This window comes from Adiantum capillus-veneris, chromosome 8, assembly GCF_014529385.1.
Source record: "Adiantum capillus-veneris isolate H3 chromosome 8, ASM1452938v2, whole genome shotgun sequence".
Lineage (NCBI taxonomy): Eukaryota > Viridiplantae > Streptophyta > Polypodiopsida > Polypodiales > Pteridaceae > Adiantum > Adiantum capillus-veneris.
Window position 1 is genome coordinate 124669966 of NC_140938.1, and position 125892 is coordinate 124795857.

At 44.3% G+C, this 125892-nt stretch overlaps 1 protein-coding gene across 1 annotated transcript; it reads left to right on the plus strand.

Moving 5' to 3' along the window:
* The first annotated feature begins 38603 nt into the window (after positions 1 to 38603).
* LOC147452900 (jasmonate-induced oxygenase 2-like) lies at positions 38604 to 121681 on the plus strand. Its single transcript, XM_086518466.1, has 3 exons — positions 38604 to 39105; positions 66965 to 67292; positions 121187 to 121681. The coding sequence occupies exons 1-3, from the start codon at positions 38612 to 38614 to the stop codon at positions 121394 to 121396; spliced, it is 1032 nt and encodes a 343-aa protein (XP_086374592.1). The 5' UTR covers positions 38604 to 38611; the 3' UTR covers positions 121397 to 121681.
* Positions 121682 to 125892: the final 4211 nt, after the last annotated feature.

A 125892-nucleotide genomic window follows, 5' to 3' on the forward strand; every position in this document is an offset into this window, starting at 1 on the left:
ATTGTTATTTTTCTTGCAAAGGCCATTGTATATTCAATCTTTTGGAGAAAGATGTTATTTTTATGAATTCACTGCCAAGTATTCATGGGAGAAGAAAACTTTAAGCCTGAAGCCTATGATTTATGTTTGAAGGCCCCTTGTTTCCTATTAGTAGCTCTTTGATTGATGTCTCATTTTCTATTTGCAGTGCTGCCAAACTTATCGTCGGTCACCTGAGTACCACAAACAAGGATTTCAATATAGAAGCTTTCAAGTACTACAATCAAAAAGTGCCTTTACAAACAGGCTCAACATCTTGTGGATGGAGGGTGCTTGCCAATGCATGGAGATATCTTGAATCAAGGTGCCGGATGACTACACTCACTGTAAGTGTGCATCACATGTGCCATTCATTTGTTTTGAATTTTTAACTTATGTTCTCATGTTCTTCATTTTTTTCTATTTGCTATAGTTGCATGAATATCCAGAGTCTTGGGTCATGTGGGTGAAAGAGAAGGATGATTCTATGGTCTTGGAAAGATCAATAAACCCAAACGATCTAGACTCTCCTATGGAACCAAACCTAGATGATCTAGACTCTCCTATGCCACCAAAGAAAGGTAGAGACACCAAGGGTGTAGCTGCAAAGAAAAAGGAGGACAAGAAGAAAATCACTACAAATAGGAAGAGCCATGCAAAGAGCCCTGCAAAGAGAAGCCATGCAAAGAGCACTGCAAAGAAAGGTAGAGACACCAAGGGTGTAGCTGCAAAGAAAAAGGAGGACAAGAAGAAAATCACTACAAATAGGAAGAGCCATGCAAAGAGCCCTGCAAAGAGAAGCCATGCAAAGAGCACTGCAAAGAAGAGCCATGCCAAGAGGAAGATCTCTACCAAGAAGAAGAATTCTACGAAAAGAAAAGCAAAATCAAAGTGCCCTCCATTCCAGTCAACACTAAAATTCAAGGTCCAAAAGTGTCGTTCAACTAAGAACATAAGGAAAACAAGTCTGGCTCACCTTTCAAACTTCCATTCATGTTTCCAAATAAGGTTTCCAACTCTCAAGCCAACCCCTCAGGATCCCAAAGCACCATCCCCCATAGAACCCACTACCAAGTCCCCCTAGCCAGCCTTGAGGAGCCCAAGTCATTACAACCCAAGGAATTCAACTCACCACCACCCCTCCTGGACCAATTTCACCCCCTCCAGATACAAAAGGAAAAGTGTCTCTGAGTATGTATGATCCTACCAGGAAAAAAGAAAAGTGGAGTTTCATGATTGATTACATTACTCCACAAAAGTTTACACTTTTGTTCATTTTGCCATAAGAACATACACCCTTTGGTGGTTCATAATTTTGTACTTCAAATTTTAATACCAACTATTCGATTCTTGACTGTGTATCATGGTGTCATTAGATTTAAAACCACATAGATAACGATCACAACAAGGTAGTATATTTCCAAAATGTAATGATTACAGCATTGAACTCCGCTTTTGTCAAGTCCTTGCAAGTGGCTCAAATACAACTCTTTTTGGGGGGAGACATGTGATACATGAGGCTGAATTCTCCATCCCTGTGCTCACAACAATGCCATCCACTTTGAATATATACTCAAGAGATATTTCATTACAGAACTCAAGAGATTCTCTGACATCTTGTAGTCTCTAATTTTTTGTTACTATAAGGCTTCTAAGCTCAATGTATGGATGGACTATGACCTTCGGTTCAAACTTTGGAAAATTTTACTCATAGTCAATAGGAACCCAACTACCTAGCTTGCTTCTCCATCTCCTATAGTCATAACCCAAAACTAAAGACTGACGACATAGTTGGCATGAGATAGACGTAGAGTTTGGGCTTAGTCTACAACTGATAGTATCACCAATATGGAAAGTTTGTTTGGTACCCCAACTTTCTCCAAGTACAGTATCTAGTTCATTCATAGAAAGTCTTCTGTGGAGACACGTCGTCCTTTTCCTTTGCAAATTCATCGTCTTGAAACATTCCACAAAGACATGTATAGGCAAGAAGCATTGACTCACTTTAATCCTTCTTGAAATCCTACCTGGAGACATAGCTTTAATGATGTCTTCTTTGATCTTGGATTTGAAGCTTGATGTGGTACATGCATCAGGGGCTTCCCAATCAAGCGATCTTATGGTGGGAACGGGCAACTCATGTAGTTCTCCATATGCACCTTATCTTGATGAAACCCTGTATTCTGCAAAAAAATAGACAAACAAATCCATTTTTTTGTAAAAGGAAGGTGGCTTGTCAGCATACATAACATCTGCAATCCCCTTATGAATTTCTTTGAATGTCTCACTTAGGCTCTCCACCACGGACTGCCACTCCACATTTGTTGAAGGGAAGATAACTGAAATAGAATCAAAAAATGAGAGAGAACAATGGGATAATATTAAATTCATTGTATCAAATATATAAGATTTTGTTTTTCTTACAATAAGAATGAAGCATGGATGTTCATCCAAGTTTAACACTATATCCTTGGTCATGTACACATGTTGAACTTTAGCTAGCCAGCCATTATCGGTCACTTTGAAGGCACGAGCATGACCTTTCCAATGCTTTTTTATTTTATCTCTCTTGGTTCTCTTCACCTTATGTACACCTTTGCATGAAGGAAGCATTGTTACCCGATCATTCACACAAAAAGACATGGGTTTCTAAAGGCCATGCTCTCTAGTGTTATGAAAGTCACAAGAAGTTTTGTTATGAGAAGGGTGACACCATTAGGAAAAATATGAACCCTCTAGGGGCCCTTTGGGATTAAGGTTAATTAGAGGTCAACCAATATGAAGAGGGTGGTGGACACACTCTATACCCTCAAAAAAGTAGGGGGACAAGGTAGCCTTACACCTCTTAATTGCCTCTTACCTAGTGAGAAGGTAAGGGAGGTGGCTAGGGGAAAGAGGGGGGGGGGGGGACCACTTTGACCTCTTTTCCCCCACTTTTTGGCCCGGATTTAAAAATACACTAAAAATTTTAAATTTCAAGTTTTCCCTCCTTAAAAGGTCCCCAAACCTATTTCATGGTCAAAAAAGTATTTTTGACCTTCAAAAGTTAAAAACGTGCACTAAAAAATCCAAAAATTTTGATTTTTTAAAAAAACAAATCAAAACATCATTTTCACCCTCCAAAGTCTTTCCAAACCTATTCTATAGCTAAAAAGTGTTTTTTTCTCTCTACAAACCCTTTTCCAAGCTCTCCATTGCTGCAACAACCACATGCACTCCCTATAGTCCATCATTATCTCTCTGCTAACTTTCTCCCACCTTTATTGTAGCACCAAGCAAGCTCCTCCTCCATCTCTTCCCCTTGCCCACCACATAGTTTCACACCAAGCTAGCTCCTCTCCCTTCTCTCACCTCCATTACAACATGAAACAAGATTCTACTCCTTCTACTTTCATTCACTCACACTACATGGAAACCTCTACTCCGAAGGTGGCAAAAGTATGAGCTCACATGAGTTGCATACCACAACAATAGGAGGTGTGAATATCGCGTGGGCATTGCAAGGGTTCATCTCCAACATAAAGATAGAATGGTAAGAAAACTACCCTTGTAGCTTACATTCAAAGCTTAACATCATCTCCATCTTTAAGTTTATCATGCTGGAGAGAATTAACCTCTTTATGGCTTTCAGTGTTTAGGCTTCACACCTCATAACACTGGGTGGTGCTATTTTGTTGATGGCTTTGATGCACCATCTATAGTTGTGTAGCATGTGATTTGAGTCTCACAATGTAAGTAAGTTGTGTTATCTATGGAAATTCGTCAAAGATTTTTCTTGTAATTTATTCTTCGTATAATTGTCATTAGATAATTGGAATGATATCATTTTGTACTTTATAACTTTGTGCTCACATAATCTTTTGTTTACTTACAGATTCAACTTGTTTTAAGAGGACATGAGCAAGCAACCATGTGCAGAGATGGAAATCACTCTATTTTTGTTCCTTGAGGAACCTTTCACTACCATGTTAAAAGATTTTGATAAGAATAGTAGGTGTTTTTTAGAATCTTGAACCAATAGGGACTCTCTAGGAGCTCTCATAGAAGCCATCCATATAGTACTACTATCTTCCCTAGTGTCATAGACACACAAATACTCAAGTGTATATGGATCTCTAGATGAGGAAGACAAATACTTGTAAGAGAAGCCTAACAGCAACAACATTGTCTCCATTTGTAATTATTTTTCATGAGGCTGGATTCCTCTATAAATGTAATATAAATATGTTTTTTTGTTAAATGGTGTCGCATTGAGTGAGAGTATTTAATTTAGATTACTGAAGTTTCATATAGATCTGAGAAATATTGTGTACTTTTATGGATATTTTGATTTGCATGTACGATGATTCAAGTCGCAAGTCTTAATCACTCCACCTTGAAGAAATTCAAGCAATATTTTGATTTCAGTTTAATCATTAAATATGGTTATTCTTATTAAAGTGGATCATAAACTTTTTCAAGATGTCCTCATTTGGGGATGTTAAATATATATCATTAGCAATGTTTCACAAGTTAAGAAAGCTAAACTCCTGCTTTCCAACATGTTATTGCTTCCATACTATGCATATGCCAAGCTTGATTAGAGAAATGATCACTTGAGATGGAGGTGTCTATGTATAGGGGTGACTTATTATTGACTCTTGTTTCATCATACATATATTGTAAAGCCTTTGAGTTTCCAACTTTTTGAGTAGTGTTGACAAGTTTTTGGTATGAAATCTTCTTAAATATCCCTATTCATTAGCTATTGGTAGCTATTTCTTTGGTATTGCTAAAGATGATACCAATAGCTATCACCTTGTGAACATAACTGTTAAATTCCAGATTTTATTTTTACCATGTATCTCATTTGGATAGAGAAATTCTAAACATAAATTATAGATACATGCATTGTTAACATAGAAGATATGTACCACTCGAGCCTATGTAAACTTCCAATCAAGAAACCTTTGGTTGGATACTATAACAATAGGGGTCACATGTGGTTTCAAATACCAAAGAAATGGCTTAACGAAAACATTCCCAAGAACACTAGGTGGACACAAGGAAGTAAAAATTGGCTCCTTGTTTGGTCGATTTCTAGTGTTTAATGTTTAGTGCACAGGATTTGTGAGGCTGTTGACATGGGGAGTTCACTAAAGTATATGTAACATAACACATGTGTTCAACAGAAGGGATTTTATATTCTTGTAAAGTTGCAGAAACATGTGTAGATAAGGCCTATAAGGGGTACTTTTAATCCATTCTAGTGAACGCACGTGATATAGGAAAATTTTACATAGTGAATGCTCCGGACCTTTGAACACAAAGAAAGGGGGGGGGGGGGAGCTCTAATTACATCTGAGTAAAAAGAAGTGGAATTTGTACTGTCATGTTGCATAAAGATTTTCTTTCACTTAATCTTAAAAAAAATTGGTATCCTGGGGTGCAGACAAGGCCATATAATGCAAAAGAAGGGGTGGCCACAAGGGTGCGTAGTGAGCCATCCAAAATTGCTGGATGGGCCATATGTGGGCCCTTGTGGCCACCCTTTTTTTTCATAATTAGGCTATTGTTGCACTCCAGGACCCTGGAAAAGATGAGATGAATCTAAAATTGAACTTTTCAAGCACATTATGCTTTCCTTCAACTCAACTTACTAGTTCCCTGCACCAAAAGGGCAAATCACATTGGACAGTATAAAAATCTAGTCTCATGCTGCATAAACATCTGGTTTCATCAAATATTAACATTCTTGCTATTATAAGGGGCAGACAAGGCCATATAATGCAAAAAAAAGGCTGGCCACAAGGGCGCGCAGGTGAGCCATCCAAAACTATTGGATAGGCAATCTGCGCACCCTTGTGGCCACCCTTTGTTTTTGCATAATTAGGCTATTGTTGCACTCCAGGACCTTGGAAAAGGTGAGATGAATGTAAAATTTAATTTTTCAAGCACATTATGCCTTCCTTCAACTCAACTTACTAGTTCCCTGCACCAAAAGGCCAAATCACATTGGACAATATAAAAATCTAGTCTCATGCTACATAAACATCTGGAATCATCAGCTATTAACATTTTTGCTATCCTAAGGGGCAAACAAAGCTAGAAAATGCAAAAAAAAGGGTGGCCACAAGGGCGCGCAGATGAGCCATCCAAAACTGCTGGATGGGCCATCTGCGCGCCCTTGTGGCCACCCTTTTTTTTGCATTTTCTAGCTTTTTTTGCCCCTTAGGATGGCAAAAATGTTAATATTTGATTTAAATTTAACTCTTCATGGCCAGAACCACTTAACTTAAAACACATGAATAAACCGAAAACCCAAATCACTATGGAGACACTAGACACAACTCTTAATCATTTTGTCATTGCAAAGTCATCTGAAATGATGTGAGCCTCTACAACTTCTTGAATAGCCTCCAACGCTATTGCTTGCATTTTATATTGATTTCCATAGCTTTGAAGCACCTCCTTCACCTGTGAGCATATTTTTGATACATGGCCATGATTCAAGTGTGAAGTTTTTTTTTCTTTTTTTTTTTTTAAGTGTTGAATTTTTCAGTTGTTTTCAATAGCTTCTAGATTTCAATCGGCTCCGAATCTGTCGGGGCTTGTCTCACATAAATTTGTTCATCTCATCGCGTTCTTCGACCATAATGTGATGAGAAAAAATCATATCTTGCTCGCATTCTCCAAAAATCAACGTGCAAGTTGACAATTTATTTAAAAATGACGTAAAACATACATTTTTTACTTTTTTCTTAATCTACGGGCTCCAACGAGCATTAAAACCATGGAATCTGAAAATACTCAAAGAACCATTGTTTTTTATTGTGTTAAGGACTGTATTTCCTACATACAAAACTTTCCCAAAATCTTGCCCTAACGCCTTCAAAAGTGGCTTCCAAGGAGTGCACTCGGTCAAAATTTGAAACTGAAGAAAAACAATCAGAATGAACTCCTAGACTGTGTATAAACTTTAGAATAACCAAAATTTCCTTCAAAAAAAAGTTATGCTAAAAATTTGAAAATAGCCCCCCCCTTGGACTCCCCACAACGATAGAAGTCAAAGGGTTCAAGGAGAGGTATGGTGTCACAAGTGCATGGTGGGAATCTCATCGGGGTTTATTCCGTCAAGATCTCTTGTACTTTATCATGTCTTCTCATGTACAATCTTACCAAAAAAAAATGACACTTTAAATGACTACAAATCTTATTTAACTTATCAAAAAATCTAAAATATGGTAGACCAAGAGTGCTCTTACACATCAACAAACAAAAAAGTCCAAACTTATTCTCATTAACTTTGATAAACATACATTCGTGAACAACTTCCAAGGGGTAGTGCAGTCATAGTTCTTACATCCATTCCATGACATGGTATGCTCATGGGGTGACCTATCATATAAAAATATCTCTGGTGGGGGTGCCCTCATGTTAGGAAAGGGTGTGTTGCTGATGAAAAGCTGTTGTATTGTCCTACTAGGGATCTCTCCATGTTAGCATAGTGATTTTTGGTGTAGTGGGAGCCACATTTCTTGAGGAGAGCTTTGTGCCACCGTAAAATCTTCATGTTATGTCAGTTCCTTGAGCCATTCTTGCAAACAACGCCACTTAACTAGCATAGTAAGAGGTCACCTTGTATCATGACGCATTAGAGACATGTTCTTCAAACAAAAATATGTATGAATTCAACATTTTTAAGTTGTATGATAAAGACACTTGTTAAGTATATGTTGTACAAATTTGCAAGTATTTCCATCCAACTAGGAATAAAAAATCTTAAAATATACATTAGAATGAGATTACCCACCTCTAATAAGGATGGATTTGAAGCACCTACCTGCAAGATGTAACAAAGAAGGCTGTTTTAGAGGAAAAGTGGTGACACTTGACCTCTCTAACCTGCACCTACTGTTTCTTGTAATGCCACTGTTTTGAGCTGAAGAGCTTGACATTCGTGCATCCACGAATGCAAAGAAGCACTTGCACCCATACACAACCAATTGCAATAGCCTAACAAGCCTACTTATCCTCTCCCAAAATATTGAAGAACCATACACATTCGTCTCACCAACAGTATGACGATCTTGGGATGACCTCTGCTCACCCTCACGTGCGGCCTTCGGTGCAAACACCGCGGACAAGCAATATGTACACTTTTGTTGTGCGGAGTACATGGTGGTGGAGGTATAGGATTTGTGATGTCCGTGAGCACCATGGCAGCTGTTGCGTGAGGAAGCAAAGAATGAAAAGAAAGAGGGGGGAGGGAGAGGGAGGAACATGGGAGGAGAGAAGGGGGCAAGGGGGGAGAGGGAGAGAGAGGGGAGGAGGAGGAGAGAAGGGGGTAGGGAGGGAGAGGAGAGGGAGAGAGGAGGAAGGAGGAGGAGAGAACAAAGGTTTTTTTTTTAGGGGGATTTTTTTTTGAAAAAGTGGACTTTTAGTGTTTGTAGGTTTTAAAAAATGTCAAAAAATGATTTTTTGATGTGTATATATGTTGGGAGGAAGTTTTAAGTCAAAAATAAGTAAAAATAACTTTTTTGAAAAAAAAGTCAAATTTTGGCTCTTAGTGACCCACGTTTTTGCTGATGTGGCCACACCCCTTTACTCCCTTCACTTTCCAAAAGCTAGAGAGAGAAAGTGACCTCTTAGGTCCACATCCTACATGTGTCTAAAAAAAAGGCTAGAAAAGTCTACTCAAAACTAGCTTCTTGAATGCCCTTGTCCCTTTAACCCTACACAACATTAGCTTTAATCCCTAAAAATTAGGATTCCTTACAAGGCCCATGTACAGTCCATATTTCTCCTAATGCCATGGAAACTCAAAACTTGGAGAAAAAAATGAAACTTCAATGGTGGAAAGAAGCAAAGCTCTCACAAAATGGAGGGAAGGTGAAAAAACTAGGTGATTTGTCGTTAATAACCTTGTTTTTAGAGCCTTCAAACAGAGATTTTGTATCTTTTGACAATGATTTTGTGAAATATAAAATAGAACAAAAGTTCGAATGTCAATACTTTGAGCTGTAACTTGAATGGAATTAATCGCCAAAAGCACCTAAATATAGTAGTTTTGGCCAAGTGATCAAGACATTTAGCTGTTCTCCACCAAAATAGGACCATCAAGACCCAAGATAGAGGAGACAAGAGTGCCATACTTTTGTATACGTTTCAAATGACTATTCTTTAATCCTTGGATTAACAACAACCCTTTTCTAGCCGTTTTGGGCCCTAAGGTGCTTGTCAACCTCCTCCTCTTCTTCACGTCCCTGCTATAATTTCTTGTCAGTGCTTCTCTCCTCATCTCTACAACTTCACGCACTCATCTAGTGCTCTCCTCTTCTGGTCGTCCTTTCCTGAGATTTCTTCAACAGTGGTCCAACTTCACTCGAATTTTATTTACAGCTTCCCTCGTTAAAATAGCTTAAGGTTCTTTTATTTTTAGCTTCATAGGTCAAGCATCCATTCACATGGGCATCCCTTAAATGTCCTTTAGATTGCAAGCTTAGTTGATTACATTGGACAAAGACCTTCCCTTTGCATATGGTAGATCAAATGCTAGGCATATACCACAATCATTGTTCCAAGCGACAACATTCTGAATATGAAGCTCCTCAAGAACTTTTTGTGCTTTCATGAGCGCACCACATTTAGCATAAATATTTTCCAAAGCATTGTTGAGCACATCATTGCCATCACCATGTTGGCCATATCCTACAATCATCGAGTTCTTGGCTACATCTGGCAAACAAATTTAATGGAAATTTACACCAAACTTGTCAACATGCACAACAACTCTCTCATTCTTGATTTGAAGCTCCATTGCTGCTTGTGAGGAGGTATGAGCCGGAACCAAAGCGAGAGGAAGGGAGTCTCCATCATCCATATTCTGAACAGGAGAGTAGGAGAGAGAGAGAGAGATGGAGATGGGCATTGGAGGCCATCTGAGAGAGAGAGAGAGAGAAAGGGAGAGAGAGCGAGAGGTCCACGCGTGCTAACCGCTCCATGTCTTTCAATCCGAGTAGTGAAGTCGTGAAGTCAGTTATCTTACCTATATTCTTTTAAAAATTATTGACTTAAAAGCCCAGCTATGGTGCCATCCATAGCATCATACTTGGTGTCCATGGACACCAAGTATTTAGACACCATTCTATGCTTTCACCCTCCACCCTCACCGCCTATTTGCCTTCTGAATCCGGCCGTGAGTCCCGGCTCCTGGTTGCTCAACTAAAGCGGTTTCCGCTCCCCCGCATGTTCACCTTCCTCGAAGCCAGTCCTAGCACCCTACCGACATTTTGGCTGCTCCCTAGCTCGCTTCCCAACTGTGGCGTCTCCATAATATGGTAATATAAACGATGCGGTTTAAAAATTTCAAACCAAAAGAAGCTATACTATATATAATGTAGCTTGAAAATTTCAAGGCAAAAGAAGCTATCCACGAGTCACTCATGGCTCACTTCAAGAAGAAGATTTCAAAACATCTCAAATGTTAAAGTAAAGGATAAAATTATAAAAACATTTATACTATATATAATGCAGTTTAAAATTTTCAAACCGAACAAGCTATCCATATGTCACTCATTGGCTCACTTCAAGAAAAATATTTCAAAACATCTCAAATGTTATAGTAAAGGATAAAATTATTTAAAAAAAGTATACTATATATAATGCAGTTTAAAAATTTCAAACCAAAGAAGCTATCCATATGTCACTCATTGGCTCACTTGAAGAAAAATATTTCAAAACATCTCAAATGTTATAGTAAAGGGTAAAGTTATAGGAAATTTTATACAGCTATAAAATTTCAAGGCCAAAGAAGCTATCCACCTCTCTCAGTCATTGGCTCACTTCAAGAAAAAGATTTCAAAACATCTCCAATGTTAAAGTAAAGGGTAAAGTTATCTATCTATACTATATATAATTGAGCTTAAAATCTATACTATATATAATTGAACTTAAAATTTTCAAGGAAGGAGAGGGCATCCATGTGTCACTCTCTCCTTCATTTACATGTCACTCTCTCCTTCATTTCAAGAGCCTTAAAGAAACATTTGGTTTGAAATGTAAAAGTAAAGGGTAAGTAGCAAGTACCAGTAGAGAATGAAAAGACTTAATTTTGACTTCTCAGTTTTGTCAAAGTACTATATCTATATTTATATTATTTAAACTCTTTAGCAAGGCCATGGAGTTTCACTCCAGTCTTCAATTTTGAAGGGTGATTACTTTTGTTTTTGTAAAGGGTGTCTCTACTTCTCATTTTGAAGACCGTAAAGAATACCCGAGCACTATATGGCATGGGCGTGGTTAAATGGGATCAAGGGTGGAGGTGACAGATCATGAGATGCATGCATTGTAGACCATGTGATCGGCACCCAATTACAAATTAGTCTACACTTAGAATGTAATGTATAGGAGTAACATGATCTTTAATGAAAGCATATGAGCGTGGTGGTTAGAGCCCATGCCTTGAATAGGGCAAGTTGTGGCTTTGACGTGCAAGGTGCGAGACAATCTTGACTAGCTCAAATTTACTTGCTGGCCCGAATTTACTTTCTTGCCCTAAATTTACTCGACAATTCAAATTCGACAGTCCGAATGATCCTCAATGTTGATCCCATTGGAATGTGCCTGGGCTAGATTGTACAGAGCATAAAGAACTCGGCAAGTTCACTATGTGTAAACTTACCATATCACGTGCGTTCAAGACATGTTTGTTGTAAAACCCCTTATCTTTGATTTTTTTAAGAATATAGTGTACCCTTTTCTTTTTAAATCTATAAGTTTTTTTTTCAAATTTGAAAAAATAGTATCTGTCTGTATATATTTTTGTAAGTTTTAAGAACTTTAAATACCCTTCTATTGAACTCACATAATAGGTTACATTTTTTAAGGTGACCTCCCCGTGATAAAAAAACTCTCTTTTCCTTTGTAGCCTTTAAATTTATACTTGAGCTTCAAAAAAATGTAGAACTTTCAAAGATTTCACTCATTGTATACTGTTGAGAAAAAATCTCGCACTTAGCACCTTCATGTATAATTTTCCTTCTAGCCTCGAGAAAAGCAAGCATTGGAAGCACATACATCATCAACCAAAATGTGCTTCTATGATGGATATGCACTAAACCCAGTCCAAAAACCAAGTGCATCCACAGGTGCACCATCATTAGAATCCTCTAGATTTCAAAAAAGCAAGCAAATTAAAGCATACAGATGAGGGCCAACAATGAAGTTTCCAATTGTAAGTGATGATCTGCATTGGTGAAGTGTTTAGAGACTACCCCAAACCACATAATTTGGTAGTAATACCTACACTATTTTCATGCATTAGATTTATACTGATGAGCTCTATGTATTTACCCAATGTAATGCTAGAATCCATGATTTCTACTATAAGTTGTAGCTTACGGGTGTCTATTGGAGTAAGCCTTTAGCTTACATACGGACAATATGTTAAGCCAAGCATGCACTATTATGTGCAAAATTATACTTTTCCATGGAACCCTATAGCCTCCCATATGCTACTCGTTCCCTAAAGCACATGATACACACTTAAAGGGCACATTCTCAAAGTGTTCGTAGTGCGGATGCATATGTTCATGGTGCGATGCACGAGAGGGAAGAGACGAGTGAACTGCTATATCGGTGGAGCAAGCCTCCAAGTAATGCGAGGAGCCCCTTATCCTTTAGTATATGAAGAATAAGGTATATACACACTGCTTCATTCTTACTGTAAGGAATACAAATTCTTATTATTTGTTATGTGATTACTAAATGGTTGTGCTCCACTGAAAGAGTATGCTCACTTGAAGTTGTAGATTAGAATCTATTGTTTACAGCATGGTCCAATGACGGACTAGTTATGTGTTTACAGGTTTATGTTTACATAAATTCAAATTTTGGGAGGTTATTGCGATAGCATGATTACAGAGAGATGACGGCTGGATGAGATCAAATGTTATGCTTGCACTCTTTGCAGACAATTGGCACATGCCGGATGATGTGCAGGTTCATAGAGGGCGAATGTAATGCCACATTGTAGGCACGGGTGGAACTCAACAATGCAGCACAAATGGATTTCAGTTCACTATTACAATCAAGAAGTTTTGTACGACTTCATTCATTTCAAACTACTACAGACTGTTCCAGGATGGTGGACGACGGATTTTATGATGAGGCACATGGAATAGACACCATTCATACGCAGGTGCACTCCAAGAGAAAGGCTTGTCTAAATGAGGATGAAATTATTGCAGTGAGGAAGTATGAAGCACAGGCTAAACGTGAGTACAGAAAGCGATGTCGTGCAAGAAAGCAAGTACAGCCAAGCGTCAACATTGGAGCGGAAGATTGTCATAGGGAGGACGTCAATGTACACACAAAGGAAGATAAGAAGCAAACATACTATTCAGAATATTGTTCAGCACATTGTGAGACAATTGCATAGTTACAGGAAAGAAGATAAGAATGCAATTCTTCAAGGTGTTTTCAATGATGATAGAATCTTGCCATTCTGTGAAGATTTGTATCTTCCTGCAAATGGCCTTATTTCTACACTCAAGGTCTCCTTACAGGAATTAAAGATTCCAAAATCAGCTGACAAGATGTTTTTAAAACGAAGCACATTCAGCATGCTGGTGAATGGATTACTGCATGATAATGGGAGCCAAGGTAGAGGTGTTACTCTACGTAAAGGGGCAAACCTATTAAATGTCCATCCAAGGAATTTATATTCAGCTTTGGGTAGACTTGACAGCGATCCTATGTCAAGTACGCTGAGGTTCGACTTATGCAAAAGGAAGTCTAGAAATGCTGGGTCCTTATTGGAGGAATTGAAGCAGACAATTATTACATTTTGGATAGAGCACAGTAAGGTGTCTCCAAACAAGAAAGATATTTGTCGGAAACGATTGGGCAGAAAACATTATCAAGAGCATCCCATACACTTACTTGATGAATCTCAAGTAAACATGTCTCATTCTTATAATGAATAACTCTCAAGTGAAACATCTCACTCTTATGAATAGTTACCCATTGGGTGTTATGGAGTTGTGTACATCCTACTATATGTGATATGTAGCCAAGTAATGTGTCAAGATAGTCCATTGTCTCTACCTATGCTATTATGTGTGCTATATTGCACAAGTGTAGCCCAATGTCCCTGTCTATGCTATAAGTGTGCCATGTAAAAGGACTCTATTGTAATAAGATAGCAACATGTGTGCTATACAGTAAAAGTGTGTGTAAGAATAGCACAATGTTCTTGTCTATGATATGATGTGTGGTATGTGAAAGAGCTATATTACATATTGAGAGCACTATGTGTGCCATATAGCGTTAGTGTGTGTAATAAGAGGCCAATGTCCCTATCTATGCTATTATGTCATAGTATTTCTTGCAATATGAGTGCTATATAGCATAACTATGTGTAATAATAGCCCGATGGTCCTGTCTATGCTATTATGTGTGCCATGTAGCAGGACTCTATCAGAGTATGACAACATCATGTCTGCTATATAGCAGACATGTGTGTATAATAGCACAATATACCTATCTATGGCATTATGTGTGCTATCAGATTTTATAATATTATGAGAGCACTATGTGTGCTACGTAGCAGATGTTAGTGTAATAGTAGCACGGTATCCATGTCTATGCTATTATGTGTGCTATGCAGAGTGTGATATGTGTAATAATAGCACAATATCCCTGTCCATGCTCTTTTGTGTGTTATGTAGAAGAACTGTGTTATAATATGAGAGCACTATGTGTGCTATATAGCAGACGTGTGTGATGTGTGTGTAATAACAGCTAAAAATCCCTATCTATGCTATTATGTGTTATATAACAAAATTGAGCATGTAATGAAAGCTGAGTTATCTAAATATGCTATTATCTGTGCTATATAGCATAGCTATATGTATTTATACCAATGCATCTGTAGCTATGCTATTATGTGTGATATATAGCAAAATGTAATTCTAATGCATTTTTTTTTCAAGCAGACAGAGTATTTCTTGAAGTTTAAAGATAGCCACCCACATGTGACAATTGGGCAAAGGTCCTTTGAGAAGCTGAAGCCTTGGTTTGTGCAAAAGTTGAAAGATCTAAATACTTGTTGTTGTGTTTATCATATCAAATTGATGTATCTCAAAGATGCATTTAATGTTATGCGCTCATCTGCTTTTGGTTTTCATGGGAGGTCATGTACATGTAAATGCAATGTTTGCAAATCAGATGGGGTGAATGCAGAATGTCTTGCTGTTGAGCACTCGTTTTCAGGGATCACGAAGTTGTGGGAATCATGCGTATGTACAAAGGCTGAGGGGGATATGTTCCATAAACACACCTGCTTGATGGGACAATGCAAAAACTGTGGTGTGGAAAAGATCATCCTTTGTCTACGAGAACTTTTAGAGATGACAAAGACAGTTCCACTGCAAGTCTTCGAGGACATTAAAGTTCAAACTAAGCATGGTCTAAGTAAGAGAAAGATGTTGTCACTCAAACAGGTGGCTTTAAGTGAGCTGACAGGGAGGATAAAAGACGACATCAGAATCTTCATTGAGCACAATTTCACTTACAGATGGCATGCACATCAATACAGAGAATGTTTGAAGGTGTTTCCTTCAGATACCATTATATCTGTAGTAGACTTTGCTGAAAATTACTCGTTCAAAGAGCAAAATGAAGTACAATCCATGCATTGGCATACAGATCAATGCACCATCCTTGTTTACATAACGTACATGCGTGACAACGAAGATGATAGTATTATCAAGCATATGCATTTCTACATCTCCGATGATAGGCATCATGATACGCTATTTGTCCAGCATTGTTTTCTTCTTTGTGATCAGTGGCTTAAAGACCAGGGGCTGAATTTCAAGAATCACTGAGTGTGGTCAGATGGTGCAGCCTCGCAATTCAAGGCTGCAAGGCCATTTTACTTTGTTGCTAGATATTACCAACTAACATGTACAGAGGTGACATGGAATTTTTTTGGCTCTGGCCATGGCAAGGGGGAGCATGATGGCGCTGGCGGTGTGATAAAGAGAGCCCTTACACATGAACAACTCAAGAGTAATGGAGTTGTTCTTAGGCAAGCTGCAGACCTGGTTGCATTTTTTACGAGAACAATGTCCAATGCTGCATGTAGCTCTTATGCACAATCCACTAAAGCAGGTCCTACTATAAACAGGAAATTTTGGCTAGTAAAAGAGACAGAAGTGGACAGGTCTAATCTATGGGGTTGTGAGAGAGTACCAGGATCTCGATCACTCCATTGCATTTCAGTCTTTTGTCGTCATGATCCTACTCAATTAAGGACCAAGCGGCTTTCTTGTTTTTGTGATGCTTGCATGAAGGGCCGTTGGAGGACTTGTTCCAACAAATCATATGTAGGCAAGTGGACACATAAGGCATTGAAACCACTCTCTGAGGTAGCACAAGAGACTGAGGTACCAGAAGATGAGGCTGCAATGTTTGAGGGATCCCAGGATATGCTGAGTGAGTATCTCATTGAAGGTGATAACTTTGCAATCAATGCAGACGCTGGCAATGCAGAAGGTGTAGAGTTCTTTCTTTTGAGATGTACAAAGAGAAAATGGATGACAGATTGCATCTTAAGAGATAAGTGGAAAAACAAATGTGATAAAAACACTTATGTTGTCACAGGGTGTTATTATCAACAGCAAGATGGGGACCCAAATCACTACACTCTACTTGATGATAGGGGAGTTACTAACTTGTACTCTCACCTTGTTCGGGCAATCAAGTTTGGCATGCCTTTGGTAGATGCTACCTCAAAGACATATTATTTATCTCCGGAACTACATGAAACCATTTACAATTACATGCCCTATGAAGCAGCATGATACCTATTTAATAGGCTTATATTATGTTCTATATAGCCTTCACCATTTAGTACCTCCTTACACATGTCCATTGTGCTATGTATCACATAGCACACAACCACACAGAGCACATAGCATAGAATGACACACATTTCAGATAATGAGGTTACTATTGTGAACATGTTGCACCTTGAAAAAAGTCCATTGTCTCTACCTAGGCTATTATGTGTGCTATATTGTACAAGTGTGTGTAATAATAGCCCAATGTCCCTGTCTATGCTATAAAAGGACTCTATTGTAGTAAGATAGCAACATGTGTGCTATACATTAAAAGTGTGTGTATCACATAGCACAATGATATGATGTGTGGTATGTAAAAGAGCTATATTACGTATTGAGAGCACTATGTGTGCCATATAGCGTAAGTGTGTGTAATAAGAGGCCAATCTCCCTATCTATGCTATTATGTCATAGTATTTCTTGCAGTATGAGTGCTATATAGCATAACTATGTGTAATAATAGCCCGATGGTCCTGTCTATGCTATTATGTGTGCCATGTAGCAGGACTCTATCAGAGTATGACAACATCATATCAGCAAAATAAAATTACATCATATCACCAAAATAAAATTACATCATTCAATCATTAAGTTTAGAGAACTTTGAACATGTCAGTTTTTTGTATAGTAATCGCAAGTACATTCAGTGTGCAAAATGCTGTATACATGATTCCATAACCACAATCAACCTTCCCTACATACTTCTCGTTGACTTCTATAGTGGCTGATGACACGAGCAGACACTATGTCCGAAGGATTTTCAAACTCGTTCATCTTTGCATAAGCATTAGGGGTGGGTGAGACTGTCCACTTGACTAACCAAGGGAACAATGTGCTAACCAGGTAAATTGGGGACTGACAAATATCTGCTGGTTCAAATGAAGTAGGAAAGACCCAAGTCCTGGGAGGGTTGAGCAGACACTTGTAGGTAGCATCATCAATGGCATCTGTGCCAGATTCAACAGTGGCATCTGTACCCATAGCCACAACTGCATCAAGAAGGGCATCTATGACAGCATGAACAATACTTTCTGTTCCACCATCATTAACATTGCCATCAGCAGCAGCATCTGTGCTAGCATCAACTTCCATAGCATCCACAATGTCATTTGTGCATGCATCAACTACCATAGCATCAACAATGGCCAATGTACACGCATCAACTATGGTAGCATCATCAATGGCATCTGTGCCAGATTCAACAGTGGCATCTATACCCATAGCCACAACTGCATCAAGAAGGGCATCTATGACAGCATGAACAATACTTTCTGTTCCACAATCATTAACATTGCCATCAGCAGCAGAATCTGTGCGAGCATCAACTTCCATAGCATCCACAATGTCATTTGTGCAGGCATCAACTAGCGTAGCATCAGCAATGGCATCTGTGCAGGCATCAACTACCATAGCATCATCAATGGCATCTGTGACAGATTCAACTGTGGTGGGGGTGGGTAATGTACCCTTTTCAAGTTTAGCATGGTCAACATCTGTATGCACATCGGGGGTGGGTAATGTACCCTTTTCAAGTTTAGCATGGTCAACATCTGTATGCACATCGGGGGTGGGTAATGTACCCTTTTCAAGTTTAGCATGGTCAACATCTGTATGCACAACCTGCACATCAACTGCATTAGGCACATTTGGAACAAATTCAGCAGTACTAGTAGGTGTGCAGGGATCAACTGTATCAAAAGACTCTTTTTTTTGCCTGTAACCCCCCTCGAAGCTGTAGCACCCCCTCTTGGATTCTTCACAGGATAAGACTGAGCTAGTGAACCTACAGACCCCTCAACTGTATCAAAAGACACTTTTTTTTTGCCTGTAACCCCCCTGGAAGCTGTAGCACCCCTTCTTGGATTCTTCACAGGATAAGACTGAGCTAGTGAACGTACAGACCCCTCATCTAGAAACCCTGAAGAGCGAGTGCGTCTCATGCAAGTTCCTCTTTTTTCAGCTTCTTGATTATCTACGACAAGAGAAAGTAGAAACATATTACTAAACATGTATAGAAAATAAATCAAATAGTTTGCAACAACTAGATGCAAAGAATTAAGAGACATGTCACTAACAAATTCCAACACTTGATTCATCAATGAGCATGGATACAATAGGGGTGCAATGGATTGCACATGCCTTCTAAAGACATCTTCTAATTGCATGAAGTTACAACAAAAACACACTCAACTCTTTGCATTTGGTTTATTTCTCTTCCTAAATGAATCAAGAGGTATATCCATTGTGGGACTTCCACCTAAGTTCTTGAGAGTCGATTTCTTGCGCTTTGGTGTTGGCTTCTTCCCCGCTGGAGGGGGTGTTGCTTTCACCGCATCTGCAACTGCCTCATCTGATGCTTCATCTCCAGTGTCCACACTTGGTGATGCTTTGGCACTCAACAGAGAACGCAACAGCCTTCTTGGAGTTAGTTGTTTCCTAGGTGATTTGACTGCAGAAGAATTTTCCATCAAGATGTCTTCAACTACTCCACGTACTGCATCCCCTACGGCACACTCCGCTTCAAGGGCTGGTTGCATCCCTCGGGTAGACTCCGCTTCAAGGCCTGGCTGCATCCCTGGGGTAATCAGACCATTCTTCCTTGTGGAATGCATCGTCTTGTTGGAGCAAGCATGCGATGGTTGTTCTACAAAGCAAGCTATTTACAAAGTCTCACTTGGAGTATCCCAAAATACACACATAAATACTGATTTTGGTACCTACCAGTGGCCTGCGTAGAGACTCTCTCTTTTTTTCCTCAATGATTCTTGTATACAAGTCTCTGTTGTGATGTCTGTACCTGCAAATGATTTCATTAAATGCAAGAGTTTAAAGTACCAATGGAAAGTGGGCCTGCAATAGTAGTAGTAAATAATTGACGCAGTGACTACCTGCACTTGATTCTTTCATCTCACTCTTCACCTTCAGACCAATCATATGCTTAGCTCTAGGGGGAACAGACATGTTGCAATCTAGTGCAACACAATAGCCATAGTCCCTACATACATGCGCAAAGCATAGCATATGGTACACATGGGTGCAAGGCAGGGAGAATACATCCAAGCTTCTGGCATCGAACGGGAATCCACATCCTACACAATGGTAGAACCCATTAAGTGCCACCTCGCTAATGCTCTGCTTAAAATCCACAGGAGGAAAAGGCTTCATCAAACTGGCTCCCACATTATGTGAAGTCCTCTCCATGGTAACACAAAATTTAAAGTGCTCTGATTCCTGTGCTATGTTGGTCTCTACTTCTGCAAGTAGTGCCTGTGAAACAAAGAAGACAACACATCTAATTTAAGTCTCAATAACCCAACAAAAGCAAATTGCTGAAAAGAATATGCAGCATGAATCTTATCCCTTTATTTGCAATACCACATATAAGACAAGCACTTACTCTATATGCTATAAACACAAGCTTGATGTGGTATATGATATGCACTGTGCTATATAGCACATAGCACAGTCCAAGTATAATGTGCTATAAGTGCTACATAGAGTATGCACTGTAGATCATAGCAGAGACACTTTTTAAAATACCAGATATAGACCAAACATTTTCTCTATATGCTATATAGCACAAGCTTGTTGGGTATATGATATGTAGTGGGCTATATGAGACATAGCACATAGAATATAGCACAAATATTGTGCTATGTAGCACATATCACAATTAGAGATGTGCTATGTAGCACATAGCAAAAATAGAGATTATGCTATATAGCACAATTCACTATTCCACACACTCTAGGGCTATATTGTGAACATATAACACACAAAATATGATATTTAGCACATAGCACATAAAAAGATTGTGCTATGTAGCACATATCAGTATTTAACACACACTTCAGGGCTATACTGGGAGCATATAGCATACAGGTATGCTATATAGCACATATTACACATGTCCATTGTGCTATGTATCACATAGCACATAACCACACAGAGCACATAGCATAGAATCACACACATTCCAAATAAATGAGGGTACTATTGTGAACATGTTGCACCTAGATTGAACTATAAAGCACATAGCACATAACCACACATAGCATATAACCACCCACTCCATGAAGATGATGGCTATGTTGTGACCATATAGCACATATTTTGTGCTATATAGCACATAGCAGAAATAGAATATGCTCATACAGTACATAACCATACAATCCATAACACTCTAACCACATAACCACATGGAAGTGAACCACATACTCCAAAACAAAGTGAAGCACATGTAGGACGGTATGCACCTTTGCTTTAGCCACATTGGCTTCTAATTTAGTAACATTCTCTCTAGTAGTGCTCGAGAACTATCCAATCAAATCAATCAGGCGTTGTCGAGCTACAGGGTCTTGCATGCAATCAATCTCCGTTTGCAACTTTATGGCCAAAGTGTTTGAGCTTTGAGCACCCTCAACCCTATGCAATTCTCTGACTTGATCCTCTACCTCCTTCTTTGCACCCTCAAGTCTTGACTTATAGTCTTGCAATCTGCCCTCTGCAATATTCTTCATTTCTGCAAGTGCCCTGCTATCCTCCTCTGCCAATTGTACCAGGCATCCTCCTGTAAGCACGCTTGACAATGGTACAGACGTACCTTCTGTTTTCAATGACAATCTGGTAGAGGCAGCAGTGGTTTTGGAACCTCTCCCTCTACCACTCATCTGCTCTTCCCACCTCTTGATCTTGTTTTGCAAGTTGTGTCTTTCTTCTGAGGCTCTCATTGCCCTCTCTGCAAAGATAGCCCAAGAAATTTGATGTTTGCTAGATTCACTGTAGTTTTTCAATGCAAAGGCCTTTGCAAATTGAGTCCCTACTTCATACATGAAGGGACCCTCCTGTTAGACATCCCAGTGTCTCCACACAAGCTTTTGTAAGAACTCCGACCGAGCATGGTATGCCTTCACTTTCTTCTGGCTACCCGGAACAGGCTTTGGGCATATAAAGACAGCTTCCTAGTCCTCCTCAGAGATGTCATTGTTTCTTGTCAAGCTACGTGGATCAACTCCCTCCAATGGCAATCCACGCTCCATATGAAATTCATCGGCAAGACGACAAAACTTTGTATGTAGAGGTGGTTCGATGTTCCTAACTAGACTGCTGCTTGCTTGAATCGGATGCTTTGAGGAAGGTGCCATGATGCAGTCTCAAGTGATATACATGCACATCATCCAATGAACTCATGAGACGTGGTGTGCCCTCGCTTATCATCCATGCTAAAAAGAAACAAGAACTTCATGGGCCTGCTCTTGTAAGCAGGGCATTCAAGGTGATGTGCTATGGGATTTGCCCCAAGATTGCATGCAGCTTGTGGACTAGCAAATTAACTCGGGAGTCTATGTCCTCTCATGCAGCCAGCAGCAGCATTAGGTTTTGCTCGCCTCTTGTTGCAAATGAGCAAGGTGTGGCACTCATGTAGCTCCAAATGCAGCTTAATGTGCTAAATGATCCCAGGCGGGGCGCGCGTGCTCAAGCAGTAGAGAGTGTACATGTTTAATGGGAGAGACATACCTCGAAGAGAAGAGGGCGGTTACTGCAATCGTCCTTGAAGCAGCTAAGCTTGCACAGTAGAAGCTCTAAGCACAGTAGACCTTGAGCACGCGCGAGAGAGAGAGAGAGAGAGAGAGAGAGAGAGAGAGAGAGAGAGAGAGAGAGAGAGAGAGAGAGAGAGAGAGAGAGAGAGAGAGAGAGGGGGGGGGGGGGGGGGGGGGGGGGGGGGGGGGTGTTTGAAACTGCCAACTACTCATGAAACAAAGTGGGTGTGTGAAGGCTGAATTTTTCAGTATAACATTTTTTAGAATATAAATTTGGACGTCTGAAATATGGCACCAGTGACCACACCCCCAATGTCATGCTATGCTATTTAATTATATCACATATATAGCTTTCCACCTATTCATGCTTTCACCCTGGAGACAGCTTTAAACGGACAGTTGCTATCAATTTTATTCTCCCTCAACAATCTAGAGATCCATTTAAATTTTTCCTCCTCCTCACTCGCACCTCACACAACATGTCCACTGATATCTCAACCGTGGTAGCCATTCTCTGTGTCAATTGATGATAACCCTTAGGATTTGCTATGTGCGATTTGCTATAAAAAAAGGAAGGGGATGATGTTTGATTCATCCACTAAGAGGAGCTTCACTCCCTACCACACAACTTGGTGTTTCCTAGAGAAGACGAGGGCAAGGGAGAGACAATTTTACAAACCTCTTGGAAGAGCAAGATTTTAACTCTTTGTGACTCATGGTGGAAACAATGACAGCGCATGAGATCCACTCAGGTGCTCAAGGATGTGGCTCTTATGGAAACCTTGGATTTGGGTGGCATGCAATGCATAACCCACTTTTGTAAGTTTTCCCTTAGTCGCTTATGTGTGCAGAGAGAGAGAGAGAGAGAGAGAGAGAGAGAGAGAGAGAGAGAGTTGAAGCATGAAGAGAAATAATGCAAAAATTTCTTGCTTGGAATAGCAAGAGGTGTGCCATCGTGGCCTACTCTATATACTATTTAAAAAAAGCAAGCCTTGCATCCACTTGGCTGCAACAAATGCTTACAGCCACAGTGGATGCAAGCAACTGCCTTGCAAAATTACAAAAGGACTCTCCCTTGCAAAGCGCCCAATCCACGTGGAGCCACTCGCCTTCTCTCTCACGGCCAGTGCGTCCCACAAGATCCTTGAGCTGCAGCCTAACAGCCCCTTGAGTTGCAGAAAGCACACACACCCACAATCCGAGAGAGAGAGAGAGAGAGAGAGAGAGAGAGAGAGATTTCATTATCATCCACGGAGGTCAAATATGACCCATGGGACCAAAACAAGCATTGCATATGGTGTTTCCGGGTGAAGGCATTAGATACATTTCAATTTAGGGACTGAGGGTCCATCTGGGGGTGAAGGGAAAAGGAAAAGAACATGAAAAAAACCTAAGGGGGATTAGGTGGAGATAGAGATGGCTTGGGAGTTCAAAACTCCTGGAAGATGGCTTTACCACCACGATAGACTGTCCATTTACTTGGTTTACGAGCTTCATGCATCTTCTTGAGTCGCTTGCTTTAAGCTTGAGCTGATTTGTGGTCAATTCCTCGACGATCCAAATCTTTGTCCCTTTGAGGTGATAGGATTGACGTAGAAGCCTTGTTCGTTCTTCTTTGTTTTTGAAAGTGAGGATACATTGACCAATTGCACACGCCTATACGTATTATTGATCCAACAGACAGTGTTGGGCTCTATGTTAACCGGTTGAAGAATGTCATTGCTCTTGGCAAGAGATTCTTCGAGGATGTCCTCCTTGGTGCACCATGGTGAGCAAATCCCTCCAATCCAAATCTACATATCGGAGGCTTCTTGTAGCCGTCATTCTTGTAAGGCCGCTTGTATTTTTCTATCAATCTTCTTATGTACTGCCTCGTGGGCTTCTTTCTGAGCTGTCTTCACAGTCTCAGTAAGAGAAGCTTCAACTTCGTGTGTTTTTTTGTAAGCAAACTTTCGCTCTCCTTTGCCTTTGTATCCTCGAGCTTACTCAAGCGTTCTTTGAGTTGAGAATTCTCCAAAATAAGTTCTTGGATCTGAGCTTCTAGGGCCGTGAGCCTTGCATCTTGGCGAGCGATGGGATCTTTCTTGGGTGCAACTGCCACCGCAAGAAAACTCTTGCGTGCACTAGTAATCGGTGTGTTGAAGGAGGACATTGGAGTTTTGGATCCTACAAGGAATCCAAAATCTGTGTTATGTGGGCGAGCCTCCACAGAGCAAGAGAAGCGCTGCTTTTTTTGGGGCAAAGCTATGGGAACAAGGTCCTATGGGTTTGGGATTGGCTTGAACTCGGTGGTGTGCAGCCTGCCAACAAGGCCCGTTGGTTTGAGGTTGGCATGAACCGGTGGTGTGCACAGAGAGAGAGAGAGAGAGAGAGAGAGAGAGAGAGAGAGAGAGACATGCTGCCTCATGCCCTATCGAACTTGCCTTGCTCCAGGTCCAGAGTCTCGACCCCCTTTCTCTACTCTTGAACCTGCAGCTTTGATTTGGTTGGCTGGGCGTTTGCGTAAAGCTACAGACGATGAAGGGAATGTAAGCATCAACATCATGTCATGAAGTCGACTAGACATGGTGAGCCGGGAGGTGAACTGACAAGCGAAGAGGTGGGGAGAGAGAGAGAGAGAGAGAGGCAGAAGCACGTAGTTGTACTCAACCACCACCAAACCAAAGAAAATCTACACCAGGGTGCAAGGGGAGTCAAGTCCTTTCCATTGCCAACATTGGCTAACATACTATAGTCGCATGCCTGCTAGTGACAGCTTGCGAATGAGGGCACCACAAGAACCGGGCCTCCAAGTCCCCACTACGACAAGTGGTGGAGGGAAGGTTGCAACGAAAGCCAAAAATGAGGGAGGTGGCACCAAGGGAGGGGTGGAGCTGGTGAAGCCAAGCTGCCTTGGGACCCCCACCAGGTCACCTGCATCCCACCAAGGGAAGCATCTCACTGTACTGACCGCCCAACCATGTGAGGTTACCACATGCGAGCCCTACCGCACAACACCTTTGAGCCTCCAGCTCTACATCTTCACAAGCCGCTGGCACAGGCAACGAGTTGCACTGCCCGTGCTCACTGCTCATTACTTGGTCTCACTTTCAAGTATTCAACAAAATACAAAAAATTACGTTGAAAAATGAAAACTTAGCAAAATTAAACAAGTCGTGCTTTAAAGTATAACACCTTCAAGTTCTATCATGTAAAGCACTCTCAAAGTCCCAAATCTATCCATCTATCTATACTATACACAGAATCTCGCCCCCCCCTCCCTAGCACGCATCAGCAACTCCTTCATCCAATGCCTTTGGGCAGTGTTCACTGTGTGGAGAGAGAGAGAGAGAGAGAGAGAGAGAGAGAGAGAGAGAGAGGCACATTTTGACATTCGTGGTCTACATTTTAGCTCATTTGCTCCAACAGAACTTGCAACAAATAGCCATCGAGTTTTCAATGGCAACTCTAACACTGTTGTTGATCCCTCTCCTGCTTGAGCTTATCTGTGTGAACGCAATGCAATGGAAGCTAGCACAATTGTTACGTGAAGGAGTCCCAATTCTTATGTCTTCATTGGTGACATGCATGGCCTCAAATCCTCAGACTTTAAGGTGACTATGGAGAGTGGAAATGTGTTGTTGCTCTCAGGGTTGTAGAAGAAGGAGGAGGAACCAACAAATATGAAGGTGAATTACTTATCGATACAGTGGAGAATCTATATTATACATAGCGGGCGGGGGGAAGGGGGGGGATTTTGGCCTCCCCCCCCTGCCACACGTCATCAACTCCTTCATCTAGTGCCTTCAGGAAGTGTTCACTGCGTGAACACAGAGAGAGAGAGAGAGAGAGAGAGAGAGAGAGAGAGAGAGAGAGAGAGAGAGAGAGAGAGAGAGAGAGAGAGAGAGAGAGAGAGAGAACTTGCAAATAGCCATGGAGGTTGATCAGTCGTGACCCCCTTCTCCATCTCATCCAGTAGCATCTTAGTCGAGAGGATGAAGAAGTCCTCAATGGAAACTCCACCAGTGTTTCCGATCGCTCTCCTGACTGAGCTTAGTTACGTGCAATGCAATGGCTAGCAAAGCTATTGATGTGAAGGAGTACCCCAATTCCTATGTCTTCATCGCTAACATGCCTACCCTCAAATCCTCAAACATTAAGGACGTGATTGTGGAGGGTGGAAAGGTGTTGCTGCTCTTAGGGGAGCGGAAGAAGAAGCAAGAACCAACAAATATAAAGGTAAAGTACTTATCAATGGAGTGGAGAACTCTCAAATTCATAAGGAGCTCGCTTCACAAAGCACAAAAAGTGCTTGAGGAGTTGCCTATCTTGGATGTCGCACTTGGAACGCACTGATTGTGGGGTATGCCCAACTTGGGCAGGGCCAAGAAGCTCTAGACTATTTTTGGCAGATGTGAAGCGAGGGTATCTCTCTAGATGCAGCAATCGTAAGTCCTACGCCGACTAACAAGCCTCCCCTTCTTGATAGCCTACAAGATGGTGGGCAACGCCTCCTCTCCCAATTCCTAAGTCCTTCTTTTAAACCTATTTGTGTGTGCATGGAAACGGCAGTTATACTAGGTGTCACAGACCAACCAGAATAGGTTGGTCACCCGGGCCATCAACAGGGATGGATGTGAGTCGAGAGGGTGAAAAGGCAGAAGAGATAAACCCGCCCCTATGGGAGGGGGGGGGGGGGGGGGGGGGGGGGGGAGAGAGAGAGAGAGAGAGAGAGAGAGAGAGAGAGAGAGAGAGAGAGCACTTTCCCTTTGCTACATACTTGAGCAATGGGAGTCGGGTCCAATGGTGGGATGTAGCCTATTGCCCCTGTCTGAAATAGTACCACCGAATATGCTTCCAGCTTGAGCATCATCAACAGGTTAAAAAACACATTTTTATGTCAGGGTGGCTACGAGCAGCCAGCAACCCATCCTCGCCCTTACCCTTGAGCTACGGGTAATGCAACTGGGCATCGTCACCCTCGACAGGCAAGCGTTACCCTTAAACGTAGTGGCCTATCTTTGATTTCTTTTTGCCGTCGTAGGCGGCCACTCCGCTGGAGTAGAGGGAGTCTCACTCGTACATAGTATAGATATATACTATACGGTTGGCCGCTCTCTCCCCCTCTTTATCACGTGCATAGAAGCTTCTCTCATTTTTGAAATTTAGCCATCATCTCGCAGACTTTGACGCGGGTAAAGGGCACTCCCTCTCCCGTTATAGAATACATATAGTTTTTGGAATTAATGCCTTCATCTCGGGGTGTGTGGTCTATCCTATGGAAGGGGGGAGGGCAAAAGCTCCCCTTGGAGAGAGAGAGAGAGAGAGAGAGAGAGAGAGAGAGAGAGAGAGAGAGAGAGAGAGAGAGAGAGAGAGATGCATGCTCCACTCCCCACGTCAAGCCTCCCTCCTTTTCTTGCTTTGCCTTGGCCTCCACTCCTCCCTCCAATCCCTCTCCTTATGCCACGTGGCAAGGGGCCTTCAAGGTGCATTAGATAGTAACTAGTATGTGCCCGCGCGTTGCTGTGGTGAAAAGGAGGCAAGGCCCAATTTTGGTAACCCTCTCCTCACTACAAAGTGAAAACACTCTTTATGCATCCATAATGTAGTGTCAACTATATTAGCTTTAATGCTTCATTATCAAATTACATCATCCTCCAAAGCACCAATAAGGTGCTCCATCTAACTATTAAGAGTGGTATCTTATGTAGGAGAGAGTAGAATCCATCTAGTAACTCTCAAAAGGCAACCCTATGAAGGACACCGTGTGTTCAACTCATTGTTATATCATTTTTTGAAGATGAAGCTACAACCCGACACTCTTTGCATGACCCAATGCTTTTAAGATTTGTAGATAGGGTCTATAACTACAATAAACTTGATGTATAAGCTATAATGAATTGAAAATTTCTTAGCATGTAGGATTCTGATTGCATTTCCAAGAATCTACCCTTGAAGTAGCTGGAAAACGGCCTTTTGCGTCATCAAAAAGCTTTTTTAAAAAAAGAGAGAGGAACATATGAATAGAGTAAAGAGAGAAAGGGTAGAGAAAGAGTCTCTGCCCGCGTAGAGAGAGAGAGAGAGAGAGAGAGAGAGAGAGAGAGAGAGAGAGAGAGAGAAAACCCCCTCGTCTTCATTCATGTACCCCCTCTCCCTCTCCTATTGCGCCCTTTCAATCATGAGAAAGCAGAATGGCAAGGATGACCTGGTGGAGGATGCCATCCAAAAATGCAAAGAAGAATTGAGTGAGTCCATCAGCAAGATCAACTGCCACCTCCTATGTACTATTAGTGGACTAGACACACGCATGGCAGCACAGGAAAGCACGATACATACACTCGAGGATCGCGTGAAGGTCCAAGATGAGGAAATCTCACTACTCAAAAAAGAGCTTGCAGAGGTGCAATCCCAGAATGTCCTCGAAGAGGGAGAGCTTCAACCCTCTTTCATTGAAGAGCTTAACAGGAAGGAACAAGTACAGGTCATCAAAGAAGGTGGGGAGCAACAAAAAGAAATGACGACCTCGTTGGTAGATGTCATCACAAAGACCCAACAAAAAGCTGAAAAGGCCGAAAAATGGATCGAGATTGTCAAGAAAGGAAAAGGCAAGGAAATAACCTCACCCCCACACCAACCATCGTCAACTTGACACTAGAAGAGGAGCAGACGCGTGTGGGCCTTACACATAAAGATATGTGGCCTCAGAGACCAAGATAATGTGGATAAAGAGGTGAAAGAACTCATGACTTTGGTGGGGGTCAACGAGCAGATGCATACGAGGGCTTGGAGAGTGGGCACTAAGAAAAGTGGGAACAATGGAGAAACCTAGAAGGAAAGGTCACTCATCCTCCGCTTCCCCTCCATGGAAGTGAAGAAGGACTTCTTGAAGAAGAGACCAACTCTAAAGAAGACTGGCATCTTTCTTGGAGATGACCTCACGCTCTCGCAAATTGCTCATATGCAAGAAGTAATGCCAGAAATTAGAGCAGCAAGGGAAAAGGGGAAGATTATTTTTTACAAGGATGGAAAGGTGGTGATATTAGAGAGACGCCCGCATGATGGTGCGAGACCTTTGGGACCACACTAAAGATGGCAACCTGGAATTGTCATGGGTCACTCCGTCTTGATGTAGGAGCCTTTGAGGATAGCTTCACAAGGAGAGACATCATTTTCTACTCTGAGACACATCAAGCACCTGGGCAATCCATGCCACAAGTGAGCGGATATAGATGGGAGACAGCCTGCAGACAGGAGACCAGATCGGAGCATCGAGGACAGAGCTCAAGGGGAGTGGCAATTCTATTCAGGGGGGAGCTGCAGCCACTGATACATATAGCATGCAAGAATGAACATGCTAGGTACATGTGGATGAGGCTCAGAGCAGAGACAGGCAGATACCTCTACATTGTTATTTGTTACTTTCCTCCTAGTACGTCAGTATATGCATCACCTAGAGGACAATCCCCCTTTGCTATTTTGGATAATGACATATGGGAGTTTTCCAAGGATGGCGACATTATCATACTAGGGGATTTCAATACTAGGACTGCCCACCACCATACAATATTTTATGATACTTTTGAGGAGATGATTATACAATATTTTATGATACTTTTGAGGAGATGATTAGGGAGCTGGATGTCACATATATGGGTCTATCCAGACTATCACAAGATGAGGAATACACTAAATCTGGCAGATACCTGATAGATATTGGAACTGCACATAAATTGGCCATTGTGAATGGCCTACAAAGATTTTTGACAGCTGGAGGTTTTACTTTCTTTCCACACCGACATGGTGCCAGCACAGTGGATTATGTTATGGCCCAGCCACGTCTTATTCCATTCTTTCAAGATTTCATGGTGGGTACTAGGCCGGTTGGAGTAGCAGTTGATCATGCTATCTTGTCTTGCACCCTGAACTTTTAGTTCAACACAGGTCCATTAGGAGAGGTCCCCACAGACACTTGGTATACCTTCATGAGGGAGACGGATTCTGTGTATATGGATGAGTTATACAGGCAGCTATGCACCTAGGAATCGAGACGGCCACTAGATGAACTCACTCAGATACTAACAGAGACGCTCCATGATGCAGCATCAGAGGCATATCCCCATAGCCAGCCCACATGGAGAGATCAGGGAGCATGCCCCAGAACATTTGATATGATGAGGAGTGTAGAGAGACGAGGATCAAATTACAGAGGGAAGTGATCATGGGTATTACCACACATAGACAGTCACGGATTATCTTTTGCCGCCTAGTGCGATGAAAGAAAAGGGCTTATCTATCTCAGCTAGAGCAGGAACTGTATCAGTTATTTATAAGTCAGGACTCGGGTGAAGCATGGAGGCTATTCCACGAGCATTCACCACCACCAACGGTCACCCCCACTGAGACATGAGGGGAATATGCCACATCTCTCTACACAGTATCAGAGCAACCACCTCGGCTGGACCCACTAGAGACATGCCCAGAGACATGTTCTTTCTTTACTCCCGAGAGGGTAAGGAAAGCCATTGACCAAATGAAGACAAGGAGAGCACATGATCATGATGGTCTGGTAGCATAGCACTTCATCCATGCCACAGATATGCTTGCAGAGCTCCTGGCTATGATGTTGAATCGAGCCATGTATGAAGGCTTCCCAGAGACTTGGAGTATGTCTACGATTGTGCTTATTTTCAAGTCAGGAGATCCCATGATTCCCGCGAATTATGGCACCATCATGGATGGTCACGCATTAGCTAGGTTGTATGCATCCGTTCTTGAGCACGAGTTGAGTAGATGGGCAGAGCGAGAGGGCATAAGAGCACCAGGGCAAGCAGGTTTCAAGAGAGGTTTCTCCACTCTTGACCAGACTCTGACACTCAGAGCTATTATTGAGGAGGGTAGACACCATGGCAAGAGGATCTGTTGTAGCTTTGTGGATTTCTGCAAAGCTTTTGACACAGTGCCGAGAGCCACTTATACGCAGACTACAGGACATGGGTGTGCCTATAGAGCTGATATGGGGTATTCTAGCTCTATATAGGACGTTGATGGGGCGGGTACGCACCACTGAGGAAATGTCTGACATGGTCCACTCCACTATTGGAGTAAAGCAGGGATGCCCCCTATCCCTGACTCTTTTTGGGATGTATGTGGATGATTTTTCGGACTATGTAGAGCGTCAGGGGGACAGGGGGGCTCAGCTAGCAGGGACATGGATTCCGTTGTTACTATATGCTGATGATATTTTGCTGATTTCTGATTTTCCAGAGGGGATGCAACGTCATTTGGATTCTTTGCATACATTTGCTCGTGACAGTGGATTGCCTGTCAATCTGGGGAAAACCAAATTATGGTGTTCAACACCACACCACAGTGGGTCAGGAGGTCGGCACCCACATTTACGTATGGCCAAGAGACTGTGGAGTACACAGATGCATATACTTATCTTGGGGTAGTCTTTGGTGGACCGATGTTTTCACTAAGGAGAGCATCAGAGATTAACTGACAAGAATATATGCAGTTTTGGGAGGACTGGAGAGGATGTGTTCGCAGGTTCAGTTTTAGGAACCACGAACATAGCTTTGCCTTTTTTGAAACTCTAATGACTCCAGCTATGCTCTATGGAGTTTAGGTATGGGGACCCTCAGTAGACCACCATGGGAGATCTCGCAACACAGATGGATGGAGATGTATGGAGAGGCCTTTGGTCTCTATGATCGCTTGGATGATTTGGGCTAAGGCCTCAGTACCACACGATATTATCCGAGCCGAGCTAGCCCCCCCCCCCCCCCCCCCCACGTGGCGGAGGCATTGACTAGATCAATATTCTTTATGCACGGTCTATGGAATCTCCCCAGGGATAGATACGCCCGGCTTGCCTTGGAGTCATCTCGACAACTAGCTCTACAAGGCAATACAACATGGTTTAAGTCGCATGGTCTCAACATGGATAGATTACCTCCGCTTCAATACTCCATGGATGCACCCCCCTGTCTCTCACACGGATAGAGATCACCATACTCATATGTCAGGATCTAATTCATCTAGATACCAGGAGAACATGGATACAATCGACACAGGAGTTGGGCACGAAGATGGCCTTCTATAGAGATCATCTTCTCCAACTCACAGAGGACGGCTTTGTGACTAGGCGTGCATACATGGATACACACTTATCTCATGGAATAAGATGCACTGTTGGATAGATACACACATCCTCACATCAGCTCCAAATCGAGACTAGCCGATTTTGAGGGGTGCTAGTAGGGGCCACAATATGTCACCTATGTAACTTAGAGCCAGAGACAGAGCTGCAGTACACATGTCACTGCCCAGCATACTATGAGATACGTGGCCGCTCTCACTGCCTGTTCAGAGAAGGGTTTGGACATGTTTCTAGAGTCATGAGATACGAGGATCAGAGGTGTCTCAGATTGTTCTTGCTAGAGCTGCGCAGACTTAGGGAGGCTTGCTGAGGACATCAAGGGATAGACAGTCTCAGAGACGAATCACAAATTTCTTTACGCCAGACAGAGAGAGCCAACGGAGCAGTCATTACAGCGGATCTCAGAGCCTACTCATACTAGAGGTAGCTGCTTGACCGAGCCACTAAGCTTGGCAAATCCAGATGCCCATGACCTCGGGGGGTCTCCCACTACCGACGAAGGATGCAACAGAAGATACAGATCACTCTAGCTCAACATGCAAGACGCCCAACCAGAGTACTGACCATGGAGGAGGTCGATGAGATCCGACAGCGAGACCGATGAGAGATTTCATCTGAATCCACAACCCCCCCCCCCCCCCGCCCATTTCCTTTCTCCTTAGTGTTTTGGTGTTAGTTCTTTGTAACTTTTTAATTTTCGTACTCAGACATGGTATCGATTCACCAATTGTAACTTTTTGGTCTCATAGGTCATTTTGGCCTTTTGAAGACGTTAATATAACATTTCATTTCTCTCTCTCTCTCTCAAACGAAATGGGATGCTGAAACATTAAAACAAAGAGATTAGTCTATAGAGATGACCACTAACTAAACCTTTCCTCTTCAATCCGAAAAGACCGACATGCACCATAAGATGATCTCTTCAAGTCTACGTATTTACTTCAGCTCTAACCATTCGTCTGCAACTGGCCAATCCAGCAAGGATCTGCAAACCACTTTGAACTTCAAACCGCCATTTCTTTCAGTCCATAGCTCTAATTGAGGAGGCGTCTGAACTGGCCTGTAGACACTACCTTTGGCACTTAAATTCATGTACTTTGCACACTTTGACCAGCCGCATTTGATAGGTACCATGGCAAAGCACTTTTGGCCCTAAAAACCACATAAATCATACATATCCGTTGCCCCTTCCATGCCCTTGATCTTCAGAGTTACCTTACCACTTTGATATACCCTTGAGAGCACACACAACCTAACATTACACTCCTCATAGCATTGACCAACTTAGATGCATCAACGACATACAGGTTGAGCACAACAATACTAAGCACAAAACCTTTTTTTTTAAATTCTTGCATAATGCCACATGTATTTAAGATGCAAGCATAGTTAATCACATTTTTTGACAGGCCCTCACTTTGCAACCAATAATATTGTCCAAGAGTTTATTTTTCCTATCCATGTTATAGACATAAGTTGCGATAAGTACAATCCCATAATAGACTACCTCAATAAAAATCTCCTCAACCACATGTTCTACTCTTTGAGGTGCACCACACATGGATGTTATTGTGGTTACAATAGAAAACTTGTCGGGTTGTCCAAGAAAGCACATCATCAATAGAATGACTCCAAAATACAATTCAATTTGCATACAAACCCAACAATGTGTTCTCTAAGTATGACTCCATATTCGCATAATGCTACTTGGCCTTGACCTTATCGGGCAAGTCATGCAAACATTGCATTTGTGGAGATTACATTGTGGATAGAGAAGCCAACAAACATCGACATACATGTGGGCCAAAGTATTGCTGCTGACCAATAATCTCATCTATATGAAATTGTTTGCTTTTATCAATATCTTTCATAATTACACATCTTATCAAGATGTGGGCATAGATAATTGCATTGGTTATAAAAATAAAAAAAGAAAGGCAGCTTCGCAGCAGAAGGGGATGAAGATTTTGAGAATGCATCCTCCACCAACATATGAATAAAGAGAAAAGGTATGTCTTGAGAAGGCAAAGAGTGTCTCAATAGTGCACACAATGAGGGAGAAGTTCATGCAATTGGATAAACCCTATAACCCTAGCATAGGGGAGAAGATGGTGCTTGGCGAGTGTGCAACACCATTAATGTTACACCATCACTAAGGTGTTCAAGGGTTGATCCAAGTGCACGATCTTCTCCCTGTTTGTCCGCATATGCACACACCATTAATCATATGCTTACAATAAGGTGTTCTAGGAAAAACTTCTCTCTCCCCCCCCCCCCCCCCGCGAAAAAAAAAAACTCCTCCAATGAACGACACGTGGATGCCTCCCAATGCGAGCCCTCCCAACATAGCCACCAAAGAAACACCTTTTGCTTCTAAATGATTTGATTATGCCAACCTCAAAACAATACATATCTCCACCAAGCACCAAATTTATTGCCCTTTCAAGCCTTGTTGGCGTTGTCACCCAACCAATGCTTTCGTGAGACATAAGTAGAAAAATTGCTAGTAATGGGCTTTTTCCAAAAGCTAGCACTTTGTGTGTGCACACGCGGCGTGCGCGCGCACACACACACACGACCAAGATCCCAACCAAACATAGAGAAATGAAATTTTTGTTGCCATGAGCCTTTGACCTTTAGTCTCATCATAAATATGTTAACCAATGTGAGGCATCTTATATAAAACTACCAAGAGCCTATAGGTGGTCACACTTCGAGAGGAGCCCACTTTGAATCAGAAAAAACAACCAAGAGCCGCTTTCCCCAAAGATCCCTTGACTCTCAATCTCTTTATGTAAAACTTTGGCCTCCAGTAGAGGGCAACACTACATGTAGAATTGGAAAATTCCCTGCTTTTTGGCCTTTGGGCAAAGCAAAGTGTCATGGCATCCTAAGCAATGCTCCAAATAAAAATACACCTCCATGGAAAACCCTATTGTGATCCACATCACTGTTGAAGCGTTTGCATAATGGCCAAAAATTGCTAGGATCAAAGTTTCACCTTAGATTATCAACTATAGCTTAACGTAGTCTGATCCAGTCCAAGATCCTTTGATCACCCCACTACTCTAGTTGCATCTTTTCCATAACTGCTCTAACACCCTCTTGCATGTACGCAATCAGAATCCTGTTGTCATCATGCTAATCTAGGTGCTTGTTTTCACCCTCATGTGGTAAGTGTACCGGCCAAGCACAACCAAAGTTCTGCAGCTAAATTGAATGTAGACCGAAGCTCAAACCTCCAACTATCTAGAATGAAACGGGCATGCTCTACTCCTTGCAATGAATACTAGGATTGACTACTCTCTATGATAGGAGAACATGGAAGACAGAGAGGAGAAAAAAAGAAAGGAGATGGGAGAAAGTAGATAGGTGAAAGCAAAGGCAACATCAGCGGATGGTGGAGGAGGAGAGTGGCAAGATCTCACCTAGAACAGAATGGTGGCGATTTAATTTACACTCATCAAAAGCAGCATGACAACACTCCTTTGATAATTAACATTGTTGAATCTTGGCGTCGTTAATGCTAATGAACCTATGTGTAGTCACTCTCGCCTTTGCAGAACTTGCCTCACAAAAGTTGGTTGCACATATGGGTTGTTCTTGCCTACGTAAGTATTATGTAGTGTTTTTGTGAGTGTCGCAGCGTTGCAAGCAAAGCACCTAGTTGCTCATCTCATTGTATTGCAACATTTTCATGGTCACTACACATCCTCACTCATTGCTTATGTACTTGCATTGCACTTATGGACATCCATAGAGTGGATTGATTCATCTCTCTCTCTCTCTCTCTCTCACACACACACACACACACACACACACTCTCTCTCTCTCTCTCTCTCTCTCACACACACACACACACACACACACACACACACAAGCATAGTATTATGCATATCAATCTACTTTTGAGAGTTGAGAGAGAGGGAAGATCAATTAGGGTCATCATTCAAACACTTCTCTAGGTCTTACAACTAAATACAATGTTCGAGAGAGATGCATAGAGGGGTCGGACCGTCTCCAACCTTGTTATTCCTTTCTAGGATGACCTTCTGATGGCACCAAGCTAGCTGAGCAGCGACCATCACAATCTGGCTCCCCTCATCCTTGCCTTTTTTCTCTTTTCACATTTGTCATTGTGCTTCCTTACATTGCACAATGCGACCCACATTTGTTGTTGGTTGAGGAAGTGTGCCAAAGTTAGGACGTGTCCTCACGGGCGTCGTTTAACCCCCGCATGCTTACACAAGCTAACTATGCCCGCTATTCTCAACTCTGTCAATTTTGACAGAGTTGGAAAACTCTGTTCATTACCCCCGCCTTGCTGAAGAGTGGAGCATTTCATGCTAGCGGTAGTTAGCAAAAGACGACAGATTTGCTGATGAATGGTGGGTGTAGAACCCCTGCCTGTGCGAATCTCCCTTTACCCACTTCTACAATCAATTAAAGAGGCTCTCCCAATATCCTCAAATCGATATTCTCATGCACACAGACGCTAACCAATGAGTCACCATTTGTGTAGACTCAACGTCTCTTCACTCGCACTGTGGCAGGTAGCATCGTAATGACTGGGTCACCAGAGAGAGAGAGAGAGAGAGAGAGAGAGAGAGAGAGAGAGAGAGAGAGAGAGAGAGAGAGAGAGAGAGAGAGAGAGAGACGTCATCATCTTTCAGACATCCTATCAGCCTCCCCCCCCCCAAAGGCCTCTCTCTCTCTCTCTCTCTCTCTCTGTGCGCTGGCAACCCCAAACGCTAGAAGCTTTCATGCTAGCGGTAGTTAGCAAAAGATGACGGATTAGCTGATGAATGGCGGGTGTAGAACCCTTGCCTGTGCGAATCTCCCTTTACCCACTTCTACAATCAATTAAAGAGGTTCTCCCAATATCCTCAAATCGATATTCTCATGCACACAGACGCTAACCAATGAGTCACCATTTGTGTAGACTCAACGTCTCTTCACTCGCACTGTGGCAGGTAGCATCGTAATGATCGGGTCACCTGCAAAGGAAGGAGAGAGAGAGAGAGAGAGAGAGAGAGAGAGAGAGAGAGAGAGAGAGAGAGAGAGAGAGATGTCATCATCTTTCAGACATCCTATCAGCCCCCCCCCCCCCAAAGGCCTCTCTCTCTCTCTCTCTCTCTCTCTCTCTGTGCGCTGGCAACCCCAAACGCTAGAAGCTTTCAGCCTTTCTTGGTCACCAGAGTCCTAGGTTGCCAGTTCTTCTCTCTCTCTCTCTCTCTCTCTCTCTCTCTCATAGGTGCCAATTGCCAGCTTGCCAGTCTTGTTCTCTCTCTTTCTCTCTCAACACACAAACACACACACACACACACACACACACATACACACACACGGTGACTTGTGAGTCGTGAAACACCCCTCCACACACACGTAGGCATTGCTGCAACCTGTATGTCATGAAAAAATTGCATCAATCAGAAGTTGAGAACCGATTGAAAGGTTAAGTGAGGACTCATGAGATGCATTTATCATTTATGCATTGCAAGAAAATTTGGAATTCGAAGACGCAAGGTGGGAGTCCGAGACTTTACATTGCCAGTCTGTCAGAACTCAAAAGCAGAGCCTTTTCATTTTTCACTTTATTAGTACTCGCCTTCCACTTTTGCATTTTCAAATTAAATGTTTTCTTTGAAGTCAAAGAATGATTGACAAGTGGATGCCCTCTCCTTCTTCAAAAATTTTAAGGTACATTATATATAGTATCGATTTTCTTTGAGGTCAAACAATGATTGACAAGTGGATGCCCTCTAGAGGCCTTACTCAAAAATTTTAAGGCCTTACTCCAAAATTTTAAGCTGCATTATATATAGTTTAGATAGGCAAGTGGATTCCCTCTCCTTACTCAAAAATTTTGAGCTGCATTATATATAGTATTGTTTTCTTTAAAGTCAAACAATGATTGACAAGTGGATGTCCTCTCCTTCCTCAAAAATTTAAAGCTCCATTATATATAGTATTGTTTTCTTTGAAATCAAAGTATGTTATATTATTTATAGTATACAAATCGCATGGGCATGGATTCAGGAATGGCAAGAGAAGCTTGCGCAGAAGATGGCAAGTCTGTCGACGCTGATGTGGTTGGCGCGCAAGACGTCTCCAAGGTACCTACGACCTTTGTAGTGCCAGCCCAATTGCGTCCTCACCCTGTGTGCTCTATCCATATCCCGCTCATCGACCTCTCCCGATTCAGTGATGCCGATGGCCGCTCTGACGTCCTAAAGCAAATCCACAGGGCCTGCTGTGATTGGGGTTTCTTCCAGGTGCTCAACCATGGAGTCTCTCTTGATGTCCTCCACTCATTTCGGACCCGCCTTCATGAATTTTTCGCCATGCCCACGTCTGCCAAGCGTGAGCTAGGTCTTGTTATTGGCGATACTGGACAAGGTTATGGTGCCGGTTTTGTCGATCCGAAGTCTGGGACGACTGAATGGAAAGACTTCCTTATCTTCTATACAAACCCTCCAACCGACCGCGACTACAGCAAATGGCCCCCCAGCCTCAGGCACGTGTTTCCTTTTCCAAATGGAGCTTGCCGCATAGTAAAAGTGTGGTCTCCTAGTCTTTGAACAGTAGGAAAATGCACTTCGCTTTATTCCTTGCTGCATACTTGGCTGGTATTTTGGAAATACAGAATTTTGTGATGGAACTACACATAGCGCCTTTGCCAGCGATATCCATAAATACTCTTTGTATTCCATCCAGGCTGCATTTAACTTCTTCACAGTTGAGAGTAGTCAAAAAATTATGTTTGGAAAAGTTCTAAACTTTCACACCTTTATATCGCATGTAGAAGCAGATGTTGTTGCTCTTTACTGTCAGGTGCCAGTGACCTCTCACTTGAGGGGAATTGGGGTCAGAATTCAAGTCGACATTTTTTGTCTGTTGGCTTTGTGAAGGATGATTTGATGAGGTGGATGTGTTGTTGGTTGGCATCAGATGAGTGCCAGAGCTTGTAATTATCTGGTTGAATATATCAAGTGTAGAACAATCTTTGCATTAATAAGCATAAGGCCAACAGGCTGTAGGTAATATAGATCGTTGACAACGGTTATGAGATATTTACCTGGAGATTGTTCTGCCCAAAGAGCTGATTACTTTTCTATATATCTCAATGGAGAGGGTAAAGGTACCTGTGTGGTTTCGCTAGTTTTGCTGATAAGTCACAAAAGTAGTGCAAACAGCTCCTTTACATTCGACTAATGTTTTGTATGTAAAATTGACTGACTTAGTTTCCATCCGAGATTACCTTGAACAAGAAGAAGGCTAGTCAAGCTAAGCTAAGGAAGATCCTAAGCATACAAAACATAGGGTTGAGCAAGTGTGGTTTCCTTGTTCCTCCGTGATTTGTGGTGATACGTGATTTGTGGTGATACAAGAATTACATGCGGATTGGAAGATCACTGTTTCTAAATTGACTTTATTCGACATAAAAATAATTCTAAATGAATTATTGGATTTATAAGTGAGAGGGTTTTCTCGCTTGGAACACTAGGAAAAATAATTCTAAATGAATTATTGAAATTTAAAGGGAGAGGGTCTTTCTCACCGGAGACATCCGAGTACATAGTATTCCTAGTGCGTCATTCAGAGTAATGACGGGAGCACTATGAAGGGGAATATCTATAAGGCCACCAGGAACGGGTACTTTTGATGCGTCACATCGGATGGGTGACAAGGAGCATCAGGAAGAAGTATCCGACCATCCGGGAACGCACATCTCTGATGCGTCATAGGATGGGTGAAATAGAGCATCGTGAAGGAGATTGTACCGTAAGTTCGGTAGGAAAAGACTAGGTGATGGGTATTCCTGATGCGTCACAAGATGAGTGATGGGTGCATTAGAAATGGAATATCCTTAGTCAAGAGGAAATTCTGAACTGTGTTAGAATTATGTACAAAGAAAAGCAAGCACTTGAATGAAGATGAGTTGAGAGGAAACTTTGAGGAAAAATAGATGCTTTTTGAGAAAGCGGGATTGCTTTTCGGGAAAGCAGATGCTTTCCCGCGAGGAAGCCTATGTCTGCATTGCAACTGTGCATGTGATTGCATCTAAGGACGCCTGGGAAGTGCTGTGAAAGCATTTTTTTAAACTTATAAGGTTTTATTGAGTTTTTGGGCACATTCAGACTATTTTTAAAATATGCCGACCGCCACTTAATAAGTGGGCAACCACCTGGAAAATAAAGCAGCAAAAGCGATTTCTCTCTCTTTTTTTGGCAGAAAAGCGGAAAAAAAAAACCTGCCGCGATCTTTATGCGAGCAGCCAATGCTCTGCTATCTTTGCCGTGGCCAAGGAGCTATAAAAGCATCACACGCCCTTTTTGAGAGGGAAGACCAGTTTCCCCAAGGAGGAGATGTTGCTGCAGATTTCAGCCGCAAAGAAGACGTTGCCGGTGATGCTCATGGCTGCCCCGTGTGTATCAGATTACGCCAAGACCAAGTGTGTGAGTTCACTCACGAAGAAGTGCCTACGGAGAGTGTTTCCATCGTGACAGGTTGCTGTTTTTCTCTGTTTTCAGCCCATAAACGTCGTAGTCGGGGCTAATCTATGAGAAGGAAGCCGAGAATACACCTCTTTTGTGTGTAGGATTGGAAGAGATCTTCCGGGGAATTACTTTTCGATAACCGAGTTGCGTTTCAAGCGTCGAGACTTTGAAGGTAAAGATTTTCATGTTATAATCTCTAAGTATTTGTTTGCAAGTGTACTTCCTCTTAGTGAGGGAGTAGGAGCAGAGGAAGACATGAGCCCCTGTAAGAGAAAGCGCTCTGAGAAACTAGAGCTAGATCAGCCCAAGGGTTTCGTACCCGAGTTTGGGAAGTAGATCCATGGATCAAAGAGACGTAGTCTCTCAAGTTGTGATCTGGAAGTTGAGATTCTCAAGCAAGGACTTCGTGTCCGGAAAAGCAAGAGTTGTTCTGCGGGAAGAGGACTCCGGTAACAGAGTCGAGAAAAGAGAGTTGCAGGGATATCATGCCTTGAGTTTGGAAGGTGAGATCCAGAGGCGAGAACCTTTGTTCTCAAGGATTTGGAATAAGGAACGGAAGTTCCTTGGAATAGGGTTTTGCCCTAGGAATAGGAAGCCGAGGCTTTCGGGAATCATGAAGTCTTGTTCTAGAACGAACATGGTAATACGTTCGGTTCAAGTGCTTGTATAGACTTCTCCTCAGTAATAAAGATACTATTACGGGGGGCGGGGGGGGGGGACCAACCCATCTTCTGGTCCCAGAATTGTGTCGATCTCACTCTCTCTCTCTCTCTATCTATCTATTTCTCTCTATATCCTCTGGCTTCAGTAATAAGTGATAAATCCTTTTTATCCGAATATATTTTATATTGCTATGCGCTCTTGTTTGTGACAATCACTCTTGTTTGAAACCTAGTTTGTATTGTAAATCTTGAGATGGTCTGTGAAAGATACTTTTACAAGCTGGTTGGGCTCTTATGGCGGCCTTTATGGCGGCCTTTACAGGCTTAAGATCTTTGGTATTGGTTGTTGTTCTTACAAAGTTTGCGCTCGAGACAGTTTTTTGAACATTTTGGGTTCTTTATAACTGTGGTTTGGACTTATCAATGCCTCAAACCTTTAGAGGATAATGAAGCTCGCTGCATCTAGACTTTGCTTTTTTTTTGCTCTCTTCCAAGAAATGATTGTTTATTTTGATGGAGCATTGTGGATGGTTCTTGGCTCTTGGAACATGTGAAAGCCTTAAGGGAAAGGAAATGTCTCTTGGGCAATCAATCGTAGAAGCAAAATGCCAAATTCATGTTTCCACCTTGTCTTCATCGAATGACACATTTTTGTGCGTGTAGAATTTCACCTGAGAGGCAATTGCACAACATGGTGGGAATCTCTATCACCTTGAGTTATTTGCCAAACAAGCTTCCTCTGTTTTTGGACTCAATTTCCTATGATTGTTTCTGGTATATACTTGGGTTTTGTTATTGCAGGTATCAAAGTTTTGTTATTGCAGGTATCAAGGTACTGTTAAATAATCAAGGCCTTAAGGATAAGTTTTCTCCTTTATGTCTCCAAACTTTTGACTTTACAACGCTATATACGAAGCTTAATTTGGAGGACCTTAAATTCAGAGTCAAGTCTCTTATTTCAAAAGTTTTTGCTTACAAGCTTGAGAAGGATAGGTACAAGGCATTGCTAGTGGAAAAGTCAGCCTTGAACTTTGACTTCTTATTGTTAAAAAGTAAGACGTAGACAAAGGAAGAAAGAAATTCACTAGGATTGTAGATGACATTGACATCATATCTTTGTTAGATTTTCTTTTGGACAATTTATATATACCCGTCAGTGACTCTATTTTCAAGCAAACAGTTGGTATCCCTATGGGTACCAATTGTGTTGTTTTTCTTGCTAATTTCTATCTTTTTAGTTATGAGTTTGATTTTATGGAGCGTCTTGTTCTTGTCAACACTTGCCCAATATTTTTGCAAAAGTTATGCAATGTAAGACGCTTTGTAGATGATCTTTTTGTTCCTTCTTTTCAAGATGTTATGTACTTGAGTTTGAGTTTTGTAGGTGGAGGAATTTATCCTAAGGAGTTTTGTGAACTTAACTGTAATCTGTAAAACGCTAGGGCTGATGTGCTCCTCACTTGGCACTGGGAATCTGACAAATATCGCTAGGCTAATGGTCCCTTTATAGGGCTAAAATTTGGGTTATAAACCAATCAAGGGCTATGTTATGTCCCTAGGTATCAGGATGGGTGCCTGTAGTTATGTCCGGCCAGTGTGAACATGGCCCTTTGGTTATGGAGTCCTATAAATAGGACTTGAGTCTCATTTGTGAGACATCTTGTGTGATCACCACACTTGGACTCTTGGCCCTTGGCAGCTCTGCCCACACACCTGTTTGGTGGTATGGGACACTAGCCCTTGCGATAGAGGCTAGCTTGCTTGGCTGCAGGTTCCCAGGCTTGGGGGTGAGCCCGTATTGGCTCTATGCCTGGGAGGTGAGCCTGATGTCCGCTCACTAGGTGTGAGTTTCGACGAGGGACTAACAGGCTAGGTAGGGCAAACTGGCTGTATAGTTGGTCATAGACCTCATGTGTCATGGGCACATGGTTCTATGTGCCACATGGACATGCTTCATCAACTTCTTCTCTTTACAAGTGCCCCTAGGGCCATTCATTTATGCATCTTGACACAGAGCTCGAAGATCTGGACCCAACGGGAGTTCTACTCTTGTAGATCAATAATAAAGAAATATCGAAAGGGGCTTCAGTCTTTGGGGCCGATGTGTCTTGGCTCAAAGCTCCGCTGTGCCGTTTAGTCTCTCTCTCTCTCTTTTCCAAGTTGTTTTGAAGTATTAAAAGTGTGCCCAGTGTGTAGTTTGCAGTTATCTTTGTGTTTTGGTCGGATCCCTTGCCAGAAGTGATTACAGTGGTATTAGAGCTTCAGGCGTGTGCTTTTCTGAAAGCATACCGGTCCTACTGTCACAAGACAGGCACCGCGTGCCAATAGAAAAGAACAGACTGAACAGACTTTTAGCACTTCAATAACAACTGAACTGAGAGAGAGAGAGAGACGACACGTGACTCGGAGTGGCGGAATTCCACCCCAGAGAGTATTGGCCCCAAACCTTGGCGCCCCTTCCGGTATTTCTTTTTATTGCATCAACACAGTACAAGCCGATACTCGAGACTCTGCACCTTCTCCATGAAGCATGCCAGAGACTGAGCCCTAACCTCATATTTAAAGGCCCTTGGCCGGAAAAGCAGTTACAGTGCAAAGCCTTCAAAACTCAAAAGCTTCTGGTCCAAAAGCAATGCCAAAAAGCTGCCAGTGCGTTTTGCGGAATTCCATACAACTGCCACGTTAGCAGTCAGCGCAAAACGCGGAGCGTCTGTAGAGGTGCCATGTCATCAGTTTTTGAGTGAGTGTGTGCGGTCCTGCTTTATTTTACTTCCTTTATCCCGTCTTCATCTTTTTGTCACAAGGGGCATAAGCCATAAAGAACCCAAGATCCTATCGACATGGATGGAGCACCAAGAGATCACACTGTTGAAGGAGGAAATCCACGGAGCCCATCCACCCAGAGGCTCCTTGACGAGACACATGCCAGTATGTGTTATTGGCACAACCTGTTGACGTGTCAAAGCCTTGAAGAATGGGGCCAACTTACAAATGCCGGCCGAGGGGCCTAAACCTAAGAAGAACAAGTAGCAGAAGAATAAGAAGTCCTACCAACTTATGGGGACCCTGTCCGATGGGGCCCCAATGACATAAAAGGATTAAAATAAAGCAGGACTCACACACACAATCATGCAAATCTGATGACGTGGCAGATGTATGGAAATTCTGAAAATTGCGTTGACATGATGACGTGACAGGTTGTACAAATTTTCGCGTTTTGCGTTGACTGCTGTATGGAAATTCCGTGATTTACGCTGTCAGCTTTTGGGCATTGCTTTTGCACCAGATGCTTTTGAGTTTGAAGGCTTTTCACTATAAACTGCTTTTGGGACCTAGGGCCTTTAAATATGTGCTAAGGGCTCATTCTCTGGCATGCTTCCTGGAGAAGGTGCAGAGTCTGGAGTACCGGCTTGTACTGTGTTGATACAATATAAAGAAATACCGAAAGGGGCGCCAAGGTTTGGGGCCAATACTCTTTGGGGTGGAATTCAGCCACTCCGTGTCGCGTGTCGTCTCTCTCTCTCTCTCTCTCTCTCTCAGTTCAATTGTTAATGAAGTGCTAAAAGTATGTTCAGTCTGTTCTTTTCTATTGGCACGTGGTGCCCGTCTTGTGACAGTGGTATGCTTTTCTGAAAGCATACCGGTCCTACAAAAGAGCAGACAGAGCTATTGGAATTTTATTTGAGTATCTTCGGGCTCCGACCCCGGACTTATTAGCCACTCCCACCCTTACTTCATCGCGCATTGGGCGCGCTCCCGTCTTCATCGCTGTGTCTTACAGGGCATAAGCTATAAAGAACCCAAGACTTGGAATTCATGGATTCAGCAGAATATTTGTAGTTTCTGCTCAATGAGCTTTACGACATTCTTTCGCGGCATTCTCAGCAAAATCTTCCGATGCTGGAAAGTTTTCAACAATTTTTGAACTACATGTTACCCCCTCTGATGCCCCAGGTGATACCTCCTCCTCCGGCACCAGAAAGTACGAGAGCTTCCAACCGGCAACCTTCTTAGCCGTCTGTTCCTATCAGGGGAGTCTTCAGGAATATGGTGTAGCCATCTGACCCTGATCCAGTGCAACCGCCTTTGCCACCGCCATTGCCTCCACCTCCACCACCACCGCCACCAGGCTACAATGGTTGGAGCCCATATGGATACCCTTATTATCCATACTCGGGATATACGCCTAACCAACCCAAAGATTTCAAAGATGGTGGCACGACGGTCAAATTTTTCACTTTTTCCGGGGTGAAAGATCGCAAGAAAGCATTGCAGTTCCTATAGCAATTCGACAACATCTATGCTTTGGGGAACTATACAGAAGAATCCAAGATTTCTCAAGCAGCGGGATTTCTTAAAGATAATGCTATGCAATGGTAGAGTTCAATCGCGACACAACAGCATGCTCCAAGGACCTGGCAAGCTTCCAAGACAGTTTTTGCACGTAGTTACATGACTTTGGTGTTTGAAGTCCGGATTTTGGTAGAGTGGGGCAACTTGAAAATGCTTGCCACCGAAACCATGGACGAATATAACCAAAGGTTTCTCGACGTGTACCTTCCGGTGTCCTTTAGTTCTGTTCCCTTGGAGGCTCAATGCAAGCGATACACCATTAGACTACCATCACCATTGCAGGAATATTGTCTATCCATGCAAGTCTCCACCATGCAAGAGCTTATGGACCATGCGGCAGTCGGCTACAAACTGATGAAGGGAAAGCTAGAGTTTACCACAGAAGAATCTCCGGCCACTAACCACAACTCTCGCCAGCAAAGAACAAATTCTCGAGAGTCGTGAAAGTCAACCACAAAGGCCTCTCGTTTGACCCCTCAACAATGAGACACCTTACTACAAGAAGGCTGATGTTTTGGATGCTTTCAAACAGGACATAACTATTTTGGTTGTCCCCAACGCATTGACAGACGCGCGAAGCCGACTCCTGCATCGACGGTCGACAGAAACCCAAGACCATCTCCAGCCAAACGAGCTAAACCGGCTATTGGATTAGTACCTGACATCTATGGCATACACCTTGAAAGTACAAATGAATTGTGTCGAGCATACGGCAAAGTCAATGGCTTCAAAGCCCTTATTTTCTTTGACCCTGGAGCTACAAAGAACTTCATCCATCCAGAATTCTTAAAGCAGATGCACTTTGATTATAATGCAGAGGGTGGAGAAATTGAAGCTTTTCTAGCCACGGGGCAAACTCAGAAAGTGGTACTGCTCATTGGTGCTCTTCCAGTAACTATTCAAGATTACCATGGAAAAGCTGATTTCCATATCATGAAGTTGGGCAATTGTGACGTTCTATTAGGCATGCCTTGGCATGACAAGAATGATGCGACTCTCCACGTTCGGAACCGAACCATCACCGTGATGCAGAAGGGCAAGCCAGTTGTCCTCAAAGTTCGGTTGTCCGAACAAAACCCTGAATAAACTCTCTAGTTGTTTTATAGTTAGATACTTTTGAACTTAATATTGTTTGAAACTTTGTTTGAAATGGATGGTATCTGTTTTGAACCTGTCTTGGTGCCGATTTGAAATGTTTGACTCTGGTTTTAATATTGGTTTCAATGATTGGTGATTTTACTCCTGGGTGGAGGGTGAGAAATGATGTTTGAGAATGCTTGTTCATACTCATGGCCCGGACCCTTGTGGTTATTTGCGGGGGGAGTATTGAATGATTGTTGTAAAAGGCCTCTATATCTCATGGCCCGGACCTTTTAAGGTTATTTGCAGGAGGAGTGATGAGGGAGTCGTTGAACAGCTCATGGCCCAGACCTGGATGGTTATATGCGGGGGGAGTGTTAACGGCGGCTTTATGTTTCTATGTCTTGTAACATGCATATGTGAGCATTTGTGTTGCATTGTGATGTGCCAACCATTGAATATTCCTAATTGGATGAGATTGCCTGGGTCTGTAATTTTAGTGCATCAAGACACCCGTGGAAGATTAGTACGGTCTGGGTGTGTTGGCTAATTTTACTACGCCAAAATATCAAGAGTTCCGATCTGGACGAAAGGAGAAGGTAACTCCATGATCAAAAGAGCCGAAAGGAGAAGCCAACTCCTTAACAAAAAGAGCCAACTGAATGTCCCTCGGAATGACCCTTGGAAATTTATTTATTTTAGCTAACTTGAGTTGTTTTGCAGATATGTTGTAACCGCGGACGATTACTCTCTTTCAAGAAGGGGAGATGTCACAACCTGTTGACGTGTCAAAGCCCTGAAGAATGGGGCCAACTTACAGGTGCCGGCCGAGGGGCTTAAACCCTAAGAAGAACAAGTAGCAGAAGAAGAAGAAGTCCTACCAACTGATGCGGACCCCGTCCGATGGGGCCCCAGTGACATAAAGGGATTAAAATAAAGTAGCTCATGCAAATCTGATGATGTGGCACCTGTACGGAAATTCCGGGAAATTGCATTGACATGATGACGTGGCTGGCTGTACGGATTTCTGCTTTTTGCATTGACTGCTGTACGGAAATTCCGTGATTTACGTCGGCAGCTTTTTGGCATTGCTTTTGCACCAGATGCTTTTGAGTTTGAAGGCTTTTCACTATAAACTGCTTTTGGGGCCTAGGGCCTTTAAATATGTGCTAAGGGCTCATTCTTTGGCATGCTTCCTGGAGAAGGTGCAGAGTCTGGAGTACCGGCTTATACTGTGTTGATGCAATATAAAGAAATACCGAAAGGGGCGCCAAGGTTTGGGGCCAATACTCTTTGGGATGGAATTTCGCCACTCCGTGTCGCATGTCGTCTCTCTCTCTCTCTCTCTCTTAGTTCAATTGTTAATGAAGTGCTAATAGTATGTTTAGTCTGTTCTTTTCTATTGGCACGTGGTGCCCGTCTTGTGACAGTTATGGCAATTGGTATATTTAGCAGAATAACAAAGACAGAGGCCGACGGATGACAAGATTGATTTGGAAGCTTTGCATAGCTATTTGAGCTCTTGAATCCCCACGCTAACCCTGTTATGCCACTCCAACCTTCCCAGATTTACTCCTCTGATCCTCCCCGAAATTACCCGGTTACTTCCTTACGACAAAACTCTGGAGATGTCTCGATTTTTGGGAGGCATTTTCAAAAACAGGGCTTCAGGAGAACGATCACGTGTGGTTTTTGAAGTACCACTACAGATTCTCACTGCACCCCCACCTTGTGTTCCTCCACCACCAATTGCACCCACTTATGCAACGGATGGACACCATCACCTTTATTATTATTACTCAACACCTTCGTTGGCAAAATTAGGTCCAAAACCCTTTAAGGATGGTGGTGCCACGGTTAAGTTTTTCACCTTCTCAGGGGTCCAAGATTCCCACAATGCTCTCAAGTTCTTACAGTAATGAAAATCTACAAAAGAATCCAACTTGCTACCATGAGTCACATCTTTTCTCAAAGATAGTGCTTTGACATGGTGGGCTGCCCTAACCAATAAACCGGACAGTCCAAAGACTAGGCATGACTTCAGCTTGCTTTCTACCCAAGCTTTCTTGATGAGACGTTTGAAGTAGATATAATTGCAGCATGGTCTGGTCTTAGGATGTACCCGCCAAACACTTTTCCAATTTGCAATCAAAGATTTTGGGATGTCTATGTGCCGATTTCTACCTTTCAAGACATTAATTTTGCAGAACAAATTGAGAACTGTGGGACTACCTTTTCCACTACAAGATTATTGTATAGGAAAAGTGGTATCAAATATGCGACAACTTATGTCACATGCAAGAGTGCTATCACTTTATGAAGAAAGAATTGGTATTCACTGACCCTTCTCAGAAGAGAAATCCAAATCCTCTCCTCTCTACCCAAGATACCCACAACCAAGAGCAGGTACAATTTCCAACACTCCTGCTCGAAGGCTCACTTTTGAAGAGATGGCACAGTACCGATCAAAAGAAAGTGTTACAAGTGTGGCCTTCACGATCACACTGCTTGGGACTACCCAAAAAACCCCATAACAAAAGATCCTCTACGTATGAAAGCATAGTTTCGACCTTCAGTTGGATTGATTTCCGACTTGATAGGTGTTCTTGCCATTGATGCATCCAATGAACCATGCAGAGGTATGGGAAAAATCAAAGATCAAGATGCCCTTACCCTCTTTGACTTAGGCTATATGCGAAAGTTTATCTCCCCAGAATTAGTTGCAAGATTAGATATTGAAGAATATGCCAAAGGGACACAAATTGAAGCACAAATGGCTAATGGAACCTACCCATCATGGACACCGTTGATCAAATCACTTCAATTGCAAGCTCACACATTTATAGATTCTATTGACTTCTACATTATGGATTTGGGAGGATGTGATGTTCTATTGGGCATGCCATGGTTTTACAAGTACCATGCTTGATTTGACGCCAGAGAATGAACTATCCAATTGAAGCACAAGAACAAAGAATTGATTTTGAACTTAAGAAATCAAACTACTCAAGGAGAGACAACAGATTTTAAAGAAAGAACTATGAATGCATATTAGGATGAACTTAGAATTCTATTGTATGAATTTGTGATTAATTAAGATTATGATCTTGGGTATGTGCGCTCACCACAAGCAGGATCCAATGGCCTTTTATAGGCATTGGCTAAGATCTTGGGTGAGTGATCGACATCCAAGAAAAATCCAATAACCTTTTACAGGCGTTGGCTAAGATACTGGTCATAAGACAGATTTTCAGACGAACTCGAGGTGTCTGTAGCTAGCTTTTATGTGTGCACGGCCATCATGACATCAGAATGCATGACTGATTGATCAATTGTGAGATTTTAAGTTGCATGAACGTTAGAGGTATGAGCATTTTACCTGCAATCTAGGACGGTTACTTTGATTCTAGAAGGCGGTATGTGACGGGTTGTAGGGTTAGGATTTTTGTGTCAAGGTCATAGACGAATCGGTCCAATGCGTTCGTTTGGCCTGCCGGGACCAATGAGTCTTGGCTTGGAACTCTACTGCCCCGTGTCGTCTCTCTCTCTCTCTCTCTCTCTCTCTCTCTCTCTCTCTCGTTTTTTTAAAGTGCTAAAAGTGTGCCAAGTCTGTAGTTTGCAGTTATCTCTGTGTTTCCGTAAATTTGGCTTTGGTCAAGCGATATTTTTATTGGCCAAGAATGCGCTCTTACATAGAGAGCTATGTGAAGAGATGCGCTCAGTGTCAGGTCAATAAGGCAGAGCGCCTTAGGAACGCTGGCTTGCTACATCCATTGGAAATCCTAGGTGCCAAGTGGCAGAGTATTTCCATGGACTTCATTGTTGGTTTGCCAAATACTAGTTGGGGCAATGACGCTATTTGGGTTGTGGTCGATAGACTCACAAAAATGGCGAAGTTTATACCAACAAAGTCGACTAATAAAAAGCCATGAGTTGGCGGTTTTATTTGTCGATCAGCTTTATAAGCTGTATGGTTTTCCAGAGGATATCGTCAGTGATCGAGATACTAAGTTCACTGGCTGATTTTGGCGAGATGTGTTTGCTCATCTTCAAACGAAGTTGACTATGTCGTCTTCTGACCATCCTGAGTCCGCGACGGACAAACTGAGAGGATGAATCAGACGTTAGAGGAGATGTTGAGAGCCTATGTCTCTCACAGGCAGTCTGATTGGGAAAGGTATCTTTCACAATTAGAGTTTGCCTATAATAGTAGCAAGCATTCTGCTACTGGATTTAGCCCATTCATGCTGATGTATGGATTTGAGCCTAAATCCCCGATTGCTATTGGCTTAAGGAACGCCAAGCTCGTGATTTCCTGTATGACATGCAAGAAATGCTCCAATTGGCTAAGGATAGTATAAGAACGGCTCGTGATCGAGTCACTAATTATGTTAATCAAAAGAGATCTCCAAGGACTCTAGATGTGGGACAATGGGTCTATCTGAAGATACCCAAGGATTCTAAGACTATGCGAACGGGAAAGCATTATAAGCTTTCAGCTAGATATTGTGGTCCATTCTTGATCACAAAGAAAATTGGTCAAGTTGCCTATAAACTAGCTCTTCCTTTGGATGTTAGTGTACATCGTGTGTTTCATGTCAGCCGCCTTAAAGTAAAATTAGGCGAAGCCGACGTTGTTGTGCCTATCGAGGAAAATGTATGGCAAGATATGCAAACTGAGTATATTCCTCGAGAACCAGAGGCAGTTTTAGATCATCATGCCCGTTCTTCGCGCCAAAAGTCTTATGACAAGTACTTAATTAAATGGAAGGGTCAATCTGAAAGATTTGCTACTTGGGAACCAGTTAGAGCTCTGAAAGCTCAGTATCCCCACTTCATTTGTAACGTGCAGCGGAATGAATGATGAACTTTGCTCAAGATGAGTGCTTCGAAATGTGCTCAAGGGTTCCTTTTACTTACGGAAGGGAGAGCCTTCCGTTCCTTTAGTGAGAGAGTGCAATGGACACAAACAAAGTGGATAAATACTGTGAATGAAGGTGCATGAGACTAAGAGGTAGAGAGAGAAGAATACGACACCAGAATGTTGTCAAACCCTCCTCCGAAGGCCCCACTCTCTATGGTGAGAGCGGTCTACTTACGATTGCACAAATCTCTACAATGCTTGGAGTCACTTAAAAAATAATAAGTGAAAAATGTCAAAAATAGGTCTATGCATTGTAAAAATGCTCATGATGGGTTTTGATGGAAATCTCACGATCATGCTGTGTGCAACCAGAGGATATGCATCTAATTTAAGTGTCTGGAAATGCACGGTCTACGAACAGACTCACAAAAGTGCCAGATCACTTCCTATTCTAGACTGACTTGAACTGGACTGACTGAACCCTGGTCATGCTATAGCTTGTCCACGGACACATAGGGTTGGATGTGTCACGTTACATCCCCTCCTTTTCAAAGTGAGGTATTGGTACCGAACTGTATGGCGTCGAGGGAGATCGCCAATAACATCCAGAATCCTGGAAAGGACTCTTTGCCGGCCCACTCTGATGTGTGGGTCGTGCGATACTTGAACTTCATAAAGGTCTGCAATGCCTGCTTCTTTGGGCCACGCCGAAAGAGAGAGTCTTCTGAGTCTCCTTCAATGCTTTCACTTCTTCTATGGACGTAGGTCCACCTTCTTCAAGAATCTCCAAGGCTGAAAATTCCTGAAACCACTTCCAAAAAAAAAAAGAACATACCCATTTCATGTAAAGTGACTGGAAAAATTCTATTCCTTCGAAAAAATTGTGCATGCAATGCAGATGAACATAAAGACGGAGTGCCAAACCGTTCATCAAACACATGCAAACAATCGATTCGAAACTTGTCTTTCTGATCTAAATCAATCAATTGTGGTAAATCACAATGGACATGCCTACGCTTGATGCTCAATCCTTCTTGTGCTCTTTCTGTGTGTCATGCCAAGGAAGAGACATGGAATGTGACTTCCTTGAACGCATACTTTTCAGCTTTTCATGAACAATCCGCATACATCCGTGCTCATTCATGAGTGAATCGTGCTCAACGTACAATATGGCATGCCTGTGAAAAGGGATCACATAAAGACTACGACTAAAATACAGGAAAGCATCACGAATGAATCACTCGAACAATGCCTGCTGACTAATCATTCGAACACATAATACTTCCTGTGGGGGTTCTGTGGACCTAGGCTCGAGAGCCAAGATCGGTTCTTCTTGAAGGGGTTCTTTGGACCTAGGCTCAAGAGCCAATATCGGTTCTTCCTGAGGGGGTTCTTTGGACCTCGACTTAAAAGCCAAGATCTGTTCTTCGTGATTGATCGAATCTGCAACGAGGTTAGCTTCACTAGAAAAAGTATCAACTAAACCATCATCCTTATGAACAATCACATCATCTTCCTGCAAATCATCATGCTTGTGAGAGATCACATCTTGATCATGCAAGTCATCATGCTTATCATCACGCAAATCCTATGTGTCATGCTTTGGAGAAGAAGAGATTGAGAGAGTCTCCTTTTCCTGATCCTCTTGCATCTGTGCTTGCACATGAGAAAAGAGTCGCAACAACTCTTGCATGTGTCGGTCGTTCATTGCTTGTCTTGCTTTGTTCTCGCGATCAAATGCTGCTTGTCTGTTGTCACAAAGTGATGACGTGGCGGACAGCAGAAACCCTAATTTCTGCCAGAAACCCTAAAATTCCTGCAAACCCTAATTTTTGCCAAAAACCCTAAATTCCGGAAATCGCGGAGGCGGATTATTAAAAAAAAAAAAAGCTTTTGCTTTTTTCTATAAAAAAAAGAGAAAAGACTCTCTAAGAGAGAGAGAGAACTGATGCTTTTGATTTTAAAAGCTTTTGGGGCTCTGCTTTTGGGCATCCCTTGTAACCTTTAAATTAGTGGTGAGGGCCTCACTTCTCAGAGCATCTGGACGCAGAGTCTGAGAGTGAAACCCTACCGCTCTCTTGTACTTTGATGATTGATTAATATAAAAAGAAATACCGAAAGGGGCGCCAGTCTTTGGGGCCAATATCTCTAGGCACGGAACTCCGCCGGGCCAGTGCAAATCTATTGTGATCTGTGAATTGTTTTGAAGTGGTTATTTGGTGCTGTCGCGGTTGATTCTTGACTTGGGAGTGTCCAAGTTTGTTACAGTGTCCAAGTTTGTTACATCTGTCTTTGTTTTCGCGATCAAATTCTGCTTTTCTTTCTTTGTTCTCGCGATCCAACTTTGCTTCTCGTGCTTTGGCTTCCAAGCGTGCTTGCTCGTGCTCACGCTCTATGGCTGCCATTCTTTCTTCGTATTCACGATCTATGGCTGCCCTCCTTTCTTCATAGGCCTTTCTTTATGCTTCTCTTTCCGCTTTTCTTTCTTCGCGTTCTAACTTCCTTTCCATAAACAATTGCTCCAACTCCTCCATAGGATCTGGTGCAATCCTTGGCGTAGATGGGGAAGGGGGAGGGTCGGAAAAACCTCCTGGTGGGGAAAACTCTTCTTCGCCACTCCCATGCTCACCATCTTCATGCGAAGTGTCCATTCTGCTTTGGGTAGTGACCATCCACTGAAGTCTTGGGTTCTTAAGTTCACGAGGAACTTGGGTTCTTGTGGTTCTTGGGTTCTTGAGGGTCTTGAGTCTTGAGGTTCTTAAGGGTCTTGAGGTTCTTATTTAGCTTGCAATCTGTGTTCGAGAAGGATCTTCTCTTCACCCGACTTCTGCTCTTTTCTGTGGGCGCACCCCTTGGCGGCCTTGCGCTCACACCAAGGTTGCTTTTTCCCACCTCACGTCGATTGGCCGGCTGCTAAGTGCACGGTCCGCTCTCAATGAGTGAAAAGAGGCAAGGGGAGGATGGACAAGCCCTTCTTTCTTTGGGTTTCCTGTCACTCTTCAAAAACACGATTAGGAATTGACACGCCCAAGAGGACTTGGGTTACGTGCGACCACAACAAGCCAAAAAAAAATTCTGTGGTTCTTTCCTTGAGTGATACAGAACACTGCCAAAGCTCTGATACCAATGTAAGGTGCAACGGAATGAATGATGAACTTTGCTCAAGATGAGTGCTCCAAACTGTGCTCAAGGGTTCCTTTTACTTACGGAAGGGAGGGCCTTCCGTTCCTTTAGTGAGAGAGTGCAATGGACACAAACAAAGTGGATAAACACTGTGAATGAAGGTGCATGAGACTGAGAGGTAGAGAGAGAAGAATACGACACCAGAATGTTATCAAACCCTCCTCCGAAGGCCCCATTCTCTATGGCGAGAGCGGTCTACTTATGATTCCACAAATCTCTACAATGCTTGGACTTGCTGAGGATGTCGACGACGATGAGGACGACGACGAGACGGGCTGAAATCTGAAAATGCTAAATCTGAAATCTGCAAATCTTTATTTGCTGAATTCTGACTCTATGTCGGTGACGATGTCTATGGCGACGATGCGACGACGACGCGCTGTAAACGCAGATGCTGAAATCTGCGTTTTCCGGGCTGAAATTGCAAACTTCGCGGGATTTGACCGTGCAGCGAGGATCTGCTGCGGGAAGGTGAGATCTGCGAGGTTTGGGGGTTCTACTGCAGGAACTGACTGCTGAAAACTGGAAACGCTGAGTCTAGGGCTGATTCCGTCGCAAAGATCTGCAAAAACACTGAGGTTGATTTGCAAACCAAAAACGCTAGGGCTGAAAATGGGTCCTGCTGCAAATACGTTGTGGATCTGTCGGTGCAAACCACTAACGCTAGTGCTGATCTGTTCTTTGCTATCGCTAGGCTGGTGCAGATGCAAAAACGCTGGCTGATTTGGGTTCTTGTTAAAAAATGCTAGCTCTTCTGCTGTGATGCAAAAATGCTAGAGAAACTTGGGGTCATGCTGAGAAGTTGCCTGTGAGCAAGCGCTCCTGCTGCCTCTTCTGCCAGAAAGTACTAGTGCTAGGTTTCTATTTATACAAACTTAGTAAATTTGCCCTACCTACTTTCCAACAAAAGTCACTTAAAAATAATAAGTGAAAAATGTCAAAAATAGGAAAATAGATCTATGCACTGTAAAAATGCTCATGATGGGTTCTGATGGAAATTTGATGATCATGCTGTGTGCAACCAGAGGATATGCATCTAATCTAAGTGTCTAGAAATGCACGGTCTACGAACAGACTCACAAAAGTGCCAGATTACTTCCTATTCTAGACTGACTGTCACAAAACGGGAGGGTACACGAGCACTTAGAAATCTGAAAAATATAATACTTTGCAAACATGAGAGAAGGGAGAAGATCGACACAGTATTGGGGACCAGAAGATGGGCTGGTCCCCCCCCCGGTTAAGAGTATTCTTTATTCAGGGAGAATTCTTATACAAGCACGAGAACCCGAGGAAACCCCTCCGTTTTGTAATCTTACACCCGAAGGTCGTGCTTTCCCGTAAAGGGCTTGGGCACAAGGCCGTTCCTTCCCGTAAGGGACTTAGGCGCGAAGCCGTACTTTCCCGTAAGGGACTTAGGCGTGAAGCCGTACTTCCCGTGAGGGGCTTTCCCGTAAGACGGGAGATTCCTGCAAAACAAACCACACAAAGCAACAATTCTCAATGCGTATCAACACCTTATACCTGTCGCTCCTTGCTCGGAAAAGCGACCTCCGTACTCAGTCGTCACACGAACACTTGCAATTTCCGTCGCCAACCTCTGCTCCAGAATCCCAGCGCTAGCTTCCTCTGTTGCTTCCGGCGTGTTAAAACTGGAACGCTGGCTACTACTTTATAGGGCCTGGCACCCGGCGGGAATAGAGCCGAAAAGCAAGACCCTAGCGTCCCCTAGATAGAGGAGAGAGAGAGATCGCTGATTCAGCCCCCTGCGTAGCTTTTGAGCGCTGGCCTTTTTTTAAGAAGAGCCTTGCTTTATTTTATTAATAAAAGGGCTGGTCACTTAAAAGTGACCGGCCACTTTATAAAATAAAGTGTGAACCTGTTCAAACTTTAAAAACTCACTCAGTTAGTAAAAACAATGCTACACGAACACATTCCAGGTGTCCCCGGGTGCAGGACACGACACAAATGCAATGCAGACACAGACTCCTCGCGGGAAAACATCTGCCCTCCCGCGAATGTTCCTGCTTTTCGTAAAAAGCTTCATTGAACCCATCTTTATTCTTGTGCTTGCGTTCTTACGCGTATTTTCTTACTCAGTTCGGATTTCCTTCTTAGCCTACGGAATGCCCCCTTACTGATGCACCCGTCACCCATCATGTGACGCATCAGGGGTATTCGTAACCCGGCCCTTTCCACCGAACTTACGGAAACTCCTTCGCGATGTTTAACGTCACCCATCAAATGACACATCAGAGTTGTCCGTTCTTGATGGCAGTTCCTGTAGCTACAATCTTTTAACAGTTCTTAGTGCACACAATAAAATATCCTAAAAAAGAGATTAATCATTAAAAATAAGAAAATAGTCCAATTAGCAACATCCCTCTGGCTTCTAAACAGTTGACCTCAAAACAGTTGACCTCAACTGTAGTGCTTGGACATATACCTCCGGTATCTCGGGATAAGCTGCTAATTCCTCCTGCGTCATCCACTGAGCATCTAGATTCGAATAGTTCTTAAACTTAACCAAATACTTCCGTGTTATTTTTCCGGACTTGAGAGGCCGCTCCTGATGACTTACTATCTGCTCCGGTTGGAGTATTTCTTCTGTTTCCTCAACCTCAGGAGGTTCCTCAGCACTAGGCTGGCTCGGAGGCGGTCCCACATACGGCCGGAGTAAACTGACATGGAAAGCATTATGGATCCTCCAATTAGGCGGTAGCTCTAATCGGAAAGTGACATCATTCACTCGCTCAGTGATCTTAAACGGCCCATAATAACGGGTAGAAAGTTTTACCACTTTCCCCTTATGAGACGCTTGTTTCTTAAGTCTTGCCTTCTCAAACTTGAGTAAGACTAACTGTTCGACTGTCAAGTCTAGATTCCTCCTGTGCTTGTCTGCAGCTTTCTTATGCTTTTTTTGAGAGCGTAGAATAGCTCTCCTAACTTGCCCGTAGGCTGTGTCCAAATCCCTGACAAATTCATCTGCTGTAAAGATCTTATCCTTAGTTAAAAGGATCGGTGGAAGCAAAGGCTTACCATAGAGAATCTCAAAAGGTGCTTTCCCCGTCGATGAGTGTATGGTATTGTTATACGCATACTCGACAAGAGGCAAATATTTCTCCCAGTCAGATTGCCGGTCTGACACATAAGCTTTTAACATATCCAATACTGTGGAATTGGCTATCTCACTTTGCCCGTCCGTTTGAGGATGGTAGGCAGATGAAAAATTCAGCTTCGTACCAAGATTATCCATCAAGGCACGCCAAAAATTTCTTGTCATGCGAGGATCTCGATCACTCACAATAGACTTAGGCATTCCATGATGCTTGAAGATCTGTGCCAGAAAGACCCTAGCCATATGATCTGCTTTGATCGTTTTCTTGACTGGTATAAAGTGTGCTTGCTTGCTAAACCTGTCCACAATGGTCCAGATCGCGTCATTTCCAATCTGAGTTCTAGGGAGGTCCATGATGAAGTCCATGGAAATACTTTCCCAAGGTTCATTAGGCACAGGCAATGGTTGTAGCAACCCAGGCGTCTTATGCCGATCATACTTCACTTTTTGGCAAACCAAGCATTCCCTGACATACTTATCAATGTCTGCTTTAAGGCTAGGCCAAAAGAAATATCTTTCCATTGCTAAGGTCGTAGGGAGAATACCCCGATGACCCGCATAAGGCGAAGCGTGTGCTTCATCCATGATCTTCTTTCTTAATGGTTCCGCCACACATATGGCCTGATGGTGGTAGAGATAACCGTCCCCAATGGAATAGGGAAACTCATTCTCTCCACGATGTAGCTTTCCCCAAATGGTGGAGAAGTCTGGGTCATTCGGATACAAATCCGGTAGTGCTTCCAATTCTTGGTGATATACTGACGTGATAGCGTTCACCCTGGGCCGTCGAGACAATGCGTCTGCGACCACATTCTTACTCCCAGCCGTGTGAAGGATTTGGAAGTGAAACATAGACAAAAAGTTTGCCCATCTCATCTGCTTCTCAGATAGTTTCCTTTGCGTAAGAAAATACCGCAAACTTTGGTGATCAGTCTTGATCATAAAATCTGCTCCTAGAAGATAGTGCTTCCAGTTGGATAAGGCGTGAATCACAGCCGTGAGTTCCTTTTCGTAGATTGATGCATGCAACTCTGCATCCTTAAGCCGTTTGCTTTCGTAGGCCATTGCATGGCCTTCTTGGTTTAACACTGCTCCGATGCAATCGCCTGAAGCATCGCAGTGAACCTCAAATGGTTTCCTTAAGTCAGGCACTATCAAAATAGGTCCATGGCTTAGCAAGTACTTGAGCCGATCAAAAGCTCCTTATTGTCTCGATCCCCATCTGAAAGGAATCTTCTTCTTTGTCAAATCATGAAGTGGTCCTGCTACATGAGCAAATTCTCGGACAAACCTTCGATAATACGAACATAATCCCAGGAAGCTACGTACATCATGTACCGTAGTGGGAATAGCCCAATCTTCTACCACTCGGATCTTGGCAGGATCCATACTCACTTGATTGTGAGAGACTATATGGCCGAGATAGTGTATCTCTGAGAGAAAGAACTCGCTCTTCTTTGCATTTACATGCAACTCATGCTTTCGCAATTCTTGAAACGCTAAGTCCAAGTGCTTCCAATGTTCCTCTTCTGACTTGGAGAAGATGAGTATGTCGTCAAAGAATACTCCCGTAAAAGCTCGATACGGGCTGAAAATGCGGTCCATCATGCGATTGAACGTCGCAGGAGCATTGGTCAAGCCGAAAGGCATTACCAAAAATTCATATAGTCCAAAGGTTGTGCGGAAAGTAGTCTTATGGACATCCTCAGGGGCGATCCGTATCTGATGATACCCACTCTTTAAGTCTATGCGACTAAAGACACTTGCACCCTGCAACTTATCAAGTATATCATCAATCCGAGGGATCGGAAAGCGATTCTTGATCGTGATCTTGTTTAAAGACCTATAGTCTATGCACATTCGAAACGTGCCATCTTTCTTCTGCACTAGTAGAACTGGAAAGCAGTAGGATGAAGCACTTGGCCGTACTAACCCTTTCTCTAGAAGCTCGTTGACTTGCTTCAAAATTTCCTCTTGCTGAGCAAGACTCACCCGATAAGGGGGTTGATTGGGAGGCGAGCTACCCGGTATGAGATCTATGCGGTGATCTTCCGGGCGTACCGGAGGTAGTTCATCAGGGAGTGTTTCTGTGCAACAATCTTTGTACTTTTCAATAAATTGAGAACGCTTAATTTCCAGACTAGAGAGTGAATCCCCACTAGTTTTATCCTTCTCACGTGCAAAAATCAAGTAAGCAGAAACACACTTCTTCATTTCTTTCTTAATGGAGATATGGCTTACAATTGGGAACTGCCAATCTCCTACATCAGCATGAATCTTTATTTTCTTACCCCCATGATCAAAAGTAAGGGTCTTTTCCACATAATCGGGAATAGGTATCATGTGGAAGTGCCATGGCATACCCAAGATGATATCACATCCCTCGATGGGTGCCATCAAAAATGATTCGCGGTCCTTGTACTCGCCAATCCAAAGATTGAGCTGTCCTTGCACGGGAGTTGCATTGGTTGTCAACCCCTCGAATGCCGATCCGGATGTAACCGGTGTGCCAAGCTGAGCCGGTGTGAGGCACAAACGTTCCGCAGTATCCAGGGAGATGAAGTTATCCGTGGATCCTGGATCATAAAGACTCAGTACTCGCTGGTTGTTCAAAGGCCCCCAGCCCTTCAGAAGTTGACGCTTCCCTTTCTCCATTTCTGTGTTTCCTTGAACATCTGGAATTGAGTTCGAGCTTGGCGGTGCGGGTTCCTTCCTTGCTTTCTCTTGCCTCGTAGAGGCTTGTTCTTGCCGTTGCTGCTTTAGCGGGCAATCCGGTTTCATATGTCCTTTCTCACCACAGTAGAAGCATCTTCTTTCCTCTGTGAAAGTTTGAAGTTGAGTAGGAGAAAGATACTTAGTTCGCTTGCCATTGCCCTCTGGCTTCTTAGAGTCATCATCGTCCCTAGATGGAGGACGTTTTCTTCCTTGGCCCCCTTGGTCATCGTAGACCCCTCTTTGTCTTGCACGGTAAGTGCTATGCTCCATTTTACTGGGCGTCCCAGTTGAGTGCAAATCCTCAGCAATGATTGCTGACTCCATCATCCTCTGAAGAGTATCATGCGGATACACTTTCATACTCTTTCGAAGCTGCGGTTGAAGACCCGCTTTGAACTTTCGTTTCTTTTCCTCGTGGGCAATCTTCATGAAGGGAGTGACCTTCAGAAGAACCGACCAATACTTGTCCACATAAGTTGTTACTCTTTCATGTTCCTTCTGGGCAAGCCAGTCCCATTCCTTCCGTATGTCTTGCTCGAAGTCAGGTGGAAGAAATTGTTCATAAAATTCAGATTTGAAGCTCTCCCAAGTTCTGGCCTGAGAACCTTTCAGAATCTTGGCTAACCACCAATTACTTGCCGTTTCCTTGAGGTGCATCCCCACATGGCGTGATTTGGATCTTTCTGTGAAGTGCCCATTGGTAAAGGCAACTTCAAACTGTCTGATGAAGGACAGTGCTTTGGAGATGTCTCTCCGTCCGTTGTAGGTTTCGAACTTGATGTCCTTGTCGCCCGATTTGAAGACTCTCATGCGATGTTGAGACTTGCGACCATGCTTCTTGAATCGAGGCTTATCTTTAGGTTGATGTAGGGTAGTAGTAGTAGTGGCTTCCTTCTTCTAACGAGATGATCGAGAAGTAGAAGTATAATCAGGAGAGTAAGATGGAGATGAGATAGAGATGTCCTTGCTCTCGTCTAGCAAAGAGAGTGCTTTTTCCTGGCCTTTCCTTGGAGTAGGCCGTTCATTCCGATCCGAAGATCCTTTGTGCACCTCGGCACGTTCTTCTTCTCTTTCCTCCTGTGGTCTCACGCCAACAATGTTGTCTGGATGCCTGGCTGCATCGGTTCCATTCGTTTTCTTCATTCCGCCCAAGAGCTTTTGGACATCTGGCAATAGTAAGATTTGTTGCAAATCCGCAAGTTGAGCTTGCACTTGTTGAAGTTCCTCTTCAACGCTTCTCCCTTGGCCCGACATGGTTCTTCCTGTTCTTCTTATAATCGTCCTTCTTTGCAGAGAAAGAGAGGAGTCCGAGCTCTGATACCACTATCACAAAACGGGAGCGTACACGAGCACTTAGAAATCTGAAAAATATAATACTTTGCAAACATGAGAGAAGGGAGAAGATCGACACAGTATTGGGGACCAGAAGATGGGCTGGTCCCCCCCCCCCAGGACACCCCTCCGTTCTGTAATCTTAGACCCGAAGGTCGTGCTTTCCCGTAAAGGGCTTGGGCACAAGGCTGTTCCTTCCCGTAAGGGACTTAGGCGCGAAGCCGTACTTTCCCGTAAGGGACTTAGGCATGAAGCCGTACTTCCCGTGAGGGGCTTTCCTGTAAGACGGGAGATTCCTGCAAAACAAACCACACAAAGAAACAATTCTCAATGCGTATCAACACCTTATACTTGTCGCTCCTTGCTCGGAAAAGCGACCTCCGTACTCAGTCGTCACACGAACACTTGCAATTTCCGTCGCCAACCTCTGCTCCAGAATCCCAGCGCTAGCTTCCTCTGTTGCTTCCGGCGTGTTAAAACTGGAACGCTGGCTACTACTTTATAGGGCCTGGCACCCGGCGGGAATAGAGCCGAAAAGCAAGACCCTGGCGCCCCCTAGAGAGAGGAGAGAGAGAGATCGCTGATTCAGCCCCCTGCGTAGCTTTTTAGCGCTGGCGTTTTTCTAAGAAGAGCCTTGATTTATTTTATTAATAAAAGGGCTGGTCACTTAAAAGTGACCGGCCACTTTATAAAATAAAGTGTGAACCTGTTCAAACTTTAAAAACTCACTCAGTTAGTAAAAACAATGCTACACGAACACATTTCAGGTGTCCCCGGGTGCAGGACACGGCACAAATGCAATGCAGACACAGACTCCTCGCGGGAAAACATCTGCCCTCCCGCGAATGTTCCTGCTTTTCGTAAAAAGCTTCATTGAACCCATCTTTATTCTTGTGCTTGCGTTCTTACGGGTATTTTCTTACTCAGTTCGGATTTCCTCCTTAGCCTACGGAATGCGCCCTTACTGATGCACCCGTCACCCATCATGTGACGCATCAGGGGTATTCGTAACCCGGCCCTTTCCACCGAACTTACGGAAACTCCTTCGCGATGTTTACCGTCACCCATCAAATGACACATCAGAGTTGTCCGTTCTTGATGGTAGTTCCTGTAGCTACAATCTTTTAACAGTTCTTAGTGCACACAATAAAATATCCTAAAAAAGAGATTAATCATTAAAAATAAGAAAATAGTCCAATTAGCAACACTGACTTGAACTAGACTGACTGAACCCTGGTCATGCTGTAGCTTGTCCATGGACACATAGGGTTGGATGTGTCACGTGACATCATTGATGAGGACATCAATGGTTCTTAAGGGGGGAAGTATGTTATGTCCTGCTCTTAGGAGAGGGGATTTTCCCAGATGCCGTCGGGATGGGCGTCTAGTGTCCGGGCGGACGTAGTGAGAAACCGGCCAATGTGGCCGGCCATTATTATAAAAGGGAGGCCAAGGCCTCATTTGCAATTATCGATCCCCATTGGCAGAGTGCCAGTGGTTAGCCCGCGAGGTCACCTCGAGGAGGTGAGGCCGGGTGGTATGGGACGCTCGGTCTTACAGGTGCATGCCTATGTCCTCGGACGCTAGCCCCAACACGAGGGAGCTGCCGGATGGTGGCTATGGTCGGGTGGTTCGTCCGACGTGTGTCTGTAGGCGGTCCGTGTAGCCGGGAGATCCACTCTCTTCGTTCGTTTCACGCGGCTATTATACGGAATTTTCGGATTTTGTGACGCAAAACGGGCTGACAAGTTGACGTGGCAGCGTACGGATCTCCTTAAATTACGGAGGCTGATTTTTGTTTGAATTCGCTGGCTGATTTTTGGAAGCTTTTGGGACAGTTGCTTTTAAAATTGAAATCTTTTCAATTACCGCTTTTGGGGCTCTGCTTTTGGGCATCCCTTGTACCAATAAATAAGTGGGCTAGGCCTCACTTCTCAGGGCATATGGACGCAAAGTCTGAGAGTGAGCACCTACCCACTCTCTTGTACTTTGAACACAGATTAATACAAAAAGAAATACCGAAAGAGGCGCCAATCTTTGGGGCCAATATCTCTAGGCATGGAACTACGCCGGGCCGTGTTGACCTAATTGTGAATTGTGAACCGTTTTGAAGTGAATCTCTGCTGTGTCGCGGTAGAATCTTGACTTGGGTGTCCAAGTTTGTTACAACAGAAGCAGCTTGTGGAAAAGTAGATGCGGTGGACTAACATCTTGTCACAGTTTCACTTCCAGATTGTCCATGTTCAGGGACAGAAGAACTTGGTGGCAGATGCTTTGTCTCGGAAGCCGTTAGTCTTGGCTATTTCCGCGATTCATCATAGAAGCTTCGAGGACATGGTTGATCAGTACGCCACAGATCGGGATTTTTCCGATGTATTTACTCGAATACAGAATGGGGAGGTAGTAGCGGGATATTCCATACGGGATGTCTACTTGATGAAGAAAATGATGTTGTGCATTACACAGTTGTTGAGGGAATAAGTTTTTGACTGATTGCCATTGTCTACCTTTTATGGGTCATCGCGGCATCGACACCACCTTGAAATGTGTGGAGCGTTACTCCTTTTGGCCGAGACTCAAGAAGGATGTGGACGACTTTGAAGTTTGTACGCAGTTGTTTAGTATGCCAGAAGGTCAAGTTTGACAGGTAAGGCACAGGGATTGTTACAGCTTTGACCCATTACCACCCGCCCCTGAGAAAGTATTACTATGGATTTCATTTTTGATCTCCCGAAGACACAGAGTGGGCATGATGGCATTTGGACTGTCATCGACAAATTTAGCAAGCAAGCTCACTTCATTCCAGTGAAGAAAATTGTCAAGCCGGATCATTTAGCGAGACTGTTCATTGCATAGATTTTTAGACTACATGGCATGCCTGAGACAGAGATCCACGATTCACGAGTTTGTTTTGGAAGGCTATTTGGGAGAACGTTGGGACACGGTTGCAGTTTTCATCATCTTTCCACCCGCAGACAGATGGACAGTCTGAGATTGCCAATTCAGTCGTACTAGATTTATTTAAGTCTTACATTTCTGATCAGAAGGCTCAAAGCGAATTTTTTTGCCCTTGGTGGAATTTGCCTACAATAACACAATCCACTCTTCGACAGGGAAGGCCCATTAGAGATCATTGAAGGTGCTTCGAAGGTTCTACCCTTCCTTAGCACGAAAGATAAATCGTTTGAAGCCGACCAGTTTACGAGGGACTTGGACACTGCTTTTGCCAAGGTCCGAGAGGCTTTAGCGAAATCTTAGGAACGACACAAGAAGGCAGCAGATGGACACCGTCACGATTGAAATTAAAGGACGATGATTGGGTGCTCTTACGTTTTGAGAAGGCACGCCTAAGAAAGAAAAAGGGGAAGGAGCGGCTTTTTCCAATCCTTAGCATGAGGTACTATGGTTCTTTTCAGATAAAAGATAAGATAAATAATGTGTCCTTTAGATTGGAGCTGACCGATACTTGGAAGATTCACAATGCATTTCATGTGAGTCTATTGAAGCCTTTTAAAGGGATTTGCCAGATAATGGGGAGCCAGATGAGCAACCCGAAGTGGAGGAAAACGAGGAGATACTCGTTCCAGAAGAGATATTGGCACACAAGGATAGAAAGATAAAAGGTAAAGTGATTAGGAGGTTCTTGGTTAAGTTCAAGAAGTATCTTGCATTGGATGCGAAGTGGATGGAGGAGGAGGACCTAGCAGATACTCCTCAGATTTTGGAACTTTACCTTGAAGCATTCTGGTTTATCATAATCTACTCCGATAGAACTCCGATTTGAGTTTGGGTGAATCTAGTGCAGCGGCAGCACGAGCTTCCATCTGTGTCTGCTTCTGCAAGTGAAGGCGAAAAGAAAAACGTTTTGCTGGAGCGAATTACTCCAAGCGAGTTCGAGGAGCTGTTGGCGAAATTTAACGGGGAGAACCGAAGCGGGGAAGAACCAAATAAAAGTGTGTGTGTGTGTGTGTGTGTGCGGTGCTGACGTGGGGGGGAGGGGGGGGGAAGGGATGGGGCAGCGGGGGGTGGGCAAGGCAGTGGGCAGCGAGCAAAGGGCAGGGAGGGGGGGTGGGCAGCGAGCGAGCGAGCGAGGGGGAGAGGATTAGGGGTGTGTGTGTGTGTGTGTGTGCAGCAGCAGCAGTGAGTGTTTGGCTCTAGAGTTTGGGCACACGACAGATTGTCTTCTTCCAATGTCATTTTATTCATGCGTTTTGAACTAGTCAACCTTCTTTGTGTTTTTGGTTGTTTGGCACTTTTGTGAAAGTGCAGTTTTTGTCTTTTGTGGTGCAGTTTTTGCAGGGAGCGGGAAGGGGGGGGGGCGCGGGGGGGCGCAGCAGCAGCAGCGAGGGTTTGGCTCTAGAGTTTGGGCACACAACAGATCTTCTCCCAATGTCATTTTATTCATGCGTTTTGAACTAGTCAACCTTCTTTGTGTTTTTGGTTGCTTGACACTTTTGTGAAAGTGCAGTTTTTGTGGTGGTTTGATATTTCTCTCAAATTGGGGTATCTTTAGAGTTTCATATCTTTTAAGGATTGGAATTATTCTAATTCTCAAGCTATGTGAACAGGGATGATATTGAACTGGTGGGTGGGCAAATGCTAGCTTTATCGCGTCAGCTACTTGTCATTTGCTCAGAGAATTTGGGATTGCCCTCTTCTGCCATTGAAGATGCTATGGATGTACTACATCAGAAGATTCTTGTAGCTCACTACCCTGCTTGCCCTCAACCAGAGCTGGCTATGGGCAGCTGTGAACACACTGATGTGGGCACGATCACGTGTGTGTGGCAGGCATCGGAAGATGTTGTTGCGCTCCAGGTTCTCAAGGATGAGCAATGGCATTCAGTTGAACCCTTTCCAGGTGCAATTGTTGTCAATGTAGGAGATCAGATGGAGGTAAGAATTTTTGAATGCCAAACTGTGTTTATGTACATTGAAGCGTTATGCATCACTGTTTTATGCTACATGCACTTTTGTATGCATAGAGGCTTCCATACAAACATCCACATTATGAATGTGTGTATGCATGCACGAATGTGTGTCTGCTTGTATGACAAAACGGGTTTTAGATGGAAACAGTTCAAGACAGCACTTTGAAATAATCAATGGTGTTTTTTATCAATGAAACTAAACATAAATAACAAGGTTCTACAAGTAACTGCTTATATATGAGATAAATAGGCACTATTTGTGGCATATACAATGGGCAAGTACTTTGACCCAAGATTAAAGAATGATGACGTGCCATGACCCCGATCGAACCAAAGAAGGGAGAGGAGAAGCCGAGCTTCTGGAGTTGACCCAACCTGAGTCCGAGCTACCGCATGGTGGGCCATACGGCCACGGCTTACGGGCTTGTACGGACAGTGCTGTTGTGGTGGGCTGGATGTAGGACAGCTTTTTTGTGTTAGTTTTGGAAAGTGTTGACTTTTTAAGCTTTTGGGTGCTAAGGCCCTTGTCACACTTGGGTAGGCAAGAAGCGGCCATGCCGAGGTGGCACATAGATATTGCTTTAGCGAAAAGGGGAAACTGGGCTCAAGCGCTTGTTAGGTGGGGCGGCATTACTCCTTGGTGTAGTTTTGAACCCCATGACCATGTTCGAAAGGGGACATGGGAGGGCATTTCACGGGCCTCGAGCTGTAGCTCTCAGCGTAAAGCATGGAGGTAATACCACTTGGGCAACTGGAGTTTATTGCTTCTAATCAACTGAACTTTGTTGTAAATTGTGTGGAACAAGCTCATGGCTAGCACTCCGTAAAATTGAGCAGGGCGGGTGCTGTAGTATGATAGGTGCCTAATTTTTTATAACAGGAGCTTTTAGGCGCCTTGTACAAGTAGAAGGCCTAGTGCCTTTTGTAATAGACTTGGACACTCCAAGTCAAAGATCTAGTGCAACACACGTGAGAGAAATTGAAAGAACTGAACAAATTTGAGAGAGAGACGACACGGAGTGGCGGAGTTCCGCGCCCAAAAGAACCGACCCCAAAGACTGGTGTTCCTTCATGTTATTTCTTTACTATTATTCTTTCAAAATTGAAATGCCCGAGGGTCCTCGCTCTCTGTGTGCAACACTCCCACACACAATTGCTAGAGAAGAAGGCCCTAATGCAAATATAAAGGCCCTGTGCCAAAAGCAGTATACTTATTCTACTCACGTAGGATAAGATTTTTGAGGCCGACAAATTCGTGCACGATTTGGATATTGCCTACTACAAGGTTAAAGAAGCGTTGCAAAAATCACAAGACAAGCAAAAACGTGCTGTTGACAAACATAGGAAATGTAACAAACTGCTGACGTGTCAAAGCCTAAAGAATGGAGCCAACTTACAGATGTGGCCGAGGGGCCTAAACCCTAATTTCTGCTAGAAACCCTAACTGCTGAAACCCTAATTCTGGAAACCCTAACCCTAAAACCTGCAAACCCTAATTTTGGAAACCCTAACCGTAAAACTGTAGAAATCCTAACCCTAACTCTAAGGGCAGCAGGCGGATTTTTGTGATTTACGTTGGCTGATGACGTGGCAGGTTGTACGGATTTCCGTGATTTATGCTGGCAGCTTTTGGCATTGCTTTTTGGACCAAATGCTTTTAAGTTTGAAGGCTTTTCACTGTAATTGCTTTCTAGGCGAAGGGCCTTTAAATATGAGGTTAGGGCTCATTCTCTGGCATGCTTCTTGGAGAAGGTGCAGAGTCTGGAGTACCGGCTTATACTTTGATGATGCAATATAAGAAATATCGAAAGGGGCGCCAAGGTTTGGGGCCAATATCCTCTGGGGTGGAATTCCGCCACTACGTGTCGCATGTCGTCTCTCTCTCTTTTAGTTCAGTTGTTATTGAAGTGCTAAAAGTCTATTCAGTCTGTTCTTTTTTATTGGCACGTGGTGCTCGCCTTGTGACAGTGGTATCAGAGCATCAGGCGTGTGCTTTTCTGAAAGCATACAGGTCCTACAAAAGAGCAGAGCTTTTGGAATTTTATTTGAAGTAGCTTGGACCTCCAACCCGGACTTATTAGCCACTGCCACCCTTACTTCATTGCGCATCGGGCGCGCTCCCTTCTTCATCGCAGTGTCTTACGGGGCATAAGCCAATTAAGATCACTTGCAAGAGAAGGATCCAGATTTGTTTCAAGTCACTGTTTTTCCTCAGAAGCAGTGCCATGCAGATGTTGATGTCTACAGCTACCAAGCAGCATACTCCAAGTACTTGGCAAGATTTCAAGATTTTTTTTGCCCGAAGTTATATGGTTTCTGACATCTTCCTTCGGAGTGTAACTTTTGGCAGAGTGGGGTATCCTAAAATGCTTGTCATGGAAACCCTAGCAGATTATAACTTGAAATTTCTCGACATCTCTCAATAGATGTCTCTTCACGAGCAGATGACTTTGGAGGTTCGGTGTGATTGCTATCTCTTGGGACTACCATCGCCGCCAAAGAAACATTGTCTGTCCAAGAGCTGATGGACCATGCTGTGCTCGGCTACGACCTCATGGAAGGAACCTAACCCTAATTTTTGGTGCAGGTTTCAAGATGGAAAGTCGGTCGATTTTTCGAGCTCAATTGATGTCGAGATTGCTTTTTAAGTTTGAAATCTGTTTCAGATCTTGTTTGGTGATCTTGTTTGGAATTTGTTTGAAATGGATGGTATCTGCTTTGAACCTGTTTTGGTGCCGATTTGAATTGTTTGACTCTGGTTTGATACTGGTTTCAATGATTGGTGATTTTACTCCCGGGTGGAGAAGTGAGAAATGATGTTTGAGAATGCTTGTTCATACTCATGGCCCGGACCCTTGTGGTTATTTACGGGGGGAGTATTTAATGATTGAAAAGTGCTGTTTTTACTCATGGTCCGGACCCTTGTGGTTATTTGTGGGGGGAGTATTGAATGATTGCAAAGTGCTGTTTTTACTCATGCCCCGGACCCTTGTGGTTATTTGCTGGGGGAGTATTGAATGATTGAAAAGTGCTGTTTTTACTCATGGCCCGGATCCTTGTGGTTATTTACGGGGGGAGTATTGTTGTTGTTACTCATGGCCCGGACCTGGATGGTTATGCGGGAGGAGTATTAAGAAGTCTGAGCAGTGGTTACTCTCAGCACCTCCAAACGACGTAGGCTGCAGTTTGGGGGGCGTTTGGTTGTAAAAGGCCTCTATATCTCATGGCCCGGACCTTTTTAGGTTATTTGCGAGGGGAGTGATGAGGGAGTCGTTGAACAGCTCATGGCCCGGACCTGGATGGTTATTTGCGGGGGGAGTGTTCATCGGCGGCTTTATGTTTCTATGTCTTGTAACATGCATATGTAAGCATTTGTGTTGCATTGTGATTGCCAACTACTGAATATTCCTAATTGGATGAGATTGCGTGGGTATGTAATTTTAGTGCATCAAGACACCCGTGGAAGATCAGTACGGTCTGGGTGTGATGGCTAATTTTACTACGCCGGAATATCAAGAGTTCCGATCTGGACGAAAGGAGAAGCTAACTCCTTGATCAAAACAACCGAAAGGAGAAGCTAACTCCTTGATCAAAAGAGCAGAAAGGAGAAGCTAACTCCTTAATAAAAAGAGCAAATTGATTGTCCCTAGGAATGTCCCTCGGAAATTTTTGAGTTAACTTGAGTTGTTTTGCAGATATGCTGTAATCCCGGATGATTACTCCCTTACAAGAAGGGGAGATGTAACAAACTGCTGACGTGTCAAAGCCTAAAGAATGGAGCCAACTTACAGATGTGGCCGAGGGGCCTAAACCCTAATTTCTGTTAGAAACCCTAACTGCTGAAACATTAATTCTGGAAACCCTAACCGTGAAACTTGCAAAACCGTGAAACCTGCAAACCCTAATTTTGGAAACCCTAACCCTAAAACTGCAAAAACCCTAACCCTAACCCTAAGGGTAGCAGGCGGATTTTCGTGATTTACGCTGGCTGATGACGTGGCAGGTTGTACGGATTTCCGTGATTTACGCTGGCAGCTTTTGGCATTGCTTTTTGGACCAGATGCTTTTAAGTTTGAAGGCTTTTCACTGTAATTGCTTTTTAGGCCAAGGGCCTTTAAATATGAGGTTAGGGCTCATTCTCTGGCATGTTTCCTGGAGAAGGTGCAGAGTATGGAGTACCGGCTTGTACTTTGATGATGCAATATAAAGAAATACCGAAAGGGGCACCAAGGTTTGGGGCCAATACCCTCTGGGGTGGAATTCCACCACTCCGTGTCGCGTGTCGTCTCTCTCTTTTAGTTCAGTTGTTATTGAAGTGCTAAAAGTCTGTTCAGTCTGTTCTTTTTTATTGGCATGTGGTGCCCGCCTTGTGATAGGAAACGACTCGACATCAAAGTAGGTGACTCGGTTTTGCTTCGTTTTGAGAAAGCACGAATACGAAAGAAAAAAGGCAAAGAATGGTTGTATCCCAAACTCGGTCAACGTGACTATGGCCCATTCAAGGTCATTCATAGCATTAACGATGTTTCTTTCGACTAGAATTAACCATCACATTGGAAAATCCACAATACCTTCCATGTCAGCCTTCTTAAACCATCTAAAGGAAAATTACTGTAATAGACTTGGATACCCTGAGCCAAAGATCTAGTACAACACGAGAGAAACTGAAAGATTTGAACAAAAGTGAGAGAGAGACGACACGGCATGGCACGCCGGACTTACACGCCTAGAGGTACTGGCCCCAAAGATTTGTGCCCCTTCTTGGTATTTCTTTTTTTATTATAGCTTCAACAAGTACAATGTCTGAGGGTCCTCTCTCTCTGCAGTGCTATCAAGAAAAGCTGTCGGAAGAGGGGTCCTGACACTTCTTATAAAGGCCCTTGGCTTGGCCTGAAAGTAGTTACATGAAAAGCACAAGCTCCAAAAGCTTCTGGCGTCCAAAAGCTAGCACCCTAGGGGATGACCGTACGGTGCTACCATGTCAGCTTGTTTCTGCAAATCCCGCCGCAAATCGTGGGCATGTGTACAGTTTGCCACGTCAGCAATTGCTTGCTATTCTTGGGTCGAACTTAATTTTAAGGGTTTAGAACTTTAGGCCCCTCGGTAGGAGTACCATAAGCTGGAACAACTTATTAATTGAGTTCTTTAAAAATTTGGACCTCTTGGCTAAGTTCCATAAGTTGTGTCAAACTTTTTCCGGCTCTTTCAGTAGGGTTGGCCCTTTTGTGTTCGGCCTCTCTCCTTTAGGCCATGCCCACGTCATCACTTTGTGACATACCCCCTTCTTGAAAGAATTGTAATCGCCCTCGATTACACATGCAAAACAGGCATAGGACAAAAACTAGTTCAACAGACACCGACTTTATGTACCAATGCAGAAAGACAAGAATCACTGAACATTCACATCACTCTCCTTGTCGAAATCTTAGATGAGAATCATGATCATTGTAACTTAGTACACCCAGACTGCGTTGATCTCTGACAAATATCTTGATTGACTAAATCTCATTACTATTCATATCCACATAACCCCTCGGGTGAACAAGACAGAAATGTTGCAGTCATTGTCTTTTAAACATGCACTCAAACAATACACACATTAGAGAGCACATGTAACAGATTCATTTCAAAGTACTTCTTTATATAAAGTCATTCAACAGAATACTGTCAGCCCATCAGTGTCCTTGAAATCTCAAAAGAAATCGGCGACTTTATTCCATCGAGGTAACCTGTGACAAAGGAGAGGAGTAGCTCCCCTCTTGTGCAGTCTGCACTACATGAGATCCAACCTGATGATTCATCGGTGATTCTTGGAATAGTTGGTGCTAGACCAAAAGTTCCAAGGTAAAGCTCCAAAATCCGAAGTGTATCTGCTAGGTCCTTCTCCTTCATCTATTTTGCATCCAAAGCCGGTAGTTCCTGAATTTAACTAAGTACTTGTGTGTCAGCTTACCTTTCACTTTCCTTTCCTTGTGAGCCAGGACTTGTTTTGGAATGAGAATCTCCTCTCTCTTCCACTTCGGGCTTGTCTCTTCCACTTTAAGCTGCTCTTTGAGCTCCCTGTCCACTGGCACTTCATCTTTGAAAGGTCTGAATACACTCACATGGAACGCATTGTGAATCTTCCAAGTATCCATTAACTTCAGTCTGAAGGATACATTATTAATCTTCTCTTGAATCTGGAAAGGGCAGTAGTATCGCATACTCAACTTTGGAAAAGGTTGCTCCTTACCCTTCCGTTTTCGTAGGCGTTCCTTGTCAAACCGTAAAGCACCCAATCGTCCTCCTTCAGCTGTAAGTCACGTCGATGCTTGTCTGCTGCCTTCTTATGCCGTGCTTGAGACCTCAAGAGCCTCCTGCACTTTTGCAAAAGCAGTGTCCAGATCCTGAGTATACTACTCGCTTCAAAAATCTTATCTTTGGTGCTTAGAATAGGTGGAACCTCTAAACACCCTTTATAATCTTAGATGGTGCCTTCCCCGCAGACGTATGAACCGTGTTGTTGTAGGCAACTTCACCAAGGGCAAATACTTCTCCCATTGAGTCTGCTGGTTAGACATGTACGACTTTAATAAGTCAAAAACCACTAAATTGGCTATCTCCGATTGCTTGTTTGTTTGTGGGTGGAAGGAGGACAAGAATTCTAGCTGCTTCGAGATTGCCCTCCGAAACAGGCTTGTGAAGCGGGGATCTCTATCTGAAACGATAGACTCAAGCATATCATGTAATCAAAAAATCTGCGAGACAAACAATTTGGCCAAATGGTCAGCTTTAACTGTATTCTTTATCGGAATGAAGCATGCCTCTTTGCTGAATCGGTCGATGACTGTAGAAATGCCAACATGCCTACTCTGAGTCTTGGGGAGATAAAAAAATAAAGCCCATTGCTATACTCTCCCAAGGTCGGCTAGAAATAGGTAGAGATTGTAGTAGACTTGGTGCCCTATGCTTGCCAAACTTGAACTTTTGGCATACTAAGCAACTGCAAGCAAACTCATCTACATCCTTTTGAGCCTCGGCCAATAGAAATATTGCTCCACACCTTTCAAAGTAGTGTCTATGCTGCGATGGCCCGAAAAAGGTGGATAGTCGCAAATCCTTATTCCTCAACCCCCGAGTAACACACAACATGGTTATCCGCATCAAATAGCCTTCCTTTAGAGAATAACGTGCAATTGTCTCCCTACTCATAAGCGGTCAAAGATGTCTGCAAAATTTGGGTCTTGATCAACCATATCCTCAAAGGTCTGATGGTGAATCATCGAAATGGTCAAAATCTGTGGCTTGCCAGACAACGCATGTGCCACCAAGTTCTTCTTTCCCTTAACATGGACGATCCGAAAGTGAAACTTTAACAGGACAAGCACCACATGCCAACGAAAAAAAAAACAAAGTGAACAACTTTAAGCAGTTCAAATAACAACTGCACTGAAAGAGATGCACGACACACGAGACACGGAGTGACGGAGTTCCACCCAGTCCAAAACCTTGGCATCCCCTTCCATATTTCTTTATAATGCTTCAACAAGGTACAACTCCCACGGCTCTGCTCTGCGTCTCCCGCAGGTAGACTGCGAGAGTGGGAGCTCCTGGGTCTTATTTAAAGGCCCTAGGCCCAAGAGCAGTTACATGAAAAGCATCAAGTCAAAAGCATCTGGTTCTAAAAGCATATGACCCTAAAGCTTCCAATGGAAATCCGAGGGTCCGGGATTACCATATATCTGCAAAACAACTCAAGTTAGCTTAAAAACTTTTGAGGGTCATTTTGAGGAACATTTCGAGGGACAATCAATTTTCTCATTCCAATTCGGAGCTCTTGATGTCATGGGTCACTGGCTTCCGAAAAAATCACATCCAATAAGGATTATATTCTCATTCCTGATTGGCGCTCTTGATATTTGGTGTAGCAAAATTAGTCATCACACCCAGACTGCACTGATCTTTAACGGGTGTCTCGATGCACTAAAATTACATACCTAGGCAATTGACATAAAAACATATAATCGCCGATGAACTTTGCTCCAGCAAATAACCATCTTTTTTTTTTTTTTCCGAGAAAAAGATCCTTCTATTAGTTAATGAAAACTGCCCATAGGGCTACATCCACCTCTGCATGAGAGGGCTACAACAAGCATGATGGGGAGACTCTCCCAATGAAAAAACAGCATATATACAATGAGGCTAAATCAAGAGATGGGAGGAGGGAAGAGCCACAGGTGGACAGTAGTGCCATCTGAGCACCCCCTGGACAATGGTGTAGAAAGGCCCAGGGCGCCAGAGTCGAAGGAAAGCCTCGCGGCGCTCCCACATGTGGTCGGAGCTGCCCTGTAGTGCCTCAAGCTGTCCTCTGAGAGTATGGATCAACTCTAGCCAAAAGTCACGAACAGTCTCTGCTGGTGGCACAGGGCGAGCCTCAAAGATGCGGAAACAGCGGGCCCGCCAGATGAACCAGAGAGCTAGGCCGTTGATGAGCTCCCAACACTCCTCTCTCTCACTGCACCACTCCTGTGGAGTAAGATCTGGAGCAGGCTGGAGTGTAGGCCGCCCCCCCTGCATCACTATCATCCTGTTGGTGGAAGATAGCTCAAACTGAAGTGCCGGGCTCGTGAGGGTGGACCAAGCCGCTGCCCCCCAAGTGTACTGTCGAGCCGTGGAGAGGGCAGGCATCTGTCGAAGAACTCTTAGCCACACTTGCTGGGCCGAGGGACAGTCCCAAAGACAGTGACGCTGACTCTCCACCAACTGGTCACAGGCTGCACATGCGGCCGAGAGACCACTATGCACAAGCTAGCTCCCTACTGCTGTGGCTCTGTGTGCAACCAGCCATTGGAACAAAGTGACGCGCCTCGGCTGTCTGGAGTCCCACAGCCTGTGCCAAAAAGCTGCCAAGAACTCGACTGTGAGGCCCTCCTCCTGCCAATGACGTGCTGCAGCGGGGCGGGCCTCTCTTTGTGCTGCAAGTATATGACGTCCAAGCCGAACAGTGTACTGAAAGAAGGGGACTCCTGGGCGGTCTGCAGAAGAGAAGGGGTCCCTCCATAGCCACTCACTAGGATCCCACTGTACTCGTGCCATTGGACAGCACTCCCAAGCCCATAGCCTCCAGTGTCCCGTCTCAAGAGCTGCTGGGTCAGGGTCTATGACGCAAGTCCTCCCACAGATGCCCACAACTCGGATCCTCTGGAAACAACACTCTGCTACCTGCGGGGCCTCTACTGCAACTCGCTGTAAACGTCCCCCACCCTGAAGCTCGAAGAACAGGGCTGGGACAGTCTCTGAGCAAGCCCTGACTGAAATGAGAACCTCCAGTCGTGTGAAGGCTCCGATCCACCGGGGTACTACTGGCTCGAGAGGCGTGAGCCACTCAGCTGGAACTGACTCTGAGATGTCCTGGCACATGCTCTGCACCCCTCTCATGCCTTGTAGGTGGACAGCCTGCACCTCCTGTGACGAACCTGTGAACTCTAGCCAGTCACCTAGAGAGCGCGCTGGACCTGCTGCCATGGGACCCCAAGAAACATGAGGCCGACTCCCAACCAAGTGGCCTCTCTGAGTGCTAACCATGGGGTTCTGGACGAGGGGCTGCCGTAGGCGCTCCTCCGTGCACGTTGGCTGTCTCTGCTCTAGGCCACGCCGTAAGAGCTCCCAAACTCACAGCGAATCGGTCCTCCAATCTCCTGCTCAAACCAACTCGGCGCAACTCTGTAAAGATCCATCTGGTCGAAGGTTGCCAAGGGCCTCCTGACTGAGGCACCCTGGCACGAAGCCTCTGCAGCAAGAACTCCTTCCAGGGCTCCTCGCCTGGAAGAAGTCCTCTGACGACGAACTTCCCGAGAAGGGCTCTGCTCTGTTGTGCTGGATCAATGATCCCAAGCCCTCCCTGAGAACAAGGAAGTGTGATGACTGACCAAGCCACCTTGGCTCGGGCAATCTGAGTGTCGCGACCTGACCAAAGGAAGTTCCTGATCAGCCTCTCTACCTGGCTGATACAAGAACTCGAGAAGATCCAACAAGAAGTGATGTACCACATAGTCGCCAACAACACCTGGTTGGCAACTACTACTCTACTAGCCAGCGAAAGTCGTGCTGAGCTCCAATGTAACAGCTTTCTCCTGATGGACAGGAGAAGAGGAGCAATCTGTTGCTCGGGCGACAAGTCCAAACCAACCTGACAACCCAAGTACCGAACTGCAGTCCTTGGAGGAATCCACCTGAAACCCTCTCCTGGCATCCAATCTGGCACAGGAGCACTGCCAACCGAGAAAGCCACTGTCTTTCTCCAGTTGATCAGTGCGCCCGATGCACAGCAGAAGGTCTCCAAAGCCTGCTCACATCTGTGTAGATTGGCCTCCTGGCCCTCTAGGTACAAGGCTGAGTCGTCGGCAAACTCAGTGTCCAGAAGCTCATCTCCCCGTATAGGGAGTGCTAAGCCCCTCAGACCAACCTGCTGTGACCAAAAATCTGCTCATCGCCTCCGCATAGAACAGAAAGAGAAAGGGGGCAAGAGAACAACCCTGTCTGACCGATCGTGTGAGCATGAAGCGCTCACCTCTACCTCCTGCCAAAAGCACCTGACTGTGAGCCTGTCTGTACAAAGCTGACACCCCTCTGATCCAAGCATCTGAGAAGCCCATCCTGCGTAGCATGCCCTCTAGAAAGTCCCAGTCAACTTTGTCGTATGCCTTCTCAAAATCGAGAAGAAGAATCACAAGGTCCTCCCCACGGAGTCGTGCCAGGGCAGAAGCCTCCCAGAAAGTGAAGATGTTGTCAAGGATATTGCGTTCCTTAACAAAACCTGTCTGAGTCCCATGTATAAGGCTCTCCAAAAGTGGCTGAATCCTCAAACTCAGAGCCTTGGCAAGAATTTTGTAGGCTGAGTTGAGGATGGTGATGGGGCGCTTCTGTCGAATCTCATCCAAGGAGCCACCCTCCTTTGGAATGAGGTAAATCAGGCCCTCACTCATGCTATCCGGCATCACTCCTGTGTGTAGAATGTACTGAAAGGCACTACAAAGGTCTGGGCCAAGCAGGTCCCAGTACTCCAAGAAGAAGTTGGGAGTCAGCCCATCCTCACCTGGACAGCTACCACCAGGGAGGGCCCTAAGAGCCGTGTGCAGCTCCTCAAGCTGAAGAGGTATCTCTAGCCTCTGGCGCATCTCCTCAGTCACAAGACAAGGCATTTGTGCCCAAACCTGCTCCTTGCATGCATCTTGTCTCTCTGACTGGGGCTCAGCTGACAGTAACTCACGGTAAAAGTCAGTAGCAACTGCACGCATATCCTCGGGCTCACAAACAACTGACCCATCGGGTCTCCTCAACTGATTGACCTTGGCATGCGAGTGCCGAGGTCCCACTGTCTCAAAAAAAGCACCTGTCACTCTGTCACCCACCTGAGTCCACTGAGATGCCTGTCGGTGAAAGGCAAACTCATTGCGCCTCTCCTCTGTGCAAGAAAGCTCCTGTCGAGCCTGCTGTAACTGCTCCTCCAACCATGGACTGTCTGGATGCTGCTCCTGCATCCTTTGTAGTGAAGCAATGCCTCGTCTGAGACGCTGCTCCTTCTCTCTCGTTGCAGCCCGTCGAGCCAGAGACTCCTGGAGAAAAAAGTGGCTAAGCTGAGCTAGGCCTAAGGCCACTCTGTCTGCAGGTAGAGCCTGACTGTCCATGCCCTCTGTCCAGAGAGCCTCTACCCTCTCTCTGAGTGCCGAGTCCAACAAGACCCGCTCTCACTCCTCTGCCTGTCTGCCACTGTGAGGATCATTGGTGCATGCTCGGAGAAGGATGTCCCTGCCAGGATGCCCACTGATCCCCCCAAGTCACTGAAGTGATCACTAGTGTAGAAGCGATCTATCCGCGATAGATTCACTCCTTCCACTCTGCGGTCCGATCTAGAGAAGGCAAGACTCTCTGGAGGCCTCACAAAGCCAGAATGCTGCCATGTATCCGAGACCCTCAAAGTCATACACAACCTCTCCCAAGCTGCTAACTCGACTCCATGCACAGTAGCATGGCTGCCTCCGATCCTGTCAGAAGGGTCCTCCAACATGTTGAAGTCCCCTCCTACACACCAATGGTCAACCTGTGGCAAAGACTCAACAATCTGTGACCAAAACTCTGCACGAGCACTCACCACATTGGGCGCATAGATGTTTAGGAAGCCCACAAGGCCACCCTGAACCTGCATAGTAATCCACTGAGCCCTGCCTGGCACAATAATCCCTCTGCCCACAATGGCCTGCTGCAATGAGTCCGCAATAGTCATACATATCCCACCCTGGATGCCTCCAGGTCCAAAAGCAGCTGACCAAAAGGTATCATAACGTCCACGCAGAATCTGACCACATCGTCGAATGCGGCTCTCAGACAGATGGTGCTCCTGAAGCATAAGGAGATCAATCTCTCCTCCCACAAGGCAACGCTGAAGCTCCTGACGCAATCGGCCCCGCTGTCGCTGAAACTGGGGCCCACCTAGTCCCTGCACGTTCCACGAGACGATCCTCATGGGGAGTGAGAGAGAACAGATGCTGCCGCAGCAGCAAGACGGGCTATCTTCGAGGCTGGCTTGGATGGGGAGTAATCCGCAACCGAGCGTCCTCTAGATAGGCGAGACTACAGTGAGTGCCTGGCCCAAGCCCAAGCAGAGCGAGCCGTGCGTAAAGCAACCTCCTCTGTCCAGGAGTCCTCATGAATGTATACATAGCAAGGCAAACACTGCGTATCAGCAAAGAAGTACACCACAATGTGCCTACATCCTCCTGAGTCTGGGGGTGTCACCGCAAACTTGGCCAGTGGCCACAAAGTTTGCAGCAAATCTGTAACTCCAAGTTCTCCCATGTGGTGAGAGAACTCGAGAACCTGTGTATGCAACCATCCCACCATTGAGTCGAGGGACCACTCTGTCTCGGTCCTACCACAGAGGAGGAAGGAGAAACCAACTGCTGAGTCCAAGGCCTCTGTCCCCCTAGCGGCGAGGAACAAAGCGTGGACCCTGAAGCAGACTGCCTCGTGGTCTGCTGCGGAATCGCCGAGAAAGCGAGTGAACCCGTAATCGAAGAAATCCCAGCGGCGTCGGAGGTCAATGCTCGTCAGACCACGAGGGATAGCTGCAAGGGAAGATGTCTGAATCTGCAGAGGGGCCACAAGAAGGGCTGACCCTCTCTCGCTAGACGACTCGTGGTAAAGGCGCTGCCAAGAGATCTCCTAGCCGCCAGCGAGGGACCAGTCTCCTGAGTCGATTGTGGTACTGAAGCAGGAGGAGGGGGAGAGGGAGCTTGGGGGGGCGGAGGAGAAGATCAGTGGGGTGGGGTGACAGAGACAGGGGGGCGAGGTGGGGAGTGGGCGGGAGCAGAGGACGGTGGAGGGGATGAGGAGGAGGGGAAATCTGAAGGTGGGGCGCCTGGCGAGGGTGAAGCGGAGGTGGAGGTTGGCGTAGGGGGCTCCTTCTGCTCAAGAGGACCAAAGTGGTTCCCCACTGCTGCTGAGTAGGCACCTGAGGGCCACTCTGAGTGCCAAGCTGTCGCTGTGGCCCCTGGCGTCGACGGCCACGGGCCTGCTGCCACCCCTCCTCCGCTGGAACCCCAGGCTCGGAGGGTGGCTCTGAATCTGTGCGTTGTGCCGTTGGCTGTGGCTGCGGCCCAGCCTTGGCAGGCTGGGGCTGAGGCTGAGGTGCAGGTCGTGGCCTCCTCCGTGGACAGGCCTTCGCTAGGTGGCCCATCTGTCTGCAATCGAAGCACTGGTTCGGGAGACCCGAGTACTCCACACTCTGTCTAAACCAACCCCCACTCACCCGAGGCAAAAGGATGACCTTCGGGAGCGTGTGGGTATCTCTGACCAAAACTCGAATTAAAGGGATGCCAACCGCCTTGGCAGCTACTGATGCTGCCGTACGAGGTGTCTCCAGGACAGTCCCGATGGCGGAGCCAATCCTGGAGAGAAGTGGAAGGTACTCCCTCCGTAAACCCGGAAAGCAGACTGAGATGGAGATGTCTGCCTCCTCTACTAGCACATCCGAAGTCGGGTCAAAACCATGTCGCCACTGTCGAAAGTGGGCGCGTGATGCTCGGATGGCCAGTGGACTCATAGCTATGACCTTGGAGGCCATCTCGGAAGTCTCGAACTCGATCTGGTAGTACCCCCGTCCGAGAATCTGGACATCCAAGATCTTGCCCACCTCTGCGAGAAGGCGGGCCTGGAGAAGGTCTCGCAGCTCTCCTCTGCTAGGACGGGTGTCGAGAACCTTGCAGATGACAGGCGTCGCCTGCAAGCGCTCTACCTCTGTGGCAAGGCTCGCTTGCTCTGTCGGCGAAAGAGCAAGTCGAATGGTGGGCTCAACGGGGTCAGGCGAGGGGGCTTCAGGCGAGTCCCTCTGTGGCGGAGCTGGAGCCTCCATCTGTGTCTACTGTTGAGTCGAAGAAGCGGACGGTGAAGAAAATCTGCAACCGAGTACGCCGAGCACTTGTCCGAAGAAGAAGTGTTGCAGAGCCAGGTGCAGAAGACCTTCGGGAACGATGAGGACGGAGGGGGGGGGGGGGGGGATGGGGGGACGGATATCAGCTGGTGTGCTGAGAACAACCCACAAGCAATATTGGGGTGGGGGGTGGTGGGGGGGGGGTTTGTTTGTTGGCGAGCAGAGAGATGGGGGAGCATTGGCCAGCGGCACAGGCTGAGGAAGCGGGCAGCGCGGGCTAGCGTGCAGGCTGAGGAAGCGGGCAGCGCGGGCTAGCGTGCAGGCTGAGGCAGCACACAGCGTGGGCTGGCACACAGCGCGAGGGAGGAGGAGAGGGGAGGAGAGAGCGATGGGGTTGGGGGGGGCGATGGGGATAGGGTGCGCAGGGCTAGCGCGAGCAGTAGCGAGCCTTTTTTTTCCGGCTTGGGCAGCCCAGCAAATAACCATCTTGGTCTGGGCCATGAGCTATTCGACGACTCCCTCATCACTCCTCTCTCAAATAACCTAAAAAGGTCTGAGCCATGAGATATTGAAGCCTTTTACAACCAAACGCTCCTTGAATTGTAGGCTATGTTTTTTGGAGGTGCTAAGAGTAACCATTACTCAAGACTTGTGAAATTTGAATACTCCCCCCGTAAAAAGCCATCCAGGTTTGGCCCATGGGTAAGAACAACAATACTCCCCCGGTAAATAACCATCCAAGTCCGAGCCATGAGTAATAACAACACTTTTCAAACATTCAATACTCCCTTGCAAATAACCACAAGGGTCTATGCCATGAGTATGTGCAAGCATTCTGATACATCATTTCATACTACTCCACCCGAGAGTAAATCACGAACCATTGAAACCAATCTTAAAACCAGAGTCAAAGAGTTCAAATCAGCAGCAAGGCAGGCTTAAATCAAATACCATCCATTTCAAACAAATTCCAAACATGATCACCAAACAAGTCCTCAAACAAAATTCAGAAAACTGCCAAATCAAACTAAAAAAGCATTCTCGACATCAGTCGAGCTCGAAAGTCGTTAGGGCTTCCGTCCTGAAACATGCACCAAAATTAGGGTTAGATTTCTTCCATAAGGTTATAGCCGACTGCAGCATGATCCATAAGCATTTTGACACACAGTGTTCCTGTAACGGTGATGGTAGTCCCAAGACATAGTAATCAGATGAGGTCTCCACGGTTATGGTTCGAGAAGAGACACTTGCTGAGAGATGTCGAGAAATTTCAAGTTGTAATTTGCTAGGGTTTCTGTTGGAAGCATTTTAGGATACTCCATTCTGCTAGAAGCTGCACTCGGAAGAAAGATGTTAGAAAGCATGTAACTTTGGGCAAAAATTTTCTTGAAAGCTTGCCAAGTCCTTCGAGTGTGGGACTTGGTAGCTATAGACATCTACCAGTGAATGGGCACTGCATCTAAGAAAAACAATGGCCCAAAAAATCCGCTTTATAGAATATGCCCTGTAATACAGAGCAATGAAGATGGGAGCACGCCTGATGCGCGATGGACCAAGGATGGGAGTGGTTAATTCTTTGATAAACTTCTTGTAAAACTTGGAAGCGACCGGTATGCTTTTAGAAAAGCACATGCCTGAAGCTTTGATACCACCATAATGGGACGCGCACCACGTGCCAAGGGAAAAGAACGGACTCAACAATTTTAAGCAATTCACATAACAATTGAACTGAAAGAGATGCATGACACACGAAACACGGAGTGGAGGAGTTCCACCCAAGAGAGCACTGCCCCCAAACCTTGGCGCCCCTTTCGGTATTTCTTTACATTGCTTCAACAAGGTACAACTCCCATGGCTCTTCTCTGCATCTCCTACGATGGGTCTTATATAAAGGCCCTATGCCCAAAAGCAGCTACATGAAAAGCATCAAGTCAAAAGCATTTGGTTCTAAAAGCATATGACCCAAGAGCTGCCAGCGCAAATTTGAAAATCCATACAGCTTGCCACTTCAACAGCCATGACATTTTGCGGACATCCGTACAGTCTGTACATCATCCTGTCAGCGCAAAATACGGGACTGTGGTACAGTCTGCCACGTCCTCAGTTGGGCACGAAAAGTCTTTTGGGTGTTTGTATTTCTTTCTTTAAATCCTAGAGACTAGGGACCCATCGGAAGCGGTCTCATAAGTTGGTGGGAACTTCTTTCAAACAATAGGCTACTCGGCAAGACTTGTAAGTGGGCAAAACTTCGTCTGCTGCTGCTTGTCTTAGGGTTTAGGCCCCTTGGCCGAGATGTGTAGGTTGGCTTTGTTCTTCAGTGGCTTGACACGTTAGCTGTTTGTGACAGAAATTGCGGCAAAATATTTGCCCATCTAATTTGTTTGTCCTTTGTCCGAAAGTTGTTTTCGGACAAGAAGTATTGCAAACTTTGGTGATCAGTGAACACTATAAGATCGGCTCCGAGTAGAAAATGGCACCATTGAGTAAGAGCATGGATGAGTACCAATAGTCCTTTTGCGTAAATATGTGAAACTTGCTCTGGTCGGAACGGCATTCTGCTCTTATAAACTACAAGATTGCCCTCCTGCACTAGGACTACACACATCACAATAAACCTCAAATGGCTTTTGCAAATCTGGTAGTACCAACACTGGACCAATTGGCAACTTCTCCTTTAGAGTCTTAAATGCTACAAGCTCATATGGTCCCCAAGAAAAAGTTTGAATTGGTTTCTGTGTCAGAATGTGTAATGGAGAAGCAATCTTCGTAAACTTTCAAATGGGCCGCTCGTAATACGAGCACAAACCAAAAAAGCTTTGAACTTCATGTATATTCTTCAAATCTGGCCTATCACGAATGCTTTGAATTTTGGCTTGGTCCATTTTTACACTCTATAGAGACGATGTGCCCCAAAAAGTGTGTTTCTGGCAAGAAGAACTCGCTCTTTTTCCCATTAACCACCAGACGATGTCGCCGTAGTGCCTGGAAAACCTGGATCGAATGATGTCTGTGCTTTGCCTCACTCTTGGAGAATACGATGATGTGACTTATACTTTCTAAAAATCCATCCATCATCCTACTGAAGTTGTAGGAGCATTCATGAGACCGAAAGGCATCACCAAATACTCGTACAATCCAAAGACGTCCTGAACGCGGTCTTGTATACATTCCAAGGAGCGATCCTGATCCAATGATAGCGATTATTTAGGTCGATTCTGCTAAAACAAGTAGAATGATCGCCTTACAATAATGGCAATACATTTTCTTCTTGCCTTTCCCACCAGAATTGCCAAACGAGTTTCTACGAGCAGAAGCATTAGAAACAAGTGATCTACTACTAGCTGAAGAACCATGAGAAGAAGTGGATGCATTGCTATTATTACATCTCTTTGAGCAACAACAAAAGCTTGTTCTCAACCGGATGATGTTTAGCCCTCTTCTTTCTTGAAAGTGACTCTTGTAATAGCAATGTGCATAATGCATTAAACTTGATAGCTTGATGGTTTCCTTGGGTCATAAGTCTCCAAGTACTAGCAAATGTCTTTCAACGCATTGAGAACAGTCTGCACAAGTGAACTGTCAGAACTAACTTCACCTGCAGAAATGAGTTGCGGATATTCGAGAGTCAGCCTATTTGTTGGCACTTTCTTTGACGACATCATTGTTTTCTCCAAGGATGAGGTAGAATATAGAGAACATCTGCTTCAGGTCTTTCAGGCATTACGAGATCACAAGTTAGTGATTAATGCGAAGAAAAGTGATTTTTTCCTACCAGAAACACTTTTTGGGACACATCGTGTCAACAGCAGGAGGGCAGAGGACCCGACCAAGATAGAGACTATCCGTGATTGGCCCGATCTGAAGAATGTCCATGAAGTTAGAAGCTTCTTGGGCTTGTGTTCGTACTACAGGCGGTTCATTAGAAAGTTTGCAGAGGCTGCTTCCCCTTTGCATATCTTGACACAGAAAGGAGTCCCTTGCTCGTGGGGACCCACAGAGGTGACTCCCTTTCAGACATTGAAAGAGAAATTGACTATAGGATTTGAAGTATATTGTGATTCTTGTGGTCGTAGACTGGGTGCGGCCTGAATGCAAGAAGGCCATGTCATTGCTTACGAGAGCCGATTGTTCTCAAGGCCGGAATTGATAGCACAGATTTATGAGAGAGAGATTTGGCGGTTATCCATGCTCTTACTCAATGGCGACATTACCTACTCGGAGCGGATTTTGCTGTCTTTACAGACCATCAGAGTTTATGCTACTTCTTGTCACAGAAGCAGCTATCGGAAAAGCAGATGCGGTGGGCGAATATCTTGTCACAGTTTCACTTCCAGATTGTCCATGTTTAGCGACATAAGAATTTGGTGGCAGATGCTTTGTATCGGAAGCCGTTGGTTTTGGCTATTTCCGCGATACATTATAGGAGCTTCAAGGATATGGTCGATCAGTATGCCACAGACATAGATTTTGCAGACATTTTCACACGTATACGGGATGGGGAGACAATAGCGGGATATTCCATTCGGGATTGCTACTTGATGAGGAAAACCATGTTGTGTGTTACACAGTTGTTGAGGGAAAAGATTATGACCAAATGCCACTGTCCACCTTTTACGGGTCACCGCGGCATTGCTACCACCTTGAAAGGGGTAGAGAGATACTTCTTTTGGCTGAGACTCTGTTGCTTGGTATGCCAGAAGGTCAAGTTTGATGGGCGTAAAGCACAGGGATTGTTACAGCCTTTGCCCATACCCACCCGCCCCTGGGAAAGCAATGGATTTCATTTTTGATCTCCCGAGAATTGAGAGTAGTCACGATGGTATTTGGATTGTCGTTGACAGATTTAGCAAGCAGGCTCATTTCATTCCAGTAAAGAAAACAGTCAAGCCGGATCACTTAGCGAGAGTGTATGTGCCCAGATCTTCAGATTGCATGGCATGCTCGAGACGATTGTCTTCGACAGGGACCACAGATTCATGAGTTTGTTTTGGAAGGCAATTTGGGAGAACATTGGCACGCGATTGCAGTTCTCGTCATCTTTCCACCCGCAAACTGACGGGCAATCTGAGATTGCTAATTCAGTGGTACTAGATTTATTGAAGTCTTACATCTTGGATCAGAAGACTCAATGGGAAAAGTATTCACCTTTGGTGGAATTTGCTTACAATAACACCATACACTCTTCGACAAGGAAGGCGCCATTTGAGATTATTGAAGGTGCTACGGAGGTTCCACCCTTCCTAAACACGAAAGATAAGATTTTTGAAGCCGATGAGTATACGCGTGACTTGGACACGGCTTTTGCCAAGCTCCGCGAGGCTTTGCAAAAATCTCAGGAAAGACAGAAAAAGGCAGCAGATCGCCATCGTCGCGATTTGAAATTGAAGGAGAACGATTGGGTGCTCTTATGTTTTGAGAAGGCACCCCTGAGAAAGAAAAAGGGAAAGGACAGGCTTTTTCCAAATCTTAGTATGCGATACTACGGACCTTTCCAAATCTCCAAAAAGATAAATGATGTCTCCTTCCGACTGAAGCTGCCCGACACTTGGAGGATTCACAATGCTTTTCATGTGAGTCTCTTGAGGTCTTTTAAAGGCGATGTGCCGGAAGATGGGGAGCCTGATGAGCAACCCGAAGTGGAAGAAAACGAGGAGATCTTTGTTCCAGAATAGATATTGGCACAAACGGACAGAAACATTAAGGGTAAAGTGAGAAGCTGGTTCTTGGTTAAATTCAAGAACCATCCTGCATTGGATACGAAGTGGATGGAGGAGGAGGACCTAGCAGATACTTAGATTGTGAAACTTTACCTTGAAGCTTTTGGTTTAGCATAGTCTATTCCAAATGGAACCTCGAATTCAGCTTGGCCGTATATCTGATGCAGTGGGTATGCACAAGAGGGGAGTTACTCCACTCCTTTGTCAATAGATGCCTCGATTTTTGATACTAGAGTCACTGATGTCTCTTTCAGCTTCAGGGATATTGAGAGCTGACAGTATTCTGCGGTATGTCTTTATGAACCGGAATTCTTGTCACAAAGTGATGACGTGGCGGACAGCAGAAACCCTAATTTCTGCCAGAAACCCTAAAATTCTTGCAAACCCTAATTTTTGCCAAAAACCCTAAAATTCTGGAAATCGCGGAGGCGGATTATTATTATTATTATTATTATTATTATTTTTGGAAAATGATGAGTGACGCGAATTTTGCTTTTGCTTTTTTTTTTATAAAAAAAAAGAAAAGACTCTCTAAGAGAGAGAGAGAACTGATGCTTTTGATTTTAAAAGCTTTTGGGGCTCTGCTTTTGGGCATCCCTTGTAACCTTTAAATTAGTGGTGAGGGCCTCACTTCTCAGAGCATCTGGACGCAGAGTCTGAGAGTGGAACCCTAACCGCTCTCTTGTACTTTGATGATTGATTAATATAAAAAGAAATACCGAAAGGGGCGCCAGTCTTTGGGGCCAATATCTCTAGGCACGGAACTCCGCCGGGCCAGTGCAAATCTATTGTGATCTGTGAATTGTTTTGAAGTGGTTATTTGGTGCTGTCGCGGTTGATTCTTGACTTGGAGTGTCCAAGTTTGTTACAGTGGTATCAGAGCACGGCCGATTTCTCTTCTACGGGAAATCCGATCCCCGAATTTTTTTCCCCGCGGCACCTATGGCTTCAGGCAATGATCAGTCGACTCCCTCTGCATCTGGAGATGCGGGCTGGGATCACAACGAAGATTCAGACAGAGAGTATGGCCCGCCTCGGCCTACTCAGGCGGAGCAAAGAGAGATGGAGCGTCGTCAATTGATTGGCGATGCAACAAAGATGATGCTCAATTTTGCCAAGGACCCGAAGATGGCAAAATATGTGAACCAGACCTCTTTGAAAGAGGTACAGATGGAGTGGCAGAGAACCACAACACCACTCCCGAAACCCGCTCTCAAGAAACCTTCTGCCTCCAAGAAATATACGGAGAAGGAACTGGAGAACGTGGTCGATGCACGGATTGCTCAGCTTTTTGACACGCAAAAGAAAGCCAAAAAGCACGGCAAAAAGCAGAAGAAAGGCACTGACTTCCCGGGATATTTGGGTCGTCGGTCGACATTTGACAAGGCAAAGAAATTGAAGAAGCGCGTCAAGTTTGAAGACCTACCCAGTTCTTCTTCTTCTTCTTCTGACAGTTCTTCTAGCTCCTCGGATTCGAGCGAAGAAGACAGAAAAGGTAAAAAGCGAAGCAAGAAGCAAAGCTTCGGAAAGGTCAAGAAGAAGGCTACATCTCGCCCAGAGACTGACAGTTCTACTGAGGACTCGTCTACAGACAGCTCAGATTCCGATGACGGAAAGTTTTATGCGAACAAGAAGAATTTTTACAAAGCCAACCAGTATGACTTTCTCGAAGATAAAAGCAAGAAAGTCCGAGAGTTTAAGGAAGGTAGCCACTACATCAAGTTTGATACTTTTCAGGATACTCAGATGCTTCGAAGGCTTTGTCTTTTATACAACAGTTTGACATCGCTTTCGCGGGAGGACGCTATTCAGAGCACTCCAAGATTCGGAGAGTTGCCTCTTACTTTAAGGGGAATGCTCGTACTTGGTGGTCCACGCTTCTATTAAGCAAGACTGTGCCAGTTACATGGCTGAAATTCAAGAGGCTTTTTATTTCTTCTTCGTTGACTCAAGAGTTTGAGCGAGATATACGAGCTGCTTGGAACCATCTCCGGATGACCAAGAGCGATACAGTGAATTCTTATTGTGAAAGATTCTGGAGCTCTTTTCTACCCGCCTGTTCATTCAAGAAGATCTCGTTCAGAGAACAGATTGAGCGGTTTACCTTGGGTTTACCTACAGAGATCGGAGATCACTGCTTGGAACAGAAGTCAGCTTCTATTCAGGAGTTGATGAGTCATGCGAAGCGGGGCTTTGCCATTCACTCTGGCAGTTTGACCTACCCCACAGATAAGGCCATGACACAACGAGCCGAACAGACTTCTGGGAATGAAAATAGAAAGAAAAAGAGCAAGCCAGAGAAAAAGGATGCACAACCCAAGCTTACTCCTGAGGAGAGAGCTCGCTTCATCAGAGAGGGGAAGTGCTTTGGATGCGGGGAACATGGACATATTTCCGCAAAGTGCCCTGATAAGGCACAGAAAGAACAGAATGATAAAGACGACGACAGGTCTGAGAGTTCGAGAGCAGCTGAGGAATGTGGCAGAAAAGGCAGATAGAAAAGCAGAGCTGGTACCACATGGCGTGGGACCTGCACTGAATCTAATGAATGAAAGTACAAACTTTGCCGCTTTTGGGGCAAAGTGAAGGATCAGGAAGCTCTTTTGAAGGAGCCAAGGCCAACTTCTTTTCACTTGGAATTGGCGGCTCGATTTGGAACTACGCCGTGGTTGACTACCGGGCCGAGAAAGTGACTTTGATAAATGAAGGGCTTAGAGATTGTACTTGATGAACTTCAGTTTTCTTACTCATTCTTTTGGGAGAACTGAACGATGGATAAAGGTTGAATATGTTTTGACCTGAAGAAAAGAACGCCAAGATTTTTTTTCTCCACGCTCATGCCGATTGCTTTTGAGAGGGCCTGAAGATCATACCATTGATCTGATATCTGGAAGCACGCCACCGAATCGGCCACCTTATCGTGTGAGCCGAGTACAGAATGAAAAGATTATGAACTCAGTGAAAGACCTCTTGGAAAAGGGTCTTGTCCAGCCTAGTACTTCACCGTATTGCTCTCCAGATTGTTGGTTTTGAAGAAAGACGGATCTTGGAGAATGTGCATCGATTATAGCACTCTCAACGAAATCACCATCAAGAACAGATTTCCGATTCCTACGATCGATGATATACTCGACAGGTTACAAGGATCCTCGTGCTTTAGCAGGATTGACTTGAAGAGTGGATATCATCAGATCAGGATAGCGCCAGGAGATGTCTACAAGACAGCTTTTCGGACGACTTTTGGGTTATTTGAGTTTTTGGTGATGCCTTTTGGCTTAACCAATGCTCCTGCGACATTTAACCGGATGATGGACAGGATTTTTCGAGAGTACAGGCTATTTGTTGGCACTTTTCTTTGACGACATCATTGTTTTCTCCAAGAATGAGGCAGAACACAGAGATCATCTGCTTCAAGTCTTTCAGGCATTACGAGATCACACATTAGTGATTAATGCTAAGAAAAGTGAATTTTTCCTACCAGAGATACACTTTTTGGGACACATTGTGTCAGCAGCACAGCAGGAGTGCAAATGGACCCGGCCAAGATAGAGACTATCCGTGATTGGCCCGATTTGAGGAATGTCCATGAAGTTAGAAGCTTCTTGGGACTGTGTTCGTACTACAGGCGGTTCATACGAAAGTTTGCAGAGGTTGCTTTTCCTTTGCATACCTTGACACAGAAAGGAGTACCTTTTTCGTGGGGACCCACAGAGGTGACTGCCTTTCAGACATTGAAAGAGAAATTCACTACAGGACCAGATTTGACTTGTCGGACTTGCAGAAGTCATTTGAAGTATTTTGTGATGCTTGTGGTCGTAGTCTGGGTGCGGTCTTGATGCAAGAAGGCCATGTCATAGCTTACGAGAGTCGTTTGTTCTCTAGGCCGGAGATGACAGCACAGATTTATGAGAAAGAGCTTTTGGCGGTTATCCATGCTCTTACTCAGTGGCGGCATTACCTACTCGAAGCGGATTTTACTGTCTTTACAGACCATCAGAGTTTGCGCTACTTCTTGTTACAGAAGCAGCTTTCGGAAAAGCAGATGTGGTGGGCAAACATCTTGTCACAGTTCCACTTCAAGATTGTCCATGTGCAGGGACAAAAGAATGTGGTGGCAGATGCTTTGTCTCGGAAACCGTTGGTTCTGGCTATTTCCGCGATACATCATAGGAGCTTCGAGGATATGGTCGATCAGTGTGCCACAGATACAGATTTTGCAGATATTTTCACACGGATACGGGATGGGGAGACAGTAGCTGGATACTCCCTTCGGGAAGGCTACTTGATGAAAAAGACTATGTTGTGCGTTACACAGCCGTTGAGGGAAAAGGTTATGACTGATTGCCACTGTCCACCTTTTACGGGTCACCGTGGCATTGCTACCACCATGAAAGGGGTAGAGAGAGATTTCTTTTGGCGGAGACTGAAGAAGGATGTGGAAGAGTTTGTGCGCAGTTGCTTGGTATGCCAGAAGGTCAAGTTTGACAGGCATAAGGCACAGGGATTGTTACAGCCTTTACCCATACCCACCCGCCCCTGGGAAAATATTGAGATGGATTTCATTTTTTTTGATCTCCCGAGAATACAGAATGATCACGATGATTTTCCGATTACATGGCACGCCTGGGACGATTGTCTCCGACAGAGACCCCAGATTTATGAGTTTGTTTTGGAAGGCAATTTGGGAGAACATTGGCACGCGGTTGCAGTTCTCGTCATCGTTCCACTTGCAGACTGACGGGCAATCTGAGATTGCCAATTCAGTGATTTTAGATTTATTGAAGTCTTGTATCTCGCATCAGAAGACTCAATGGGAAAAGAACTTACCTTTGGTGGAATTTGCCTACAATAACACGATACACTCTTCGACGGGGAAGATGCCATGTGAGATTGTTGAAACTGCTGCGAAGGTTCCATCCTTCTTGAGCACGAAAGATTAGAAATTTGAAGCGGATGAATATTCGCGAGATTTGGATACGGCTTTTGCCAAGGTTAGCGAGACTTTGCAGGAGTCTCAAGAACGACAGAAAAAGGCAGCGGATCGCCATCGTCACGACTGGAAACTGAAGGAGGATGATTGGGTGCTCTTACTTTTGAGAAGGCACGCCTAAGAAAGAAACAGGGAAAGGAGAGGCTTTTTCCAAAGCTTAGTATGTGATACTACGAACCTTTCCAGATTACTGACAAGATAAATGATGTCTCCTTCCGATTGGAACTGCCAGATACTCGGAGGATTCATAATGCATTGCATGTGAGTCTCTTGAAACCTGTTAAGGGTGATGTGCCTGATGATGGGGAGCCTGATGAGCAACCCAAAGTGGAAGAAAACGAGGAGATCCTTGTTCCTGAACAGATTTTGGCACATAATGATACGAAGAAAGGTAAAGTCCGAAGGGGGGTTCTTGGTTAAGTTCAAGAACTTTCCTGCATTTGATGCGAAGTGGATGGAGGAGGAGGACCTAGCAGATACTCCTCGGATTGTGAAACTTTACCTCGATGTTTTGGTTTAGCATAGTCTACTCCAAACGGAACCCAGAAACTCAGCTTGGCCGAAGATCTGGTGCAGTGGGATGCACAAGAGGGGAGTTACTCCGCTCCTTTGTCAACAGATGCCTTGATTTTGATACTAAAGTCACTAATGTCTCTTTGAGCTTCAGGGATACTGAGAGCTGACAGTATTCTGCTGGATGACTTTATGAAATGGAATTCCTGATTATGATACTGATTTGTTCTTGACTTCTTGTGAGTGCAGGAACTGATAGCCGAAATGACTGCAGCATTTTGGTCTGATTGATCTCGAATAGACATGGTTGCAATAGGGGTTAGTCAATTGGACGTCGATGAGGTCCCGATTGGACCTAGATGTGATTGCTAGCTACATTGCTGATAAATCATGGTCTAAGATCCGAATGAATGTTGAATGTCATGTGATGTCCTGTGATGTCTGGTGATGTCCTGTGATGTCGTGTGATGTGACTGTCGATTTTGTACATGTGCTAGATGTGTGTTCCTAGTATGTAGGTACTAACAGTCAGTGTCTGCTAAGACGGTTTATGGCTTTTGTCGGTTTTGCAGGCGTAATCGCGGTCGATTACAATGCTTTCAAGAGGGGGATATGTCACAAAGTGATGACGTGGCGGACAACAGAAACCCTAATTTCTGCCAGAAACCCTAAAATTCCTGCAAACCCTAATTTTTGCCAAAAACCCTAAAATTCTGGAAATCGCGGAGGCGGATTATTATTATTATTATTATTATTATTATTTTTGGAAAATGATGAGTGACGCGAATTTTGCTTTTGCTTTTTTTTTTATAAAAAAAAAGAAAAGACTCTCTAAGAGAGAGAGAGAACTGATGCTTTTGATTTTAAAAGCTTTTGGGGCTCTGCTTTTGGGCATCCCTTGTAACCTTTAAATTAGTGGTGAGGGCCTCACTTCTCAGAGCATCTGGACGCAGAGTCTGAGAGTGGAACCCTAACCGCTCTCTTGTACTTTGATGATTGATTAATATAAAAAGAAATACCGAAAGGGGCGCCAGTCTTTGGGGCCAATATCTCTAGGCACGGAACTCCGCCGGGCCAGTGCAAATCTATTGTGATCTGTGAATTGTTTTGAAGTGGTTATTTGGTGCTGTCGCGGTTGATTCTTGACTTGGAGTGTCCAAGTCTGTTACAATTCTCGATAATATGATACTAATTTTTTCTTGACTTGTTTAATTGCAGGAATTGATAGACGAAATGACTGCAACATTTTGATTTGAATGATCTTGATAGACATGGTTGCAATAGGAATTAGTCAATCGGGCATCTATGAGGTCCTGAGTGGATCTAGATGCGATTGCTAATTGCATTGCCGATAAATCATGGTCTGAGATCCGAATGAATGTTGAATGTGATTTGTCATGTGATGTCCTGTGATGTTGTTAGGTGCAGCGGAATGAATGTTGTATTTTCTCAAGATTAGTGATCTTTATTGCTCAAGGTTCCTTTTAGTTCTTAGGGAAAGAGAGAGCTTTCCGTCTTATGGAGAATGCTATGATCACGAACAAAGTGAGTGGATTGTGCGTGCAAGTGAATGAGACTGAGAGAAGGAGAGAGAAGAGATACGACACCGAGAGGTTGTAAAACCCTCCTCCGAAGGCCCCACTCTCGTCGGCGAGAGTGGTCTACTTTGATTGCACAAAGGTGTACAATGCGAATGCAATGGATTGATGCAATGGGACTATGCCGATGACGACGACGACTTGGTGGCTGAAATATGTGGTCTTCTAATTGCTGATTTTCGGGACTGTTTCGGTGGCTGAAAATGACTGTTTTGGCTGCGTTTTCTTGGGCTAAAGATGGGGGAACTTCTACAACCAATCTGGGATGTATCTGCTACCTTGCTAAAGGCTGAAAATGCTGTGTATCTGCGGCAGGTTGGGGCTGAAGGTCAAAACGCTGCATTAGGGCAAAAACGCCAGCAAAAACGCTAGCTTGGCTGAAATTGCTGATGTCAAAACGCTGATTCTGCTGATGCTTTGCAATCCCAAAAACGCAGGGCTTTGGGGGTTGCCTGAAGGGGGAACAAACGCTAGAAAGGGGAGGACTTGATGGCGATGGCTGATGCTGAGAAAACGCCAAGGATGGGAACTTGCCCGGCGAGGATGGGGATCCAAAAACGCTGGGGGTGCTGCGGGGTACTGCTGAGAAGTTGCCTGTTGAGCGGGAAGCTCCTGCTGCCTCTTCTGTCAGAAAGTGTGAACTTTGGTTTGCTTATATATTAACTTAGCAAAATTGCCCTACCTACTTTTGTAGGAAAGTCACTTAAAAATAATAAGTGAAAATCCCAATAAATATGAAAATAGGCTAAATGCACCGAAAAATTCCCCTAACTGATGCTAATGGATTCTGATGGGAATTCCAATGATCATGCTGTGTGCAACCGGAGGATATGCATCTATGCAACTGGTAGACCGTGACTGGGCAGGCACGGCCTACCAGTCCTGCTTCTTTCGTCTTCAAGAATCTCCATGGCTGAAAATTCCTGAAACCATCTCCAACACAAAACCATGAACATACCCATTCCATGTAAAGTGAAGGAAAAAAATCTTGTCTTCTCTAAAGACTGTGTATGCAATGTCGATGAACATAGAGACGGAGTGGCAACCCGTTCATCAAACACATGCAAACAATGAGGTCGAATCTTTTCTGTGTGATCGAAATCAATCAACTGTGGCAAATCACAATGGAAATGCCTATGCTTGGTGCTCATACTATCATGTGCTCTTTCGGAAACTGTGTCATACCAAGGAAGAGACATAGAATGCGACTTCCTTACATACATACCTTTCAGCTTTTCATGAACAATCCGCATACATTCGTGCTCATCCATGAGAGAAACGTGCTCAACATACAGTATGTCATGCCTAGGAAAAGGGATCACATAACGATGCTGACTAAAATACAGGAAACCTTCACGAATGAAACACTCAAACAATGCGTGCGTATCAATCATGCGAACACATAATACTTCCTGTGAGGGTTCTTTGGACCAAGGCTCGAGAGCCAAGATCGCTTCTTCGGGATCTATCGAATCGTCTTGTGGGGGATCTGTGGACCTTGACTCGAAAGCCAAGATCGATTCGTGGTGATTGATCGAATCTACAACGAGGTTAGCTTCGCTAGAAAAAGCATCAACTAACACATCATCCTTGTGAACAATCACATCCTCTTCATGCAACTCATCATGCTTGTGAGAAATCACATCTTGATCATGCAACTCATCATGCTTGTGAGAAATCACATCTTGATCATGCAAATCATCATGCTTGTAATTGTCATCCAAATCATTATGCAAATCATTGGCATCCAAATCATCATGCTTATCATTGTGCTTCAGATCATCATGCAAGTCATTGTCAATCAAATCATCATCATGCTTCACACAATCATGCAAATCTTGTGGGTCATGCTTTGGAGAAGAAGAGACTGAGAGAGTCTCCTTTTCCCGAATCTCTTGCATCGGTGCCGGCACTGGAGACAAGAGTCGCAAGAACTCTTGCATGTGTCGGTCGCGCTGTTCTTGTCTTGCCTTTCTTGCTGCTTCTCTTTCTACTTCTCTTGCCTTTCTTTCTACTTCTCTTTCTGCTTTTTCTTCTACGGGTCTGCGTTTCATTTCTGCCATTCTTTCCTTAAACATCTGCTTTAACTCCTCCATAGGAGTTAGTGCAATCTTTGTCGTAGATGGGGAAGGGTCGGAAAAACCTCCTGGTGGGGAAAATTCTTCTTCGCCTCTCTCATGCTCATCACCTCCAAGCGAAGTATCCATTCCGCTTCGGGTGACGACCATTCTGCAATCGTGGGTTCTTGTGGGTTCTTGGGGGTCTTGGGTTCTTAAGTTCACGAGGAACTTGGGTTCTTGAGGTTCTTGAGTCTTGAGGGTCTTGGGTTCTTGAGGTTCTTGAGGTTTTCTTTCGCTTGCAAATCGGGTTGGAGAAGGATCTTCTCTTCACCCGAGTTCTACCCTTTTCTGCGGGCGCACCCCTTGGCGGCCTTGCGCTCACACCAAGGTTGCTTTTTCCCACCTCACGTCGATTGGCCGGCCGCTAAGTGCACGGTCCGCTCTCAATGAGTGAAAGAGACACAAGGGGAGGCTGGACAAGCCCTTCTTTCTTGGGATTCCTGTCACTCTTCAACAAAACACGATTAGGAATCGCCACGCCCAAGTAAACTTGGGTTCGTGCGATTGCAACAAGCAAAAAAAATTCTTGTGGTTCTTGTGGTTCTTTCCTTGAGTAATGCAGAACACTTCCAAAGCTCTGATACCAATGTTAGGTGCAGCGGAATGAATGTTGTATTTTCTCAAGATTAGTGATCTTTATTGCTCAAGGTTCCTTTTAGTTCTTAGGGAAAGAGAGAGCTTTCCGTCTTATGGAGAATGCTATGATCACGAACAAAGTGAGTGGATTGTGCGTGCAAGTGAATGAGACTGAGAGAAGGAGAGAGAAGAGATACGACACCGAGAGGTTGTAAAACCCTCCTCCGAAGGCCCCACTCTCGTCGGCGAGAGTGGTCTACTTTGATTGCACAAAGGTGTACAATGCGAATGCAATGGACTGATGCAATGGGACTATGCCGATGACGACGACAACTTGGTGGCTGAAATCTATGGTCTTCTAACTGCTGATTTTCGGGATTGTTTCGGTGGCTGAAAATGACTGTTTTGGTTGCGTTTTCTTGGGCTAAAGATGGGGAAACTTCTGCAACCAATCTGGGATGTATCTGCTACCTTGCTAAAGGCTGAAAATGCTGTGTATCTGCGGTAGGTTGGGACTGAAGGTGAAAACGCTGCATTAGGGCAAAAACGCCAGCAAAAACGATAGCTTGGCTGAAATTGCTGATGTCAAAACGCTGATTCTGCTGATGCTTTGCAATCCCAAAAACGCTAGGCTTTGGGGGTTGCCTGAAGGGGGAACAAACGCTAGAAAGGGGAGGACTTGATGGCGATGGCTGATGCTGAGAAAACGCCAAGGATGGGAACTTGCCCGGCGAGGATGGGGATCCAAAAACGCTGGGGGTGCTGCGGGGTACTGCTGAGAAGTTGCCTGTTGAGCGGGAAGCTCCTGCTGCCTCTTCTGTCAGAAAGTGTGAACTTTGGTTTGCTTATATATTAACTTAGCAAAATTGCCTTACCTACTTTTGTAGGAAAGTCACTTAAAAATAATAAGTGAAAATCCCAATAAATATGAAAATAGGCTAAATGCACTGAAAAATTCCCCTAATTGATGCTAATGGATTCTGATGGGAATTCCGATGATCATGCTGTGTGCAACCGGAGGATATGCATCTATGCTAAGTAACTGGGCTTGCACGGTCTACGAATAGACTCACAAAAGTGCGAGATCACTGCTAATCTAACTTGATCGGACTGACTGAACCCTGCTGTGGTGTAGCTTGTCCACGGACACATAGGGTTGGGATGTGTCACGTGACAGATGTCTAGTGATGTCCTGTGATGTCGTGTGATGTGAGTCGTGACTGTCGATTGGTACATGTGCTAGATGTGTGTTCCTAGTGCGTCGATACTAATAGTCAGTGTTTGTTAAGACAATTTATGGCTTCTGTTTGTTTTGCAGGCGTAATCGAGGGCGATTACAATGCTTTCAAGAGGGGGGTATTGATGAGTACGCGACGGTGTGTGCAAGTGATAGAGCACCCGAGGAAGTGCAGTGTGTGTGTGCAGAGAGGGGTGGCGAAGGCCAGCAAGAGAGGAGGTGCTAGCAGAAGGATAGGGAGAGGGAGAGGGCGCGCTATTGCTGCAGGGAATAAGTGAGTGATTTTTAAAAACTCACTATCCCTTTTTATTGTATAAGGACCAATTTAATAAGTTAGTGGCCAAGTTCAATGTGAACTTGGCCAAAGGTTAGTACCTTTAAAATATACATTAAAAGGGGGCCATTTGGGCCTTTAACCCAACAACCTCCCACTTAAAAGCATAAATGCGCCTTTAAGCTACGTGACTCCCACCATCTCTATGCATAGATGATGTTGTGCTTTGGGTAAACACTTAGTGAGAGCATCGGCTGGATTTTGTGATGTATGGACCTTAACTAATGTAATAAGGCCATCCTCAAGTACTTCTCCTATGAAGTGATACCGCACATCAATATGCGTTGTGCGTGCATGAAACATGGCATTCTTTGCCAGACATATGGCACTGTGGCTATCACAACCAAGCATAGGTGCCTTGGCAGGCAAACCAAACTCACTGCATAGGCGTGCTAACCAAATGGCTTCTTTGGAAGCCTCAGTGGATGAAATATATTCAGCCTCTGTCGTAGACAATGCAACAATCTTTTGCAATCTAGAACACCATGAAACAGCACCTCCCGCAAGAGTAAATACATAGCCACTTGTGGATTTCCGTGTATCCACATCACCAGCCATGTCAGAGTCACAAAATCCCTTCAACTCCATTGGTCCTTTACCATAGCAGAGGCATTTGTTTATAGTCCCTTTCAAGTACCTCATAATGAACTTCACTGCATCCCAATGCAACCTGCCTGGATTAGCCATAAACCGGCTCACAACTCCCACTGCATGGGCTATGTCAAGCCTAGTAGGAACCATAGCATACATAAGTGAACCACAAGCTGAAGCATAAGGCACACTTTGCATGTCATTGGCTTCGTCCTTTGACTTGGGACAATCATCCTTGGAGATTTTGACATATGGCTATAATGGCACACCAAGAGGCTTTGCTTCAGCTATGTTAAATCTGTCCAGCACCTTTTCAATGTACTTTTCTTGCGACAAATACAATAGGCGCTTGTCTCTTTTCCGTGTAACACACACTCCAAGTATATGTTCAGCTGCCCCAAGGTCTTTCATTGAAAACGCAGATATCAACTGCCCTTTAAGAGCATCAAGAGTGCTTCTTTTCTTTGCAGCTATCAACATATCGTCTACATAGAGCACAAGAATGATAGGGCTGCCATCCTCATCACGTTTGGTATACAAACAATGGTCTGCATGGCTTCTTTTGTAACCATGTTTAAGCATGAAGCGATCAAACTTCTTGTACCACTGTCTACATGATTGTTTCAGCCCATACAAGCTTCTATTGAGCATACATACCAAATGTTCCTTGCCAAGGATAACAAAACCCTCGGGTTGCTTCATGTAAAGCTCTTCTTCCACATCACCATGCAAGAAAGCGGTATGTACATCCATTTGGTCCATTTCCAAATCAAGAGCAGCCACTATGGCAAACAGTACACACAAAGTGGTCATCTTCACAACAGGAGAGAACACCTCCTGAAAGTCTATGCCCTTGGTTTGAACATATCCCTTTGCCACAAGCCTTGCCTTATACTTGGGTTTTGCATCAACAGTCTTGATTGTATACACCCATTTGTTAGGAATAGCCTTCCTTCCTTTGGGAAATTCAACCAAATCCCAAGTATGATTAGCATGCAAAGCTTTAATCTCTTCCTACATAGCAAGGTCCCACTTGTCGCTGTGCTCACATGTCTTTGCCTCTTTATACGTAAGAGGCTCTCCCTCATCTGTCAACATAATGTAATGCAAAGAGGGGTCATATCGACTCACAGGCCGTCTTTGACGAGTAGACCGCCTCACCCAATGATCCACATTATCCGGCAATGGGTTTACATCAGGTGGCACTACAAAATCATCAACAATGGGTTGCTGTACATCATTTTCAGCACCATTTTCAGCATTGTTTCTTGGCTGCAAATGCCCTTCAAGAGCCTCAATTTGCTGTCCAAAATCATCTGGCTCAAACACCACTGGATCATCTACATTTTAAGCCATTTGTGGTGCATCCTGAGGGTCAAAAATAGGCCTAACAGGTGGCTGGTCATGCTGAAATTTCACCCTTTTATGGTCATGCTTTGAGGCACAATTGTTGTGAAGCAGCCTTGCCTCATTAAAAACAACATCCCGGCTGCGTACAACCCTTTTGAGCTGAGGTAACCAAATCCTGTAACCCATTTCGCCTTCTTCACCATATCCCATGAAGAGGCCTTTAATGGACTTCGCATCTAGTTTACTCCTCAACTCAGGTCTAACATGCACAAAAGCTTCGCAACCAAAAATGCGTAAGTGATCATATGAAGCAGGCTTGCTAGACCAAACCTCTTCAGGGATGTCACCTTTCAAAGACATGTGAGGGGATCGATTGCATATATGCATTGCAGTTTTCAAAGCTTCTCCCCAAAATCCATGAGAGAGATTAGCTGTGGACAGCATGCATCTCATCCTCTCACAAAGTGTCCTATTGAATCTTTCAGCCACACCATTAGAAGAGGGGCTGTATGGCACAGTAAGCTCCCTCTTAATGCCCAAATTTTCACAAAACTTGTTAAATTCAGCACTTGTGTACTCCCCCCCATTGTCTGTACGCAAGCATTTTAGCTTTCTACCAGTTTGGGTGGTCACAAATGCATGAAATCTCTTAAACACAGCAAAGGCTTCATCCTTAGACTTAAGCAAATAAACCCAAATTTTCCTAGAATGATCATCAACAAAGGAGACAAAATAACATGCACCACCCATAGACTTAGTAGGCATGCTACATACATCAGAATGTACAAGATCAAGCACACAAGATTTACGAGAGACACTAGAGTAATAAGAACGCTTCACTTGCTTGCCATATTGACATTCATTACAAAAATCAAGCTTTGTGCCTTTAGCATCAAGCTTGTTCAAAGTACAAAGCTTAGAAAGTCCCTTTTGGCTCATATGGCCAAGCCTCTTGTGCCACAACTCCATGTGAGAGTTAATTTCAGCCAATGCAATAAACTTGCCCAACACGGTCTTTCCATGCATGCAATAAAGCGTCCCTTTCTTTGTGCCCTTTACAATCAGCCTTGAGCCTTTGGTCATTTTCCATGATCCTCTCTCAAACAAGATGCTGTAACCATGCATATCCATCTGACCAATAGAAAGCAGACTCTTCTTGATTCCCGGTACATATCTAACATTATGCAAGACAAGCTCATTTGTGCCATCTATGGAGAGATGCACAGTGCCAATACCCTTAATGAAACATGCATGATTGTTTCCAAGGTATACATGGCCACGCTTGCCTACATCAAAAGTAGAGAAACACTCCTTGATAGGAGTCACATGAAATGAAGCACCGGAATCAACAATCCAAGTCTGGGACAATGCATCATTGACAGTCAACAAAGCATCAATAAGATCACTCTTGGTGATCTGCATGTCTTGTGAATGAACATTTAGAGAGGCATCAAAGTCATAAGCATCATCATTTGACAAAGTGGCACACAAGATGTCCTCTACATCTGACAGCTCCTCAATCACGACACTAGAAGCCACATTGGCCTTCTTTGTTCTTTGAGCTATCCTGTGTATCTGCCTTGACTTCCTTCTTCTCTTTCTTTATGTCTCCGCCATTCTTTTTCCTTTCTAACTCAGCTTTATAGTACCTGCAATTGGGTTTCTTGTGACCTTTCCTACAACATTGATAGCAAGTCACATCACCCTTGCCTTTGCTTGCATTTCCCCTTTCTTTACTCTTACTCTTACTCCTTTGTGCATAAGCATTCTTCTTTTCTGTCCTGCCTCTAACCATGTTGGCAGAGCTGCCTCCCTCTCCACTTGCTTTCCTCCTGATTTCTTCATTCAAGATAGAACCCCTAACACCATCAAAGGTCAAATTGGGGTTATTGGACAACGAAACCACCAAAGTTTCCCATGACTCAGGTAAGGTCATAAGCAAGAAGATAACTTTGAGCTTATCATTAAAAGGGGGCAAGCCAGAATCCTGTAACTGCGAACAATGACAAGTGCTCTGCCGCGCTCTTGGACTCATCTAGTTGCATGCCAACAAGTTTTCGCATCAAGTGCATCTGGTTGACAGGCGTTGTATTTTCATACATTCCCTTTAACTTCTCCCACACATCAAAAGCAGTCGTGAGACCTTTCACATCAATGACGGTCTCATCTGTCATGGTCATTTTAATGTATGTAACGGCTTTCCTGTTCATGCTAACCCATGCTTCATCTGTCATATTCTGTGGCTTCACCTGTTCAAGTGTCCCTTCGCAATCCTTAAGAAATAGGATTCCCTGAATCCTGTCTTTCCAAAGATCAAAACCTGTTCCATCGAACCTCTTAATTTCGAAGAGGTTCTTCACATCCGAAGAAGATGAGGCCATAGTTGCACGAAATAAGAGGGATAATACGTTGAATTTTTGGGCAAAATGCGCAAAAATCGGAGTATAGCCTCACAGAGATGTGCACTACAGCTCCAAATAGTCACAGGAGCAATTTGGAGCAAAATAGGACGATTTGGGCACAAAATTCAATTTCTGAAATTTATGCACAGGAAATTTCAGCGAGCGAATTTGTGCTCGAAAACAACAAATTTAGTTGTTTTTAACCTCAGAAGACATACATAAGGCTAATACACAGCCTTTAGAAGCATGTAAGCGCAAAAGCTCCAATTTGTAGCATCAAAATTGCATGAAATTGAGCCGCAAATGGTCATACATCGACAAAATTTGTCAAATGTGCGTGGATGGCATCTATTTGCACTTTCCCCAATGTAATCGCACCATAAAAACACTTGCAAAAACCTGCGTAAATTTGAAATTTGCTTAAAACACCTGTTTTAGGGCTTGTTTTTCGGCAATTTCAGGGTTTTCGAGTAGTGGGGACTCAGCAAAAGTATTCCCACACCTTAATACATCTTGTGCAAAACCTGTATTTTGCTGTCATAACCTGTAATTTCCTGTTTTTGACCTAATTTCAGCCTGTTTTAGGTCAATTTTGGTTGCCGGGAGCTCTCTAGTGTCCGGGGACGAGTCCTTTGGCGATGAAATTGCAAAATCTCGCGTGAAAGTTGACCTTGGCTAAAATTCAGCATTTGCAGGTTTGGGGGCAAACCCTAATCGGGCTCTGATACCAGTTGATGAGCGCGCGGCGGTGTATGCAAGTGATAGAGCACGCGAGGAAGTGCAGTGTGTGTGCAGAGAGGGGTGGCGAAGGCCAGCAAGAGAGGAGGCGCTATCAGAACGATAGGGAGAGGGAGAGGGCACGCTATTGCTGCAGGGAATAAGTGAGCGAGTTTTTAAAAAATCACTATCCCTTTTTATTGTATAAGGATCAATTTAATAAGTTAGTGGCCAAGTTCACAAAGGTTAGTACCTCTAAAATATACATTAAAAGGGGGCCATTTGGGCCTTTAACCCAACAGGTATGTTACAAATTGGTGACGTGGCTGCCCATTGACTGCCCAGTACACACACACACACCCCCCTCTCTTGCAGGAACCCCGTTGAAAATGCTGCTGAAATGTTGACGTGGCCCTGCCATAATGTCCCTGCATTTCACGCTGACGTGGCATGCTGTACGGAATGCCGGCTTTTTATGAAAGTCGCTGGCAGCTTTTGGCTACGTTGGATTCTACGCAAGGAGATAAGAGAGAGAGCCTTGCTTTAATTCCCTAAGAGGGCTTGTGAGAGGAAAACTGAAAGTGCTTTATTTTTGCCCAGCTTTCAAGTTTTCAGCTTTTGGGGCTTTGCTTTTGGCATCCCTTGTAACCTTTAAATACGTGGGCAAGCCTCCCACTTCTCAGAGCATTTGGACGCAGAGTCTGAGAGTGAGATCCTCCCACTCACTTGTACTTTGAGTTGCAGATTAATACAAAAAGAAATACCAAAAGGGGCGCCAGTCTTTGGGGCCAACATCTCTAGGCACAGAACTGCGTCGGGCCGGTGTCGAATCAATTGTGACTGTGAACTTTTGAAGTGAATTCTTGTGGTGTCGCTGTAGAATCTCGACTTGGAGTGTCCAAGTGTGTTACATTAAGACCTGCACCAAAGTTAGGGTTAGGTTCCTTCCATAAGGTTGTAGCTGACCGCAGCATGGTCTATAAGCTTTTGAATGGTCGGAGTTGGCTTGGACAGATTCCCGTAGCGGTGATGGCAGTCCAATGATACAGCTATCACACTGGGCCTCCAAGGTTATCAACTTGAAGAGAGACACCTGGAAATAGATGTCTAGGAAAAGAAGATGCCATGTAACTTCAGGCAACAATTTTCTTGAAAGCTTGCAAAGTCCTTGGAGTGTGTAGCTTGGTAGCTATAGACATCCACCGTTGCATGGCACTGTCTCTGAAAAAAGCAATGGCTTGAAAGACCTTTGATACTTCGAGTAGTTCATCGACACTGCGCAAAAAATGTGAAGCTTTCCTTGGATTTTTCTCTCTCAAAAAGGGAAACAAATTTCTTGTGAAATCTGGAAGCACCATCTTGCTTTGTCTCCTCTTAGAAGGACGGGTATGCTTTTGAAAAGCACACGACTGAAGCTTTGATACCACTGTAACAGAAGAGCACCACATGCCAATGGAAAAGAACAGATTGAACAGACTTTAGACGCTTCAAAAAAACTGAGCTGAAAGAGATACACTTCACATGAGACACGGAGTGGCGGATTTCCACCCCAAGAGAGCATTGGCCCCAAACTGTGGTGCCCCTTTCAATGTTTCTTTATATTGCTTTAGCACAATTTTGCATATCCCGTGGGAAGGATGCCAGAGAGTGAGCCCTTGGTTCTCTTATAAAGGCCCTTGGCCATCAAAAGTAGTTTATATGAAAAGCATAAACTCTAAAAGCATCTGGCCCCGCTGCCCCCCTCAATGCAAAACACGGGCACCGGTACAACTACCACGTGATAAGTTCCTACACAATATTTATGTGTGAGTAGAGTCTTGCTTTATTTCAGGCCCCATGGGATGAGGGTCCCATAAGTTGTTGGGGGTTAGGATTTTAATCCTAACCCATGTGCCACTCGGCGAGGATCAGTAAGTTGGTGAGGACTTCATCTTCTTTTGATTTTGCTAGGGTCTAGGCCCCTCGGCTGGGATCTATAGGTTGGCTAGGGTTAGGGCTAAGGTGCCCAACCCTCTAGGTCTTTAGTAGCTTGTCACGTTAGTAGCTTGTGACAAAGAAAAGTATCCACTTCATCTTCCTTTTGCATAATCTTTGACTCTTAGCTCTTTACGCAACAAATGCTCTGCTCAAAGTTGAGTCTCTGGAGAGAGCAAAACAGTCACAAAGAACTTGCAAAGTGAGGTGAACAGAGTGCACTCTACCGCTCCGGTGCGTAGATTCCATCGACTATAGGTGCTCAGTGGTGTAGATAGTCTCTATATGTAACATGTGTTACGTCTGTGAAGATGTTGACTGTTAAACTCATTATACTAGGTAGTTTTGCCAATGGTACGTATTTTTACGTACCTAAAATTCTACATGTACGAAACAACATATAGTATGTACAGTTCCACCATGTACACTACGTACACATCAACTTTGGACCTCACTCTAATCCATGGCTCCAATGCACACTAGAAATCTCATAGTGAGGAGCTCAACAGCTCTGTCATTTGACAACCACTGCCTCATGTGTGTTAGTGTGTGGTGATGAACAAACTGAAGAAGCGTCTCCTCTAACCATTGCTCCTCACATGTGAAGGGAAGAAAGGATGAGAGCATAGGGAGTCGTGCACATTTTGTGATTTCACAGCTTCATTTTGATTAGCACATAAGGTTTGGGACAACCTTTGCAACCTGTATGAGGCAGCTACCTCTGGCTGGATCCTTCAACCTTGCTCTTGAGGAGAGTCTGCTGAGCATGCAGTACTCGCAATTTCCTTCCCTTCAAGCTCTTATTTCTTGCAGTAGCTGTCACAAATTGGTGACGTGGCAGAGCCACCCGAACAAACGCACACCCAAATTGACTGACAATACGGAATCCCGTGATAAGCGCTGACTGTTGACGCCTGACAGCTGGTGTGGCACTGTACGGATGACCGCTTTTCGCGTTGACAGGCTGACGTGGCAGCAGTACGGAATGCCGCAACTTACGCTGTCTTGCGGACGTGGCAGAGCGTGCGGATTTCCACAGATTACGTTGACAGCTTCTGTTGGTAGATTTTAGATCAGTTGATTTTGGGACAGTTGCTTTTTATTTTAAAAGCTTTTGGGACTCTGCTTTTAGCATCCCTTGTAACTTTTTCTAAGTGACCCTAGGGGATCACTCTGCAGAGCATCTGGATGCAGAGTCTAAGAGAGAGCACTCGCGGGTTTGTTGTACTTTGCTCAAAGATTAATCTAAAAATAAATACCAAAAGGGGCACGAGTCTTTGGGGCCAATATCTCTTGGCACGGAACTACGCCGGGGTGTGTCGACTCTCTTCTGATTTGTGAGTCATTTTGAAGCGAATCTCTACTGTGTCGCGGCAGATTCTTGACTTGGGATGTCCAAGTTTATTACAGTGGTATCAGAGAACGGCAGATTTCTCTTCTACCAGGGAATCAGATCCTTTATTTCACGATACTGATGGACTTCGAAAAGAATTAGTGGACTTCTTCTGCATCCGTTGAGGCAGGAGGAGACCACATAAAAGATTCAAAGGAATTAACAGAAGAAGAGTACGGGCCACCTCAGCCTACTCAGTATGAACTTCAAGAGATTCAGTGTCGACAGCAGGTTGACGAGTGCACAAAGCAAATGATTCAATTTGCGAAAGACCCTCAGTTTGCAAAATTTTTGTCTCCGTAATCCATTGGTGAAGTGCACACTCAGTGGCAGAAAACCACCGAATCACCAATTAAACCGGCACTCAAGAAACCTCCTTCTCGGAGGATGTTTATAGAACAAGAACTTCAAGAGATGGTTCAGACAGTGCAAGAAGGGGACTGACTACCCTCGTTATTTGGGCAGTCAATCTTCTTTTGCATCTGTAAGAAAGCAGAAGAAGCGTGTTCGCTTTAAAGGACTACCCAGTTCTTCTTCTTCCTCTTCTTCTGACAGTTCTTCTAGCTCTTTCGACTCGAGCGAGGAGGACAGAAAGGGCAAAAAGCAAAGCAAAAAGCAAAGCTTCGGAAAGGGCAAGAAAAAGTCAGAGAAACTCATATTTCGACCAGTTTCTAATAGCTCTACGGAGGAGTCGTCCTTTGACAGTTCGGACTCGGAATATGACTTCCTCAAAGACAAGAGCAAGAAAACAAAAGAATTTAAAGGTGGACAACCCATAAATTTTGAATCCTTTTTTGGATTCCGAGATGTTGCAAGGGCTTTGGCCTTCATCTAGCAGTTTGACATAGCCTTCTTTGGAGGGCACTACTTAGAGCACTCCAAGATTAGGAGGGCTGCATCTCCCAAGGGAAATGCTCGAACATGGTGGTCCACTCTTCTTCTGAGGGAAGAAGCTCTAGTCAAGTGGTTGAAATTCAAAAGACACCTTATTTCTTCTTGGCTGACCTGGGAGTAGGAACTGGATGTAAGAACCGCTCAGAACCATCTTTGAATGACCAAGGGAGATTCTTTGGACGCTCATTGCGAGAGGTTTTGGGACTCGTTTCTACCAATTTCTTCATTTAAGAAGGTCACCTTTAAGAAACAGATTGAGCGGTTTTGCTGCGGACTCCCTACAGAGATCCGAGATTACTCCCTTGAACAAAAGTCGAATTCTATCCAAGAATTAGGCTTGGTTCAGACTGAACCGGCGGAAGAAACAAGCCTTCCTAAATGTACCGCCGCCTAGTGTGAACGGTGTGGAGGAGAAAAAGTGAAAAAGTGAAGGGGGCTGAGAGAGGCCATCAACTCGTCCGAGGGGGGGGTCGGAAGAAAAATGGAGGGCCCGGCGGAAGAGTGCCTCAACTCCAACCAATGAAATTTTGCCATGAAGGATCGATGACCCTTTGCATTTTTCTTCTGTCACCTAGTCTGAACCCACCCTTAATGGGTCATGCGAAACAGGGTTTCTCGATACATTCGAGGAATTTGACTTACCCCATTGATGAGATCTTGACTCAGAGGACCAGACATACCTCCACCAATTAAAGTAGAAAGAAAAAGAGTTCCCAAGAAAAGGACACACGACCCCGACTGACTCTTCGAGAAAGGGCTGACTATCTCAAAGAGGGGAAGTGTTTTAGTTGCGGGGAACAAGGGCACAGCTCCGCAAAGTGCCCCAAAAAGGCACAACAAAGACAAACTGAAGACATGCCAGATAGTTCTAGAGCAGCTGAGGAACATGGCATAAAAGACAAGATGAAAGCAGGACTGGTACCAGATTGCATGGGTATCGATCCAAGTGAGATAGATGAAAGTACAGAACTTTGCCGAGCTTGGGGCAAAGTGAAAGATCAAGAAGCCCTTATCTTTTTCAATGGAGGAGCCAAGGCCAACTTCATTTCACCTGAATTGGCGGCGCAGCTCGAGATTACACCCTACACGATGGGACCACCAGCAGAGGCAGTTCTAGCGGCGCCCGAACGGGAAATAGCCATTACGCATGTCATTGGAAAACTTCGTAAGTGATTAGGCGGTTCTTGGTTAAATTCAAGAACTATCCTGCATTGGATGCGAAGTGGATGGAGGAGGAGGACCTAGCAAATACTCCTCAGATTTTGGAACTTTACCTTGAAGCATTCGGTTTAGCATAGCCTACTGTGAGAGAACCCCGAATTCAGCGACGGTGAATCTAGTGCAGCGGGTTTGCAGAAGAGGGGAGTTACTCCGAGGCAGTTCTAGCGGTGCCCGGACAAGACCAAGGTTGTCCTCGTACGGCATACGGGACGATTCGTACGTTCCGTACGACTCGTACGTTTTTAAAAATAAAAATAAAAATAAAAATATATAATTTTTATTTTCTCTCCGGGTGATTACAATTTCGACTACATTTAACCAATTTCGACTGCTCAAACAACCATGACCTACATGTGGCGAGGCTCGGGTAGCGGATCTACTATGGCCGCCACCACTTTCAAGATCACGATTCTTCTTTTTTCGGACATTGCCGTTTCCAATGTCCATGGACAGATCTTTCATGTTCTAACTTGTAAGACTTAAGTTGCAAGTACTTAGTACTAAGTGTCACAAAGTGATGACGTGGCTACCAACGGCAAAAACCCTAATTTCTGCCAGAAACCCTAATTTCTGCCAGAAACCCTAATTTTTGGAAACCCTAACCCTAATTGCTGGCTGAAACCCTAAGTGGCTGGAAACCCTAAAAGTTGGCGCTAGTGCCACGTGGCAGTAGTGTACGGATTTTTCGGGATTTTTCGGAAGTGGAAAAGCCCAGCTAGCGACGTTAATTTCTTGCTTTTTCTCCTCTTGGCTACGCAAGGGATTGGAGAGAGAGAGCTCTGATTTGCTTTTATTATTGGCTCTCTCTTGAGAGAGAGAGAGAGAGAGAGAGAGAGAGAGAGAGATTGCTTTTGTTTTGAAGCTTTTGGGGCTCTGTTTTTGGGCATCCCTTGTACCCTTTAAATTAGTGGTTTAGGGCTCACTTCTTAGAGCATCTGGACGCAGAGTCTAAGAGTGAAACCCTAACCGCTCTTTGTACTTTGACATTGATTTAATACATAAAGAAATACCGAAAGGGGCGCCAGTCTTTGGGGCCAATATCTCTAGGCACGGAACTCCGCCGGGCCAATGCAAATCTATTGTGATTTGTGAATTGTTTTGAAGTGGTTATTTGGTGCTGTCACGATTGATTCTTGACTTGGAGTGTCCAAGTCTGTTACAGTGGTATCAGAGCACGACCAATTTCTCTTCTACAGGAAATACGGTCCCCAATTTTTTTTTTTCCGCAGCACCTATGGCTTCACGCAAGGATCAATTGACTCCCTCTGCATCTGGAGATGCGGGTAGGGATCACAACGAAGATTCCGGCAGAGAGTATGGCCCGCCTCGACCTACTCAGGCGGAGCAAAGAGAGATGAAGCGTCGTCAATTGATCGGCGCTGCAACAAAGATGATGCTCAGTTTTGCGAAGGATCCGAAATTGGCAAAATATATGAGCGAGACTTCTTTCAAGGAAGTGCATGCGCACTGGCAGAAAACCACTACACCACCCCTGAAACCTGCTCTCAAGAAACCTTCTGATCACAAACAGTATTCAGAGAAGGAATTACAAGAGGTGGTTGATGCACGGATTGCTCAGCTTTTTGACGTGCAAAAGAAAGCCAAAAAGCACGGCAAAATGCAAAAGAAAAGCACTGACTTCCCGGGTTATTTGGGTCGTCAGTCGACATTTGACAAGGCAAAGAAACAGAAGAAGCGTGTTCGATTTGAAGGAGTACCCAGTTCTTCTTCTTCTTCTTCTTCTTCTTCTTCTTTTGACAGTTCTTCTAGCTCTTCAGATTCGAGCGAAGAAGACAGAAAAGGTAAAAAGCGAAGCAAGAAACAAAGCTTCAGAAAGGGCAAGAAAAAGGCAAAGAAGGCTAAATCTCGCCCAGAGACTGACAGTCCTACTGAGGACTCGTCTATAGACAGCTCAGATTCCGATGACGGAAACTTTTATGCGAACAAGAAGAATTTTTACAAAGCCAACCAGTATGACTTTCTCGAAGATAAAAGCAAAAAAGTCCGAGAGTTTAAGGAAGGTGGCCACTCGATCAAGTTTGATACTTTTTTAGGATACTTAGATGCTTGGAAGGCTTTGTCTTTTATATAGCAGTTTGACATCGCTTTCGCGGGAGGACGCTATTCAGAGCACTCCAAGATTCGGAGAGCTGCCTCTTACTTTAAGGGGAATGCTCGTACTTGGTGGTCCACGCTTCTTTTAAACAAGACTGCGCCAATTAAATGGCTGAAATTCAACAAGCTTTTTATTTCTTCTTGGTTGATGCAAGAGTATGAACGAGATATACGAGCTGCTTGGAACCATCTTTAAATGACCAAGAAAGATACAATCAATGCTTACTGTGAAAGATTCTGGAGCTCTTTTCTACCCGCCTCTTCATTCAAGAAGATCTCGTTTAGAGAAGAGATTGAGCGGTTCACCTTGGGTCTACCTACAGAGATCCGAGATCACTGCTTGGAGTAGAAGTAAGCTTCTATTCAGGAGTTGATGAATCATGCGAAGCGGGGTTTTGCCATTCACTCTGGCAGTCTGACCTACCCCACAGATGAGGCCATGACACAACGAGCTGAACAGATTTCTGGGAATGAAAGTAGAAAGAAAAAGGGCAACCCAGAGAAAAAGGATGCACGCCCCAAGCTTACTCCTTAGGAGAGAGCTCGCTTCATCAGAGAGGGGAAGTGCTTTGGATGCGGGAAACATGAACATATCTCTGCGAAGTGCCCTAAAAAGGCACAGAAAGAACAGAATGATAAAGATGACGACAGGTCTGAGAGTTCGAGAGCAGCTGAGGAACGTGACAGAAAAGGCAGATAGAAAAGTAGAACTGGTACCACATGGCGTGGGACCTGCACCGAATCAAATGAATGAAAGTACAAACTTTGCCGCTTTTGGGGCAAAGTGAAGGATCAGGAAGCTCTTTTGAAGGAGCCAAGGCTAACTTCTTTTCACTTGGAATTGGCGGCTCAATTTGGAATTACGTCCGATAGATTGACGCCACAGGCGGAGGTAGTTAGACTGGCAACCGGACGGGATGTTGCCATTACACCGAGCATTGGCAAACTTTGTTTGCAAATGACAGGGGTGTTCAGGGCACGCGAGTGACGTTCTACTCGGAATCCCTTGGTACCACAAGAATTACGCCGTGGTTGACTAACGGGCCGAGAAAGCGACTTTGATAAATGAAGGGCTCAGAGATTGTACTTGATGAACTTCAGTTTCTTTACTCATTCTTTTGGGAGAGAACTGAACGATGGATAAAGGTTGAATATGTTTTGACTTGAACAAAAGAACGCCAAGATTTTTCTCCACACTCATGCCGATTGCTTTTTAGAGGGCCTGAAGATCATACCATTGATCTGACACCTGGAAGCACACCACCGAATCGGCCACCTTACTGTGTGAGCCGAGTACAGAATGAAAAGATTATGAACCAAGTGAAAGACCTCTTGGAAAAGGGTCTTGTCTAGCCTAGTACTTCACCGTATTGCTCTCCAGTGTTGTTGGATTTGAAGAAAGACGGATCTTGGAGAATGTGCATCGATTATAGAGCTCTCAACAAAATCACCATCAAGAACGATCGATGATACACTCGACAGGTTAGAGGGATCCTCATGCTTTAGCAGGATTGACTTGAAGAGTGGATATCATCAGACCCGAATCGCGCCGGAAGACGTCTACAAGATAGCCTTTCGGACTACTTTTGGGTTATTTGAGTTTTTGGTGATGCCTTTTGGCTTAACCAATGCTTCTTCGACATTTAACCGGATGATGGACATGATTTTTCGAGAGTACAGGCTATTTGTTGGCGCTTTCTTTGATGATATCATTGTTATCTCCAAGAATGAGGCAGCACACAGAGATCATCTGCTTCAGAGATACACTTTTTGGGACACTTGTCTCGATGTGCAAATGGATCCGGCGAAGATAGACACTATCCGTGATTAGCCTGATTTGAAGAATGTCCATGAAGTTGAAAGCTTCTTGGGACTGTGTTCGTACTACAGACGGTTAATTCCGAAGTTTGCAGAGGTTGCTTCCCCTTTGCATATCTGGATACAGAAAGGAGTCTCTTTCTCGTGGGGATCCACAGAGGTGACTTCCTTTCAGACATTGAAAAAGAAATTGACTATAGGGCCAGATTTGACTTTGCCGGACTTGCAGAAGTCATTTGAAGTATTTTGTGATGCTTGTGATCCTAATCTGGGTGCGGTCTTAATGCAAGAAGGCCATGTCATTGCTTACGAGAGCCGATTGTTCTGTAGACCGGAGATGACAGTACAGATTTATGAGAAAGAGCTTATGGCGGTTATCCATGCTCTTACTCAGTGGCAGCACTACCTACTCGGAGCGGATTTGGCTGTCCACCACAAACACGCAAACAATGAGATCGAATCTTGTCTTGCTGATCTAAATCAATCAACTGTGGCAATTCACAACAGAAATGCCCATGCTTGGTGCTCATACTTTCTTGTGCTCTTTCTACAAGTGTGTCGTGCCAAGAAAGAGACAGGGAATGTGACTTCCTTGAATGCATACTTTTCAGCTTTTCATGAACAATCTGTAACTGACTTGGACACTGCAAGTCAAGAATCTACCGCAACAGCACCAAATAACCACTTCAAAACAGTTCACAGTTCACGATTGATTCAACACTGGCCCGACGGAGTTCGGTGCCTAGACTCTAGAGATATTGGCCCCAAAGACTGGCGCCCCTTTCGGTATTTCTTTTTGTATTAATCTGTTGCAAAGTACAAGTGTCCAAGTCTGTTACACAATCCACATACATCCATGCTCATTCATGAGTGAAACGTGCTCAACGTCCAATATGTCATGCCTAGGAAAAGGGATCACATAAAGACGCTGATTAAAATACAGGAAACGATCACGAATGAAATACTCGATCATTGCGTGCTGACTAATCATTCGAACACATAGTACTTCGTGTGAGGGTTCTTTGGACCTAGGCTCGAGAGCCAAGATCGGTTCTTCGTGTTTGATTAAATCGCAACGAGGTTAGCTTCGCTAGAAAAAGCATCAACTAAACCATCATCCTGGTGTGAACAATCACGTCTTGATCATACAAATCATCATGCATGTGAGAAATCACATCTTGATCATGCAAATCATCATGCTTGTCATTGTCATCCAAATCATCATGCTCATCATTATCACTCGAATCATCATGCTTATCATTATCATTCAAATCATCATGCTTATCATCATGCAAATCCTGTGTGTCATGCTTTGCAAAAGAAGAGACGGAGAGAGTCTCTTTCTCTTGATTCTGTTCAATTGGCGCCTGCACAATTGTAAAGAGTCGCAAGAACTCTTTCATGTGTTGGTCGCTCTTGTCTTTTCGTGCTTTGTTTTCGTGATCAAATTCTACTCGTCTTTCTTTCGCTTCCAAGCGCGCTTGCTCATGCTCACGCTCTATGGCTGCCATTCTTTCTTCATATTCACGATCTATGGCTGCCCTCCTTTCTTCGTAGGCCTTTCTTTCTGCTTCTCTTTCTGCTTTTCTTTCTTCGTGTTCTAACTTCCTTTCCATAAACAACTGCTTCAACTCCTCCATAGGAGTTAGTGCAATCCTTGGCATAGATGGGGAAAGGGGGCGGTCAGAAAAACCTCCTGGTGGGGAAAATTCTACTTCGCCTCTCTCATGCTCATCACATCCAAGCGAAGTATCAATTCCACTTCGAGTGATGACCATCCACTGAAGCCGTGGGTTCTTGGTTCTTGGGTTCTGGTGGTCTTCGATTCTTAAGTTCACGAGGAACTTGAGTTCATGGAGTTCTTGGAGTTCTTGAGGTCTTGAGGTTCTTCTTTCGCTTGCAATCTGTGTTAGAGAAGGATCTTCTCTTCACCCGAGTTCTTCTCTTTTCCGCGGGTGCACCCCTTGGTGGCCTTGCGCTCACACCAAGGTTGCTTTTTCCCACCTCATGTCGATTGGCCGGTCGCTAAGTGCACGGTCCGCTCTCAATAAGTGAAAAGAGGCACAAGGGGAGGCTGGACAAGCCCTTCTTTCTTGGGTCTCCTGTCACTCTTCAAAAACACGATTAGGGATCGACACGCCCAAGACAACTTGGGTTACGTGCGACCGCAATAAGCAAAAAAATTGTTGTGGCTCTTTCCTTGAGTGATATAGAACACTGCCAAAGCACTGATACCAATGTAAGGTGTAGCAGAAGTGAGTGTTGAACTTTGCTCAAGATGAGTGCTGCGAACACTGCTCAAGGGTTCCTTTTACTCACGGAATGGAGAACCTTCGGTCCCTTTAGTGAGAGAGTGCAATAGACACAAACAAAGTGGATGAACACTGTGAATGAAGGTGCATGAGAGTGAGAGATAGAGAGAGAAGAGAATAAGACACCAGATACGTTGTAAAACCCTCCTCCAAGGGCCCCACTCTCGATGGCGAGAGTGGTCTACTATTGATGGCACAAATCTCTACAATGCTTTGGACGCGCCGACGGTGTCGACGACGAGACGGGCTGAAATCTGAGAACGCTAAGGGCTGAAATCTGCAAATCTTTACCTGCTGAATTCTAACTCTATGTCGATGACGATGTCGATGGTGACTATGCGACGACGACGGGCTGAAAACGCTGAAGTGTCTTACAGATGCAAAAGCGCTAGGGTTGGAAACTGTTCTGCTGCTGCCGGTTGTCCTGCAAATGCAAAACTCTAGGCTGTGAGTTGTCTTGCTGCTGTCGGGGCTGATCCTCTGTGCACAAAACGCCAGGCTGCCTGTGGATTAAAACGCTAGGTCCTTGCAGATGCAAAAACGCTAGCTCTGCTGATGTGGGGGGTCTTGCTGAGAAGTTTCCTGTTGAGCAAGGTGCTTCTCTTCTGCTGCCTCTTCTGCCAGAGAGTGCTAGCGCTAGGTTTGCTTATATACAAACTTAGCAAAATTGCCCTACCTACTTTGCAACAAAAGTCACTTAAAAATAATAAGTGAAAAATGTCAAAAATAGGGGAAATAGGTCTATGCACTGTAAAAATGCTACTGATGGGATCTGACTGGAATCTGATGGTCATGCTGTGTGCAACCAGAGGATATGCATCTAATATAAGTGTCTGGACATGCACGGTCTGCGAAGAGACTCACAAAAGTGCCAGATCACTTCCTATTCTAGACTGACTTGACTGAACTGAACCCTGGTCATGTTGTAGCTTGTCCACGGACACATAGGGTTGGATGTGTCATGTGGCATCCCCTCCTTTTCAAAGTGAGGTACTGGTATGGCATCGAGGGAGATGGCCAATAACATCCGGAATCCTAGAAAGGACTCTTCGCCGGCCCACTCGGATGTGTGGGTCGTGTGATACTTGAACTTCATAAAGGTCCGTAACGCTGGCTTCATTGGGCCGCGTCGAAATCGACACAAAGTCATCTGTGGCTCCTTCAATGCTTCAACTTCATCTAGACTCATGCGTTTATCTTCCTCAAGAATCTTTGAGGCTGAAAATTCCTGAAACCACTTTCAACACAGAAACATGAATATACCCATTCCATGTAAAGTGATTGGAAAAAATCTTGTCTTCCTCAAAGAATGTGCATGCAATGTAGATGAACAAAGAGACGGAGTGCCAAACCGTTCACCACACGCACGCAAACAATGAGATCGAATCTTGTCTTGCTGATCTAAATCAATCAACTGTGGCAATTCACAACAGAAATGCCCATGCTTGGTGCTCATACTTTCTTGTGCTCTTTCTACAAGTGTGTCGTGCCAAGAAAGAGACAGGGAATGTGACTTCCTTGAATGCATACTTTTCAGCTTTTCATGAACAATCTGTAACTGACTTGGACACTGCAAGTCAAGAATCTACCGCAACAGCACCAAATAACCACTTCAAAACAGTTCACAGTTCACGATTGATTCAACACTGGCCCGACGGAGTTCGGTGCATAGACTCTAGAGATATTGGCCCCAAAGACTGGCGCCCCTTTCGGTATTTCTTTTTGTATTAATCTGTTGCAAAGTACAAGTGTCCAAGTCTGTTACATAATCCACATACATCCGTGCTCATTCATGAGTGAAACGTGCTCAACGTACAATATGTCATGCCTAGGAAAAGGGATCACATAAAGACGCTGATTAAAATACAGGAAACGATCACGAATGAAATACTCGATCATTGCGTGCTGACTAATCATTCGAACACATAGTACTTCGTGTGAGGGTTCTTTGGACCTAGGCTCGAGAGCCAAGATCGGTTCTTCGTGTTTGATTAAATCGCAACGAGGTTAGCTTCGCTAGAAAAAGCATCAACTAAACCATCATCCTGGTGTGAACAATCACGTCTTGATCATACAAATCATCATGCATGTGAGAAATCACATCTTGATCATGCAAATCATCATGCTTGTCATTGTCATCCAAATCATCATGCTCATCATTATCACTCGAATCATCATGCTTATCATTATCATTCAAATCATCATGCTTATCATCATGCAAATCCTGTGTGTCATGCTTTGCAAAAGAAGAGACGGAGAGAGTCTCTTTCTCTTGATTCTGTTCAATTGGCGCCTGCACAATTGTAAAGAGTCGCAAGAACTCTTTCATGTGTTGGTCGCTCTTGTCTTTTCGTGCTTTGTTTTCGTGATCAAATTCTACTCGTCTTTCTTTCACTTCCAAGCGCGCTTGCTCGTGCTCACGCTCTATGGCTGCCATTCTTTCTTCATATTCACGATCTATGGCTGCCCTCCTTTCTTCGTAGGCCTTTCTTTCTGCTTCTCTTTCTGCTTTTCTTTCTTCGTGTTCTAACTTCCTTTCCATAAACAACTGCTTCAACTCCTCCATAGGAGTTAGTGCAATCCTCGGCGTAGATGGGGAAAGGGGGGGGTCGGAAAAACCTCCTGGTGGGGAAAATTCTACTTCGCCTCTCTCATGCTCATCACATCCAAGCGAAGTATCAATTCCACTTCGAGTGATGACCATCCACTGAAGCCGTGGGTTCTTGGTTCTTGGGTTCTGGTGGTCTTCGATTCTTAAGTTCACGAGGAACTTGAGTTCATGGAGTTCTTGGAGTTCTTGAGGTCTTGAGGTTCTTCTTTCGCTTGCAATCTGTGTTAGAGAAGGATCTTCTCTTCACCCGAGTTCTTCTCTTTTCCGCGGGTGCACCCCTTGGTGGCCTTGCGCTCACACCAAGGTTGCTTTTTCCCACCTCATGTCGATTGGCCGGTCGCTAAGTGCACGGTCCGCTCTCAATAAGTGAAAAGAGGCACAAGGGGAGGCTGGACAAGCCCTTCTTTCTTGGGTCTCCTGTCACTCTTCAAAAACACGATTAGGGATCGACACGCCCAAGACAACTTGGGTTACGTGCGACCGCAATAAGCAAAAAAATTGTTGTGGCTCTTTCCTTGAGTGATATAGAACACTGCCAAAGCACTGATACCAATGTAAGGTGTAGCAGAAGTGAGTGTTGAACTTTGCTCAAGATGAGTGCTCAAGGGTTCCTTTTACTCACGGAATGGAGAACCTTCGGTCCCTTTAGTGAGAGAGTGCAATAGACACAAACAAAGTGGATGAACACTGTGAATGAAGGTGCATGAGATTGAGAGATAGAGAGAGAAGAGAATAAGACACCAGATACGTTGTAAAACCCTCCTCCAAGGGCCCCACTCTCGATGGCGAGAGTGGTCTACTATTGATGGCACAAATCTCTACAATGCTTTGGACTTGCCGACGATGTCGACGACAATGAGGACGACGACGAGACGGGCTGAAATCTGAGAACGCTAAGGGCTGAAATCTGCAAATCTTTACCTGCTGAATTCTAACTCTATGTCGATGACGATGCCGATGGCGACGATGCGACGACGACGCACTGAAAACGCAGATGCTGTAATCTGCGTTTTCCGGGCTGAAATTGCAAACTGCGCTGGATTTGACCGTGCAGCGAGGATCTGCTGTGGAAAGGTGAGATCTGCAAGGTTCGGGGACTCTACTGTGGTATCTGACTGCTCAAAACTGAAAACGCTGGTGGTTCTTGATGTTTCGTCGCGGTGAATCTGCAAAACGCTGAAACGCTAGGGTTGGAAACTGTTCTGCTGCTGCCGGTTGTCCTGCAAATGCAAAACGCTAGGCTTCTTGAGTTGTCTTGCTGCTGCCGAGGCTGATCTGCTGTGCACAAAACGGCAGGCTGCCTGTGGATGAAAACACTAGGTCCTTGCAGATGCAAAAACACTAGCTCTGCTCATGTGCGGGGTCTTGCTGAGAAGTTTCCTGTTGAGCAAGGTGCTTCTGCTGCCTCTTCTGCCAGAAAGTGCTAGCGCTAGGTTTGCTTATATACAAACTTAGCAAAATTGCCCTACCTACTTTCCAACAAAAGTCACTTAAAAATAATAAGTGAAAAATGTCAAAAATAGGGAAAATAGGTCTATGCACTGTAAAAATGCTACTGATGGGATCTGACTGGAATCTGATGGTCATGCTGTGTGCAACTAGAGGATATGCATCTAATCTAAGTGTCTTTGACATGCACGGTTTGCGAACAGACTCACAAAAGTGCCAGATCACTTCCTATTCTAGACTGATTTGACTGAACTGAACCCTGGTCATGCTGTAGCTTGTGCACGGACACATAGGGTTGGATGTGTCACGTGACAGATCTGTGAATTATTTTGAAGTGAATCTCTATTGTGTTGCGGCAGAATCTTGACTTGGGGTGTCCGAGTTTGTTACAATAGCAACTTTGAGATGAGCTTTTGATTTGTGGCAAGGTGATTACTCTTACCTATTGTGGAAGACATGGACATACAAGAAGTAGATGCTATTGGAGACGGTGTGAACGTCCCACAGACGTAGATGGTGATGTTTCATCTTGGATCGAGATAGCTTCTACCTCTAGTGCTCTCAATGCCTTGGCCAAGTTATCAAATTCTGACATTTCCCTTTACCCACTTCATTTGTCCCTCTACCATACTCCCATGCCAGTTCCTTTCGACTTAGTGTTACCGGTTTCTTCTGGACCCTGACACCTTTTGTCAGGGTGTACTGCTTCAAGGGGGATCGCACTTCTCCGCCTCTGTCTGCCAACTTTATTGTTAGCCAATGGGCTATTATACTCTCATCCCTTGCTCTTCCTTCTCATCCTATTTGGCGAGAGTGAATGTAAAACTCTTAACACCCCCCCTCACCAACAAATGGTGAGAAGCTGCGGAGGAAATGTCAGGTCCTGACAATATTTGAAGAGTTGAAATGAGTGCCCAGCCAAAAAGGATGAAACATCGATCGCTAAGTGAAGATGAGTGGTCATACTGGAGGTTGCACTGATCAAATCAACATGGAAGCTGAAAAAAAAGGGCAAAAAACGGGCCTGCTTATGGCTTTTCTCACGTGCACTCAAGCCCTTGGTTGGGGTTGGCCACCCTTTCACCCTTCCGGTAGGGATTCTAAGCACTTATAGGGTGTAGAATAGAACAATGCAGAAGCGTAGATGTGCGAGAGACTCACGATAGTTGACATGCATGAGGCCAAGAGTGAAAGACATATGTCCAATGATTGAATTTAATGTAAAGCAAAGGGTAACCCCCCCCCCCCCCCCATACATATATATATATAGATAGATAGAGAGAGAGAGAGAGAGCGAGCGAGAGAGAGAGAGAGAGAGAGAGAGAGAGAGAGAGAGAGAGAGAGAGAGATTGATTTTTGTAAAAACCGAGCCAACTTCGAACAAATAACATGGTGGTCCATTGTGTTTATGGTGTCAGTAGTTGATTTTCAAGTCCTGTTGGTTGCCGGTTAAAATCACTAGAAATTTAAAAAAGAAAATTAAGGTTTTTGCTCCTTTTCTCTCTTTTTTGCAATGACAGATTTTTAGCAATGGAATATACAAGAGTGGACCACATAGAGTTGTCTTGAACAGCGTCAAGTCACGGCTTTCGGTTGTTGCTTTTCATAATCCTTCTGCCAATGCAGTTGTATCTCCGGCCGCGATTTTAATTGATACGCAGAAGGCACCCAAATATAACCCAACCTCGTTCAAGGAATACGCGAAAAAGTACTTGATTAATGTAGTTTGATTCTCTCTCTCTCTCTCTTTCTCTGTGTGTGTGTGTGTGTGTGTGTGGCATGGGGAACGTTCTTGGTATATTGAGCTCGGCGAGGTGTGTCCAAGACTAACAATGATACCGACTTGGCTTCACTACAAGTATTGATGTTGGTGAAAAACTATTGTGATGTAGAAAGAAATTGAGAGAGAATTGTAGAGGCCAGCTCTTATGCCGTTATGCAAGACAATCTTTCATGATTTGATGACATTGATGCTTTCACTAAATTTAATGATCAAGAAGTTTTCGTTCTTTTTATTGACTAATATAATTCTTGCTTTCAAACACGATATTCTTTATACCGGCAATGTCCAAACATATTTTCAAATGGCCATAAGAAGTTTTGTCGAAAATCTAAAAATAAAATAAAGGAGTCGTCCCTTTACATACTATGGCATTGCCTTTGGATGAGAGAGAGAGAGAGAGAGAGAGAGAGAGAGAGAGAGAGAGAGAGAGAATCTCAACTTTTAATGCAAATTAAACAAGAATCATGTACAACACAATTGAATACATAACGAGTATCATGACTATCATCATACAAGTAGCCCACTTGATTTGGTTTATTGCCATCTTGCAAGAACCTTGAGGAATCATAGATTAGATTTATAATTAGGGTTTCCATTGTCATCAGCGAGCTTTAGATAGATAAGAGTAAGAATGGAAGCAGTAATTTGGAGTTTCTCGAGGAGAGGAGAGAATATAGATGTAGAAGTAAATTGATGCAATAAATTTCCATTACTAGAGAGAGGCCTCTTCCACAGGGATAAAGATCTCAGAAGGCAATGCCAAAAACAATTGTACTGCATCCTTTCTACATAGGAGGCAGCGCCAGCATTTGTTGCCGATGCTTAAAATTTGTTTGTGGTTATTATGGAGGGCTCGTACCAAAACTAGAGGGAAACTATGGCTATGTTTGGTTTTTTTTTTTTTTTGTGATTGGAGATTTTTCCTTTGCTCAACCTAGCTGCAATCCTTGAAAGATTTTTGTAACCTGAACACTGCTCATTATTGGCAAGGTGCAGTATTAAAATATTGCATGATTTCTGTCAATACTAAGCTTACAAGGAAAGTTGCTAGAATACATTCCAAGCTAGGATTGCTTATATCTTGTCATCATTAAAACAGTCCTCAAAGAAAGATTCTTGCTAATAGCTTGCTTAGCAAAGTTGATTGTTAGATACCTCATGAGCCAAGTGTCAAGAGGGCTATGGAAAGACAATTTTCTATTCATATGACAACAATTTAGAGGCACAAGTATGTGAAACACTTTTCAGTGACTTGACTCTTAGCTTTGCATGGTCTCATACACTAAGCAATGTTTGAAGGGCCTTGACCATTCTTTTGCCAGTTGAGGCATTGCTTTAATATCAACGACACATTATGTGGATGGAGGCTAGGCTCTCCTTGGATGTCGAGAGTGGAGTCAATAAACAGGCTAGGTAAGCTTCCTTGGAACAAATGCGAATTTTTTTTTTTTTTTTTTGGAGTAAGTTGCATTAAACACCTTTGGTATAATCTCGATCACATTAATTAATTCCAAGTTGTGTTATGTTTGAGAAATATCTATTAATATTTAGGAGTGGTTGGAGGAATAAGTATAGACAAGTATTCCCTTTTTTTTTTCTTTTTTTTTTGCAAAACTCACAGCAATGAATGGATATATTAATCAAACCAACAAAATTACTAGGAAAGCCCTGCTCACCGAACGACACAGGGCATCGACAAAAAATAACCATAGATAAGCCCATAGCATAGCAACAAATACATCGGCTAACGAAGTGAGCCACCTTGAGACGAACCTCAAGACATATAGATCCGTAGCGAAGAAGAAGCAACCGAATACCATCGATAGTGCGGGGTCACTATGTCCCCATCACCTGACAGCTCTCGGGGTGCTACCAAGGAGAGAACCATTGTCACCAGTGCTCTCCCTGCTCCCACACTCAACCCAAAATCTACAGGCTCAAGCCGAACACCCGCATCAACAGCAACCCACTACAACCAACATAAAAAACATCACCTCCGCCATTGACGGGGGGCCAAACCCCGTTTGAGGACATTCCAAGCACCTGAAGACTGCTACCTGTCCAAGGCGCCCTCAAGAAGGAAACCAAGCCGACCAGGCGGCCGTCGCTAAGCCCTTTGTGCCAAAAAAAAAAAGGAAGATCTGCCCAGTTGCGTACATAGGATAGCCGAAAGCTCACATCCTAGAGCTCCCCTGTCCACCGGCTCGCCCACCCAACAGAGCATCACCCGTGAGCATCCGCAGTCCCTGGACCGTCCGCCAATTAGAGCCCAGCCAGAGCTGTCACACGACCCTCGCGCGTGCAGAGTCGGCCCTCCCCTGCAGTGTTCGGGAAAAATCATTTTTCCAAACATACAAAATTCCTTTTCTTGAATTTGCCAAGAGGAAATTTTAGAAAATTAGGTTTATTTTTTGGGTTTTTACACCATATTCCTCTAGGTTGGGGCAGAATTTCTCCTTTTTCCCTTGGCCTCAACCGGCATTTTTGAAATTGAAAACGGCACGATATTAAGCCAAGACACATATTTCCCGAACGCTGCTCCCCTGTCCTCGGCTCACACTGAGTCATACTTAAACTTAGCCATGGTCAATGAGGTACTATCCTTAGCTATCCTTAGTATCGACAAATATTCCTAATGTACATGATAGCTAAGTTCTATAAAAAGAAAAACAAAGGAAAGAATGTACCTAATCAATTATGTATGTACACGTGTTTTGTGTAGCCATTAAACGCAAAGCCTAAACATTGTCCTTAGCTAAATGATGACTTCACCCTGAAATCGTCCTCACCACCCAATTTATTTAGCATTTATAAGCTATTACTAGTATGTGACTTGCGCGTTGCTGCGGCTAAAAAAACATGGCCTCTACTCATAAAATGCCATCTTTGGGGTGAAAAAATATCAATGCTTTCTTTCTACATATAAGGAACATATTGTTTATCAGTGTATTTTAATGCCATTGGCACCTGCAATGAAAGCAAACAAAAACCGTTGAGTTGCTTATCTTTGCAAGTGTGTCAAGCATCATGTTGAACTGAAGGACGTGTTGCAAAATTGAGGGTGTGACCCATAAGCATGTTCTCTCTCTCTCTCTCTCTCTCTCTCTCTCTCTCTCTCTCTCTCTCTATCAAAAAAATAAAATTAAAAAAATCCAAATTACTAAAGCATGTACTTTTTTCAGAGAGCAGAGAGGAGACTGTATTCAAACAACTTGGCGCAATGGTACAATCTGTTACTACATTTTTGGCAGAAAAAGCTAGCACATCTTATTTACAATAGAGGACTGGATTCATTCTTCTAGTGATGTGCACAACACATCTTCGAGACTTGACATAGGTAAAAAAATAAAAACATAGGAATACAATTGACATAGATGTAGTGCACACATGGGGTGTTCGGCGGCCTGCAACCGGCGACACCATGAACCATCCCACATGAGCTATCTGTCTACGCACACGAAGCCAATTGGTGGGGAGCACCGAGAGCTGATGTCTTGATGACAGCACTGGTGCAAGCTGCAAGAAGAAGTAAAATGCTCCACATCAAGTGTTGGCACCTTAAACCAACTCGAAACCTTTCTCCTCTCTTCCTGCCTACTAAATGTCATGGCATTCATTTGAACGTGATGAACAGGGAGCCTCCATCATGATAAGATTGTTAACTTATCTGATGCCATGTGTGTAGGGGCGTGGCGGATCCAGCTAGCCGAACGCCTTGCTAAATAGTTTAATGTGTGCAACGTAGGAGCCTATAAGCAAAGGAATTGCTACCACCTAAAGAATTTGGTTTCTACATAGCTAGTGTTTCCACCCTCAAAACTGCTTTTCATACAACTTAGCTTTTCGGTTAGATTGGTGTTCATATTATTCCACAATAGATGCTTCTACCAAAGCTACCAAAGTAATCGCTTGTGCATGCACCCTCACATGAAGTACAGTTGGTATAGGCTTTGACCATTCATAAGCCAAGGAAGCTAGCAATCCAGATATCCAAACAATGCCAATGCGCTGAGCCGAGGCTCCTTGGGTACCTTTTGCATGAAGAGGTTGGCAAGGTTTTCTTATGTCACTCTCCTTGTTGTGTAGTGGTAATGCTGCCTTGGTTAGGCTAACTCTCCTGCGGGCCATGGGGATGCTGATGGCGAGAAGCAATTGCAGCATAAGTAGTAGGTAACTCTCTCTCTCTCTCTCTCTCTCTCTCTCTCTCTCTCTCTCTCTCTCTCAGGGTGCACGCATGCACCAAGAAGTTCTCTCTAGCTGGCCAAGATTCACCTCTCTCCCACCATCTTTTTGGACTATTAACCCTTTTATGATTGTCAACCTATCACACCAATTAGAAATCCAAAGCTCTTCCCTATCCAATTGCAGGTGTTCACAAGGCAATGAAGTTCATCCTACCATTTTTGCAAATGATGCATGTGAATCAATAAGCAACAGGTGGGA

Bases quoted from the DNA above. Each gene is read 5' to 3' on its own strand.
- LOC147452900 (XM_086518466.1), top strand. From the start codon at position 38,612: ATGGGCATGGATTCAGGAATGGCAAGAGAAGCTTGCGCAGAAGATGGC. The intron at 39,106-66,964 runs GCACGTGTTTCC...CTATGTGAACAG, and splicing joins AAATGGCCCCCCAGCCTCAG to GGATGATATTGAACTGGTGG. The intron at 67,293-121,186 runs GTAAGAATTTTT...TTGCAATGACAG, and splicing joins ATGTAGGAGATCAGATGGAG to ATTTTTAGCAATGGAATATA.